This window comes from Hibiscus syriacus, unplaced genomic scaffold (assembly GCF_006381635.1).
Source record: "Hibiscus syriacus cultivar Baekdansim isolate YM2019G1 unplaced genomic scaffold, ASM638163v2 tig00111105_pilon, whole genome shotgun sequence".
In the NCBI taxonomy this organism is placed as follows: Eukaryota; Viridiplantae; Streptophyta; class Magnoliopsida; order Malvales; family Malvaceae; genus Hibiscus; species Hibiscus syriacus.
In genome coordinates, this window is record NW_024062987.1 from 3,787,665 (window position 1) to 3,896,083 (window position 108,419).

A 108,419-nucleotide genomic window follows, 5' to 3' on the forward strand; every position below is an offset into this window, starting at 1 on the left:
ACGTCAGCTTTATTAATTAAATTATTGGTACTAATAATAAAACATTCAAAGAGAGTCCCTTTAAAACTTATATTTTTATGAGATACTGAAATGACACATTAATTAAAATGTAAATTGCATACAAGTAAACATAGTATACCATATCATTATGTACCTCATTTACGAATAAAGAATTAAATTCTTAGTACTAATAATAAAATATTCAAAGATCCTAAATTCGAACACCACAAATATTAAGGGTATACTAGAATTAATTGTCAAATGGTTGAATTTTTAAACTTATACTATATTGTATGTACCTAAATTTATATATATATATATCATAATTGAGATTGGTAACTTAGCACGTGTTTTTAATTTTATTTAGAGAATATTATATTATTTATGTATTAATATCATGTTCATGTAACGTCTTTTAATCATATTATATTTATTTTTTTCACGTCATATTTATGATGTGTAATTGATTTGATCTTTTATAAAATCTTTCGAGATTAAACGTATAAATAAATTTATAGATATAGCACAAAGAGAACTTCATAACAACAAATGCGAGCTTCAGATGTTCAAATAATTACCAAACATTTGCCACAATAAGTCATTGCTTTCTAATTTCAATTCATCATCTTTTCCCTAACGCATACATGAGCAAAGACCAGTGTTCCAAAGTTATACATCTTAGTTCCAGAATCACACACAAGAGGGGCAATTTGAAAATTCATATGACGGTAAAAGAAGATTAAATCATTCCAGTGGGGGACTCTTCCGGTTCAGGATCGGTATTCATATCCCCCGAATAATGCAGGTGTAGAGTTCTTTAATCTTGAGGTTATGATGCAACTTTGCATATATCTTTGCTGGATCGGTTATATTTCATGTGACTCTTGACAAGCTGACCACCGGCGATTGCAGCCATCAAGGAAAGTTCCCCGGCCAGAACTGAGCCGGCCACGATTGTTGCCAAGAGCCTTGAGTTCGACCCCGGCACTTCTTTACTTGCACCCTTCACCCCTAGCAAATTCAGGCATGCAGACTGTGATGCAAGCTGAGTTCCACCCCCTACGGTTCCCACCTCAATGGAAGGCATAGTCACGGATATGTGAAGGTCTTTCCCATCATTGACAGCTTCCATCATGGTAATGCAATGGGAGCTTTCGACATTTTGAGCTGGATCTTGTCCGGTTGCTATGAAGATAGCGGAGACGATGTTGCTTGCATGTGCATTAAATCCACCAAGAGCACCGGCAACAGCAGAACCAGCAAGGTTTTTTAGCATGTTGAGCTCGACCAGCGTAGCAACAGTGGTCCGGAAAACCTTCTTCAGTACTTCTTCTTTAATAATTGCTTCACACACCACCGATTTGCCTCGCCCTTCAATCCAATTAACAGCAGATGGTTTCTTGTCCGAACAAAAATTTCCTAGCAAATAAACACAAAATGGAACAATCAAGGCATACAGAGTTTAGCACCATGATAATTGCTTAGAAGAAATGTTTAAAACTGCAAACAAGTAGTAAAAAAACAGACATGATCAGATTCACAAACGATTGATTGAACTTAGAGATGAGATGGGAACGTACAAGAAATGAACTTACCGGAGATGCCGATAACATCCATGTCCGGATAATCGCTTTGAAGGTATTTAAGGATGTTTTCGACCCCCTTGGAAACCATATTCATACCCATAGCATCCCCTGTGGAGCAGCTAAATCTCATGTAGAGATTTTTGCCAGCAACAGAACATTGGACACCCTGAAGTCTTGCAAAGTTACTAGACCTAGAAAACAACAGAACATATATCACTTCTTTGATAAATGTATACAAAACTAAAAAGAGTAAGGCTTTTCTACACATGCTTGATAAGAAATATAGAAGTAGAGTAGCTAAAAAGGAGGTAGGATTAACCTTTACCCTTCATATCTCTGTATAGAACATTTACACATCAAATGGCTGACTATCTAAACAAGTTACTTTCATAATGATCCGTAGCTAAAATCAAATGAACATATTGCAAACATACGAATCTAACAGCGAAAAAAGAAAATTAACTCAAAACTAAAAAAGATCGGCAACATTAAAGTCATAAATCCTAAGCAATATTGCAAGAACATAAAGTCATAAATTGTAATTCCTAAGCAACGAAAACAATGAAAGAAATCTACCAATCAAATAAAAGAAATTTGAAGTTTTGTTTATGTTACTTGTTGAATTCGTGTGCCAAAGTCTGAAAATTTGAAGGATCCTCGATGAAAAACTTGAGAAGACAAGCTCTAGCGGCAGAGGGGAGCCTAACAACTGGAGCTCTCGTCATAGCGTCCCTCAAGACGGCGCTGGTAGCTCCACCAGAGGCATAGATACCCTTAAATCCTCGATTGGTGCTTGCAACTAAGCAGCCCTCAGTGGTAGCCATTGGCACAGTGTACTCGAAACCATCGAGCAGCAATGGACCCGCAATCCCCACTGGAATCTGAACGTATCCCACTGGCATTTCGCAGCACTGCTTCAAAACAGCTTTATAATCGAAGCCATCTAAAGGTAAGCCTTGCAGCGACCTTCCAGTAATCCTCTGCAACGCTTCTCTTCGAATGCAAACAGCTCTTTTGCAATCTCCAAGTTTCTCCTCGAGCGCGTATGAAGGGATTGTTCCTTTGACAACTAAATCCACGATTTTTTCGTCTTCGTAGGAGGAAACCGCCTGAACTTGGCGGTCAGCGACAGAAGGAGTGCAAGTCAGCAGCCGGTGACGATAAACTTCAACGACGTTACCATCGTCGACGTCAAGGTCCCAAGCCTCATTGGAGGCGCGTACAATAAACGACTGGACAAAGTCGATACCAAAGAAGCCAAGGAGGTATATAAAGGAGGCGACGAGAGAGAGAATAGCAGCCAGCTCGGAGAAAGTGACGATGTGAAGGGGAACGGAGTTACGGATCTTTTCCTGCCACCGGAGAAGAAGGTAGTATGCCACCGAAAAGAAAAGAGTGAAGAAAATAGCGTTGGTGAGGTACAGAGGGAGCGGGAGTGCATCCGATGCCTTGGCGGCGGAGGCCTTTGATTCCGGTGCCGATGGAATCTCCTTCGGAGATGGTTGAAGTGCTTTTGAAGTTCCACGGCGAACGTCCATTTGAAAAACTCCGGCGAGAAAAAGAGCGTACGGAAGCCGTAGGAGTTGGTAGTATGTGCGGTAATGGAGGACAAAAAGAGTTGGAGCGAGCGATAATTGAGGGCTAACTGGACTATTCTATCATGCATAATACGCATTGAGGATTTTAAGTTTAGTAATAATAAACTATATGGTAAAGTATATAAATATTCTTTGAATTTTTTGAGTTTTTATATTTTGGTCATCTAATTTTTAAAATTTATAATATAATTATTAAACTTTTAATTCGTTTTAAATAAAATATTTATTGTTACCTCTCGTTAATTTTTAATGTCGTGGCAGTTAATTCCCATAAACTCCCTCATCTTTTTCTTCCAACTCAAACCAAGCAAAACCCAAAACCCTCCTCTCTTTTTTTCTTCTCCTTCCAACTCATATCTTGAAAAACCCAAAAATGAGAACAGTCTAAAAAAAGCTCATACACTCATCGCATATGACATGATAGATACAAATGGAAATGTCAGAGAAGAGACTGAACCATGTTCCATATTCCCATGTTCAACACTCATCGCAATTTTATTTTGTTTCCCAGATGGAAGTTCAACCGTGTTAGCGGCATTCGTCGGGATGAAACTAAGTGCTTGACCAGTTGAACCATCCCATACTTCAAGTTTATTTACTGGCTGCACAGAAACAGGCTCCGAAGATCCAAATGGAGAAATATGAGAATACAGAGCTCCTTTCCAATAAGGTGTCAACATGAGGGTTGAAATGATCTGAACTTCCTAAAAAATTCTCCACATCAGTGACTGGTTCAGTATCATTAAATGCCAAACTGAAATTATTTGGAGTAACTCGAGAAGAAGCATCTCCAGATTTTGCTATAAACAAAAGATCAGAAGCATCCTTAGAGGCCATATTTGAGGTTAAAAGCTCTTCAGACCTTGATGCTGATGATTCCCCAGACAAATAACTATTTTCATCAAGGTGAGAGCGGTGTTGGCTGGGGTCAGAGTCATTTTTGCTACCAAAATTTAACAAAGAATGATATTCATTCACACTGGATAGATTGTTTCCGGTCAAGATTGTATCATTTCTATTGATGCCAGTGTCAAAATTTTTGAATGGAACGGTATGGGACACTGAAGGACAGGCATCAACAGCTGTGTCTAATAACGATCCCAGGAGAAGATTTCAGGAAAGGTATATAACCAGGAGCATCACTGAGCTGTCTCACTGGTTTCTCATAGGGATTGCTTGGACTGAGAGTCTTTTTTGTACTGTTCTCGTTTTTGAATGAACTCACTAAGACAACGGCTTAACTGAGTTTTTTTTTTCTGTTTTCGTTTTCGGGTTTTGCTTTGTTTGAGTTAGAAGAAGAAAAAGGAGGAGGAGGGGAGGGTTTTGAGTTTTGCCTAGTTTGACTTGGAAGAAGAAGAAGATGGGGGAGTTAACTGTCACCTCAACAAAAATTAATCCAAATAACAATCATACTGAAAATAAATTAAAATTTAAACAACTATATTGTAAGTTTTAAAATTTAAGTAACCAAAACGTCATAGTCTTAAAAATTTAAAGACTATTTATATACTTTACTATAAACTATAATATTACTTATTAAATTATTATTATTATTATTATTTTTAGAACAACTTATTGCTTTTATTAAAAAAAAAGTAAATAAATTGTTCCTCAATTAATATTATACTATATCACTAGAGAGGAATGAGATTTGAATCCAGAATTCCGATGCTTAAATTCTACATAATACTCGTATGATTGGCTATAAATTGTGAATTGAAATATGCTTTGTTCTTTTTTTTAATCAAAAGATGCCAGCCTTTATTAAAAAAAATAAGGCTTAAATACAACTTTTCTCCATAAAAACTATATCATTTTTACAAAGTTACCTCTTAAAGTATTTTTCGGGATATTTTACTCTCAAAGTTTAAATTATTATCTCATTTGCCCCAATCCGTTAAAAACATTTGAATAAATTACATATTTAATCACTCAATTATTCGTGTAGTTCTATTTTGGTCAGTCAACTATTTTGGTTTCAAAATCATCACTAAACTTAATTTTTTTGTTTTGTTTTGGTCACCCAATTCGATTAGATTTATTTTTAAAATTTATAATATATAAGAATTCATTTATATCACATATTTTTTTACTCAATACATAAATTTAATGTATAATAATAAATAATATTATAACGTAAATAATATACAACATGTTTAGTAGTTTGTAATTAAATTTTTACTAAAAGAAATATTAAATATTAATTAAAATATTGCATTCCTATAGCTTCAACCTCTCCGCATGTTTATGGTAAATAAATCAAAGGATAAATTACATAGTTCCTCACTCTACTTTACTCTCTCTCCTATGTGGCTCACTGAACTTTTAATTTTTCTAATTTGCTCACTGAACTTTACAAATTGAATCATTTTGCTCACTATGCCGTTAACTTTTTAACGGCATTACGACGTGGCACAGGAATCAAAACGACACCTGTTTTGAAAAAACTCAAATATACTCTAAAACGACGTTGTTTTGGTGAGTGAAATATGAGAAAAAGTAAAGTGTAATAACTCATTATGTAATTTACCCTTTTTCCTAATGATTCATGGTGTAATTTACCCCTTTTTTTCCTTCTCTTCTCCATTTTCTCCCCGCCAACCACCAAACCATTTTCATTTCGACCATCATTGACCGCTATAAATGGTGGTTGTTCGGTCCCAAAATGGGATGAGTCTGTTCGTCTCAATCCCCTAAGTTCGGATCTGGTGTTTGTTTCACCGGATGTCCCAAAACCCATGAATTTGGACTAAAACGTTTCAGTTTCCTCACTTTCAATCTCAAATTCGTGGACTTCGGAGCAACTTTCGACAAAATAGATGTCAAATTCGAACTCACGACGTCGAGGCGAAGTGACCCATCCCATTTTAGGACCAAACGACAGTCAATAGTGGCCGGTAGTGACATCTGACCATCTTGTGTTTTTATTTTATTTTATAATTATTTTATATTAAATAAAAATAAAAAATGACATGTTAGAGAGAAAATGAGGGAGTGAGCAAAAAGATTCAATTTGTGAAGTTCAGTGAGCAAAATAGAAAAATTGAAAGTTCTGTGAGCAAAATAGGAGAGAGTAAAGTAGAGTGAAGAACAATTTAATTTACCCTAAATTAAAAGCGATATTCTTCGTATTAAAAGAAACCAATTGAAGCTTGAACATTGCTCAACATTTCTATTTTTGAAAAAGAGTAGTATAATATTGTAACATCCCAAATTCAGGGCTAATAACTAAAATGTAAGTTTTGAAACTTTGAAGTCTGATTTCGAAAAATTAAAAAGTTCAAGGACTTAAATAGGAATATTTCAGTATTTGATTAAATCGTAATTATGGAAAGTTTTAAGGGGTATTATGGTCTTTTTATGTAAAAGATATTTATCTCTTATTTAAAAAGATAAGCTTGTGGAGGAGAAAATCATTTGGAAGCTTATTTTCTTCTCTCATTCTCCTTCTTCTTCTTCCCGTAGGTCTCAATTAAAGGTGAGTTCAATTTCAGTTGTTTAATTCTTGAATTTATGATTTGGTTTTGATTAGTTGGGTGTTATATAAGCTTAAGGAAAGCTTATATGAGCTTAAATCACCAAGTAGAGAGAATTTGAAAGGAAATTTCAATAAGGGTTAAGAAATGAATTCTTGATATAAAGAGGTTTTTAAAGTTTTATTGATGAATTTGACTTGTCATTAGAAGGATCAAGAAGATTGAAGCATTGGAAATGAATTTGAAACATGTTGATTTATTGGCTTGATTATTGAATTCAAGTGTGTATGTATGATATTGAAGATTAGAATGAATTAAAGTAATATAAGTTGATTTGAATAAGTATAGTTAAGTCTCAAGGATGAAAAGAAGGTTATGGAAGCAAAATTAAGTGAGTTTAGTATGATTTTCGGGCTTAAAATTGATTTTTGGGCAAGGGTGTATCGGTACCCATTCAATAGGTACCGATACCTCAAGAGAAAAATCTGGGAAGACGTTTAAAGGGGTACCGATACCTTCAGGAGTGTATCGATACCCCCTTGAAACAAGAAAATTTTGAATGTAATTTGGGTATCGATACACAGGCAATATACTGATACATTTCAAAGGGAAAATGGAATTAGATATTTCTTTTAGTTTAAGGAATCAATGATCAAATCATAGTATTTAGAATGCTAATATGTATACATGATTGTGTAGATATCGATCGAGGGCAAAGTCTGGACAAGTTATAAGTAATAGTCAGCGAGAAGAGATAAGGGTTTGATATTGACTAGTGAGGCCAAGTGAGTGCATACTATTAGAGTATACATAATATTATATGGAAATTAGACTTATGACAAGTATGTTTCCAATACGAGGAATATATGATTGTATGAGTAGAAGCATAATTATGTTTGTATTATGTGAATATGCCTTGTTCATATTATATGTTATGTGGTGTGAATTTATATGATATGTGGTATATGGAAACGATATATGTAACTATATGAGCTATATGGTAAAGATCTATGAAACCATAGAAAAATGTTATAGGAGCTATGTGATGATAAGTTATGAGAATACATGCATAAGTGACATATGTTTATATGTTATGATATATGTTACATGATTTATGTGAACATAAGAGAATAAACAATAAGGCATATGATGTGACATAAATGATTATTTGCACATGTGATACATGTTAAGAGAAATGATCGATGAAATTACATAAGAGATGATATGAGCTACATAAGTAAATGTATATGTGATAAGCTATGTGATATGTGAACGTGAATCATATGAAAATGTTCTACGGGTAAGTGAACTACGTGCCTATGTGAAATGATAAATAATAATGCCCATGTTATATGTCATGAGGGCTAGAGGTATAGTTGGCATGCCAAGAGTCGAGGGTTCTGCGCGGTCCTTCGAGACATATGTGATATGTGTTATATGTGGTCCTTCGAGACATAGTGGTCACTCAGGACAAATTCTATGCGCCCTTAGTGGGAATTATACGAGCTGTGGTGACAGTATAGTGCACAACCTCTATGTACTCACATACATTAAGCTCTCAGAAATATATATGGGCTTTTAAAGAGAATAAATGAATCCATTTGATATGATGCTATGTGTAATCGTTGTGAGACGATATACTTGTTTATGATGTGTATATTGTTAGATACAAGAGCATGTGACTAAGTGATATACATGATAATAATAATAATAATCATGAAATGATATGAATATGTATGTATTTATGTTATGATGTATAATATGTGTTATAGTTTAATATGATTGCATGAAATGTGCATTGTAGAAGCTAGTAATGAGATGTTATATTTAAGTTTATTTATGCCTCACTAAGTCATCGAATTAGCATGTGAGTGTTTCACACGTAGGTTCTGGAAAGCTAAAAGAGAAGCTAAGAGGGCAAGACAGATCAGTATCTCCTTTGCGAATTAGCGATCGCATTGCGATTTTGTTGGTCATTTTGGCAAATCCGGAAAAAGTTGGTTAAAATCGTATATTATATGGGATTTTTGGTCACTGAGGTTATTTTCTCTTTCCAAAATATTGGAAACCCTAAACCCTGATTTGGTCATTTATGATTTTCTTCAACCTTGGGCACCTAAACTTGCTTCATCACTCAACATCCCTGCCATACAATTCTATTGTTCCTCTACAGCAATGTCTTCTTTCGTCTTTCATGCACTGAAGAACACTGATGTTGAGGGGTTCCCCTTTCCTGAAATTTATTTGAACAATTATTTTAAGTCAACGGGGACCTTCGTCAAGTTGCTTGAGAATAGTGCAGGTGAGTGCAAAGAGAAAGTTAGGATTCTTCAGTGCTTTCAACAATCTTCCAACATCATTTTGGTCAAGACTTTTAGGGAGCTTGAAGGGAAATACATGGACTACCTTTCAATCCTAGTAAACAAGAGGATAATCCTAACAGGTCCACTGTTTCAAGGCACCGTTGAAGAACACCATGAGAACGAAAAAGAGTTGATAGAATGGCTTACCATGAAGAGAAAAGGCTCCACTGTGTTCGTTTCATTCGGGAGCGAGTACTTTCTTTCTAAGAAAGAAAGGGAAGCCATAGCCGAAGGGCTTGATCTTAGCGAGGTAAACTTCTTTTGGGTTATCAGATTCCCTGTTGGATACGAAGAAAAACCCAAGCTCGAAAAGGCATTATCCGAAGGATATCTCGAAAAGATCAGCGGGAGAGGAGTGGTGGTGGAAGGTTGGGCACCGCAGGCGAGAATACTGCAACACCCGAGCATAGGGGGGTTTGTGAGTCACTGCGGAAGGAGTTCGATAATGGAAAGCTTGAAATTTGGAGTTCCAATCATAGCAATGCCTATGCAAATTGACCAGCCATTGAATGCTAGGGTTGTAGATGATCTTGGAGTTGGCGTGGAGGTGAAGAGAAACAAGGATGGGAACCTTGAAAGGGAAGAGATAGGTAAAGTGATTAAACAAGTAGTGGGAGGGAAGGAATGTGAGAATATAAGAAGGAAAGCTAAATACATGAGTAAGCATATTGAAATGATGGGCGATGAAGAGGTAGATGAAATTGTGGAAGAATTCAACCAAATTTTATACAAAGCAAGTCGAATCACGAAGTCCAAGCAACAAAATATAAACGTTGATAGTTAATCATTTATACATACTACGTTTATCTGTCGACCACTCCTCCCTTATTTGGCTTCAAGAGCATCTACGTTGATAGTTAATCGCACTACTTTCTGAAGTGACAGAGCAAGCAGATAAGAGCTCAAACAAGTGTATGTTGGAATCCTAGTGGAACTGTTTGTACTGAATCTAAAAAAATAGAGAGCCTTTATCAAAATATGTAATATATTTTTTTCCTTGAAAGATACGTAAAATGTTTTCTAAATTCAAATATGGCAGCATGTAAGGGAATCATGTTTGTGCCGACTTCTAAAAAACATAGCAGAAGAGTTATGTTGGAATCCTAGTGGACCTTTTAAATTTGACCCAAATCATAATAAAACCATTCGCAAACAATGAATTTGGATATAGAAATCCAAATCCCACCCCTTAAATACAGTTTCCACATGTAACATAACAAATTTTCAAGGTGACAAAATTTTTCTGCATGAGTGAGCATACCGAACAACACTTGATCTGAAACTGAATAACTTCATCAAGTCCAATGCAGCACCACTAGGTTTACTGTGAGAGCGAAAAGAGAGTAATGTCATCAACATGCAAAAAAAATTGAGGCTTGATATTGTAAGGAAACAACACAAACCTAATAGGGAAATGTTCAGCGGTCTAGCGACCCTTTTTGTTTATTCTGTTCTCTCTTGCTGAAGTTACATTTTGAATCGCAATCTAAAATACATACCATTACTATGATGTAATAACAGCCAGACCATACAATACTTACATCAATGACTAAGAAGATGTCAGAATCGGAGAAGAGGAAGAAATCGGAAGAGAATAGGAAGAACGAATGAATGAGGAGGAATTGGGAAGAGAGGAACGAGGGTTAGGGATTATGGAGAGTAATTTGGGAATTGAAATGAAAGAATGAATTGAAGCATGAGGAGAAAAGGGATTAAAGTTACCTGATGAGGGAAGAAGCGGGCCGAAGATATCCCAGGGTAATGTGGAGTGGCCCAAGCAAAATGGCCCAGTACCTGTAACAACCAAAGAATGATATAATCAGTTTGTTAGAAAGTTTGTTAGCATAGAATGCCAGCTGACATTAGTAGATTCTCTATACCAGCTTGTAACTAAATAAAAATTGTTGTGTAATCAACATTTCTCTTTTATGCAATGAATGATGAATTCCTTTCTACTATCTCTTCTCTAAATTCTTCTCTCTCGTGACTACTCTTTCTTTTAATCTATAACAATTGGTAATCAGAGCCTCGATTCTGGCAAAAGTTGAGTGGGTATGCCAAAGAAGAATCAAGTTATGGCAGAAACTTATTTGTTTGGGATTCAAAAACAAAATGAAGATCTAGATGCGTTGGTGAAGAAAAGCCAGGATGAAACTGATCCACCTAAATGGTGGGAAAATCAGGAGAATAGAATCACTTCTTTGGAGTCCAAAATGGCTAAATCAAGGTTATGTTGAGAAACTGCTTAGAATTTTGACAGGCAGGACAGAGGAGCAAGATCATTCTACTGATGAACAGGTACAATCTCTTGATACTTCTAAAAATAAGGAAAAGAATCTTGTTTTGGTGACTGTGGTGAATGACAAGTCTAGATTTACTTCTAAACCGGATGAACCTGGGATATTAAAGGTTAAACATGATGCTTGTTTAGCTCTTAAGAATAGTTTTAGGCCTGAAAATCAAGAGGGTGAAAACAGTGATTCTAGACCTAATCTGTTTGGACGGGAAGCTGAAAAAAGGGGGCCAGGGGGTTCATTTACCAGTTCAGGAACTATGTGGCACAGACCTAAGATAGAACTGCCAATTTTTTATGGGGTTAATCCTAGAGGATGGATTCAAAAATACTTGAAATATTTCTCTATTTGTAGTGTTCCTGTTGAGCAAAGAGTAGAGGTAGCTACTATGTATTTGACAAGCAAAGCAGAACTATGGTTTGATGGATATATAATGCAAAAGCACCATGTAACATGGCATGAATTTGAAGTTGATATCTGTCACAGATTCAATGACATATCTTTTTGTGATATTGTGGAAGAGTTCACTAAATTGACTCAAAAGGGGTCAGTTGAAGATTATCAAGAAAGATTTGAGGAATTACAACCTCATATGCTGTTACAAAACCCCACTTTAACTGAGGAATTTTTTGTCTCACTTTTTATTAGTGGGCTAAGAGACGATATCAAACATAGGGTCAAGGCTTTGGATCCTAAGAATTTGTCTGAAGCATGTAAACAGGCAAAACTTTATGAGTTATCTGTTGAGTTTGAAAATAAAAGGTTGAGGCCTATTTTTAAATCCCCACCCTACCCAAGCCCCATTATTAGTTCTAAACCTGCTTCACTGCCAGTTAATTCAAAACATACAGCAGTACGAAACCCAAGGCAGAATCTTATGGATTACAGGAGACAGAATAATCTTTGTTTTAAGTGTGGTGATAAATTTATTCCAGGTCATCAATGTAAGAACAGACAGCTGAATATGATTACTGAAGATTCTGAAAATCCATCATTGGAATTTTTTCCTACTGATTCATAACAGTCTCCACAAGTAGAAGGGGAAACTCTAGAAATTTCTATGAATGCGATTACAGGCTCTATTGGACATACTACATTGAGAATTCAAGGATCTATTCAGGGCAGATCATTGAATATCTTAATTGATAGTGGGAGTACATATGGTTTTTTGACTCCAAAATGGGCTGATGCTGGCGTACAAGTTACTATCCCTTATCCTTTGGCCATCACTGTGGCTAATGGCCAACAATTATTTAGTTCTGCTAGATGCAACAAGGTTAAATGGCAAATGCAGGGACACACTTTTGTACATGATTTCAGATTGCTTAAATTGGGTGGTAGTGATATAGCATTGGGAGTTGATTGGATGAAATTGTTTAGCCCTATATTGATGGATTTCAATAATATAACCTTGAGTTTTGACCATCAAGGAGAAAAGATATGTATTCAAGGATAACAACCTTCATCAGAATTACAACAGATTTCTGGGGCTACCTTACTTAAAATGACTGCTTGGGATTCAGATATTTTGGGCCACATTGTTTTATTGACCATGTCATGGAATTCTCCTCCTATTCCTACTGCAATACAACAATTATTGGACAAGTATAGCAGTGTTTTTGCTGAACCAGAAGGATTACCACCTCAGATGACTCATGACCATGCTATTCCTCTAAAGCCTAATGTTACACCTGTTAATCTAAGACCTTACAAGTTTCCTCATAATCAGATAGTTGAGGTGGAAAAACAGATTGCCAGTATGCTTTCTTCTTCTGTTATTCAGCCTAGCAAAAGTCCTTTTGCATCACCCTGCCTTCTTATTAAAAAGAATGATGGCACTTGGAGATTTTGTGTGGATTATAGACATTTAAATAGTATGACAATCAAGGATAAATTTCCTATTCCTATAGTGGAGGATTTATTGGATGAGCTGCATGGGGCAGTCTATTTTTATAAGATTGATTTGAGGTCTGAATATTGGCAGATTAGAATCAGACCAGAAGATATTTATAAGAGAGCTTTCAGAACACATCAAGGCCATTATGAATTTATGGTGATGCCTTTTGGCCTTACTAATGCTCCTGCTACATTTCAGGCTTTTATGAATGATTTATTTAATTTCTTCCTTAGGAAATTTGTTTTGGTTTTCTTTGATGACATTTTGGTTTACAGCAGAAGTATGGAGGATCATATGAGGCATTTGCAACTGGTTTTAGAATTTTTACAAGTTAATCAATTATTTGCAAAATTGTCCAAGTGTTTTTTTAGACAGCAGTAGGTGGAGTATTTAGGGCACATTATTTCTGCTGCAGGGGTGCCTACTGATCCTAGCAAGGTAGAAGCAATGCAGAATTGGCCAAGACCCAAAACCATTAAATCTTTGAGGGGATTTCTTAGATTAACAGGGTATTACAGGAGGTTTAGTAGACCTTTAACACAACTTTTAAAGAAGGATGGGTTTCAGTGGAATTATGATGCTTGTAATGCTTTTGAAGCCCTTAAAAGAGCTATGTGTTCTGCTCCAGTTTTAGCATTGCCTGATTTTTCTAAAACTTTTTATCTCGAAACAGATGCAAGTTCTGGAGGTATTGGGGTTGTCCTTTCACAGGAAGGTAGACCTATTTCTTATTTGAGTAAGACTCTAAGCCCTAGACATTCAACTCTTTCTATTTATGAAAGAGAATATCTTGCTATTCTCTTGGTTGTTTCTAAGTGGAGACATTAATTGGAGAGTAGACCCTTTGTTATTAAAACTGATCATGAGCCTTTGAAGTTTCTGCTAGAACAGAAATTGACTACCATTATTCAGAAGAAGGGATTAACAAAGCTTTTAGGTTTGGACTATACTATACAGTATATAAAGGGGAAACTGAATGTTGTTGCTGATGCTTTATCTAGAAGATGGGAAGACCAAGCTCAGTGTTTTGCTTTAGGAGTGACTGTTTTGATTCCTACTTGGGTGCAGGAAGTAGAGGAGAGTTATCAAGGTGATACTTTAGCTCAGAATTGGATTTCAATTTTGGCTATAAATCCTACTGAAGATAGTAAATGGAAATTTACTAAATCTGTTCTTAGATACAATGGAAGAATCTATATTGGGGCTCATGGAAGTCTTAGGTTGAAAATTATTCCAACCTTACATGACTCTCCACAAGGAGGTCATTCAGGAGTACAGGCTACTTATTACAGGGTTAGGTCTAATTTTTATTGGCCTAAACTTAAACCTATGGTTGTTGCTTATGTAAGGTGTTGCACAGTTTGTCAACAAACAAAGGTGGAGCATATTTCTAAGTCGGGTTTATTACAACCTTTGCCTGTCCCTAGTCAAGCTTGGGAGGTTATTACTATGGATTTCATAGAGGGTCTACCTACCTCATTTAAGAAGAATTGCATTCTGGTTATAGTGGATAAATTTACAAAGTATAGTCATTTTCTGGCCCTATCTCATCCCTATTCAACAGCAGAGGTTGCTAAATTGTATTTAGACAATGTTTACAAGTTACATGGCCAGCCTAAGATGGCCATTTCAGATAGAGATAAGACTTTTACCAGTTCTTTTTGGAATGAACTGATGAAACAGTTGGGTACTCAGACAATTTTTAGCACTGCTTACCATCCAGAGACAGATGGTCAAACAGAAAGAGTTAATCAATGTTTGGAGCAGTATTTAAGGGGTTTTTGTTTCTGTCAACCTAAGAAATGGGCTACATGGCTATCTCAGGCAGAGTGGTGGTACAAAACCACTTATCACACTGCTATTAAGCTTGCTCCTTTTCAAGCTTTATATGGATACAAACCACCTATTATGGTTTGGTCTACTGACACTATACTACAAGCAGTACAGAATATTACTACAAGCAGAGAGAAAATCAGACAATTAGTGAAACAGTACTTAGAAATGGCTAGTAATCGAATGAAGCAATAGGCAGATAAGAAAAGGTCTGAAAGGATTTTTACTGTTGGAGATAGGGTTTACCTGAAGCTGCAGCCTTATAGGTAAACCTCGCTTGCTCTGCCTAAAAACCTCAAGTTAGCAGCTAAGTATTATGGTCCATATACAATTTTGGAAAAAATAGGAGAGGTGGCTTATAAACTGGACTTACCAAATTCTTCGAAGCTCCACCCAGTGTTCCATGTGAGCCTTTTGAAGAAATTCATCGGGGATTCTGCTACTGCTACCACTGATCCTCCTGCAGTTGATGAAGAAGGACAGTTAAGCATTAAACCTTTGAAGATTATGGGAAGGCGTATAATAAATCGACACAATCGACCAGTCACTCAACTTTTGGTTCGATGGACGAATATGGATGACTTGAATGATACATGGGAGGACTATTCGGTTCTCAGGGGCCAGTTTCCTGATTTTGATCCTTGGGGACAAGGCTCATAACATGGGTGGGTATTGTCAGAATCGGAGGAGAAGAGGAAGAAAACGGAAGAGGAGGAAGAACGAAGGAATGAGGAGGAATTGGGAAGAGAGGAACGAGGGTTAGGGATTATGGAGAGTAATTTGGGAATTGAAATGAAAGAAGGAATTGAAGCACGAGGAGAAAAGGGATTAAAGTTACCTGATGAAGGAAGAAGCGGGTCGAAGATATCCCAGGGCAATGTGAAGTGGCCCAAGCAGAATGGCCCAGTACCTGTATCAGCCAAAGAATGATATAATCAGTTTGTTAGCATAGAATGTCAGCTGGCATTAGTAGATTCTCTATACCAGCTTGTAACTAAATAAAAACTGTTGTGTAATTAACATTTCTCTTTTATGCAATGAATGATGAATTCCTTTCTACTATCTCTTTTCTAAATTCTTCTCTCTCGTGACTACTCTTTCTTTTAATCTATAACAGAAGATAAGGTAGAAACACATGATAGCTACTAAGAAGATAAGGTAGAAACACATTATAGCTACCTCATAAAGTTGCTCCCTGATTGCTAAGGCAATTGCTGGCTTCACAGAATAAAGTAATCATATACATAAGATATGTTTTTAAGGAACAAAATTAGAATGAAACAGGGTAGAAGAATATTTTATGAGCGTGCTTATAAAATGAATAGCTTACCCCAACTTCAGGGTCTTCAATGCCTAAATCTTTGCAGAGAGTTCTAGCAAATTCTTCAGGGTCACTATCAAAGTTGTTCAAGTCCTACAAGTTAAGATAATAGAATGTAAACACCTCATTGAGAAAAAATTGCATAGCTTACAGAAGACAAAAGATGAACAAGCATTAGAACGCACAAGAACATGAATATAATGATGATATGATACAGTCATTTTTTTCAATTCTTACCCATAAAAACTGATCCCGAATAACCGTATGATTGACTCGAAGATCAAGCTGATGAAATCAATGTGACGGATAAAAAGGTGTTAGAAAAACATTCAATGGAAAATGTAATATTTATATAAATCTTGTAGGCAGTTTACTTATGAAAGAAACCTTAATTGGAACAATCTTGTCACCAACATACATGTCTTGGCCTTCATATGATCGAAAGGTGGCAAGCTGTGACTAAACAATAACACGCAAAGTGAAGAATAAGAAAACTGCAAGTACAACAACAAATCGGCTTTAAAGTACAACATTTTTTTTATTTTTTATTTAGTGGATTGAAACAAGAGGAAGAAAACCATTATAGTTACCTGAACGACTTGAGGAAGGAAACCAGGGGCAAGCTTCAAGTCTTTTACAGTCCTTTTTGCAAACATCACCACCTCTGAATCGGGAACTTTTAGAAATAGACATGCACACACGAGAATAGGTTCCACTTCCATTAGCAAACTAAATTCAGGTTGTGTTAAGAACTTGGATTTCGAATAATAAATTTGAATTAAAAAATTAGTTTAATCGTGTCATAAAAAGCATGAAAATGTAATCACTATTTATGAATTTGAAATTTATGTTTTCGTACTTGCAAATATTTTCATTAATTCACACCTAACGTATGCATTTTTCCCGCAATTCATATAACAAATTAAATCTAAATCCAAATTTCCAAATTAATATTTTCAAAGGCAGCATAAGAAGTTCTCCAAAATTTCTTCCATTCATGAGAAACGATACTTAAAAAGGGTTGATGGATACCATATGGATTCCAAGTAAAAGCGTCTTTATACCGCTGGCCATCGACTCCGATATCCAGCCTAATGGGTACTAAATTTTCAGCTGTCGGCCTTCAATTTTTGGATCAAAATTAGCAAACCAGGCTTTTAATCCTGATAAACAAAGACACAACACATAACCCTAGATACAAAGAAGAATTGTGAGCACAGAGCTTACATCCTGAAATTCAGAGGGGATTTCCATGATCCTGAAGCCGGCGATTTCATGTTGATTAACGTAAGATTAACTTTCCCTCCTTAAGCAAATTACGTCGAAGATTTCGAGTCTCTTAAGCCTAGGCTAGGTTAGGCTAGGCCTAACCAGAAGAGCCTAATGTTAGTCGTCTTCCACTTTTGGGCTTATCCAATTCAAATATGATTTGAACCATTTAGTCATTGATCTCATCGATCTATGGCCCAAACTACAGTCACAGTAAAAGACGCTTACTTTTGAAATTCTAAAATTACGAAACATTTCATGCCGAGATGATGATAAATATCAAATTCATTGAATCACTTTAGTGATAAAAAAAAGTGCCATTCACTCGTCTAAATTACATAATTTATAAAAAAAAATGCACAAATTATCTTGGGTGCCCTATAACCCAACCGGATTATTCTGGGTACTCAACATGCAGGTACTCCATCTACAAGTTGAAACATGAGCCGCCTTTTTAAGTACTCAGAAAAATCGAGTAGCCGAAAATACGGATACAATTATAAATACCCTTAAGAATGATCAAATGACAGTATAGAGGATACGCGTATTTCTATCATGTTATTTAAAAGTAATACAAAATAGAAAAAATTACAAGTACATTACACAATTAAAATATACAAACACTACATTAGTAAAAATAAGTAATTAATGACATTAACCCTAAAATAAATTAAAGGTAAATGTCATTAAATTGCAAATCTTAATTAATAATGGGTGAACTTACGAATCAAAAAATAATATTGGGTGAACTTACTTTATAAGTTAAGGCATCATTAAAATTATCTTGCAAATAAATTATTAATGTCTTAGAGTGTACATTATAAGAAAAGAGTAAGTGTTTAATTTCTATAAATTTCAGATTTATAATAAAAATTCCTCTTATTTATAAACAAAAACAATGTCGAAACTCGAAAGTAGAGAAGAAATACCAAATATCCACTATTGCTCGAAAAAGACTGGATTCGTTTCTCAAGTATAATGAACCCGAGTTACCGAACCAACCCAATAGATCGAACCAATAGAACGGGTCAACTTATAACTTAGTAATAGAAGTAGCAAGTACCAAACTCGAGTAAAAGCTTTAAAATATTCGAATGAAACTCCAATCCATGGACAAGTCTAATCTCTCTGCAACGAACAGTACAATCACAAAGAAAGCTTAGATAAAAATACTCTTTCAACTATTATCGAATAAAATCCAAAAACCAAACGATTCATAATCCCAACCAAAGTAAACAAAACATTAAAACATGACTGACAAACTACTAGATGATACCAACATCTCAATAGAAGAAGCCAAGTACTTTTCCACCAACATTCTTCCTTCTGGCTTCTTCGTGATCCATAATTCCAGCAGACGTGGTGAGCACAATGTAGCCAAACTGCAACAGCGAAACGTGTAAAAATCTAAAATATAATCAAGCTTTTTAAATATATCTATATTTGAAGTATATGTAATTCCAACACCGACTAATCAGTAAATGAGCTCAATCTAGCAAGCTCGAGCAATTTGATTTTTATATCTAATCAAGCTCAAGCTTTAAAAGTTAATGTTCAATTTCGAATCACACTCAACTTCTAACTAAGAAGACCAAATTGTTCATTTATTTTCCAAACAAAAACATTTAGAGCTTAAAAAATACTACTAACTAATAGTTCTTGTGCAAACATTACCATCGAAAACTAAATAAAAGAGATTAAATGACCAAGAAAATTCTTAGCTAACCTGTCTCGAAGGAAGTAAACGAGCAGTCCAACCCTCTATCTCCTTCACTCCAATATCGAAACGAGGACTGATAACACCACACTTGTTCAGCCTTCCATTCAGTTCAACCACAATTTTACCAGATCTATGATCATCTACATATTCAAACTCTCCAATGTAACCTGTAATATCAATCAAAACCAAATGTCACGCCGATACGAAGCATCCCCGACGAGAATATGAACATGTATTACACTAAATATGAGAAAAGGATTGCAAAATTGAACTTATCTGTGTATGATATGTACTTAAATCAAACAAACCTAAATCCAAGAATAAATTATTAAAACTAGAATGAAGGCTAATAGAAAAATTATAGGAGAAACAAACCATGCTTTTGCATGACCAAAAGGAACTTGATGATAACTTTAGAGGACGGCCTGATCATTACTTGCCGTTTTCCCCTCTTCTCCGCATTGTACATGCTCTTGAGTGCATCATTCAAAACGCTCACCCTCACCATTTTTTAAATACAAGCTTCTCCTGTTCAGATGAAATAAGTAGCAGTTATTGCATCCGTTCCTAAAACATATTCAATCAAAACATTTTACAATAAAACGAAAGTCAGACAATCTCCCCACATATTACATTACCGTAAGCAATCCAAATCCGAAACGTACGAACCGAAGAATCACTCGGTTCCAAACAAACCCAGATTTGATTTTTTTTCTAGACTAACATAGAGGGAAATGGAAGGGAAACCACTAGGGAACATCAGAAACAATGGATAATGGATCCTTCGGCACTCCTATAAGCCCTTAGAGTTTCGTTTTTTTTTTTTTTAAATCCAACCAGGATCAGTAACAACATTCCAAAAAAGAGAGAAGGAAAAGTTTCAAGAGTTACAACCTGATAAAAGGAAAAGATCATTCAACATACCTGAAAGCAAATAAAAAATGGCAGCTGCGTCAAAGTTACTTGAGGAGAGTGAGGAAAGAAAGAGTAAGCTAGGGTTTTTGATTTTTAAAGGGGGCGGTTGCAATGATAGTAAAGATGTTGGGCTTAGGATTTTATGTGGGCCTTCCGGAATCATAGACCAAATTATAGAAAACCTGCGCCCATTTAAGCTGTTTGGGCCTAAAAGTAAAGCATTTTTTTGACAGTGCAATTGCTTCGGCTTTTGTCATATTTATAATGTTTCAAAATATTTTAACAAAAACATTAAAAATATTATTATAAACTATATTAGCATATAATTCATTGATCGATCAATTTAGATCGAATAATACAAATTTTTACTTTGGGACGATCCTTCCAATTTAGTTTACTCTATTCACAATATTAAGATTTAAATTGATAAAATGATAACTTTTGTCCCTGATCAAATTTATTACTTTTTCCTATCATATTTTCGTATCAATTTAGCTGTCGAAATCACTCAATTACATCATTTAATACTCTATCCCTAACTTAAAATCCTAAATTATAAACCTTAAACCCAAAACCATAACCCTGTTACTTCTAAACCCTAAATATTAGCTTAAGATTTATAATTTAAAGTTTTAAGTTAAGAGAATGGTATAAAATAATGTAATTAAACAATTTTTATGGTTAAATTAATACGAAAATACAGTAGAGACAAAAATGATAATTTGAGCATACTACAAAATCAAAGATGATTCTTAAACCATTTAAATTTATGATCTTTTAGAAGGGGATAAGATCACCAGTCTACACTAGAACTTTCATCTTGTATCTCTGCCACCATAGTGTGGGGGCTGTAAGAACTCGCCCAAGCCTTTGGAAAGAGAGCAAATATGTTTAGTCAGGTATCTGTTATCACGTTATCATTTCTCGATATGTGCTCAGTTTCCTTACGAGTTGTAGAACATTCAGTTTCCTTACGCTCTTCTGGTTGCTTGGGATTAGTTTAATGACCTTTCCACTGTATATTTCAACTTGTATTTAACTTGATCTTGGCTTCCATACATCTCTCGTATATGTCCCAAAGTACATCTTCTAAAGCAGAACATATGACTATTCTTTTCGCAAAACCTATTATCCAGTCCCCAACAATTCTTGATGACACCATCGCGTATGACTTCACCGAATGGAGTTCTACGTGCACCATTAATGTTAATTTTATATCAAGGGTTGAACGAAGGCTATTACCATCCAGGATTCAATTCTTTGATCTTTTCAAAATAATAAAATACATCGTCCAATTAATTCAATTAATTATTGATTAAAAAATTAATGATTTTGTGTTATTTTAATTTAAATATTTTAAGCTAATAATTGATAGTATCAATATTTGTATTAAATTTAAATATATACTTTTAAAATTCTAACATGATTAAAATATAAAATATGTGTCAAATTTTAAATATAGACAAATTTATGTAAAGCTATAAATAACAATATTTGAACCGGATAGAATTTTCTCATTGATAAGTTAAAATTATTAATTTATTTAAAAAAAATTGACAATAATTACAAAACAATACACCATATAAGTATGAATGCTATTATAATAATTAAATTGAATGCTATTATAATAATTAAAATTGAATACCAATCTAATGTGAATGGATTTTTAATAAAAATGAACTAGAAAAATAAATAAATACATTAACAAAGAACTTTAAATTTAATTATAAATAACTAATTTAAAATACATATTTTCTCTCGTTAAAAAAACCTAATTTTCTCACATTGGTGTTCCGCTCATCTCTTTTTTTTTGTCCTTTTTGATGGGCGGCAGCACCAACTATTATGTTGATTACCGACCATCGGTATTCTTTATTGTTTTTTTCTTTTTTATATCTTATCTTTATTCTCTTTTATTTTTTTTATTTTCAACAAGTCTGTATGTGTTGCACGTTTTCATCTGTCTTTATGACACATTTTCTTATGTTTTTTTGCATGCTTTTGGTTCTTTGGCCATTTTCGTTTATTTTTTATAAGGGTTGATTGGACATCGCCACGATTGATCAATACAACACTTATATGATATCTTGTTGATCTTCCTTGTTTTGGAATCTCGTATTGGATTTGAATACCTGATTTTACATTCGTATATAATTTTTCACGTCGTTCGAGTCTGATTTAGAATTTGTCGGTGGTCTTTTAATAGATTGATCCTCTTTTGTGGTTCGTTTGCCGATGCGATTAGATTTGTTTGTATCTATCTTTATTCGAGTTTATTAGTTTGATTTAATCTTTCCTTATATGATCTTTATGTAATTTGAAGTTGCTAGTTTTGTTTCAATGATTATAGTAAAATTTCTTATTCAGAATAAAATTAGTTATTTCTATAAAAAAACAATTAATTTAAAATAAAATATGTGTATTGTATAAAATTATTATTATTTGGTGCACTTTTATAATCTATAATAATTGAAAAACGAATTGATTTTTCATTAAGGATATCAAGGCAAACATCAAAGGGGTGTTCGAATGGACGAACGGGCACTCTGCTTCGGTCAAGGTAATAATTGTTCCTTCCCCCATTTGAAACTGCTAGGGTTGCGGTGGAACCAGATTTTCAAATATCCTCAAATAATATGTTCGAGACTATTGTTAGTAATGCTCAATCCCACATAGTATTGGAAATACTATTGGGAATAGGTATTTATGGTTTTGATTCCCCACTTCCTTGTTGAGTGAAAGAGAACAAAGGGAACTCTCGCACACCGCCGCCGCCGTCGTCCGCCTCGGCTCGGCACGGCACGGCACGGCTCAGCTCGGCTTGTGGTCGTGGTAGTGGTCGTGGTCGTGGTAATACGTTAAGATGTATTTGGATTGATTTCATGCTTTGTACAAAGGGGACAAGCTGTTAATATCAGGAGTTACATGAGTTATTTGATTTAATTCCAGGGGTTACATGATATAATTTCGGGAGTTATAACAGCTGAATAATAATGCAATGAACCTAGACTATTTTTGAGTCAGGTTCATCTAGACGTTTCAGCTGTTATAAATAAGAGATTTAATCTTGAAATTTTATGGACGATTTTAACCCTATTTCTAGCCTATAAATAGAGAGCTATATTCAGCTTCTCAACTCACTCTCAACATTCAGAATTCACTCTCTAATTGTTTTCTAAATATTCTCTCTGTGTGCTTTCTGATAAGAAGAGCAATACCACCGGCAGTCCACTCCGATTTCGGGTGTACGAAATTCGGAGCGACCGTGTTAACCTCGGGGGACGGTCCGCCTACTGCAACGATTACACACATCGGGGCGAATTCGTTTCTAAGGCAGTGGTTATACCACGACACGGTTTACGAATCTGTTTATTTTAATTATTGTTTATATTTCCAGTCAGTGCTAACGGTGTAGTTTTACAGTCTATTTTACCAACAATTTAGAAATGAATTCAAATATACTGCAATCATGTCAACACCTTTGAGCAAACTGATACCCGATCTTTCCAAGCTCGATGCACATGATGAAAAGAATTATAGAAGGCGGTCCCAAAGAATCCTGATATTCTTCGAGAAACTTGATCTTGACTATGTATTGCTCAAGCCACCACCTATCATGCCGCCAACCCCAGTTACCGGTAATGATGTTGATGCAGTCCTCAATAATGATGTCCTAGCAACTGTTGCTGTTGCACTCGCTACCTACAAGAAGTACGAGAAAGATAACAAAACGGTGTGAGGACATCTACTTAATCACATGTCGAATAAATTATTTGATATGTTCCTTAGAGAAAGGAGTGCCAAGGCAATATGGGATACTCTCGATAAAAAGTATGGTGCGGACGATGCTGGCATCAAGAAGTGCGTTGTCGACGAATGGCTCAAATTCCAGATGACTGATGACAAGCCGATAATGGATCAAGTCCATGACTATGAGAACCTAGTTGCTGACATCATCGTCGAAGGGATGCAAATGTGCGATGTGCTACAAGCCAATGTTCTTATTGAGAAGCTGCCCAAGTCCTGGTCTGACTACCGCAACTCTCTTAAGCATAAGAAGAGAGAAATTTCGCTTGAAGAGCTCGTGGGTCATATGAAGATTGAAGAAGCCATTCGTTTAAAAGATAAGCTTACTAATTCTATGAGTAATTTATCTTTTAGAGCTAACTTGTCTGAGTCTATATTTAAGAAGATCATGAAACGTGGGAATCAAGACAAGAAGACGAAACCTCAAAAGGCTACCAACTTCAAGAAGTCAGGAAAGGCCAAACCTGAAGGAAATACGCTCAAGTGCTATGTCTGCGGTTTACCCAGCCATAAAGCTTACCAATGCCAACACCACTCAGACAGCCAGAATGAAAACAAGCCACAGATGCACGTTGTAGAAGAAGATAATGAGATCATTGATGTGGTGGTCTCAGAAGTCAATCTGGTGGAAAACAGTTCGAAATGAGTTGTTGACACTGGCGCTTCAAACCATTTCTGCGCAAGGAATGAGTTTTTCACCGAATTCGAGGATGGGAACATAGGTGAACGTGTGTACATGGGGAACTCTAGCAGCTCTGAAGTGCTAGGCAAAGGCAAGGTTTTACTCAAGCTGACCTCTGGTAAAACTCTGGCTTTAAATAATGTTCTGTATGTACCTGCCTTGCGTAGAAATTTGATAAGTGGTGGGCTTCTGAATAAGGCAGGCATTAAGTTAGTTTTTGAGGCAGATAAACTTGTACTTTCCCGAAATGGTGATTATGTTGGGAAAGGGTTTTTAAGCAATGGTTTATTTGCCATAGAAACTCAATTTAATGAAAATAAAGCTACCACTTCTGCTTATATTGTTGAATCCATTGATATGTGGCATGCTAGATTAGGACATGTGAATATTCATTCTTTAAAGAAATTAATAAATATGAATGTTCTGTCTAAACTAGACACAACTAGCTTTAACAAATGTGAGATTTGTGTAGAAGCTAAGCATACTAGACCTCACTTTAAGATTATTTCTAATAGAAAGATTGAGTTATTAGAATTTATTCATATTGATCTAGCAGATTTTAGAAACACTGAAAGTAAAGGAGAAAAACACTACTACATAACTTTTGTAGATGATTATTCAAGATATACAAAAGTTTATCTCCTAAGGACTAAAGATATACAAAATTAGTTAGATAGGAGAATCTAACGGGTTAGATCTGATAAAGGTGGTGAATATGGATCTAATTTCTTAAAAGATATTTGTGAAAAGAATGTCATAATTCATGAAACTTAAGCCCCCTATTTTCCTCAACAGAATGGTATAGCCGAAAGGAAAAATAGAACTTTAAAAGAGATGATGAATTATTTACTAATAAGTTCAGGGTTATCTGATAACATGTGGGGGGAAGTCATTCTATCGTCAACTCATATCTTGAACCGATTTCCTCATAAGAAATTAGATTCTACCCCATATAAATTTTGGAAAGGATACGCTCATAATTTACAATAACTGAAAGTATGGGGGTGTCTGGCTAAAGTGGGTTTGCCAGACTTTAAAAAGTCCACCATCGGACCTAAAACCTTTGATGCAGTGTTTATAGGGTATGCTATGAATAGTGCTGCTACGAATAGTGTTGCATACAGATTCATGCTTTTACAAGATTATTCTATTTGTGAGTCAAGGGATGTTGTTTTCTTTGAAAATACTTTTCCTTTAAAGGAACCGAGAATAAATATTGAAACACAAATAAAATATATTCCATCAACTTCTTCTAGTAATCATGCTAGGTCTTCTGAACAAATTGATTTTGAGCCTAGAAGAAGTAAAAGGCAAAGAGTTGAAACCTCTTTTGGACCAAACTTTATTACGTCCTTTATTTCTGAAATAAATGATTTAGACTCCATTTCAGATCCTATAGCTCAAATTTTTCTGTTAGATGAGGATCCTAAAACTTTTGAAAAAGCTATAAGATCTATCGATGCTAGTTTTTGGAAAAGCGATGTTAATGATGAACTAGAATCGATAATGTCTAATCATACTTGGGAATTAGTTAACTTGCCTAAGGGATTCAAACCAATCTCCAACAAATGGGTCTTCCGAAAGAAACTAAGGCCAGATGGTTCAATTCAGCGGTACAAGGCAAAGTTAGTTGTCAAAGGGTTCACTCAAAGGTTTGGTTTAGACTACTTTGATACATACTCTCCCGTTACAAAAATCTCAACGATTCGTGCATTATTTGCACTAGCCTCTATTCATAAGTTGCAGGTACATCAAATGGATGTTAAGACTGCTTTCTTGAATGTAGATCTAGATGAGGAGATTTACATGGAGCAACCACTAGGTTTTGAAGCACCTGGTATGGAAGGCAAAGTCTGTAGACTCAAAAAGTCACTCTATGGACTTAAACAGGCTCCTAAATAGTGGTATGAGAAATTTCATAAAACTATTCTTAGTTTTGGTTTTGTTATGAATGGTTCGGATGCTTGTATGTATTCGAAAATGTTTGACTCTAAATGTGTTATCATAAGTCTTTATGTTGATGACATGTTGATTTTCAGTTCTAACATTGAGTCCGTTAACAAAGTTAAAAATTTATTGTCCACTAAGTTTGAGATGACAGATTTGGGAGAAGTAGATCTAATCTTAGGAGTCAAAGTTACCAAAACTGAGAAGGGATTTTCTTTATGTCAAGCACATTATATAGAGAAAGTGCTAAAGAAATTTGAAAGTTTTGATGTCATCCCTGTTCGAACTCCTTATGACCCTAGCATACATCTAGTTAAGAATAAAGGAAGTAGCGTTTCCCAAATTGAATATGCTAAATTAATTGGGAGCTTAATGTTCTTAATGAACTATACTCTGCCTGATATTGCTTATGCTGTGAGTAGACTGAGTAGATATACTCATAATCTGAGTGGTGAGCACTGGATTGCTCTTAAACGCTTACTGAAGTATCTTTAGGGTACTTTGGATTGGAAACTTGAGTTTTTTGGCTTTCCTGCGGTACTAGAAGGATATTGTGATGCCAACTGGGTTTCTGATAATGATGAGGTAAGCTCCACGAGCGGGTATGTTTTTACTTTGGGTGGAGCAGCAATCTCGTGGAAATCATCAAAGCAGACTTGTATTGCTCGTTCTACCATGGAGTCAGAGTTTATAGCTCTTGACCTAGCTGGGCAATAAGCCGAGTGGCTCAGAAGCTTGTTAGCAGATATTTCATTATGGGGAAGACCGACTCCTCCATTTTCATTGTTGTGTGATTCACAAGCTGCGATATGTGTGGCTAAGAACCAAGCTTACAATGGTAAGAAAAGACACATTCGCATAAAACATGAATCAGTTAGACACTTAATAAAGAATGGAGTGCTCTCTTTAGAGTATGTGAAGTCAGAAAAGAACCTAGCAAATCCGCTTACCAAAGGGTTAAATCGGAAGCTGGTCCTAGATTCGTCGAGAGGGATGGGTCTCAAGCCCATTGGTTGAGAAATTCATGGTGGATACCAAACTTATTTATCTAAGTTCCATGTGGTCAAACGAAACCATGAAAATACTCATAGTGCACATTCCTACTTCATATCCCTATGACGAATAATGTGCATGCCCATGATGAGCTTAAGTGCTCTTAATAAATTCATATATCAGGCTTTGGGTGGTCTTAGTGAGAAAGACTTGATGAATTTACCGATTTTGGCTGAATATCTATTCTTAATAAGTTCATAACCCAATTTGAGTGGGTATTCCTAAGTGAGAAGGAAATAATGAACTTACCAACAAAAAGGTTGAGTTTGTTAAACTATTAATAAATTCAAATCCAAGTATTTGGATGGTTCTAGTGAGAAAGACTTATTGAATGAGGTTGAATATTTATTCTTAATGATTTCTTAGCCCAGAGTTTGGGTGGTTCATTTATAATGAACTTGAAGAAAGTCACCATACTCTTTGTGAGGTTGAGCTTTTATAAAAGCTCTTAATTATTTTATGTCTCTGTTAAGGGTGGTTTATATCGAGATAAACTTGATGAAATAACCTATGTAAGTGAGAAGTGTTAGCCGCCTTCTATGAAAAATGTTGGGCTATTTTTCTAGCACACTTACTAGAATCCTGAGGTAAGATGGCCAAATATATACTTTTGTATATATATATATATATCTTACACATCGAGGACTCAGGTGGATGAAGGGGTTAGTTGTGTGTTATGAGTTTACCCCATCTTAGAAAGTTTCAGACTAGTTTCACTTATCTAAGAGAAGGATTGCTCATTATCACTAGGTACTAGTTTCAGATACGTTCACTAGTGCTTAAGCAACTAATCTCGCTATTGCTCTTCTTGAAAGTTTGTTTTCGAGTTTCAGAAGAATTCTTTCGCATTAGTGGGGGAATGTTGGTAATGCTCAATCCCACATAGTATTAGAAATACTATTGGGAATGAGTATTTATGGTTTGGATTTCCCATTTCCTTGTTGAGTGAAAGAGAACAAAGGGGACTCTCGCGCACCACCGTCGCCGCCATCCGTCTCGTCTCGGCACGGCTCGTGGTCGTGATCGTGGTAATACGTGTCTTCGACATGTCCGCTCAGATACTATCTTTTTTGAGAAAATTCTTGAGGAATTTATCTTTGAAATAAACAAATGGAAAAATGTGAAAGATTCCAACTGATATTTATAGGTTGCTGAGGACTGTTTAAATTTAAATGATAACAACTGGTTTATGAGAGTTATCAGAAATTAAACAATATTTCCTAAATTAAATAAAAAACGTTAAGATGTATCTGGACTGATTTTCAGCTTTGTACAAAGGGGACAAGCTGTTAATATCAGGAGTTACATGAGTTATTTGATTTAATTCCAGGGGTTACATGATATAATTTCGGGAGTTATAACAGCTGAATAATGATGTAATGAACATGGACTATTTCTGAGTCAGGTTTATCTAGACATTTCAGCTGTTACAAATAAGAGATTTAATCCTGAAATTTTATGGATGATTTTAACCCTATTTCTAGTCTATAAATAAAGAGCTATATTCAGCTTCTCAACTCACTCTCAACATTCAGAATTCACTCTCTAAGTGTTTTCTAAATATTCTCTCTGTGTGCTTTCCGATAAGAAGAGCAATACCACCGGCAGTCCACTCCGATTTCGGGTGTACAGAATTCGGAGCGACCGTGTTAACCTCGGGAGACGGTCCGCCTACTGCAGCGATTACACACATCGAGGCGAATTCGTTTCTAAGGTAGTAGTTATACCACGACACGATTTACGAATCTATTCCTTTTAATTACTGTTTATATTTACAGTCAGTGCTAACAGTGTAGTTTTACAGTCTATTTAATCAACAACTATAAGCCTCGTATGGTAGCTCTGCTTGAACCAAGAGACAGTGGTAACAAAGCGGATAAAGTGATTTCGAAGCTGGGTTTCGATAACTCCTTCAGATTCGAAGCGGTCGGTTTCTCGGGTGGTATCTGGTTGTTGTGGAGTAAACCACTTAACATCAAAATTTCTGCTTCGCACCCCCTATTTATCACGACTAAGGGTTCGTGGCAGCAAAGTTCCAAGGCTATCGCTGTCACCATTGTTTATGGTAGCCCAAGCCGTACTAAGCGGAAAGCTCTCTGGCATGATCTGAATAGCGATTTCATTCCTAAAGGGACCCCGTGGATTATTGTTGGTGACTTCAATATTATTTTATCCTCGAGCGATAAACGTGGTGGACGCCAGAGGAATTGCAGATGTAAACTGTTCAACCAGTTCGTCCGTGATCAATGGCAAACAAAAGGTAATATTGTTCATATATTAAATAATATTTCTACTTCCCTTAGCAATTGGAACAACGAGGTCTTCGGACATATTATTCAGAAGAATATGAGACTCAAATCTCAACTTGCCTCCATCCAAAGTCGCATGGAACTCACTGACTCCGCCCTTCTTGTGGAGGAGGAGATCGAGATACGGACTAAGCTTGAAGAGGTGCTGGATCATGAAGAATCTTTGTAGCAGCAAAAATCTAGAAGCAGTTGGCTCTTGGAGGGAGACCGAAATACCAAATATTTCCACAGTCAAGCGATTAGCAGTAGACGCTTCAACAGTATTAAGGCTCTCCAAATCTAGTCTGGTGAGTGGTGTTTTGACGACGATACCCTTCGCTCGGAAGTAACTACTTTCTTTGCCAAACTTCACCGGGATGATGCAAGCCGAAAGGATTATTTTCCCTTACGTGGTATGCTTCCTAAACTTTCATCTGCGGAGATCACTTCTCTTGGAGCCATGATCACTGACTGTGAAATAAAAAAAGCCCTGTTTAAAATGAATCCTCTTAAAGCGCTAGGTAAAGATGGGCTACATGCTCTTTTCTTTCAAAGCTAGTGGTCTACGTTAGGTGCCTCAGTCATTTCCTGGGTTAAAGGTATTTTTCGTGGGAATCCTTTAGATCCCGAGCTTAACAAAACCCTTATTGTACTGATTCCCAAGATTGAGAATCCTGTCACTTTCGCGAATTTTTGCCCCATTAGCTTATGTTTTGTCCTTTACAAATTAGTCATGAATCCGTTTGACTTTTCCAAAGTTAATTGCTCCAATCCAAGCAAGTTTTATTGCAGATAGAAGTACCACTGACGTCATCCTGATTGCTCAATAAGTAATCCATTCCATGAAAAAGAAGACTGAAAAAACTAAATAGATGGCTGTGAAGGTCGACCTTGAGAAAGCTTACGATAGAATTGGATGGAATTTCCTTTCGGACTTATTAATTGATGTCCTAGCAACATCTATCGCATATCGTTGTTGGATGAATTATCCCCTTCTAGGGGTATTCGACTAGGATGTTCTCTATCTCCGTATCTATTTGTGCTTGGTATGGAGTGACTGGGTCATAGTATCAATTATGCGATGGACATTGGGCTTTGGGAACCAATGATCCTAACGCGAAATTGTCCTCCCTTATCCCATTTATTTTTTGCTGGCAATTTAAATTTATTTTACAGGGCATCGGGTGCGCAAACAAACTTTCTTGGAGCGATCCTTGATCAGTACAACAGATTCTCGAGCCATAGAGTCAATTCCAGCAAAACCAAAATTTTATTTTCGAAAAATGTGGATAAAAACTCTGCCCATCGTATATCCTCCGTCTTGGGTTTCTAACGAGCTACGGATCTCAGAAAGTATATCGGGATGCCTCTTTTTCACAATAGTCACCAATAACACCTTTGAGTTCATTCTTGACAAAGTCCGAGCGAAGTTAAGTGGGTGGACGACAACGAAGCTCTCCGGCTGGGTGAATTGCTTTAGCCCGATCGACAGTCCTGGCTATACCAAATTACTTTATGCAAACGGTAGCCATTCCCAAGGGCATATGCGACCAAATGAAGCTTCCCTCGTTAACTGGGAGACTTGTTGTAAGCCTGTTAAAAATGAGGTTATTGGCATTCGGCCCCTCCGTTATCAAAATGAGGTGTTTCTGATCAAGTTGGGTTTTAATATCCTCACCAAGATGGATACCATGTGGACTCACCTCTTCCGAGACAGGTGCATAATTCTTCACGTGATTCCCACGAGCCTGGACGCCAAGGGAGGCTCTTTCATTTACAAGTCCCTTGCGCGCATCTGGCCATACATTATGGATAACATCAACTGGGCCCTTGGCAACGGTTGTCGAACCAGTCTCAGATCCTTCCCCAAATCTGTGCGTTTGTGATTTCGTGACTAACGGAGACTGGGATAAGGAAAAGTTGGAACGCGTGCTAGATGCGGACCTCGTTAAGCTTGTAATCGGTGTTCCAGCTCCCTGAGATGATCTTGGAGAAGACTTTACAGCCTGGCGTTGGGGCCCGAATGGAACCTGTACAGCGAGTTCGGCGTACAACCGTATTCAACAAGATAAATGGGATCCCCATCGACCCGAGTGGAACCTCGCTTGGGGTTTCGATGGCCTGCAGCGGATTAAACAATTTATTTGGCTTGTTTTCCATAATCGACTCATGACTAATATTGAACGTCACAGGAGAGGTCCAATACCTGTTACTCGCTGCTCGATTTGCGGATTGGACGACGAATTCATTCTTCATGTACTTCGCGATTGTAGTCGGGCAGTGAGGCTCGCACCGTTTGGGAAGTGCTCATCTCGAACTGCCATACTTTTACTTTCTTTAACTCTAATCTTCTTGATTGGTTTAACATGAATCTTGCTAAAGCGTCGCTTTTCAATTGCACTGATTTTCACTGGCGTCATCTCTTTGTAATAATCGCATGAAGTCTTTGGAAGCAAAGGAATTGTTTAGTTTTCAATGGCCAAGTCTAGACAACGACAACAATCATACTCTCACGCATTCTTGGGCGGGAACTTTAAAGAACATCTATGATAGGAAGCGATCGTTGGAAACGGCTGTGCCAAGAATTCATCAAAGATCAATCCCAGCTGGAGCAAGTTTATTAAACACGGATGGTGCAGCGTGCCTCAACTCAGGCGAGGCCTCTGGCGGTGGTATCATCAGAAATGATAACGGGGATCGGATTACCAGTTATGCTAGAAACATCGGGCGATGTTCGGCTTACCATGCGGAGCTCTGGGCACTCATAGACGGACTAGACATAGCCTGAAAGCTAGGAATCCAACGATTGGTGGTGGAAATGGATAACCTTGAAGCTATCCGTCGTGCGACTTCGTCTACCCCGAACAATGGTACTGCCCTCTTCAGAAGAATCAGAGACTTCGTTCATATACAGTAGTCTCTCACATTCATCCACATCCCTCGCGACGCCAACCAAGCAGCTGACGCTCTGGCCAGTAGGGGCCGGAGAATGGCCCTTGGACTCACGACTTTCACCCATCCTCCTATTGAGATTCAGTCGATGCTCTTGAAGGACAAAGATATGTTGGTAACAAGCCCTGTGCTTGTTTAATTATTCCTAGTTTGAACGCAAAAAAAAAATTTGAAAAACAAATGGAGCCGAATTCAAATATAGACATAGAAGCGTAGGCCTGACCCAATTATCCTGGGCTTGATTAAAACGGTACACATGTTCACCACATAAGACGGTTGTATAAAGTTCTAGCAATTCATGCGTCATTACAGCAAAGATGGTTTTACATTTTTTTTTTTTGAAAAATTGTTACAGTAAAACAGGCAGTGGAGGGAGGAACAAATGGCGGCACATGAAAACCATCCGAAAAATATCGAAGAAAAGAAAAATCATAAAAAAAAATCTAAATCTAAAAAAGCCATGATAATAAATAATGGTAATTATTATTATTATCTGGAATCTGCACCTGTTCGTCTACTATTTTCTTCCCTCACTCTTATAACCATCAGTATCATACGACATCGATGAAGGTATTCTTTTATTCTTCTTAATTTTTAATTTAATCTTTTCTGGTATATGTTTCGAGGTTATTTTCGATCAAATATTGATTTCTTTGCCCTAAATAATTTGTCCATCCTTGTTCGTTTGATTAGATATTGGAGGAAATTTTAAAAAAAAATCCATGGTTCATTCTGTTTCCATGATCTTTTAAACTGTGTATCGTGATAAAATTGTTGTTTGATTTCTGAGAAAATGGAAGCAAAATGGAAGAAAGCGGTCTGAAGGTTATAAATTATAAGATTCCTTTCAAATACATTCCTTTTGCCTTAAGTTTAATCCGTGTTTTGAAAAGAAAGTAGATCCTCTGATTTTAATATCTAAGATTCCTTTTGCTTTTATAATGTTGTATGATACACTGTAATGAGTAGAATCCTGCTTTGTTTGTTGATCAAACAGAGGAAATTTGAAGATGAAGCAAAAGTAATTTTTATGTTGGTTTCCAGTGTTCTTTTTATATTTGCATACAAGCTTCCTCGAGTTTCTTTAGATCAATTTTTACCATGTCCAATTTGATTTTTGATCATCATTTCAAATTTTAATACAGATAAGCTGCTGGAAGACAATGTTGTTATGGCATTCGAGCTCAAGGCAGTAAGATCAAATTATTCTCAAGTGTTTTACATTCATGTTTCAACATAAAGGTTTTGTTATTTAAACTATTGTTATATTGGCATGAAAACAATGTGAAAAAAATCATATGAACATGTGTCAGAATTTATATAACACAAAGTCTAACATGTCAAATATTTTAAAAGTATGTAACACCTTAAATATGATTATGACATGAAAAATAACGACATGGATACACAAATTGCCAAGTCTATACAGTATTATGGATTTGACCAGGAGTAGGAAAAAATATTGCTGGTTATTTATTGAAGCATGGCTCTCTTTAGAGCATGAATTAATAACAATCACAGTTTTGATAATTTGACAGACTACATTGACCCCGCTTATCACGGGGCTCAAAATTCACCTAAAAAAGTTCTTTCTGCTGTCCTAACATGGGTGGATGCATCTCATGTTAGATAAAGAACAATTGTGTACACCAATTTGTTAGTAAAAAAAAATTCGTCTCTTCTACCTTGCAAATTTCTGTTTCCTTTATGGGCAGATACTAGTTGGCTATTGTAGTTCCTTTTATGGATTGACTCATTGACATTGGTTCACACCTCTCGGTAACAATCATCTCTGTATCATGACTGGTTCATTTCTTGTTTTCACTCTTCATCTTGACCAGCTTGCTTGCAGGAAAGTGCAACCTGGCCATAAGCGGCCGTGGTGCTCGCGTTTTTTGGTCAAATCCCCTTACACAAACAAATCCTGCAAATAATTTGAGTCAGTTAAAGGAGCATGGGTGAAAGCATGATAAATATACCTGCATAATCATCATTCATTGCTAGTTCTTAAAAGAGTGAAATGTGGTTCAACTGAATTTCTTTACATATTAATTGCAATTGTTTCTGGAAGGACTTTGAACTAGGGATGTTTTATAATAGCTGTATTCTTCAATGCATGCATGGACACTTTTTAAAACTTTTTTAGGTGTTCAAAATGGTAAAGAAGAAGGAGGGGGGGACAACAACCTGGTTTTCTTGTAGGAAATTTTGGTTAGTGTATGATCTTATTGTAATAAATAAACAGTTTTCGTCCCATCTCTTTGTGTGTCCAATGAGAAGTTGATGTTTGTTGCATGCATATATGATAAATAATGAAAAGTAAGATTCCATACCTTTCCAAAAGCAGTACTGAATTCCTTCAGTTGAAAGTCCTAGTAGACAAATATTAGTTCTGTAAGTATCCTTTTACTTTATTACTGAACTAGGACAAAAATTTTAATGTTCAAAAGCTTGATGGTTAGTTTCTTACCTTTGAATATTGATGACACAGATGTTCCAAAGTATACAGTTCGTCTCGGTAAATTCCAAATCCATTCCCTTGGAACATTGATTGGGTTGAGACTTGATTCATGATCCGCAAAGACCTGTGTGGTAATAACAGATTAATTTTATAAGCATCTAATTATCAAATAAATTATATTTGCTAGGGATGTAGGAATCAATAAAATGTTGGTTCTTGAATACTGTAAGATAATCTATATCTTGTCTAGGATATGGTTCCATGTTCTGGTTTCCTGGATCCTGTTTTACCCCTTTCTTTTGACTTTGGAGTCTTCTAAGAATTAGAACTGGAAATAGCTTGAACAAGATTACCTCATTAACTTGAAAATACGTCCCATTTAGGGGGAAACTTCCTCTCATTGCACTTCTACATGGTATCTGTACACATTGCAAGGCCAATATTAGTTAGGAATCTTGGAGGTAGTTGTGTATTTTGCTTCCAGAACATTTATGTGTAAACTTTGCTCACCAAGATGGTTCCTCGGACTGTCTCGGCATTAGCTTCTCTTACACTATTGCAAGAAAAACAGGTCTTCTCGCTGCACAATCTTCCTTGTTCCTGGTATCCGCAACTTTGTTCTGGTGGTTGAATTGAGTGAGCAGTTTCGCCTATTAAACGCATGTTTATAGAAGCACATCTAGTTAGTTTGTAGTTCAAACAATATATTTGCTACTGACCCTTGTCAGTGTGTAGTTTGAATTCTAACTATGGTGACATATCCTTTTCAACACAATTGCGATATATGGTGATATCTTAACATTTATGCTATTTACAAAAGTATTTCATAAATGGCATGAGCTGCGTTGTGACTATCTCTCAGCCTGCTTTATATAGGTTGACATTCTGAGTTTTGTTCTTACCCGGTGTCCATATAGCTAGAAGATAGGGACTAGGATCACCAGGTTCTCGCTTTTCCATCTATAAATATTGTAAATATGGAAATTAGAATAGTATGTTATGCATTGAAGTCTCAAAATTTCAACAAACTTAAGAATAACTTACCTGTTTCAAGAGGGGATGTGCATCTGGAAGCTCATATCTGCATCATTGCAGCTATGTATCAGATTGTGATGTATTATTTTGTACACTGTAGCTGCTATAAATTGCTAATTAATTAGCATCAAAATTCTGTGGTCTAAATGTTTTTCCCTGTACGAATCTTTTTTTCAAAGAAATGTTCAAGTATAACTGTAGTCCAATTTTTAGAGCAGAAGTAAGGTATCACGAGCACATTTTATCTGGAGTGTATTCTACTGGTATTGGTTGGGGTAATTTAGCCCTTCTGACCATTATATTAACTGGTTTATCCATGATCATAGGTTGGTATTTGGTACTTCGGTTACACAATGATGAGGGAAATATCCACTTACACATAATGCTCTGTTCGTAGCCTGCTCACATTCTTCAGTTTTGGAGTGGGGATGGAAGCAGCTTCAGGCTTCAAAGATACTAAAGCCTTTGACAAGTCACCTTCTAGGAGTTCCATATTCTCCTGCATGCAATGCTGTAGGTTCGCTGTGAACTCTTCCATGTTCAGTTTTATTGTGGGAATTTCATCAGGATCCTCATAGAATGCATCTTCAATATCACTCTGTGTTACTTCTATGTGCTCTGGTTCTGGTGTTTCCGGCTCTTCAATGATAGGTTCATTGTTGCCACCATTATGCCCTACTTTAAGCAAGTTATGCACTGGTGGAGGTAATGGAATTTGATTCACAGCTCCTGTAGGATTTCTCTCAGGCATCATTGAAGCAGTTGCACTTGTTATACTTTTCTCTTCAGGCCCCGGTAGTGCGAGCCTTGCACTGCATGGAAGAAAGTTGACACAAGAATGAAACATAGAGTTCAGGCTTTTGGAGGCCAAGGTAGGTGGCTTTAAGAGTATCTGACATTTCTGTTATTTTACTTTTGTCATTAAATTTTCCTAAGTTGTCTTCTTTTGGTCTTGAATGTGAATGTGTTGCGTTTTATGAAGACTTGTAACTACGTTCACTTATTTATTTTTTCTCACTATTCCTTGAAAGCTTGTTGGCACCTTACTTTGTGTTTGTTTTTTGAAGGCATGGGCTCCCTGCCTGGTTTGTTAAACCTAGGGGAAAGAAGCATCTACACTATCGGGAATCTCACAGGTTTAAGACAGGTCCTTTTTGCTTTCCCTTTCTGTTTAAGATAATCAATATTTTCCACTGCAACAGGGATGCCTATGACACAATTCATGGCCATGTTAAGTATCCGTGATTTTAGAGACTCTAAAATCTGGCCCTTCATTCCGGGAGTGGTTATATGGACCATTTGGAAGAGTAGAAACGACATTGTGTTCGATGGGGGAAGGGTAGATCAGACTGATCTGTTCTTTTTGGCAAGGTGCAGATTGGCGAATTGGTTTTTAGCAAAATTCAACGATGTTTCTATTATGAAGGACTCTCTTATTTCGGATCCTACTCTTGGGGATTATTGTTCCCTTTCAAGGTCCTCGATAATCAAAACTGTGTCTTGGTCCCCCCCTCCAAAGGGTTTTATAAAACTTAATGTGGATGCAGCAGTGAGTGGTGATTGGAGGAAAAGTGGTGTGGGTGGCATTCTTAGATTGGAGGATGGCTCGGTGAAGGGTTCTTTCCTAGAGGCGGCTGGTCTAGGTCCTCCGCTGTTGGTGGAGATTTTGGCAATTAAGAAGGGTTTATCTTTCTTTGAATCTTTTCTTCCGAGGGTTCAGGATCGTCTTATTATTGAATCTGATAGCAAACTAGCAGTGGAGTGGGTCAAGAACTATGATCGATGTCCTGTTGTTTATAGAGTTTTAGTGAGAGATATTGGTTTTTTGTTAAGAGATCTAAATGGTATTATTAGATGGATTCCTAGATCAGCTAATGTTGAGGCTGACAGCTTAGCTAAGGCAGGTATCGGTTAGTTCTTAGTGTGTATGGATTCTTTCAGCATTTGGGTTTATTATTGTAAGGGAGAGTTCTGTTGTTAAACATTATGTAACTCTTGTTTATTAATGGTTATTAAGGCACTCTTTTCCTCTTTCCGCTAACTAAGGAACATTTTTTTGTTCCATTAATCATGAAGGGGGTTTTTAACGAGGCCTATCTTCTTATAAAAAAAAATAGTAAATTTATGGTAGTTGTTTTACTTGGATGCTTTTAGACCTATATTGCCTTAAGTAACAAAGACAAAAGTTGGATGTCAATAGAAGTTGAAGCTAATTGCTTGGCATGTTTCCAGGTTGATGGGTTTTTCATATATATATATATTACATAGGCTCATTCAGACAACAAAAGTATAAATTCTGATATTGATGCTTGTGTATGAAAATTTAGATGCATGCTGAGCAGTGCTTGTTTCTAGCTGCCTGAGTTGTTATGACATTATAAAGACAAGCTGGAAATGGGTTGGACACTAACCTTGCAAAAGCACTTGCAAAATGCCTGCACTCCCCTCTCATTGGACATGCATTGCAATTTGGTTTACTCTTTGTACAAAAAACCTACAAAACATGTTAGTGCATGAGCATACTGATGCTCTTTAAAGGCTTCACTTCAAAATATGATTTAAATTTTGATGTAAAATTTAACCTAATGAAATACCTTTCCAAATGTAATCATTTGATAATGTAGTTCATACCTGTATCAGTAGTGCATAAATCAGTAAAATTTTTACGAATATAAGTTTATCTAAAGATGGGTTTTGAGGTTACAATGTTTTCTGGTCAAGCTTGCATAATCTTGGCCACAAATATTTTTGAATCGACTCCAGTATTGGATACCTAAGAGGAACTTGTTAGCGTCTGTGAGCAATGAGGCAATCAGAAAAAAATGAGGTTGGCTCGTTAAATGTCTAATGTCTGATACTCACAATTCTAGGAGATGCAGCTGTAGTGAATCAGGCAGCGGTTCTAGAGGAACCCATCCTAGCCGAACAGCTATTCGTCCAACATTTGTGTCAACCTTCAGAAATTGCAAATGTTGGAAATTGGATGAGTGGTTTTGTTGATCTTGTCAAACTAGAATTATAAGTAAATTTTGTTCGAGTCTTACTGGAAAAGCAAGATGGTGAAGGGTTAAAAGCCGAACACATTCCACACTTTTCAGCCCCAATCCTCGTATGCTTAAAAGATAATCCCTACAACATAAGCAATTTTCCGATGTCATGAACATAAACTTCAAAGATGCAGGAAATCTGTGGTTATTCACTCTGGATTAGATGATGCGATGAAGAGTTTTGTTATTTATGAAGATGATAACTGTAATGTTAAAGGATTAACAGTGAACTTTGAGATGGCTTACTTCGCTTTATCAGGGGGAACATCCCTTAACCATTCCAGATCAATGCTTTCATGGTCTCTAACCAGTCGGTCCAAGAAGTCCTGCAAATTTTTTCTAGTACTTTTAAATATGAAGTAAAGCTTTCACAATAATTGCTCCTAGCTAAGATCAGTGCCTTAGAAATTAAATTTGTTTCACATGCCTTGATTCGTTCTGCCAACTTGTTGTTCATCCCTCTTTCTTTGATGGTGTTAGAAATCTCATCAACACTAGCATTTCTCATTGCTTCGTAATCAAGGGAATCCATAGTATCGTTGCTTCTTTCTTTCTGTAAACCATTGGCCTGCACATGTTTCCTTAACTGGCCCCAGTCAGTAGCATTATTTTTCATTTCCTGAGCCTTTCTTCTTTTGGGCTTTAAGCTGCTGTTATCTCCATGCTGATTGTCAGAAGAATGCACTGGCTCCTTTGCTTTTGATTGAACCTCTCTTCTTTCTATAGCTTTACCCTTGGCCAAATCAGTCATTCTTTCAACATCAGGTCTTTCCATGAGTTTGAAGGCATCTGCGGCAGACAATGAGGTACTTTTCTGAATCTTAGTAATTATATCAGTGGTTGGAGGCATTGTAACTGATGCACATTCTGATTGGAAGGTCTTCCTGTTTTCTTGATTATTGTTGCAAAGCTGATTACCTTTAGTATGAACTTGTTGCTGCACTATGTGCTCACCTGATAAGGTATTCACGACTGTTGTGGCTATATTTTGATTTACTGGTTGTCGATTGTGTTGGACCGTGATTTTACCTCCACTATGGTGTGATTTTTTTGGCTTGTTGAAGCCAGAAGTTGAACCCCAGGAAGACATGCACACTTCACTGAAAGGTTCAAGGCCGTCTTCTTCCCATGGTTCAGACTCCAAAGTTATGTGTAGTGGATGGCTACTTGCTCCAAACGCATTTACATGTAGTTGGCTTCTAAAATAGCTATCTCGATTGAATGAGGAAGACCATCTGAGATTTCCTGTTCTTTCCAATCTTGATGTCTGCCCCTCTTTTGTAACTTCCGACTGTTTATATTTTAATCCTTCATGAAACAGTGAGCTCCCATTTGCAGAACGGTACAATTCATCAAATGAGGCACTGTTCTCTATCTGGTCAAGAGTTGAACCATGAATGTTGAGGAACTTGCATCTCATTGTAGGATCTTCTGTTTCTGGGTTGGAGCCTGAGTAGGTTGTGATTCCTCTGTTTGCTTGAATAACTGAGGAATCAAAAGAACTTTGCGATGATAGCACTTCTTCCTCCAAGCTCTGACTATATGTTCCAGTGAAGCTTGTTCTCTCTATCACTAAATACTCACTGTTCCTTGGGTAGTCTGTTGACCTGTTGGGAGTCCTGGAGCTTTGGCTGTCTAATTGATGACAAAATGGCTTTTCATGCCATTTGATGGTTTCATCTGGATTCAGTTCACAAACTTCTGGTTCTTCGATTAGTATTTTTGCCTCATCTGCATTGCAGTCTGTCTTGCTTGATGACTTCAAAGGAAACTTTGCTGCAAGAGACATGAAGGCAGAGCTGCACGATAGGAAAGAGAGAAAAATGTTTAATTATACTTTTAGTTTTCATGTTAATTTGTACTTTCAGTAAGACCAAACTAACTTACCTTGAAAGGTGATCTGAAACATTTTGGGTAAGGAAGACACCTATTACAGAATCCACCACAGATCCCTTCCATTTTGAGAAGTGCCTATCTCCTGCAAGATTTCATGACACTTTGGTCAGCATACATGCTGCAGTCTACAAGACTCAAGTAAAGTGTTTATGCTGAATATTCAGGTAATTTTGATTGATACAATTTGTTGCATATGGGCTAGGTTCTAAAATTCCAAATTCTGTCAGAACATTGGTTAACAGGGCAGAAAATGTTAGTCTGAAGCTGCAGTATAAATCTTTAATATTTTATTATGGCAGTTCAATTATTGGAAGTGCCCATCTTATTTGAGTGAACTGCAATTTTTAGATTGATAGATTTAGTTGTTGTTTTGTTGGAGGGGGGGCGCATATTTCTTCTCTCAAATCCTCTCTCCCCTAAAAGCATGTATTAACTTTTGATATGCATTCTTCTTAATTTCATACTTATCTTGAAGATCCTATACAAGTTCATGTCAACTATATGGACTTTCCATGAAGTAATTTTAGAAGAAAAAAAATCTAGTAGTTTTAGAGCAGTGAATGTTACGCTAGCTTGGCAATTTTGTACTAGATATGGCTATTTTTTATCATGTAATTTTTTACTAATGCTGTTATATCTTGTTTATGTGGGCATATCAGTGTTTCTTATCCTCCAATTATAAAAAAAACGTACTTACTGCTTTTTATTCTGTAACTATGATCAGAAGGTCCAGGGTGACATGTTAGTCTAGAAAGCAGATGCAGAAGTCTTTGTACTACAGAATATTGGGGCCAAACGTTAGCAGGTTGTACCTTGTACAAGATGCATTCGGGCTATAAATGAATCAACTCTTCCATGAAAAACTCTCCTTTCTTCTTCCCACCTATTTTCCTTCTCCTTATCTGTGTCCTCAATGTATTCTTCCTCCTTCCCCATCAACAAATTCCATACCCTTTTTGTCTCTGGATCAAGGTCCACTCTAGGTCGCACTTTGCTTTTCTTGATAAATTCGAACCCCTCATATGGGACAATTGTTCCAGGTCTGTTGTATACAACAAGTGCATTCTGCAGTTCTGCCTTAGGTGTGCTGTTCCTTTCTTTGAGAGTGAGGCCCTTGAATTTCTTTATTATCTCCACTGGATTGAGAGACGCCTGTTTTTCTGATGGTCCTGCATATTTTACCAAGAACAGTTAATTTATGATGGTGAGTAGAACATTTTACCCAGAACAGTTGATGAAAGGGTTAAGATTTGTTAGTACCTCTTGCTTTTATGGATTGCTGCAGGTTCTCATACACTTCTTCCTTTTCTTGCATCATCTGTCCAGTTCTGGATGGAACTCTTCTAGGTAGACCAGGCTCTCTTTTCTTCTTTTCTGAAATGTTGGTATGGGATCTTTTGCCAACCAAACCAAATTGAGGTTCAGGGGCCTTTTCAGAGGTAGTTGATAGAAGAAGATTGTGGTTCTTGATTGTGACCAAGTTTTGGACTAGAGCTAACTCTTTTGTGTTTCCTACTTTTTCCATGCCTGAAAGCAGTTGGGAAAAAATATTTTGCTTTGAAGAGGTTAGACCTCTAGCTGTAGAGTTAACATACCTGTCTCCTGTGAGTTCACTGAACGCACCACTTTTTCTGCTGTCTATGTTATCCCTTTGAAAATGGGGGTTAGATTTTCCACAATCTCTCAGTGATGTAAATTGTCCTGCGTTAACACCATTCATGCCTTTCGTTTGAAGTAGTCCTACAGCATGTGACACTGGACACTTGATTCCATGAATATATGCACGGGTTTCATCCTCAATCATCCTTCTTTTAGAAGCCTGTAGAAAAGCTGCCCCATTACTGCTGCAATTTGTATAACCTACATCCTCTTCAAAAATCCCTTGGGATAACAATGAATTCAGTGAACCTGCTCTGCTGAATTGTCCCTGCTCAATGGCATGATAGTGATCTCTCTTGGATCCCCTACCTTCATTAGAGTTGAACAAAACTGTCACTACTGATTGAGGGCGTCTCTCGAACATGAGTTCCTTGGTCCCATGAATATTTTCCCAATTTCTTCTCCTCTGCGAAACAAGTTGGATGGCTGGCTGTGTGGATGCATACACATTTCCATAGCTTTGTTGGCTCAAATCAGCATTGTACATGTTTATGTTCCTTTGTTGGCTCAAATCAGCATTGTGCATGTTTATGTTCCTTTGTTGGCTCAAATCAGCATTGTAATTGTTTACATTCCTTACCATGACAGTTACATTCTCCATTATCTCCTTTGCTTGAAGTTGGGTGGCTGTAGCAGCTGTGATACCTGGCATGGACATTTTGTTCGAGAAAGCGGGGTGACTATATTCAGTTTGTAGTTGCTGGTTTTCCACTGCCCATCCACTCTGTTGAGTCTGTGGAGTGAATTTTGTTCTAAACCCACTGTATCCTACATCGGAAAATCCCATGGCTGGAGATTCAAAGGACTTAATTCCCTCTAGCTTTGCTTGGTGACTAAGCATATCAGTCGAACTTCCATTTCCAGTGTTTTCCAAATCAAAATCCAAAACTCTTCTGCAGGATCTTTGAGCAGGCACTGAACTAGGATCAGGCTCCTTTATACAATCTACTTGCTGAGTTGCTTGAGCACTGGGATCAGAGCCCCTTGTACAATCTCCTTGCAAAGTTGTTGATTCTTTCTGGTTTCCCTTGTGCATGTGCTTCCCTGTTGCAGTTATCCCGGCTCCTCGAGCAGATATGTGTGCTGAATCTATCTGTTTATTGGCAGATCCTTTCATGCTTCTGTTCCATACATGCTTCGTTTTCTCCGGAGTTCCAGCTGTTGAGCCAGCTTCATTTGTTGAATTTGTATGTTCAGTTGCTGATTCCACCAGGCCTTTTTTGCGCACGTACTTCCTCTTCCCACTTGGGTTGTTCTTGGAGTTAACATCTGCTGCAGTGTCAGACTTCGGAGTACTTTTGGGTTTTCCTTCCACAATTACCTTGGGTCTGTGTTTTCTTCTTTTAGGTGGTTTTTGCTGAGGTGTCTTATTCAGATCTATGCCTCGGCTACTTCCCCTTTCAGAGTCCTTTTCGTCCATTGGAGTGGCAATGACAGCAGATGAGGAATCGACAACATTCTGTAAGAGCTTACAGTTCTTTCGAGAAACACCATTTTCATTGTGTGCAATTAAATTTTCCTGTCTTTCCTCACAATTCGAGCTTTCATGTGATGCAGAAGTTGGTTCTGTGGAGATCTGCTTGTTCTCCATCTTCTCAGATTGATTTAGTGCTGCTAACATAGATTGAAATGAGGTGGTGAAACGCGAGTCTGCACCGACTTCTGTCCTTGGTGAGTTTAAATTGCACTCTGGCATTGAAGGTATTGGAAATCCATCTGTAAGGAAGTTACCAAATTTCTAATTTCTCAACTAAGTTCTGAAAAGTTATCCAATGCATGATAACTGTTAACTATTAGTTACATACAAACTACTATAGTTATAGTAAAATCAATTAGCTTGACATTTTCATTTCTTTGTCAATATTAATATATATATATATATATATATATATATTGATTAAGCTAAGGTGATTACAAAGTGGTATCTGTTCTAACTTTGTCAATATATTTGTTTCTGGAAAATAAGGACATAAGTTTCCCTTCTAACAGATTAACAACTTACATTGTGGCTCTGGAGGAAGTTGTTGATATTGCTTATGAAGTCTGAACTTGAGGATTGATGTGAGCTAGAATGTCTCCAGCTATCTTCTCGAGAATGCAAATTCGGGATTGACACTGTGTTCCTGCTGCCTATGCTTGCAGTTTGGTTTGCAGAGGCAAAACCATTTGTGGCATTTCCGGTTGTCAGAAGACTTTCCCAGGTATGATTTCTCCATTCCGTGCTTCCATTCTGAAGAACCTGTCTATAAGAACCTGCAATGTTATTGATCATTCTGTTATTCTTTGGCAAATTTAGACTGCCAAAATGTCGGTCCTGGTTGAAATTTTGAGTAACTTCATTGTTATTTAGGATATCTTGAAAATATCCCTTAGGAAATCCAGCAAATTCCTGCCAATTTTCTTGTCCAAACTGGTTCCCATGCTCATTCATTTGGATCGGGTTCGATCCTGGAGGGATCGGCTTTTGGGGGGTTACTGGTGTCCAAGAACCTATAAACTGGAATTCTTTTCCTTGTGAAATTGAAAATTCTTCACCCAAATTCATCTCGGATTCTAATGTAAAACCCAGCAACCAGCTCTTTCTGTCTGTTCACGTTTTTACAAAAATGCCTTCAAACAAACACCAATTCCTGAAAAATTCCCACGAAAATCACCAAAATTCCAATTTTCTCAGGAAAAAAATCCTACCCCATGGCTTCAACTTATCCTCCCGAATCACCAAATCTACACCTAGCATCCTCAGCATAAAAACCCCCAGAAAAACCTGAAGAAAATTAAAAAAGAAAAACAAACAATTCTCAGGTAGAAAATCAGTATAGCAAATCAGCATGTGAGATACAAATATGATTTAGAAAGCCATTTCCCACAACTAATAAAAGGCAACTATACCATTTCTGTGCTGGAAAATAAGGAAAGCGTGAACAAAACATAGAAACCAGATAAAGCAAAAAAGACATGTAATTAAATTTCTGTAAACGAAACAGTTGTATTATTCGTAGAATTAAGTGAGGATTTGTTAGCAAAAAGATATTGTAAATATCTCCAAAGATTCGTGTTGATGGTATTAAAGGAATAACAGCTGAATTGAGTTTACACCAATGTACATGAACCGAGTTAATCAGTAAATCAATGTCGAAATATTGTACATGTAGCTTGTCTTACCGATTTGTTGTTCTAGGTCAGCTTTGTTTTCACAGCATAGTCAATGCCAGAAAAATCAGTAGTTTCTATTGCTAAAACAAGGGGAGAAGAGAAGAGAGAGAAAAAAATAAAAATAAATGAAAGCATAATTTATAATATCTGAAAATAAGCTACTGCTTTGGGCACTCTCTTTAGTGTTTTAGAAAGTGAGCACCCCCAATATATTTATTACTTAGAACTTTGTGTCAGGGAGTTAGGAAGTTCTTATTTTTCTCTCTCTAAAAACTGAAAAATATGACAATTTTATTGTCCTGAAGGAACTTTTTAAAACGAAAATGGTAAATGAAATAAATAAATTTCTCTTGGTTTTTGTTTTTTAAAAAAATAAAATTTGGATTAGATAGTGAAAAGGAATTGAATTTAGGCAGAATTCTTTAAAAGGCAAATCTAGTTATCTAAAAACGGCAGCCTTCATTGATTTTAACTCGTGTTTTTATGTCAGCGAGTTATATTTGTTAATAAATTGGAGCGTTGATAGTTATAAAAGACCATATAAAAAATTAGTAAAATAAAAAAAGGTGAAGGTTGTTTTAGTTATTTTATGTAGCACTTGCCAAAAGAGATTGCATAAATTATGTATTTAGTATTTAAATTATTAATTTTGGTCTATTTTGGTATCTAAACTTCATTTTTTTCAAATCATAATTTTGTTTCGTTTTAGTATGTTATTAAAAACTTAACGGACAGACTGAGGGGACATAATTTCAATGGACGGATGATCAATATGAATGGTGGATCAAGAGAATGATGTGTCAACGAATATAGTTCAGTTTTAGGATCATTGAATGATTGACGACAAAGATCGAAGATGAAGAAATTGAAGAGTCAATCGTTGATTTTGAGAAATTGAGACATTTACTGGTGAAATAGAGGTCGAAATCATATTTAGAAGCAAAAAAGTTACGAATTAAAAAGTTTGGGTTTTATTGATCGATGGATATGATGGTCGGCGACTATAAATGTAGCGGTTGGTTTGTTTGTCCGTCAAGTTTTTAATGGTAAGATGCTAAAATAAAAATTAAATGTTAGATATGATTTTGAAAATTTGAAAGTTTAGATATTAAAATAAATTAAAATTAATAGTTTAGGTACTAAACGTATAATTTACGCAAAACATTAAATATATTTTAAGAGAAACACGTGGTGGTTTTGGTCCACATGACCCGAATACGTAATAAAACCCCGAGCCAAACCGGCCGATCTATTTTCCTTTTCGTGTACGGGCTGCCACAAACAAAAAGGAAGGTGGGGCCGCCCACAATAAATAAACATTTTATGAAAAGCATTTTCAATGCTTGCATGATGTTACGTAGTACATTCTCTGTTATGTGAATATAAAATGTATTCTTGAAAAAGTTTAAAAATTATATAACAATTTAAGTGTCTAATGAATAAATTTTCAATATTATAGGAAGTTTCATGCAATTTTTGTAGAATATTAAAACAAAATTTTAATTATTTAACGCTGATAGATTTAAAAATTTAAGAATGTCGTCTAAAAATTTAAAACTCTGGGTATATAGATTTTATTAATTTTTCTCTCTTTCTTGAACATATTAAACTAATTTTTTTTAAATAATGGGGTACATTAACCTTAGTGCATCTATGCATGTATTTAATCAATGTTGTTTTAAGAGGTTGAAATATGAAATTAAACCATGACCAATTGAAACTTGCATATCTATAAATCTCATTAAATAAACTAAAATAACATGGAGAGAGCAATTTACTTACAGTTATTTTCAAACTATATACGGTTATTCAATTGTGTAAAGCTTCTCATTTATTTTAGTCAAAATTTTACTAAAGAAGGGTTGATGATTACTTACATTTTTTTATTCAGATATGAAAAGTATATTCGATTCACTTTTATAATATAAATGTATTTGTTATGTCACGTCTTTTTTCCTTTCTTGTTCGTTTGACTGTTATTTTATTTATGTTTTTTAGGATGAGATTTGATAACGTCATGATTAATCAAGATATCGTTTATTTGTGATTTTGTTAATCTTCTTGCTATGGACTATTGTATTGAATTTGGATACGCGATTTTATGTTTGTAGATAGTTTCTTACGACACTCGCCTCTCGGTGGCCTTTTAATAGATTAGTCCCCTTTTGTAATTTGTTCGTAGTTGTAGTCAGATTTATTCTTATCTACTTTTTGTTCAAGTCTTTTAGTTGGATTTTTAACATTTTCTATATATAGTCCTCATATGATCTAAAGGGACTAGTTTTAATTTTATAAGAAAATATCTAAATTATATAATTAGTTTATGATGATAGTTGTAAACTCTTATTATAATTTTGTATATTTCTTTATTTTTATAATAATACTAGCGGTTTTTAATAAGTATATAAATGTAATCGCTTTATAATCAGTCAATCATAAGGTATTACATAACTAATGAGTGAATGTAACATTGAATTTGTGCATATACATATATTAGAACACACATTTTTTTAACTTATTGTTGGTTTATGTTATTAGATTCCATTTTAATAGATATTTGTGTATTGATGTTGTATGCGTAGTTATTTAATATTCAACCCGAAATATTGGATTTGTTGACCTATGATCCGATTAAAAATTATCTGAGAACATATGATTTTATTCGTTAGATACCTAATATTTTGAGTAATAAAGAAATACAAATATTCGGATATGAACACCCCTAGTTGTTTGTATTTTTAGGGTTTGAGTGGCCATTTTGCCAATAGAGAAATAAGAAGGCAAAGTAAGTTAAAATTAGAAGGCTTGCTATTACACTAATAAGCCCTTAAACTGTGTCGTTTTATTCAAAATAAACACTTAATACCCTTTTACGTCCAAATAAGCCCTTAAACTGTGCCGTTTTATTCAAATAAACACTTAATACCCTTTTACGTCCAAATAATTAACTAGTACCCCAATAAACCTTTGAACTTTCATTTATACAAATCCTTGTACCTTTTTTACATCCAAATAAGCCCTTAAACTTCAATTGATACCCAGACAAGTCCTTAGTTTTGTTGCCTCGCCAGTAAATTAATTATTATGTTGTATTTTTCTAATCCAATTTGTTCGTTCACCAAATGAACTTTATATATATTACAAGTAAATTAAAATGATTTTTTTTTACTATAGGATTGCAATTCGGGCAGGAAGAGCCGAGTCAAATTTGCATAACTAATCTTTTCCCAAATCTCAACTGAGTTGGACAGATAATCCGACCTGATGGGTAGGTGCATTTGTTGGTATTGTTATTCTAATACTGATCAATCTTCATAAAGAGGATTGGTCGGCTTTAAATGAATACTTCTGGTCAATATGATTGAGTCAAGTCAGCTTATGTGATTAAGACATGTGGCTCAAAAATATGGAAATAGAGATGGAAAGAACATCGGTAAAAAAAATAACCCGGGTAATTAGTTAAAGCAATGATATCGACATGAACTGATGCTTAAGTTTATAAAAGAAAGAGACAGAGATGCATTCTTCTTATAGCGTAATTGACGCTTATATAGTTGGATGAAAGTGATGCATTTTTCTTATACCGTATTTCACGCTTATTTTAGTCTTTATTTGTACTACTTAGTGTCTCGAGTTTGGTGTAGATTTTAGGATTTAGGGTTTAGAAGTAAAGTATGAGATTGTGTTAATAACCCTGAATTTAAATATTGTATAGAATATAATGTATATTTTATTTTTTAAGGTTAGTAAAACAATGATCACTTAATTAAGCAACAATGATCTTTTCGGTTACTAAAAGTTTATAAATTACAAAATGATAATTAAACCTATGGATTTGTTAGAAAGTGATCGGTGCACACTATAAAATAGTTATAACTTTTAATAAGTCTAAGGACTATTTTGTAATAATTTGATAAGTTTTAATGATCATTCTGTAATAGTTCAATAAGTTTATCTTCTGCAAGTTTAGTGGCCAAAATGGTTATTTTACTTAGTTTAGTAACCATTTATATACTTTACCTTGTTTTTAAACTCAAAAAATTATTAAACGGTCCCGGTTCACCACGTCATATGTGGCCCGAGTAATAATATTTGTCCATATCATTTTTTTCAAAGATGAATCTTTACCTCTTTCCTACATGTAAATAAGAAATGGGTAGTTATTTAGAAGTTATTTAAAATTTTGTGACTCTCATTTATTGGGACCACAAATGACGTGATGAGCTGAGTCCATCAAATAATTTCTCTTTTCCCAAGTAGCATCGTATATACAATGCATGTTTCTTCTTTTAAATCTTGGTGAGTGTGTTATTGTTGAACTTTAGTTCAGTTGTTAAGATATGGTGTCTGGTTTTCTTGCCCAATACCCCACGCGGGTAAAAAATTTAGGGTATTGGGCCTACCCAAGTTTTATTTAGTAAATTACGACATTTGGGCCTACCCAAAATTTTAAAAGGTCTCATCGTAATGGGTCCCATGTGGGTCATGTGAGCCATTATTTAATTAGGGTTATAATGACTAGTCACGTCGAGGTGATGAATCCATTAATTTTTTAAAAAAATTAGAAAAATAAATTTTATAAAATAAAAAAATCGATGAAACTCGTCATGTCAAGGTGACAAGGTCCTTCAAATTAAAAAAAAAATAGTCGTTGGCTAGCTATTGTTCAAAGGGCAGAGGGGCAGCAACGGTCAATAGAACTCGTCATCTCGAGGTAGCAAGTTCGGTCGATCATTTAAAAAAAATAGTCGTTTATAGTCGTTAGGGGTAAGGCTGTAAATAGGGGTTTGGAGTTTTAATATTTCACCATACCCTTAATTAAAAAAAACATATGTTGTACAAAAATCTCGAAAAATGGCAACTCGAGAATATATGTTGCGCCTGGATAACGTCCATGTTTCGTCGATCAAACGTGGGTCGGACGACGAATGAAGTATTCGTAGTCGGAGGATGACAACCAGAGAGCCTCATCAGCGGATGATGGTATATATGCATCAATCTAGTCTATTTTCAGCCATATTTTTACGTGGCTTTAAGGTGTACACGTAATTGATCAAGGCTCTGATTGAATGTTGGTGCCTCGAGACGTACACGTTCCACTTCCCGAGTGGTGAAGCGACGATTACTCTGGAAAATATCGCATACTAACTAGGTGTTCAGGTGAATGGAGCCCCCGTTGTGAGTTGTAACTTTTATGACCCTGCGACGTTGATCCTCCTAGTCTTGGGAAAATGTCCACATACGATTTCATGAGGGGCTATCGGGTAATGATAACGTGGCTGGAGTTTGAATTCTAAGTCACAGACGAGTCTACCGAGGCGGAGGTTATTTTCACGTCCCCAACATTTCTTCTCCAAGTGATTAAAGGGATATTATTAACGGACAAATTCGATAATTTGGCGCACACCCAATATCTGCGATATTTGGAAGACTTTGATGTGTGTCGGAATACCAGTTGGGGCTCGACGATTTTGGTCTTTCTTCACTGGGAGCTTTGCAACTGTCCAGCGTTGTCGAAAAGCTAATGTAGCAGACTGTCTGTTACTGTTACAGTCATGGGCCTGTTATCACTTATCGTCTTTTACGCCGATTACAGACGCCCATGTCTAGTTTCCGTTGGTGGCAAGGTAATTGTTTGATTTCATTTATTTAACTTTTTTTAATCTAAAAAATTTAATTTTTTATTTGCTTATAATATTTTTATTTTTAAATATTTTAGATGATGTCATAAAATAACGGAGACGAAGTTGGCGGGTGTCGATGCACGAGACATATGTATAAGGATTGACATCGTCGGTTGATTCGCGGTATGACATACGCTATTTTTTTTTTAATTTTTTGAATCTTTTTAGCTTTATATATACTAACTTTGATATTTAATATTTACAGTTCTCTTAGCTTCCGTATGTTGACAAGGATATCAATCGCGTATTGGCAGCGTAATTTTTAGAGGGGTCCTACTTGTGGTGTGCCATGACGCCGTTATTGCACTAATCGATAGTTAAGAAGCACGCGACTCATAGAATGATACGCCAATTTGTGGTGCACCAGCCGATTCCTACGAAAATCGCGGTTGATATGGACGTGCTCCATGCAATCGATAGCATGGGAAACATGATGAAAACTGGTCAGCGCGACACACTTACTACATCGACCTATGAAATCGGCATGAACTATCGATCCCCCATCATCAGGACATTACACTGCTGGACTTATATTTCGACCATTCTCACTATCTCCAGATTTACAAACAAAATGGCAAACCATATCTCACGAAACCAAGAGAGAGGGCAAAATGGAAACATCATCAGGCCATTCGCGCCAAGTCCAACAAGAAGAAAACATCATCGTCACGGTATTCCGCTTCAACATTTGCAGCTGAAGAGTACTATTACGCATCTCAGGCTAGTTTCAGTTTCAGTTCTCCATTTCATACTTCAGTCGAGACTTGACCGAATTGGGTTGAAGGTTAATGGGATGCACCGCAGTACATTCAAACATCTTCGACAGAACATGCGGTTGCGAGTGAGTGGGACCATATCCTATATGGGCACCAAAGCCAAGTCGAAGCAATTACGACGATGATGGCGTCAAATGTCATAAACCTATCACCGTATTTGAACGTGGATCACAGAATGTGTTGGGTACACCTCCTCAGCAAGACGACGACACTGATCAATGCCTACGACCCTGGCTTATTCGACGAGTCCCGCGACATTATCATTCGACCACTCCTCGCCATCGTCAAGAACTTAGGAGACATAGATAAATTGATTTTTACTTTGTAATTTTCATATAAAATTTTATTTTTGGTCACCTTCGTTGTTCTATGTTGTACAATGGCTAGCCAATAATTACTTTTTTTTAATTCAAAGGAACTCGTCACCTCTACTTGACGAGTTCCATCGAATTTTTTTATTTTATAAATTTTATTTTATAAAAAATATATGTTTTAATGAATTCGTCACATCGGCATGATGAGTCATTATAACCTCAATTAAATAATGGCCCATGTGAGACCCATTACGTGGAGACCATTAAAAAATAATATCTGAGAAACTTATCACGTCGATGTGACGAGTTCCAGGCAGACTGTAGCAATACAGTAATTTACTAAATAAAATTTGAGTAGACCCAATACCCTAAATTTTTTACCCGCATGGGGTATTGGGCCAAAAAAAACTTGTTGTCTTCTTATTTCAAGGGATTTCGAGCTTAAGCACAAAACAATAAGCCCAAAATCACGCAATGCTTACACTGCAGATCGAGAGTACTGAGTCGCAGTTCCAATACTCCTTGAAGCAAAGGAAAAGGAAAATTATGAATGCTCAAAGTATATAGAGGTTTGTATTTTATTGTTTCTTTTCCTTTTATTTGACCTTGTGATTTTCGATTACAAGTATGTTAAGTTGTTAACTGTTGTATTTTGATTTGGAAGCTCGAAATAGGTTTTTAATTTTGTTGCTTTAGTTTTTTTAGGGTAAACTATTTGAATGACCATCCAATTATAGGGTTAGTATCAAAATGACCATCATTTTCAAATTCGTATCAATATGAATACTAAACTATTTAAGTGTTATCATTTAAGCCACTTGTCATTTAAAATCTAGGGGAGAGTTGATGTGGCAGATAACAAAAATTTATATAATTACACATGTGATCCTCAATATTTATATCTTCTATCAATTTAGTCATAATTTAAATTTAATTTTATGAATTAACCTTTTAATGAGGAGGTTGTATGTATCAAATCATGACACATGCCAGCACATGTCACACCTAATTGGAGAATTTTTTTATTAATTTTAAATTGTTTGATTAAATTTATTTTTTATCTAATCATAAAGTGACAATTAGTACTTTGATTGAAAAGAAACAAATAGATAATGACTTGCATTTTTTGGGGGTTGTGGTGTTTGAATTGGGTTCTCTCTAGGGTGAAAATGGGTGCCCAAAACATTGAGCCAACTACTCCGTTTGGTAATGTAATACACCAACATTTATTCATCTCATAATATTATTAGTGATATAAAAAAAATAAAAATATTCAAAAGATATTTAATTTTTAATATTTTTATATTTTAAAAAAATCAAAATAAGTTTAATGTTTTATTTTTTAAACCAAATTAAATATTTTATTTTATATATTTTTAAACAAAATTTATGGAAGAATTCATGTAATATAAAAATAAATATTTTTATAAATTTAAACAAAATAAGTTTTATAATTCTATATTTTTAAATAATTAAATTTAATATAAGATTTACAATGAAAAAGAAAAATTAATGTTTAATTATTGAAGATCAAATGTGTAATTATACAAGATACCGATCTTATAGTTTGATGGTCATTAAAGTAGTTTACCTTTGTTTTATTTGATCTGATTTAATTTTTGTTGCAGAATTAATGTGATATTTTCCAATAATCAAAATCAACAATGAAGGGAAAACGTCAATAGAGAACAATTATATAGTGAAATAAGATATTAGGTTCCTTAAACAACATCTAAAGTTCAAGACCATTAAAGAACAATGTTTACTTTTATTAACGAAATCACTATATTATTTTATCTATCAAATTTTAATTTAAATATTTTTTTTATCAAACCACAACAATTTTAACCCAGTGATTAGGTGTTGCATACCCTTCTTTAAGGTCGTAGGTTTTATCCGATATGAAATCTCATGTATTTTTGTTTATATTTTTCTAATCACATTTTAACCTAAATATTATATTTTTGTCAGATTAAACAACTTTATTGCTTAACCTAATGGTTGGACGCTAAATATTTTGATTTCAATGAGCAAAATAGATGGAAAATAAATTGAAAGTCAATTGTGTTGAGTTTTTTTGGCTATTTATTTAATTGATTCAATGAACGATAATTTTAAATATTAATTATGTGAGTGTAATTTAATACATCCAATTTTTTTCTTAAAAAAATTCATCCAAAACAATATATGGGTTGTTTTTATATATATAATTTTATTATATTCAAAAAGTAAATGCTATGTATTTAAATACGATTATAATCTATTTTTTAAAATGATTTAAATGTTATTATCACATCTAACCACATATATTAGAAAACTATGTATTTTTAATTTATGTAAATTGTTGTTTTTTGTTATTTACATTTTGTATGAGGATACTTTTACCTCTAATCAAATGATATTTTTTTTAATTTTAATTCTCTTGAAACAATGTATATAGATGTTGTTCATTGAATTTTAATTTGATTATTGTTATTATTATTATTATTATTATTTAATAACTTATAATTTTAAATACATTATAATCTTTTTGAATATTATAAGTAATTTAGATTCAAAAAGTATAATTGGCCTTTAAAATTTATCAAAATCATTATTTGACCTTTTTTTAGGAGTGTTTAAACCCTTAACTTTTTATTGTGAGGCAACAAATCTTCTCAGATAAAAATTATTAGTTAATAAATGATTAATATTTTTAAAAAACTATTCAGTCAAATGTTAGATTTTTTTATCTTAATATAAAAATATTAAGACCAAAATACTTCAAAAAAATAATATGCGTTAAAATGATATTTTAATAAGTATTAAAATTTAATTTTCGCGTTATTTTTTTATAAGTTTAAACATGTTTGTACTTTGGATTCGGGGTGTAAAAGTGAGAAAAAGTGTAAGTCGTGAGGGCTTTAAAAGAAATATGGAAAAGTAAAGGGAGTATTGCGAAAAGAAAATTATGAGCTTTATTCAATGCTCACTCGGTTTTGGTCTTTTATATACATTTTCCAACTAAAGTTTTTTGTTTGGTAGAAAAACCAATTGAAGTAAAGCGCACTTTGTCCCCAATTTTGCTTCTTTAGCCTTCACTGCACCTTCCTCGCAACAGCGTCTCATCTCTTCACAAAACTTCATTTCCCTTTTTTTTCTTCTTTGTTTTCCCCTTATCCCAGCTTCTAAAATTTAGTGTTCTTTTTTATTTCATGTGATCGGTAAGTGCTCTTTTTTGCAATATTTTTACTTGATTTTTTTGGTTGGATTTTCTTTCAGGGTTTTGGGTTTTATTCTGTTTGGAATTATTGGGTGGTTGAAATCTGTGGAATTGGTGGGTTTTTTAGCCTCTGGATTTGTGTAATTTTTTTAGCTTGGCTGATCTTGAATTTTATTTTACTGTTATTTGATTAGCCGTTATAAGCTCTTTGTTAAGCTTCTTACCTTCTATATTACAAATTGAATTTTCTGAGTAGATAGTAATACCATAGTTCAATTCAAGCTATACTTTATCCACATAAAAGGAAAATAGCTGTTTAGATTAAATTCAATTTCGGTTGAAATTTGTTACCTTTTAGGTCTTCTCTAGTAATTAAAACCATTAAATATAGTGTGTGTAATTTATTGATGATTTAGTTTGATTGTCTAATCTGATTGAGCTATATTTGGTTTGAAGATTTGAAGTAAAAAAAATTATGAAAATGTCGAATTTGTGAGCCTGATTTTGCTAATTATTTTTCTTCAATTGTTTTTATGTTAGATACTTTTGGGACTAAAAGATGGTGGCAGACTCTTGGTTTCGTAGTCTTTGGAAAATTCCGAGGAGGCATGAGGGAACCTCCGAGAAGATTGAAATCGGAGTATTAGCATTTGAAGCTGCGAGCTTGATGTCCAAGCTTGTGCACCTATGGAAGCGTTTGAGTGATAAAGAGGTTGTTAGGTTGAGAGAGGAAATAACGAATTCTGTTGGTATTAAAAAGCTAGTGTCCGAAGATGACGAATACATCGGACGCCTGATATGTGCAGAAATGGTCGAAAATATTACCCATGTTGCACAGTCTGTGTCTAGGCTTGCGAAGAAATGTAGTGATCCGGGGTTAAACAGTTTCAAACTTGTCTTCACTGAGTTGGTCCAGATTGGTACCGACCCTTATGGTTGGATATTTTCGTCTAAGAAGATGGACAAGAAGGTTAAGAAATTGGAACGATTCATTTCGGTTAATGCTACTTTGTATCAAGAGATGGAACTGCTTGCAGATCTTGAGCAAACGCTGAGGAGGATGAAAAGCAGTGATTTGGCACCAGAGAATTTGCTTGAATTTCAGAAGAAGGTCATTTGGAAGCAGCACGAAGTGAAGAGCCTACGGGGGAGCTCTATTTGGAATAAGACTTATGATTATACAATTCGCCTTTTATCAAGATCAATATTCACAATATTTGGGAGGATCAGACATGTTTTTGGAATTGAACACAGTGTAGACGTTGGGGATTCAAGGGTGATGAATTCAGATTTTATGCATCGCAGCCAATCAGTTTCTGCCGTAATGCATTCTTCGGTTCTTCCAACCGAAAGCACTGGCCTTCCCAGATTTTCTTCTGGCCCTTTAGGGATTTTTAACACTAAATCAGGCCCGATTCCAACACCAAATAAAACAAATCATTTTCATTCGGGGCCTCTTGGTGGTTCAACCACAAGATCAGGCTCTATTTCTAGAAAGAATGGAAATTTGAACTTCCATTCAGGTCCGCTTGGGAGACTTGCAGGAAGGTCTGGAGCACTTTTTGGAATGGATAAAATCAGCAAGATTTGGCAGACTAACAACCGCTCGGCTGCTATTAACGGAAGGAAATCGCATTTGAAAAGCAATAGATTGACTCAAGTGGGACCTTTTAAAGGATGCATGGTAGCAGTTGACGGCGGTACCATTAGAGATTGTTATGTAAGTTCAAATGGCGTTCATTCCGGAATTCCGAATGGAACCAAAGATGGAAACCTTAACCTTCCTGAAGGAAATGCTGCCCAGAGTAGTTCATTGGTGTTCAGATCTCAATGCCGGTTGTTGGATGCTCCGCCTGAAACACTTGGTGCTTCTGCTTTAGCATTGCACTATGCAAATGTTATCATTGTAATCGAGAAGTTAGCAGCATCTCCCTACTTGATTGGTCATGATGCCAGAGAGGATCTGTACAACATGTTACCCGCAAGTGTGAGAAACGCTCTGAGGGTTAGGCTAAAACCGTATGCAAAGAATTTAGCTTCATTGGTTTATGATACAGAGCTTGCTGAAGAATGGACAGAAGCAATGTCTTCCATATTAGAGTGGTTGGCGCCACTAGCTCATAACATGATTAGGTGGCAATCCGAGCGGAGTTATGAACAGAACTTTGTTTCCCGAAGTAATATTCTTCTGGTGCAGACTCTCTACTTTGCAAATCGAGAAAAGACGGAAGCAGCAATCACTGAGATTCTTGTTGGTCTTAATTATGTCTGGAGACATGAGAGAGAACTCAATGCAAAGGTACTGCAGGAATATGCAGGCAGTAGAATATTCGATGATTGTTTGGATCTCGAGAAACGAAGTTCTTAAGCCTCTGTTTCAGTATGATATCTCCACGTATCAATGGCATTGAGTTGAATTCGGTCTATTCAGTTTCCAGCCAGCGACAGTCTCGATTTGCCTGCATGATTGAAGATGAGAGAATTCTCCAGCCTTCTGTGAAATACAAGCCAAAAGCATTCTTGTGTGGGTCAGGTATAGTTTGGGCTTTGCTGGTGATCTAGTTTCGAAGATTCCTCGTAATGCCGTTTTTCTAGTTAAGCAATTATCTGTGAAATGTGTTTATTAATTAGCAATATTGATACCCTTCGGAATTTATTGTTTATGTACCATATAGGCTGTTTGCCCACCCGTTTATATGTAACGGGTGCGACACAGTTGAGTGATCTCTCATCGGCAGGCTGTGTATGATGTGATAATATACGAACTGAAGCAGATAGAAGCGAGCTGGTTGGCCTGAATTCGAAGTCAAATATCACCATTTTTAAAACGCAGGCTAACATGTTAGAGCTATGAAATTGCAATGAGGTTGCTTGGACTTATGTTTTTGGTTGAATGATCTCACCGTGGTATCATTTCTGTCATTAATGGAAAATAACATCCTTTCGATACATTAATAACGTGTAATTGACAACAAAATCGCTCCCCCTTTTTTTTATCCATTTTGCTTTCCACTTCTACTGTATTTCAAATTGTACATGCTTGAAACAGGTAAGAACAACCTCCTTACCCAATAATTCTACAAAACAAAGGAATGAAAGCATACAATGAACCAGGAGCAGCCTGCAACACGAGACAGCCGAATCCGAGAATGGATAGCTTCAGAATGTTAAATTGGTTTTAAGTTCCCAGGTTCCCCGGCGGCATCGAAAAGGCCAATGAATACGGTGCTTAATGCCAATAAAATCCCTTTAACTTCGATCACTTTTTTCCATTGCCGTGCTCTTTGTTTCGAATCATCAAATGACAGTACCTTTTTTGGCTGAAGCACCACAAATATAGATCAGAAGATGGCATAAAAAGCACCAGGGTGCACGAAAATTCCAGATACATTGTATCATTGCATTAATAAATTCGATGAATTCATCCCTATGCTCATATACTTACCGTGCAAATCTTGAAGTGCGACGGACTTGTGACCTGGACGCCGAGGTCATCAGAATTATCGGACCAAATAATGTCCCCTTTCACGACCAGTTTTGAAGGATCAACGTAGATCAATTTCGGCTTGTTGGTGAGGATAAGCTGCACTTCCTTGCTGGATAATTTCTGTAGTTTCTTCATCATTGAGATCATAAGAACTAATTCTCCCGGATCCAAAAATTGTTGCCTGCTTAAATTAGCAGAGGGAAAGAAACGACAAACGTTAAGGCTCCGTTGGGTAGGGGTGGAAAAGTCTAATTTAACGGTTGCACTGACTAAATAGCACATGTTGATATGTAGCTCAATCTATATGTTCAAACTTTTTCCTTAGAAATTGACAAATACCATTTTGAGTCGAAGGAATCGACCAAGGCAAGTCTAGTTATATGGCCAGATGATTCAGCCGATGATGAGGCACTGACAATTCCGTCTTTCTTTCCAGCTTAACCATCTCCGATGTAAGTAGGATTCCACGAAGAATCATTATAATCATCACCACCCTCACTTGATTGAGCCTGAAATAGGATAATGGAATTTTGAACTCTTAAAAGACAAGATGTAACACATGTTGCCATCATACCCCCGTCTCTAAAGCAAGCTTTGGAGGGGTTTTTGCTCTTAAACTACTCCAATCAACTCCCCTATAGAAAGGATGCATCTTGAGCTCAGCATAACCATCTGGTCCGGCACCTGATATTTTACCGGGATCTAGTCCTGCACCACACGGTTGCATTAGGTTACAGCCTTTAGGCCAGAAGTTACAACATCACACGCGACATAGGATAAACTGAAGAAAAAAAGCGGAAGAAGTGGATGTCGAAAAACGATGACCCCAAGCATATTGAAATCCATGCACAGGGAAAAAATATGATACACATCTAATAATAGAAGAAGCTAACGGCTTTGAAAAGTCAAACATACAAGTTCAAGTATGGACGTATAGTATTTATCGAATCCAAAATACATTTTTAAAGGGATGTATAGTATATAAAATTTCATAATAATAAAAGTAGTTACTTTAGCCTCACATTTTCAGAACTCAAAACAAAATAACAATAAAAGAAAGGCTTTGTTACTGGGTGACATACATTCTGGGATGTTGGAAAAACAAAATAGCAGAAGGGGGAAAAAGATGAACATCTTAAAAATGAACCGAATAAGTATCTGGCATTAACGTCGACATCGATAAGAAATAAAATTAAAAAGAGAGCATCAAATGAGAACTTGATCCAGCAGTAAAAGGAAAACCAGTAAGTTCAAACCCCCCACTGCAGGTTGAATCATTTTTGCTTTGCTAGTTATACAATAGAGCGGACAGAGAAAATAAGCAAACAATCAGAGAGTAGTTGTGATTCTCCAATCTCCACATTTTACCCCAAAGGATTTTCCATCCTTCTCGTTGCAACCAAAGCCTAAATACCACACATCTTCAAAGAGAAACGAGGATGGACCCCAGCCGCCCTTAAAAATTCTAAATGATCATATATTTTGTTTCTATTTTCTATTAATAATCTCTTTTTCGTTCCCTCGCGGGCATAAAATTCGGCATTCCTATTTGAAGAGAAATATATTCATCTTATAGGAAACATAAACAGAATAGTATTCATCTTCAAAGCCTAATCATCACATAACTTTACGTTTTTCGTTGCGTTAAATCTCTACAAATTCGACCCTTTAGTTCAGACTTCAGACAGCTTATATCACCAGTAAAAACCCACAAAATTCACAAACATAGCTAAATTTATCCCAAAACACACAATCATTAAAAACCATCATTTCCCGTAAAATTCATAAAGCTAAAGCTTGCAAATATAAAAAACATTTTTTTAAGAAAAAATAGCAAAGAAAAAAGTGTCAAAAATAGTATGTGATCTATTGATAGAGTGGTGTGACTGGAATCAAGCTCAAGTATCCAAAAAAATATTTATAAATTAAGAAGAAGAAAAAAGCTAACCTTTGAGTAAGAACCAACGCAATATATCTTACCCAATTCAAAATCCTGGATACTGAAATTCTCCTGAGGAGCTCTAAATGCAAAGCTTTTAGATCTCTGAACATTGTTAGAAGAATTATCTTTGCTGTTATCATCTGTTTCCTGAACTTGCATGTCCAACATTTCTCTCTCAAAAGCTCCCTGCTTTGCTATTTCCATCATACTAGTAATAATTCTTGGGAGAAGAAGCTTCTCTTTTTTGATTTCTGTTTCCAGTCAATGAGGGAAAAAATTCTTTTGAATTAATCACTAATATATTAATCGATTAATCCAAATCGACTATTAAAGAGATATTCTAGACTCTCCAACTCAGTTTATTCCATTCGAAAGTCCTATAGTTCAAACTTGTTACCTTTAAAGAATCTATTATCACATCTCACCATGTCAATTGATTGTTAGTAACTTTTTTTATTATAAAAAAACCACTACTTTTATTAAAAATATAAAATATTCATAATTATAATGAAAATTTATAAATATAATCGTAAACTAAATTATAATTATGACAATTTTCCTAAACGATTGACACAAAATTTAGTCATCTAGATCATACAAGGACAAAAAAAAAAGACAATTTAAAAACCTAACCAAAAACTCTAAGAAAAGAAGGGTAAATTACAAATTTGGTAACTGAACTTTCATACGATTCTTATTTTACTCACCGTACTTTCAAAACTTTCAATTTGCTCACTCAACTTTATGGATTGAATTCTTTTTGTCACTACACCTTTATATCACTAACAACTCATTGAAATGGAATATTTTAATATTAAACAGATTTCCACGTGATAATAATAATAAGGATAAATTACAAATTTGATAACTGAACTTTTATATGATTCCTATTTTATTTACCGTACTTTCAAAATTTTCAATTTGCTCTGTAACAACCCTGAAAAAAATGAAAAGAAAATAAAATTATAATTTTGTAAATTGGTGAAATTTTGGGACTAAATTGAAAGTTTTCAAAACTTGTGTCCTGTTTTAGAGTTGAAGAAAATTCAGGGACCAAGCCCTAAATTTACCCAAAAAGTGTCGACAACCTTTTCTATTAAATGAAACGAATTGGTTTCTGCGTGAAAACACAGAAACCAACTCATAAAATTATCCTCATGCACCTTTGCTTTGAAGCCCGATTCCGACACCGTCCGACCTCCGACCGTCAAATTGAAACCACCATCGTGTTCATCTTCGACTCGTGAACAAAGCCCAGTAAACCAATTATAGCGAAATGCTGTCAAACGCCGTGAATTTCGAGTCAAAGTCTCGACGTTTTTTAGCACCACTGCCGAGAAAATCATAAATTCATCTCTGATCGTTGATCCGTTTTCGACACCTCTCGCACCATAGTGTTCCTTGCATCGTTCCGAGTCCACCGGTGTTCACCGTTTCTCCGTCGTCGCCGGCGAGTGAAGGAGTGAATCGGTCAAAGTTTCAGATTTGTTGAAATCGAGCTCTCCACCGATCAAAATTTTGAACCGAGCTTTGTAAGTATCTCAAAATCGCTTAAAATAATTTTTGGAAATTTTTCGGGAATTTTTAGGACATCGGGGAGCTTCAAAACAGTGGTTGACCGGTTTGGGTGTTAGTTTAGTAAATATTTTAAGAAGATGGCTAGATTGGTAAATAATTATTGTTAGGTGATATTCTGGGAAATATTTCGATAAAGGTGATATTTTGGGAATTATTTTGAAAAAAAGTGACATTATGAGAAATATTTCGAAAAAGTAACATATTGGGAATTATTTCGTAAAAGGTGACACTCTGAGAATTATTTTAAAAAAAGTGACATTTTGGGAATTTTCAAATGTTTGACAGTTGTTGACCTCCTTTGACCAGAACTTTGACCGGCTATTAAACGATAGTTAATCTTTTCCGAAAATACATATCCTGACAGTTTTTGACGTCCCGAATCCGTTTTTGGGGTCCGTTTCACCAAATTCGAACTCGAAAGTCTCTAAATCGACGGTCAAAGTGGTTGACTTTGACTTTGACAAAGAATTTGAATTTTCGAAAAGTCATACTTTATGTTTATCGACGTCCTGATTCCGATTCCGCAATCCGTTTGGCCAAATTCAGACTCGAAATACCCCAAAATGATAGTCAAACCCGAAAAATGCTTATATACTTAAGAATTCTAGCTTTGAATAATTAAGTAAGATTTGGGGCTGATTAATTATTATTGTTTGAAGGTACAAGAGACTCTCCGGATCGTTCGACAGCTCGACTCAGCTCTTCTAGATAAGTTAAACCACGTATATCAGTATTCACCCGTTCGAAAAATGTAACAGAGCGTGGTGAAACCAGCAATCAGTAGATCTACTATCTGAACCCATTATCGAGGTGTGTTCCTGTTTACTACATAATAGTTTTATATGTTTTGAAATATGGTACATTGAAATCTATGGTTTATTATTGTTGGTACACCGATTTATTGTTGATGATTTATGGACTTTGATGACTGGTATATGGATATTGATTTTGGGATGGATTGAACTACAATTGTATAGCTCTGATCAAGCTAATAAACGGGCCTAATGTGACTCTTGAGAGCCCAAGATGTTTCATTAGGTCGGCTTTCCTTTGCTGTGTGCTTAGGGTAAGCTATATGGACTTATTGACTTGGGCTTAAGGATACAAGCTTCATAGCCTATCCTTAAGTCGGCTTTCTTTTTGCTATGTGCATAAAGTAAGCTATATGGAAAATAATTTTGGGAACTACTGATGGTGTACCAGAAAAGGGTTTAAACTATAATTTTCAAAAGTTAAACTCTTTTACGAATTTGTGAGATTTACTGGACTATGATTTGTTTAAGGTACCTATGGTGATTTTATGGTAATGTTGGGACACACTGAGCCTAGCTCACCTTTCGAAAATGTTTTTCCCCCTTTCAGATACTGTTGGTTAGATACATCGGTTCGAGCACTTGGAGGATCAACATATCTCTTGAAGTATATCTGATTGTAATGTTTTATCTTGCTAGTTGACATTATTTTGGTGACATTGACCTTATTTTAAAGTATCGTATTTTAGGATGATGACAATTTTACTATTATTGTTCGGTTTATTGTGATTTTGATTTTAAAGACCAGTTTTAAATTAATTTATTACTTATTGGTATTATATTTACAAGTTGTGTTTTGATAGTATAATATCATGTCATTTATAATGTGATTTTACAATGATTGAATAACGGTTTCAGAAAATGTCTTTAAGAATCATGTATGTGATCCACTAGACTTAGTCGAAACGCATAGGCCGGGTCTAGGGGGTTATATTTATTGGTATCAGAGCTTTTGGTTTTTAACCCTCGGACTGTGTATGAGTCCACATTGAAAATACGGTTTTGAAATATTTTACAAAACAGTTTACTAAGGCCATGTCACAAAATTATTAAGATTTTTAACTGTGTTCGAGACTCCAAGTGCTTATATAACCCTAAGTTTCATCTTCTAGAGTAAACTTGAGATCCATCAAAATTAGTTCTAGACGTGGTCGTCAAACTAGCCGTAGACGAGGTCGAGTGGCTAGATTTACAGACTCGATCGATGGGATACGAGTAGATCCCCCACCTCCGTTAGGTGATCCTGCTCCTACGACCCCAACGAATCTGCCTTCTGCCGCAGGTATTGGCATGACTACATCGATCATAGGAGCGACTAATATTGAGTCATCAGCACAGTCCGGGAAGAGGACTCATATTTTGGCCCCTTAGAGAAGCAATACACGTTTTAGGCCTGCAGTATCCTCACCGTTAGTTGGCAGTCGAGACGGTTCCTCGTCGTATTATCATGGACTCCTTTGTGAGTATTGTGGTAAACATCACACAGGAGAGTGTCGTAAGAAGATGGGTCTTTGCTATCAGTGTGGATCTAGTGGTCATTATCGGAGGGATTGTCCTCATCTAGCTTCGTTTGAGTAGACCGCTACTCAGACTCCTGTACGTTCTCAGATTACAGTACATACTACAATTAGAGATCGTAGTCAAGGAAAGACTCGAGGATCAGCGTTCAGGACAGACAATAGAGCCCGACCTCAGCAAAATAGAGTGCCAACTGCTTCTGAGGCTAGACAGCCAGCTTTGGTTTATGCCACTAGACGTCGGGATGACAGAGATGAACCTGAGGTTATTGAATGTACATTTACTATTTATTATATCCCATACTTTGCATTACTAGACAATGGCTCCACTAACTCCTATGTATCGAACTCGGTATCTCGAAACCTTCAGATTCCGATTGAGAACACTGAAAATACTATTACAGTTACGAGTCCAGTAGGACAAGCGGTATTAGTGAATAAAGTATTTCGACGTTGTCCTCTTGAGGTTCAGGGAGAAATTTTTCTCGCTGATCTTATGGAGCTTTCTTTAGAGGAGTTCGATTTAATTCTTGGGATGGATTGGTTGACTAAACACAAAGTAAATCTAGATTGCGAGTACAAGAGAGCTACTCTGAAAACTTCTGATGGCCGGACCGTTGTGTTAATTGGTGAACGTCGCGGCTATCTCTCCAATATAGTTTCAGCGATAGAAATTGTTCGTATGATCCTGAAGGGATATAAGACTTTCATTGCATGTATTTTGAACACCAAAGGTGCATTGTCCACGATCGAGGAGATTCGTACAGTTAGCGAGTTTCCGGATGTTTTTCCGGAGGAGTTGCCTGGGTTACCTCCTGATAGAGAGTTAGAGTTCGAGATTGAGACTTATCCAGGATCTTCACCTATTTCGATGACACCTTATCGTATGGCTCCAAAAGAACTTAAGGAGTTGAAGGTCCAATTGCAAGAATTATTCGATTGAGGATTTATCCGACATAGTACTTCACCATGGGGAGCTCCAGTTCTGTTCGTGAAAAAGAAGGATGGGTCACTAAGATTATGTATTGACTATCGGAAATTGAACAAGATGACGGTCAAGAATAAATACCCACTACCCAGGATTGATGACTTATTTGATCAACTGCGAGGAGCTACTGTATTCTCTAAGATTGATCTTCGTTCGGGGTATTATCAATTGAAAGTTAAAGGATCTGATGTTGCAAAAACGGCCATTCGCACTAGATATGGTCATTATGAATTCTTGGTGATGCCTTTTGGTTTGACGAATGCTCTTGCAACTTTCATGGATTTGATGAATTGGGTGTTCCGACCATATTTGGATCAATTTGTGGTGGTCTTCATTGATGATATTCTGATCTATTCTTGTACTGAGGCAGAGCATGACGAGCATTTGAAGATCGTTCTGTGGACTCTGAGAGAGCATCGTCTTTATGCCAAACTAAGCAAGTGTGAGTTTTGGCTTCAAGAAGTGTCGTTTCTAGGGCATATTATTTATGCGTGAGGTGTTCAGGTCGATCCCAACAAGATAGAGGCTATTATGAATTGGAAACGACCTAAGAACGTATCTGAGATCTGCAGTTTCTTGGGCTTGGCTGGTTATTATCGACGTTTTGTTGAGGACTTCTCGATCATTGCTTCTCCTTTGACAAAATTGTTAAGGAAGAATGTGCCGTTTGACTGGGGCGAGGCACAACAGGAGAGCTTTGAGAAATTAAAGGCGGTTTTGACTCAAGCACCGGTGTTGATTCAACCAGAGTCCGGGAAGGATTTTACAATGTATAGTGATGCGTCACATTCAGTACTTGGTTGTGTTCTAATGCAGGAAGGTAAGGTGGTGGCTTATGCATCCCGTCAGCTGCGACAGCATGAGTGTAATTATCCTACTCATGATTTGGAGTTAGCAGCAGTGATTTTTGCCTTGAAGATTTGGAGACACTATCTTTATGGAGTGAAGTGTTACATTTTCACGGATCATAAGATTTTAAAGTATCTTTTGACCCAGAAGGAGCTTAATTTGAGACAGCGACGCTGGCTAGAGCTTCTAAAGGATTATGATTGCGTGATTGATTATCACCCTGGTAAAGGTAACATTGTAACGGATGCTTTGAGTCGAAAGACGGTATCAGAGTTGAGGTCTTTAATGGCCAGGATGAATTTATATGACGATGGCACTCTGTTAGCAAAATTGCAAGTTAAGCCAACCTTGGTTGATGAGATCAAAGCTAAGCAGCCCCTTGATAGCTCCTTGTTTCCCATCATTGAGCAAGTAGAGCAGGGGACAAACTCAGATTACGCAATTGATCAGGATGAAGTTTTATGCTTTAAAAGTTGGTATTGTGTGCCTGGTGATGCTGAGTTGAGGAAGACTATCCTTACTGGGGCTCATAGTAGTCCATATGCTATGCACCCCGATGGAGATAAGATGTATCGGAATTTGAGAGAGAGGTATTATTGGGTCGGCATGAAGAAGGACATCTCGAATTTTGTGGCTAGGTGTTTGACTTGTCAGCAAGTTAAGGCAGAACATCAACATCCATCAGGTTTGTTACAACCTATCAAGATTCCTGAATAGAAATGGGAGCGTATTACTATGGATTTTGTTACTGGTTTACCTATGACTCCTTCGAAAAAGAATTCAGTTTGGGTGATTGTTGATAGACTTACAAAGTCAGCTCACTTCATTCCTGTGCGGGTAAAATATACTTTAGACAAGCTGGCGAGATTGTATATTTCAGAGATTGTCCGATTACATGGTGTTCCAGTGTCTATTATTTCTGATCGAGATCCGAGATTTACTTCGATAAACTGAGAGAGTGATTCAGATTCTGGAGGATATGTTACGGAGTTGTGTAATGGATTTTCATGGTAACTGGGAGAACTTTTTGCCTTTGGCTGAATTTGCTTACAATAACAGTTACTAGACCAGCATTCGTATGGCACCCTATGAAACACTCTATGGGCATAGATGTCGCACCCCGATTTGTTGGACTGAGTTGCATGATAGGAAGACTTTGGGACCTGAGTTAGTGCGAGAGACAGAGGATACAGTCAGATTGATCCGTGACCCTCTGAAAGAGGCATTTGATAGGCAGAAGTCTTATGCAGATCAGAGAAGGAAAGACATACAGTTTGAGGTTGGAGATCAGGTCTTTTTAAAAGTTTCACCTTGGAAGAAAGTATTGAGATTCAGGCGTAAGGGTAAATTGAGTCCAAGATTTATTGGACCATTTCGTATCTTGAAGAGGGTAGGACCTGTTGCATATCAGCTTGAGTTGCCTCCTGAGCTCAGTTGTATTCATGATGTCTTTCATGTATCAATGTTGAGGCGATACCGTCCAGATCCAGGTCACATCATTCAGGTTAAGGAAGTAGAGCTGAGACCTGATTTGTCATATGAGGAGGAGCCCATTCAAATCTTAGAAAGAGATGAGCGAGTTCTTCAGAATAGACGTATTCCAATGGTCAAAGTTCAATGGAGTAATCGAGGTCCCTCAGAAGCTACTTGGGAGATGTTGGAGTCAATGGAGGCTCAGTTTCCTCAACTATTCTCATAAGGTAAATTTCGAGGACGAAATTTCTTGTAGAGTGGGAGAATTGTAACAACCCTGAAAAAAAATAAAAAGAAAAAAATTTATAATTTTGTAAATTGGTGAAATTTTGGGACTAAATTGAAAGTTTTCAAAACTTGTATCTTGTTTTAGAGTTGAAGAAAATTTAGGGACCAAACCCTAAATTTACCCAAAAAGTGTAGGAAACCTTTTATATTAAATGAAACGAATTGGTTTCTGCGTGAAAACACAGAAACCAACTCATAAAATTCTCCTCTTGCACCTTTGCTTTGAAGCCCGATTCCGACACCGTCCGACCTCCGACCGTCAAATTGAAACCACCATCGTGTTCATCTTCGACTCGTGAACAAAGCCCAGTAAACCAATTATAGCGAAACGCTGCCAAACGCCGTGAATTTCGAGTCAAAGTCTCGACATTTTTTAGCACCACCGCCAAGAAAATCATAAATTCATCTCCGATCGTTGATCCGTTTTCGACACCTCCCGCACCATCGTGTTCCTTGCATCGTTCCGAGTCCACCGTTTCTCCGTCGTCGCCGGCGAATGAAGGGGTGAAGCGGTCAAAATTTCAGATTTGTTGAAATCGAGCTCTCCACCATTCAAAATTTTGAACCGAGCTTTGTAAGTATCTCAAAATCACTTAAAATAATTTTTGGAAATTTTTCGGGAGTTTTTAGGACACCGGGGAGCTTTAAAACAGTGGTTGACCGGTTTGGGTGTTAGTTTAGTAAATATTTTAAGAAGATGGCTAGATTGGTAAATAATTGTTGTTAGGTGATATTCTGGGAAATATTTCGATAAAGGTGAAATTTTGGGAATTATTTTGAAAAGTGACATTATGAGAAATATTTGAAAAAGGTAATATATTGGGAATTATTTCGTAAAAGGTGACACTCTGGGAATTATTTTTAAAAAAAGTGACATTTTGAGAATTTTCAAATGTTTGACCTCCTTTGACCAAAACTTTGACCGGCTTTGACCGGCTATTAAACTATCGTTAATCTTTTCCAAAAATATCTATCTTGATAGTTTTTGACGTCTCGAATCCGTTTTTGGGGTCCATTTCACCAAATTCGAACTCGAAGGTCTCTAAATCGACGGTCAAAATGGTTGACTTTGACTTTGACAAAGAATTTGAATTTTTGAAAAGTCATACTTTATGTTTATCGACGTCCTGATTCCGATTCCGCAATCCGTTTGGCCAAATTCAGACTCGAAATACCCCAAAATGATAGTCAAACCCGAAAAATGCTTATATACTTAAGAATTCTAGCTTTGAACAATTAAGTAAGATTTGGGGCTGATTAATTATTATTGTTTGAAGGTACAAGAGACTCTCCGGATCGTTCGTCAGCTCGACTCAGCTCTTCTAGATCAGTTAAACCACGTATATCAGTATTCACCCGTTCGAAAAATGTAACAGAGCGTGGTGAAACCAGCAATCAGTAGATCTACTATCTGAACCCATTATCGAGGTGTGTTCCTGTTTACTACATAATAGTTTTATATGTTTTGAAATATGGTACATTGAAATCTATGGTTTATTATTGTTGGTACACCGATTTATTGTTGATGATTTATGGACTTTGATGACTGGTATATGGATATTGATTTTGGGATGGATTGAACTACAATTGTATAGCTCTGATCAAGCTAATAAACGGGCCTAATGTGACTCTTGAGGGCCCCAAGATGTTTCATTAGGTCGGTTTTCCTTTGCTGTGTGCTTAGGGTAAGCTATATGGACTTATTGACTTGGGCTTAAGGATACAAGCTTCATAGTCTATCCTTAAGTCGGCTTTCTTTTTGCTATGTGCATAAAGTAAGCTATATGGAAAATAATTTTGGGAACTACTGATGGTGTACCAGAAAAGGGTTTAAACTATAATTTTCAAAAGTTAAACTCTTTTACGAATTTGTGAGATTTACTGGACTATGATTTGTTTAAGGTACCTATGGTGATTTTATGGTAATGTTGGGACACACTGAGCCTAGCTCACCTTTCGAAAATGTTTTCCCCCTTTCAGATACTGTTGGTTAGATACATCGGTTCGAGCACTTAGAGGATCAACATATCTCTTGAAGTATATCTGATTGTAATGTTTTATCTTGCTAGTTGACATTATTTTGGTGACATAGACCTTATTTTAAAGTATCGTATTTTAGGATGATGACACTTTTACTATTACTGTTCGGTTTATTGTGATTTTGATTTTAAAGACTTGTTTTAAATTAATTTATTACTTATTGGTATTATATTTACAAGTTGTGTTTTGATAGTATAATATCATGTCATTTATAATGTGATTTTACAATGATTGAATAACGGTTTCAGAAAATGTCTTTAAAAATCATGTATGTGATCCACTAGACTTAGTCGAAACGCATAGGCCGGGTCTAGGGGGTTACATGCTCACTCAACTTTATAGATTTAATTCATGGTCGTGGTGAGACGAACGGACGCGGTGTGGTCAGAAAACAAGTTCGAACTGCTTACCCAACTGCTGACAACGGAGGCAGCGACGATGAGAGGGCAAATCGACTGGTTTTTGGTTGGAAAGAGGAGAGGACTTCATCAGTGGCGGCGATGAGACGAAGGACAACCCGAGTGGTTGAAAATTGACGAAAATCAATGGAAAGCTTTGGTTTCATGATGAAACTTCCACGGTGTATATATGACGAACAATGGAGAGCCTTGACGATATTCCACTAGAGTTTTAGTCACGGTGGCCTGACGTTCACACTGATACTGGTGGTGACGGTAATCGTCCAACATCGACGGATATCAATGACGGGCAGCGGTGGACGATCGTTAACAATGAATAGTTTAACAATAGAGTGACCAAAAATTCAATCTATAAATTTACCTTTTTTTAACTTGTCATAGCATCTATGGCTTTTAACGATTAAAAAAATATTTCTCTAAGCCACATCATAACGGCGTGAGAAGTTTAACGACAGAATGACAGAAAAAAACTCAATCTATAAATTTGGGTGCGCAAGTTGAAAATTTTGAAAGTACAGTGAGTAAAATAGAAATTGTATGGAAGTTCAGTTACCAAATTTATAATTTACCCATAAAATAAAGATACGAACAAATCGGATTACATCGACAAACGAATCTCAAAAGAAAATGAACAAAAAAAATCTTTATTCGATAAATTATACATATAGTTTATTATGTTTTCAGTCCATTTAATTTTAGTTACCGGTTAAAAAAGTGATTTTTAATCTCTTATATTATTAATTTGTTTGATTTTAATAATTTAATTATTAATTTCTCTTAATTTATACACAAAACTCTGAATTAACAATTAAAAAATAAAATCACGTGTTCTTTTCTTCCTCATTCTCAAAATGTATATACATAAAAAGGGTCTGCAAAGAAAAGAAAAAAAGAAGCTTTTATTACCATTAATAACAGTTTAATGTCTAATGATTTTTTTTTTGCAATATAGATATATGAATAGATAATTATTCTACGCTTGACGAGTATTGATGAACACTACTAATGATGAGAATTATTAATTTAATTTATAAAAATTTAAATTCTAAATGACTCGATATATAATTATAAATTTAAAGATAAATTATTTAAAATAAAAGATAAATTATACAAATGACTATCTAACTATTGTCCCTTTTCATTTTGGTCACCGTTTTTGAAATTTTATCAATCAAATCACTCAATTATTTAAATGCATTCAATTAAGTCACTTGTCGTTAATATTTAACGGAGAAGCTGATGTGGTAGTTAAAATATTTAGTATAATTATAGATTTGGTCAGTGTTACTTATATATTCTATAAATTTAATCCTAATTTTAATAAATTAAAATAAGCTTAACTCTCAAATCAAATTATATCTTTCAAAGTTTAATCGATATCGTATCATAAATTAAAAATGACCACCACAATAATAACATCACTGACAAAAAAAACCTCAATCAACCAAAATTATTATACATATAATTAATGTTTTTCGATAACAAAAATTTACACTAGACTATTACATCATTTATATCATATTGATATTTCATTTATTCGTTTAATTGATTTACACGTTTTCAAACTTAATTTAATATTTTAAAATTTACTTTAATTTTCCACTCCCCAGTTCTCGAGGCATTCGCCAAGAACTGATGCATCTACTATTGTCATGTTTGTGCTTCTTAGACCATAAGGAGTAAGGGTGTGCAAAAATCGGGTACCCGAAATATTCGGGTCATTGATTTATTGGCTCGTGTCTCAATTCGGATGTTTCGGGTATTTGATTTTTGGATACTCAAAATTTACGGGTACTCGAATACCTGAGTTTTTTTCTTTAAATTATTAAATAAAAAAATAGAAAAATACATGCAAAGAATTTAACACAAACTGGATATATATATTTTTTATGGCTCAACGCACTTAATAAGATTATAAATAATGGTTAGAAAAAGAATGTGCTAGTTGGCTACAATTTTAATCAAGAATGTATTTTTTTCCAGTAGCTTTACATCTTCTTCCAGCTGAAGCAACTCCTAAAAATTTTAATCAATAACGTAACAGTATCAATAGCAATGGATAATGAACAATGCCAAAGTATGTGAAAACTCCATTAGTCGATGTCCTCACCCAGATTCAAGAACGCAATCCAACCGGCTACCGCTGATCCTCAGATTTCTCAGTTTGCTTCTATGTACGGTAACCTAAATCTCTTTCTACTTTTAATTATTATTGTTGGTTTATTTTAATCCAAATTCTGACAAACTACACAAAAACTAAATAATTAATATGATGGATTGTTATTTTTGGTAGATTGAAAAGAAAATCTATGAAAAAGATGGAAATATATACTTTTTTAATTTTATTTTACTGTATTTACCAAAGAGATTATGGGAATTCAGTTCAACTTCACATGCCAAGCACTGATCAAATTATAACAAATCAATTATTGAAACCCCATTTGCTTTAATGATCAACCCACTTAAAGGGTATAACTAAAACTGGATAACAAAAGGAAATGATGCCGGTCAAAGGAGACTTTGAGGAAGAAGACATAAATGTATTTCTCTCACAAAAAACTTCGAATTGTTGTAATAAACTAATAACACTGTTGAATGAATTGTTACCTGGCTGAGTGGCTGGATCTGGCCGGAGCGTGAAAGCCTTCCACAGAAGTTGAGGTTGGAGCTTGGCGATTAATCTGCAGCGTGGCCTTTTTGAGTTTGGAGCTTGCTGCCAGTTAGGGATTTAGATGGTTTGAGCGGAGGTTTGGAGCGTGCAACAAGTAAATCATTTAGTTAATATATTAAAAAAAACTTAACCGGGTACCCGGATAAATTAATTTTTGTGACCCGGATCCGACCCGGAAAATGTCGGGTCGGGTACCTGACCTGGCCGGGTATTTTTTTTATAAAATTACTCAGGTTTTTTTTATCCGGGTTGACAGATCAGGTCAATCGAGTCGGATAATTTTGAGTTCGTTTAATTCTTAGGGAGAAGAAAGATCCACTGGGAAGACTGGAGTAGTATCTCTTCATTAGCCGGAAGGAATTTGTCTCCACTAGCGTCATTCGAAAAACAACAAAATTCGAACAAACAAACAAGAAAAGGGTTACTATTTAGGTAGGATAGATGGATGTAGTCCAATGGTTAAAGCTCTGCCAGCTTCTTGTAGACTGAACTCTCTTCTCTTTAGGCTCCGACTTGTTTTTGGGTGGGATGGTAGAATTTTTCTTCGCCACTAGTGCCAACGAAGTTCTTGGTAATTAACAAGGGGGAAGGAAGATCTCCACTCATTTCATTCATTCAGTGCCTGCGGTGAGGCGCGGCCCACAACAAAGGGGGAAAGCTGGCTTGCTGTAGCCTTATTTTATTTTAGTAGACTAGGCTTGGTAAGCGTAAGCTATTTAATTAAGTAGGCTCAAGAAGGGTAGGCTCGCAGCTTCGCCAGAAGCGACTAGTCGCCTCCTTTCCCCCGCCGAAAGATGCTTAGCCAGAAGCGACGAAGGGAGGGTTGGGGAAGGCCGATGACTACATGAGGGGGAAGCTGTCGTAGAAGCTTTGCCCCTTGCTTTACAGAGATTTTTATGAACTGACTAACCTCTAATTAGGAGTGTTGGGTGAGCAGCATTTCCAATCAACACTACATTGTCCCGATAAATCTACCTTAGAGAAAGGTCTTTTGTCTCCTTCATGACTTTTACGAGCTCTGGAACCCAAGTTTTCTCATCTTTTTTGATAAAAAAAAATCAAAGCTATTAGTTCCTATTAATTGTTTTATAATATTTTGAATAAATTTATTGAAACAATTCTAGATTCTAAAATTAATATAAGTTACGTATTTCAATTAGGCACACAAATGGAATCAAAGAAGTTTACATGCTGATGGTAAGTTCCAGTGACACACGATATCATTTTATTTGAGGGTTAAGTTTATTTTAATTTATTAAAATTAGGACCAAATTGATAGGATATATAAGTAACAATGTCCAAATGTGTACTTATATCAAATATTTTAAATGTCACATCAGCCTCTCCGTTAAATATTAACGACAAGTGGCTTAATTAAATGTATATAAATAGTTGAGTGACATGATTGACAAAATTTCAAAAATAATGATCAAAATGAAAAGGAACAATAATTAGATACTTATGTGATCATTAATATAGTTTATCCTTTATTATAAATAATTTATCTTTAAATTTTTTATTAATTTATAATTATATATTGAGCCTTTTAGAATTTTAAATTTTTTATAAATTAAATTAATAATGTTTAGCGTGCTCTTTGAGTACCATAGAATTTTCCTATATAAATTGGTTATATAATACATTTTACATTTTATTTTGTAATTTTCCTTGAAAATTTAAAATGATAAAAATTCAAGGATGGATGAACTTATTTTTGAAAAAATCAAATCTCTTAAGAAATAATAATAATAATAATAATAATAATAATAATAATAATAATAATAATAATGATGATGATGATGATGATGATGATGATGATGATGATGATGTGAGATTAGTGGGTCCGAAGAATGGGGCGGCCGGGGGGACACAGGTAATGTACTAATGTGTTAGGATAAACGTGGGTTTCCCAAAAAGCATGGGACAAGCCCACGTTCCGCATGTGCTTCATTTTCGGCCTTTTGATTGGGATGTTAGACCTGGACCCAATCCCCCACATTTTAAGATATTAAATTATGTCGTTGGTCCCTAGTTTTTTTAATTGATATTTAATTTATCTAATCTAAAATTTATTTTTTAAATTTTTATAATTTATGTTAATGTATTGGTTCGGCTTTAAGCCGTTAATTAGAGTTGGTATTGATTTGCTTGCAAGCTTATTGTTGTTACCATAAATATAGATTGTTAAAATGGTCGTACGAAGTAAACAATCTGAGGAAACATAAAGCAGACAAAAAAATCAAATATTCTTTTCGATAATCCTTAAACTTTTGAGATATTAGTGGAGAGCTCCAACAAAAAAAGAATGATTTTCCATCTTTACACCTCGTGGCATCGTAAGACTTGGGACACAGTTGTTTGCTGCTTATAAATTTACACGTCTCCGAGGGTTTTAAAAAGCATTTTCCAAAGCCTTAATAGCATATACACCACTTTGAATCAAATTAGGTTTATTATTTTTCTAATTAAATTGCACCATTTTGAATTCGAGTTAAAATTTATCAATGACCAAAATGAAGGTGTCGCAACCGTCTTTCGGTTGGGTCCCGAAATTGGGCTTCGACTTAAAAAATGTGGATTGGAGTCGCCACCGATCATTTATTTAAGAATAAATAGGTTGATCGGATACCTTATTTCTTACATGATCTGCGTCTTTCCAAAGATGTGTCGGGTTCGGGAGTCGGTTACAGTCAAGGAAGGATTAGCACCCTTGAACTGCCCTTTCGGTACTACGTAATTTCCAGTTGTCTTTGATTAAGAAAATTATAAGTTTAAATTAAAAGATAAAATAATGATCCAAAATTACTTACCTTTGACGGATTTACAAATATACCCTTTAAAAGTCAAAATATGGGTTAGAATATATGAATAAATGATAAATAAAGTAAAACAAATAAAATAAGGAGATTAAGAAAGAAATAAAGTAAATATAAAATGAATAGAATATATAAAATAAAAAATACAATAACACTAATATATACATAGAAAACAACTAAATAAAAATAAAATGATAATGCAAATAAATAAATAAAACAAGTAAAAGAATATAAAAACATAAAATATAGGATAAAGATAAAAAGAAAATAAATAAATAAATGAGTAAAATATATAAAAAAAGTAAAAACATATATATATATATAAGTAAAATAATAATAATAATAAAATCAAAAGTAATATACGTATTTATACATGTAAAATAGGAAATATATAAATATGTATATATAATAACACTAAAAAAACATATATACATATATAATAAAATTAATAGAAAGTAACATGCATATATAACAAGAATAATAAAGTAGGAAAAATGATTTAGGGGGGTGAATTAAATATTTAAAAAAATGAACACGCCTCGGGGGTAGATCTAGGTTCGAAACTTCGAAACCCCACCCCTTTTTGGTTATATGTGCAACCCATGTTTTGGGTTATTCGAACCAAATCTCAAGAAAAATAACGTGCACATGCGAGAAATGAACGAACCAATGTAAAAAGATGTTACCTTTTATTTCCTTTTCGAATCATTTACAATAGCTTTGCCTTTGTATTTTCCGTGCTTTCCTCTGTGTTTTGTGTGTAAATCGTGTGTTACAATAGTGAGTTACAATGGCTATTTATAGTGCTTGTGGATCCTATCTTTAGGAGTTTAAATCATAGTAGAACTCTATCCTATTTTTAGGAGTTTGAATCCTAGTAGGACGAAAATGTGTGTTGACAGCTGCCCCTCTTTGCCCATAGTCGTGTAACGGGGATAGGGCAAAGATTAAAAGACACACTTTTCGTTCGGTGGTGTTGAAAATTGACTCTGATATTTCAATAACTCCCTGTCGAATTGAGTTACGGATGACTCCTCCGTCGTGAAGCCGAGTTCATCTTGAAATGATATGAAATTGAAGCCGTAGTTCGGAATTTAAATCAGTACGTGGCTTCTCGTTGCCCTTCGGTCTTCTTCTCGGTTTAAAGACCTTGGATTGGAATCGAACTCAGAAATCTTCATTGACATATAGCTTTTGCTTGAAAATGGTTGCTTGTCACTAAAGCACGGTTAACCCGGGTCCTCTTCTAGACTTGAAAACCTTGACTGCAACCGGAAAGTAGTGCGATTGATGTGTCATCGAGCTGAATGAAATCGAACTCGACAATTTTGATGGAAGATAACCCTTCTAGACTTGAGTTATGCTATAAATGATGTGCCTTGGAGCTGAGCGTAGTCGAACTCGAAGGTCTTTGTTGACAGATACTCCTTCTTTGAGTTGGATATCCTTCGTCGTGAAGTTGAAATCCAATCTAAAGATGGATGATGCTTGTGTGCACGATTCCCTTCGTCGTGAAGTTGAAACCGCGGGTGGCCCCTTCGTCGTGAAGTTGAGCCTGAAATTGGATATCTTTCGTCGTGAAGTTGAAATCCAAGTAAGTAGCATTGTTCTGAGTCCAATATCCTCCGTCTTGAAGTTGAAATTGGCTTTGGAACCGGGAAATTGTTTGTTGACAACCAGCCGTCCCTTCGTTGTGAAGTTGAACTTGTGTTGTCTCGAGTCCAATATCCTTCGCTGTGAAGTTGAAATTGACTCTGAATGAAATTTTGTTGACAATCAGCCGCCCCTTCGTCGTGAAGTTGAGCTTGTGTTGCCTTGGGTTCAAGATCCTTCGCTGAGAAGTTGAAATTGGCTCTGAAATTGGGAAGTTGTTTATTGACAACCAGTGGTCCCTTCGTCGTGAAGTTGAACTTGCGTTGTCTTGAGTCCAATATCCTACGATGTGAAGTTGAAATTGGCTCTGAAATTGAGAAATTGTTTATTGACAACCAGCGGTCCCTTCGTCGTGAAGTTGAACTTACGTTGTCTGGAGTCCAATATCCTTCGTTGTGAAGTTGAAATTGGCTCTAAAATTGAGAAGTTGTTTGTTGACAATCAGCGGTCCCTTCGTCGTGAAGTTGAACTTGCGTTGTCTGGAGTCCAATATCCTTCGCTGTGAAGTTGAAATTGGCTCCGAAATTGGGAAATTTTTTGTTAACAACCAGCGGTCCCTTTGTCGTGAAGTTGAACTTGCGTTGTCTGGAGTCCAATATCTTTCGTTGTGAAGTTGAAATTGGCTCTGAAATTGGGAAGTTGTTTGTTGACAACCAGCGGTCCCTTCGTCGTGAAGTTGAACTTGCGTTGTCTCGAGACCAATATCCTTCGCTGTGAAGTTGAAATTGGCTCTGAAATTGAGAAGTTATTTGTTGACAATCAGCCGCCCCTTCGCTGTGAAGTTGAGCTTGTGCTGTCATGAGTCCAATATCCTTCGCTGTGAAGTTGAAATTGGGAAATTGTTTATTGACAACCAGCGGTCCCTTCGTCGTGAAGTTGAACTTGTGTTGTCTGGAGAGAAACTGTCTCAAGGGAGACAAAATTTGTTTCAAGGAAGACTGTCTCAAGGGAGACGAAATTTGTTTCAAAGAAAAACTATCTCAAGCGAGATAAAATCTTGTTTTAAATGAGATTGTCTCAAGCGTGACAAAATTTATATTGGAAATGTCGAATCTGAAGATGAATGTCGATCTTTCAATCTATCGAGTTGGTTGAAGTGTAGCTTCTTCCTGCTGAGTTAAGTAACCAACATCAATCTTTAAAGGTGCTTTTGAATCGAGTATCTTTCGTCTTGAAGTCGAAACTTGACTCTAAAAGCTGTAAAAAATTATGTATGTGGAAAATGATAAATATGATGCTCTAAAATGTATGCATAAGATGCATGTAACATGAATTGGTTATATTTTATCTCCTGAAAAAGGTCTGATAATTTGCATTAGGATGTTGAATCCAAAAATGCCCCAATATTTGATGTTGAATCTTCAAAGATGCCCTAAATGTTCCTCATTTCTTGCTTCAGTATTGATTCTGAGTATGAGTTTTGTGTCTAAGAGTCACATGTCATTTACCAAGATCCATTCTAGAGAGACTGTCTTGTTTGAAAAAAATGTTTTTCTTTCTCTTTTATTTTCAAAGTTCTGAAAATATCAATAAAGAGTTTCGAAAAATGTTTAATCCAAAGTTTTGAAAATATTGTCACTTTCATGGTTTTACAATTGAGATGAATCATAAAACTAGAGTTCATCGGATATCAAAGAATTAATTACAATGTTAATTCTTCAATAAATTATATCTATTTGACAAGTGCCAAGATCAAAGCTATCTTTGGGAAATGGTTAAGTAAGGAAAGGATAAAAAAGTCTCAGGTTATTGTGTTTGGTCAAAGGTTTGGCATTTGATGCTCAAATGTTTGGTATTTGATGTTCAAAGGTTTGTCATTTGATGCTCAAAGGTTTGATGGGGTAGCTTGCATGCTCCTCTACTGGAAGTGTTCTCCGACTGCCAGCTTTCATGGTCACAATCGGATTGTGCGATATCGTATCAAGGAATTTGTGTGATCGCCTCAGTTACACAATTTTTATATTCGAGCCGCCTTTTCAGGTTTTCAACTCGAACCCTCTTTTGGTTTCAAGACGTTATTCAGGATTTACGTCCCTTTTGTTATTTTTCTCTACCATGCATTAATTACATTGTTTTTTGCAAATAAAGATTAATCCTGATGGGCGGGATGAAATCTGAAGATAGTCTCTTCTGTTTAGAAATCCATGTATGATTAGAAGGGACTTTTAAGGCACGTAATATAGGGCAGGGTTCATGGTTATGAAAAAAATGATAAATAGGCTCAAACAAGTGTTTCAGGGTGTTGAACCAATGACCAATTCATTTTGATGCCTTCAATCTTGCTCAAAATGTTTCTCTCTCTTGATGCTCTATGATCTTCGAGTGAAGTGATTCAGTGATTTGAGAATGATTGTGCTTGATCAATCTCATAGTTTGAAGCTTGATGTGCCATTTTTCTTTAGGGAATCTTTGCATGTGCTTTTTGTCCCTTTTTCTTTTTGATTTTGTTCTTTCTTTTTTCTTTTGTTTCTCTTTTTTCTTTGTTTTTGATTGGATCTTCGCACTTACCATTTGGTCCACCTTTTGGTATCTGCTTTGGATTGATGTCTTCACTCATGTGAGCAAATTTCTTCCACATTGCCCCCAGTGTGAAGGGTGACCCTTGGTTAGGGTTGAATCAGAAGAAAAATACTATAGGCTCAAAAGGGGACACAAGGGATATATATTTTCTCCTGTTGTAAAGGGATAAAGAAAGAAAGTCGTTCATCATTTCATACATGTATGTATTCACAGAAGAGGTATCCCCAGGGGGATAGATTTTCAGGATTAACTTCATTCACATGAAAATAGTGTAGTTAATGCGTGATAGAACTATTTCGAATGAATTCTTCTTCTTTTTGCTCCCAACATGTCTCAATGTTCAGGCTCCCGGCGAGATACCCCAAATTGTGTCTTATAAGACTCATGTTCAAATGAACAACTCAATGCCTTGGGTTTTAATAGTAAAAAGGTTAATTTTGAGCCTAAAAAGATAGTGGTGTGATCTTATTAACTCAAAGAAAGGTGTGGGTGTATCAAAAAGATAAAGGTAATGTTCAAAAATTTCAAAGGGAGGTATGTCAAAATTTGGTCTTTTGGTAATGACCATGAGTTATTTTGGGTAAAGAATCAATGTATTTTATTTTGGGGTTTGAAACAGGATAAGAAAGGCCTAATCTTGTCACATGTCAAAAATCTATAATTCTTGAAGAATTAAAATAATCTTTTATTCATTTAATATTCGAAAAACTAAAGATTAGAATTTTTTTTCAATTGCTCTACCTTAGAAAGTAGCATAAATTCAAAAGATTAAGAAAACATGAAAGATCAAAGACGTGTTCAAACAAAACAATTCTCTAAGTGCAAATGGTATATGCCATGCCCCCTTCTTCGGCAAGCGCCTTACAGTTTTCAGAGGAATGTTTGGGGCTTCTTATGTGGTAACAGCTAACAGCTTCAACATCGTAGCCCTTAAGATATGGGGATTCTTTTCTTAGATCATCCTAGTAGACTTAGTCATACAACCAACTGATCGGGCTCTCATTGTATTGTTTCAGTTTTTTTCTTTTGATGTTACAATCTTGCTTCTTTGTGGTGTTATCGAATCCTCCGTGAAGAAATTTCATGTTTATGAAAATGCTTAAAATGAATGTAGATGCAAAATGCAAAATGCAAAAATGCATGAGATGTTCGAGGCATTGATCCAAGAAATGTGCCTGTTATTATGAATAATCCTTATTGGGGACAAAAATGTTTTATCTTTTAAGAGACAAAAATATCCTAACAGTTTCTGACATGTTGACTAGTCTTCCGCTTTCGTCTTTCACCGGTTGAATAACCCGTCGAACCGCTCCGGCCTCTCTGGATGAACCATGAAAATGTTGAGTTGTTTTTTGTACTGGTCCAAGAAGTCTCGAATGACCACATCTCGAGCATTTACTTTTGTTGAGCCTGTTCCTAACGAATTCGTCATTGGAGCCCTTAACTGATAGGAACTATGTGAAGTTCATTACTCTGTTTCTTGAATTCGCCAGCAATGGTCTCCAATTTCAGCTATCATTTTGCCATTTTCGTGTTTAAAGGGACTTCCAAGATACATAACCTTCATCTTGTCCCTGCAACCTCTGCCAGTCAGTTCTTCAAAGATAAGCTTTCATTGTGCTTGATGTAGGCTCGGTTCATTCTGAGTCCTTTATAATGCAGCAGAGTGATACACTCTTCAATTGTGGGCACCACGTCTTCTGGATTGAATGTGACACATAGTCGCCTTGTAGACTATCCTTTGTATTTTCATCTCTTGTATTACAACCCCTTTGTCTATTAATGCAAATTATTCATGTTTAACAAACACATTTTTGGTGGATCAACACCTCTTTTAAATGATGAAAATGATGAAAATAAAATAAAATAAAATAAAATAAAGATGAAAAGAGTTAGTGAGGTGAAAAATAATCAAAAACGATCATAAAAATAAAAATCCTACCCCACATGATATCTACCCCACATGTTTATTATTCATACCCGGACATGATCTCTATCTCGCATGCTAATTTCAAACAAATTCTAACCGCATATTTGTCTAGTTCGCATGCTTTGAACAAAAGGTAAAGCATGAAATAATTTCGGTATCCTAGGATTTGAAATGAGGTTTTGGGGTAGGCTCTAATTCTTCAAAGTCTCTCGGGTTAGGTTCTAAAAAAACGGTACCCGAGTTCTCCTTGCTGGTGCCCCCTTGGACCTGCCAGACCCTTAGTCCTAAACCCATCACAGGCTTGTGTGGACTAAGTTAAACTCGAGAGGACACATTCCCTTATGTCTATGCGGAGAATAAATTCACACGAAGACATAAGGTATATGAATCCCGAAGGCTACTTGCTAGGCATATGCGGTGAATAAATTCACACGAATGCTTCGCTTTCACCCCCACTTAAAACGGGTTCGGAGCTCGGGTTTAGAGCCTTAGATGAAAAAAAGACTTTAAGGGCTGAAATCTTTGAGAAAACGGTTAGTACAACTATTTACTCGAAAAAATATAATCAAAAGTAAGCAATAAGGATCGAAATGTTACCTTAAAATTTAAACTTACCCTTTTCGTTAAAAAGACAACTGAAAATTACCTTAGCCTGACTCACTTGAGGGTCCCCAGCGGAGTCGCCAAGCTGTCGCAACCGTCTTTCGGTTGGGCCCCGGAATTGGGCTTCGACTTAAAAAATGTGGATTGGAGTCGCTACCGATCATTTATTTAAGAATAAATAGGTTGATCGGATACCTTATTTCTTACCTGATCTGAGTCTTTCCAAAGATGTGTCAGGTTCGGGAGTCGGTTACAGTCAAGGAATGATTAGCACCCTTGAACTGCCCTTTCGGTACTACGTAATTTCCAGTTGTCTTTGATTAAGAAAATTATAAGTTTAAATTAAAAGATAAAATAATGATCCAAAATTACTTACCTTTGACGGATTTATAAATATACCCTTTAAAAGTCAAAATATGGGTTAGAAGAGATGAATAAATGATAAATAAAGTAAAACAAATAAAATAAGGAGATTAAGAAAGAAATAAAGTAAATATAAAATGAATAGAATATATAAAATAAAAAATACAATAACACTAATATATACATAGCAAACAACTAAATAAAAATAAAATGATAATGCAAATAAATAAATAAAACAAGTAAAAGAATATAAAAACATAAAATATAGGATAAAGATAAAAAGAAAATAAATAAATAAATGAGTAAAATATATAAAAAAAGTAAAAGCATATATATATAAGTAAAATAATAATAATAATAAAAAAATCAAAAGTAATATACATATTTATACATGTAAAATAGGAAATATATATATATATATATATATATATATATATAATAACACTAAAAAAACATATATACATATATAATAAAATTAATAGAAAGTAACATGCATATATAACAAGAATAATAAAGTAGGAAAAAATGATTTAGGGGGTGAATTAAATATTTAAAAAAATGAACACGCCTCGGGGGTAGATCTAGGTTCGAAACTTCGAAACCCCACCCCTTTTTGGTTATATGCGCAACCCATATTTTGGGTTATTCGAACCAAATCTCAAGAAAAATAACGTGCATATGCGAGAAATGAACGAACCAATGTAAAAAATATGTTACCTTTTATTTCCTTTTCGAATCGTTTACAATAGCTTTGCCTTTGTATTTTCCGTGCTTTCCTCTGTGTTTTGTGTGTAAATCGTGTGTGTTACAATAGTGAGTTACAATGGCTATTTATAGTGCTTGTGGATCCTATCTTTAGGAGTTTAAATCATAGTAGAACTCTATCCTATTTTTAGGAGTTTGAATCCTAGCAAAATTCTATCATATTTTTAGGAGTTTGAATCCTAATAGGACGAAAATGTGTGTCGACAGAAGGCAATCATATACACCATGTTTGTTGTAAAATAAAATGATATTTGATAATAATTTAACATGGGTAAGATGCTCTGACATGCATTCTTCGACATTTTTTGGTGTTTTGTGGGAGCAAATTGTAAATCATTTCTAGGTGATATTAAGTTCACTTGAGTTCTTATATAGTTTATTTGCCTTTCTGCTGTTGTGACCCCTAATAAACAAATATTACGTGGCTTATTGGAGAAAGCTAATGACTTTGACTTAGGTTAAACTAATGTGTTCATTTTCAGAATTTTCTTTCTTTGGAGTTCGCTGTCTTTAAACTACATGTTTTTTTTCAAAATGGGATAACCTATTGCATTAGCCGTAGCTGGGCAATCATGATCGAAGTGTATAAAGGAATATTACAAGAAACAGCCCATTTTGCATGTGTGTGAGCAGCTACATTCACGGATCGTCTAGCAAAACATATTCGAATATCCGAGTGAAGGAATAATAATCGGTGCAAGGCTGCTCCATCGTGATGAAGGCTTGTCTGTGCTGAAGTCAACATTGGAGGGGAATGTTGTGGTTGAAGCCTGAAGGTAAACTTAACGATCGGCACGTAAATCAGTGACGGGTCCAAAAATTTAGAAATTAGAATCTAAAAAGACTTAAATATAAAAAAGGGATTCAACGTATGCCTTTGGTTATAGTTTAGTGCCTAACGGTTTTTTCGTTTTAATTTGGTGCCTAACGTTTCATTCCTTAACTCAGTTTGGGTCAGGCTGTAACGGGCCGTTAATTTCAACCGTTAAATGTCACCTAGATTTATTTAATATAAAAAATGAATTTTGTCATTAAAATAATAACAAATTTGTTGGTAATATTGACTGCAAAATCACACCGTTAACACTGATTGAAAAATTAAATAAAAATAAATAATTCGATCAACTGAAACCATGTCGTGGTATAACCACTGCCTTAGAAACAAATTCGTCATGATGTGTGTAATCGCTCCAATAGGCAGATCGTCCCCTGAGGTTAACACAGTCGCTCCAAATTCTGTACACCCGAAACCAGAGTAGATTGCAGGTGGTATTGCTCCTTTGATCTCCGAAAATTTCTTAGTAGATGTGAGAGCTTTTAGAGAATTCTTTGCTGAATGAGTGATTGTGGGGATGAGTTGAGAAGCAAATGAGCTCTCTATTTATAAGATGCATGCAGGGGTAAAATCATCCAACGTAAATCAGATATAAAATCTGATTTTATTTTTGCATTAATTCTTTATCTGAAGTTGTTATCCAAACGAATGAATCTAGCCTCAATTTTGTCCAGGTTCTTGAATTTAAATCCAACAGTTTGTAACTCATGCAATAAAGCTTTGTAACTATTGTATTAAAGCTTTGTAACTCTTGCATTCATTCTGTAAATTCATCCAATATTTACAGATTTGAATTCAGGCAATGACTATTTGAATTTTAAATTTCAGAAATTAAAAGACAGCTAACTAATCTCAACTGTTACTCTCTGCAAATATAAAATTCGAACAAACTTGGTATCCTATAAATACCAGACAAATTCTTTCACATATTTTTATTTGTTCTTTCAGAGAAAAAATCCTTACGAATTTTCTCTAAAAAATAGTTTATGCGCGCACATGTCGAAGACACGTATTGCCACGACCACGACCACGAGCCAAGTCGAGATGAGATAGATGGACGGCGGCAACGGCGATGCGCGTGAAGCCCCCTTGTTCTCTATCACTCAACAAGGAAGTGGAGAATATAAACCTTAAATACCCAATCCCAATGTATTTCCCACTTTATGTGAGATTGAACATTACTAACATTCCCACACTAATGCGAAATAATTCTTCTAAAACTTAAAAAAACAATCTTTTCATAAGAGCAATAGCAAGATTAGTTGGTTAAGCAATGGTGAACGTATCTTGAACTAGTATATAGTCATGATGAGCAATCATTCTCTTAGACAAGTGAAACTAGTCTTGAACTTTCTAAGATAGGGGAAACTTATAACACACAACTAACTCCTTCATCCACCTGAGTCTTCGATGTGTAAGATATATATATATATATATATATATATATATATAAGTATATATTTGACCATCTTACCTCAAGATTCTAGTAAGTGTACTATAAAAAACCTATATTTTTTTTTATAGAAGGTGGCTAACCCTTCTCACTTACGTGGGTTATTTCATCAGATTTATCTCGACATAAACCATCCAAAATCGAGCTATGAAATAATTAAGAGCTTATGCAGCAGCTCAACCTTACAAAGGGTATGGTGACTTTCTTCAAGTTCACTATAAGTGAACCACCCAAACTCTGGGATAAGAAGTCATTAAGAATAATTATTCAACCTCATTATTCAGTAAATTCAATAAGTCATTCTCACTAGAACCATCCAAACTTCTAGATTTGAATCATTAAGAGTTTATATAAAACTCAACCTTTATGGCAGTAAGTTCATTCTATCCATCTCAATAGGACTACCCACTCAACTCTAGGTTATGAACTTATTAAGAATATATATTCAGCCAAAGTCGGTAAATTCATCAAGTCTTTCTCCCTAAGACCACCCAAAGCCTGGGTTATGAATTTATTAAGAGCAATTAAGCTCAACCTGGGCATGTACATTATTCGTCGTAGGTACTTGAGTAAGCGTCTGAGAGCAAACGAGTGCTCACCACTCGGATTATGGGTATATCTACTAGGTCTGCTCACAATGTAGGCAATATCAGGCCAAGTATAGTTATTAAGAACATTAGGCTCCCGATCACTTTAGCATATTCAGTTTGGGAAACGCTACTTCCTTTATTCTCAAAGAGATGTATGCTAGGGTCATAAGGAGTTCGAACATGGACAACGTCAAAAATGTCAAATTTCTTTAACACTTTTTCAATATAGTGTGCTTGATTTAAAAAAAATCCCTTTTAAGTTCTGGTGACTTTGACTCCTAAGATTACATCAACTTCTCCCAAATCAGTCATCTCAAATTTAGTAGACAAGAAATCTTTTGTTTTGTTAACGGACTCAATGCTAGTACTGAAAATCAACATGTCATCAACATACAAACTTATGATGACACATTTTTTTTAAAGAGAATTGAGTGATTATAAGATAATATTTGTTTAGAATTTTTTTAACTATTAGCAATGTGCACTACACATTTAATACCTAAATTATCAGTTTTGGTCTGTTTTAGTACCTAAACTTTTTTTTAAATCACACGTCATTTTTGTTTCATTATAGTACCCCACCGTTAAAAGTTTAACATGTTTGGTACCTAAATTATCAGTTTTGGTCCATTTAAGTACTTAAATTTTTAATTTTTTCAAAACTCAACGTTAAATTTTGAATGAGGTACTAAAATGAAAAAAAAAACTCTAGGTGTGAATTTTAAACAAAGCGAAAGTTTAAATATTAAAACGAACCAAAACTGATAACTTAGGTACTAAACATGTAATTTACCCGAGATTCAATTGTTGTCGAGGTATACGTAATATTTGGTGGGAGGTACGCTGTAATATTTGTTGGAATATTGGTAATGGGTTTGGTTTGATATGTGGTTTGATGGTGATAGGGTCCTGGTTGATAAGTTTTTGAATTTGGGGAATATATTCTTGATGTCAGTAGCTTCTATGTATATGGTAACAGAGCTAGGATAATGGGATTGAGATTCTTTATCTTTGGTCCTACCTGATGAAAAGCTGCGTAAGATTGCTTCAGTACAAGGTTGGAGAATAAAATATATGAATCTAATAATATTATTTTGTGAGTATGAAGTACATGTGTTTTTCTTCAATTTAATTAACATTTTAAACGAAAATTAATCTCGTTAATATTATAATAATATTTTCTTATATCGAAAGAAGTTGCGAGAGGATCTGGATTTATACTCATACCAAACCTCGTCTATATCCTTAAATATTGGTTCATGACAGTTGAATTTATATTCATAACCAAAGCAATTTAAAGACTTTTATAACTAATTAATATCCTTCCAATGAGCCATCTCCATAGCCTTCTATATGTGTTAATTTTCAGCTACATTTCTTCTTATATTTAACTAAAAAAAATTACATCGATTTTGACCGTACGTTATGATGCATATATAAATATTTCATGATAGAAAAACAATAAATTATATTTTTAAGAGAAGAATAATATTGATAAATTTTAGAATTTTATTTCTGTAATGGAACACAACAAATAAATATAGGGACCATACTATTTCTTTTGTTCCCCCCCCCCCCGTATAATTGGAGTAATATTCGACATTTGTCTCATATGATTTCTGTTCCTGTTGAATAGACACATCATCAAACTCGGTCATGCTTCATGTTACATTGATATATTTATTTATTAAATAATGTTCATATTAGAAATAATTCAAACATGACGTGTAATTCATTTAATTTTCATATATATTTTTAAAATAAGATCAAGTACATTCATATCTATCACATATCCATGTATCACATTCATCATGCACGTTTTGGGATCAAGGTAGCGTATGCCATGCTTAATCAAGAAAGAAAATGAAAGGAACGGAAAAGAAAAAGGCACATGCAAATCCAGACGAAAATACAGCTAGCAAGAGAGTAGTCCATCTTCAATGAGCCAACTTGTTTTTTGTGGGTCTCTCCCCATTTTCGACCAAGTCTTAATCTTCAAATTAAAGGTTTTAATCTTACTCATACACCATTTTTTTTATTAATTAGCTAAGTTGATTATAAAATAGTATTTGTTATAAATACTCTCAATCATTTGATAATGAATGTTCAATCATTTGATAATGAATGTTCAATTATCTCGTTGAAGTTGCTGGTGCTCGAGCCCATGATTTTGAGAAACTCATACGTTATTTAAATATCAATTTTTTGAATATATATAAGATTATTATTTCGTACATCAGTAATAAAGTTTGGGAATCAACAAAGGAAGGAACCTTAAAACAAGACAAGGCTTGTTGTGAATTCTCCTTGGAAAAAGGAAGAGGAAAAGAATATAAAAAAGAAAGAAAAAGCTTGGGGAAAAAAAAGAGAGGAATTCTTCAACAAGATTTGACACAAGGAATAAAGTTGAATGTTTGTTACGTTGTTGTCTGGTTTTATCAGTTCACAAAGAACCTCATAAAAGAGTTTTCATCCATTGACTTTCACATCATTAACAGGGTTTTGTATAAAAAAATATATATATTCCCCAGAATTCTAGGTAAAAATGGTGGTTTTAGAAAAAGAAAACCATTAAAAGCGACATGCATTATCAAAAAATGAGTCGTTTAGCAGCTTTAAAAGTGGGTTAAGATTGGATTAAAGAAGGGGTTTGTTTGTTTATTGTAGGGGAATATAATCCAACATATATATATATGCAATTAACCCTTTTTCAATAAAGAGAGATGGGAAAGCGAAGGGATTTGAGCGGTGAAAAACATGCAGGTGGTGATAGAGTTGGACTAAGCAGAAACAGACAGATTCCACGTGGAAAGAGTCATTATCTTTGGTGAATATGAGTTGGTATTTGGCGAAACCAAATCCAATAAATAAATCCCATTAAAATAGCGAAGCAAGAGATCTGGTTAGATAAGAGCATTCCAGGCTCTACCATGGCATCCTATGCTAAACAGATAGAGCAGCCACAAACACTCACCATAATTTACACATAACTTACTCCTTTATTTCCGGTACTGTTATAATTATATTTAAAATTGTTCAATTATTCTAATCTATTTAAAAAATATTATTATTTTTAGAAATTCCGATTTCATCATTAACTTAAATGATTAAGAAATTATAAACTATTTTTCATATTGGTTAGTGTTTTTTTTTTTTTACTTTTTACAAACAAAGGAGTGGGGAAATGGTGGAAATAAATGGGAAAATGATGCATACTACTCCTTTCTTTCTTTTTAAACAAGCTGTTTGCTTTGTTTTATATCTATCCGTCCCCTGTTATTGATTTAAACGATGAGTAAGTGTTTTAAAGAAGTAGGGTGGATTTATGAATAATGATATAATTTCATTGCAGGGTTTGGATGTCAACCTTACAAGTTTGTACAGAGGCGATCAGGAGAATTAAATCGGTAGATCAATCAAGTATAATTCTACCAGATTTACAATTTTGTCCAGCAATGCAACATAACGTTCATTTTCTCCCCTTTCATATTAAGTAAATATCATTTTAATCATCAATCTTTTTTTAAAATATTAGTAAAATTTAATAACATTTTCTGTTACATTATTTTTTGTCAATTTCGTATATAGATAGTACAGGGTTAAGTGTTAACCATCATTATCTCTTAAATATGGATGTGATGATTTGAAATTATGATTTTATTATATAGAGTAGTATTTAAACTGTCTACAATTTTTTTAAACCCATAAATTAAATACAACAAATGGAGTAACAAATAACTACATATGATATTAAATAGAAAAAATGAAATAAAATAGCTTCAAATGGAGTAACAAATAACTTATTTCAATTCTTAATTTTGATCATTAAATAATTTATGAACCATTGGGTGGCCTCATTAGTTAGAAAGAGTGTTATTCTTTTTTGAGATCGTGAGTTTAAATAGTTACGTCTACATGATGTATTGTTATTAGTTAAAAAGATTATGAATAAATATTATCTTAAAATCATCTCAAATTAACTAAAAAAAATTATAGCTTCCAGTATCGAAGACGAAACAAAAATATGGTTTTCATAAATTGAGAAAGAAAAGGAAAGAACAAATTTTAGGAATAAAAAAAATAAGAAAGTTGGAGAACACGCTCCATGAAAGAGCGTGGGTAAGTACAGAGGATGGAATAGTTACCACCTTTTGTCTTCGACGTAAGTTTTATGTTCTTCATGCTAGAATTGGAATCCTCTAAAGGAAACAAAATAATAGTAAAAAAGGGAAAGTGGGGTTTTACTGTCTGTGTCTAGTCTCATACGTTAGCCATTATGAGAGGCTGACACGTATCAGTTTAAGGATATTCTTGTAAGGTTGCTGGAAAATAAAAACACAACCTCGAAGAGCATATTTCAGCTAAAATATCATCAATTTTAAATTTGAATTTCACTTCTAATTTGAAATTTATTTCAAACTCTTTCTTGATTGAAAACGAAATTTAAAATTGTTTATTTTATAAATTAAACTCAAAATGAAATAAAAAATTTAAACGCCATCTATCATTTCAAAACTCAATATTTTATTTATTTTCTTAGAAAAATATTAAATAATCAGAATTATATTTTAATTGAAATATAATTAATCAAATTTACAATATAAAAGTTATTTTTCTTCATTCTATTCAAATTCACCGCCAGTGTATCTTCGAAATTTTAACATATAGTTCAGTATCCTTATCATAGCTTATTATATAACCGTTGTCCTTTTTATATGAATTCATCACCTCACATTGAATGTGCATGTTATACAATATTTACATATGATATAAGGATAAAGTAGTTTAAAATAAACTTGAGCCACGTATTCAAATTTAATATTATGACACTTGCATTATATTTGAAATAGATAACTTTAATTACTTGAGCTTGAAAACCTAATCTACTAATGTATCTATTATGTGTTTCACAATTTGTTATTTATGTGGTTAAAAATCAGAACAATAATAATAAGAAAAGACATGTAAGGATTAGACATGAACTCATGAGAAAAACCTCATAAAGAATATAGTACTCGTCGTGAAATATGGGCGGATTAAAAGAAATTTTGTTGATTGCTTAACCAAAGAATTAAGCAGGAAAATATTTATTGAATCTACGAGGAGGATGGACCTTAAGCATTCAATTCATGATGAATGTCCGACCTAATCTTTTGGGTTGGATACAATCAATGAAACTATAGAAAGATTTATTATGTACATTTTTTTACTTATTCATAGGCGTACGATGTATACATATAAGGTTAAGCCTTTTTCTTTCAATGAATTTATAGCCGAGAGTTTTGATGGTCATATTGAAAAGAATTTGATGAATTTCTTGAAACTTTTTAAGAGAATAAACTTTATATTGCTCTTAATGATTTTATAACTTTGATTCAGATGATCTGTATTAAGGTAGACTTGTAAAATCGTCTGCATAAGTGTAAAAGATTAATCACATTCTATGAAAGACGTTATGCCGTTTGTTTAGAGCATTCGTGAATATCTCGAGATATGATAGTTATTTTTTATTGAATTGTCACTAATTAAGACAAAATCTAATTTTTACAACGACACGATAAATCCATTTCATTTTAAGTAATTTTTTATAATAATTAAGGAGCTAGATTTTTGTCCCGGCCGCTACTATCCGATATGAAGTGTATAGCAACGATTAAATTTTAATTTTACAATTCAAGTGATTGTCTATTCATTGAATTTTTCCATTGTTCCCAAATAAGTTCCTCCAATAAATTATTTACACCGTCCGAAAAGTTAATAATTTAAAAATATTACCAGATCAAGTAATCTGTGTATTCGCATAGGTGTTTTATTACTAAATTTTAATATATTTATTATTTTTATTGAAATATGCATGTTATGAGATGTGTGCTATTCGAATGGAGACTGTGTTTTATAATTTATTTGCGCCAATTCCGACTTATAAATATAGCTAAAAATGTGTCTAAAATGAATTTTTTCGATCCTATCTCAACCTGCTCCAGAAGTTCACATGGTTATAAAACTAAACCAAATATATATTATAAAATAAAAAATTTATAATGATTTTTAAAAAATAATGTACGTCTTATTAAAGTTTTATATTTTTTCTTTTTTTTTTTTAAGAAAAACTATATTTTATAAGATCGGAACATTCTAAAACTTGAGGGTCCAAAATCTTTTCGCCATCCTTACATGTTAGTGTATTTAATTGTGATGCGTTATTTAATTATTATTTTGGTATTCATAAACCATAAATCTTCCCGGAAAAGCAAAATATTAATCCAAAATTTGTTTTTACAGATTGGGATTTAAATTTTGTTATTTACCCCAAACACCAAAAAGAAAAGAAACAAAATCTTCCTCTTCATAGCTATACAAGCAAAAAAGCTAAAAGAAAATGAAGTAGAAAAGGCAAGTGTTGTGAAAATGGATTAATTAACTCTGGAAATCAACAAGCAATAAAGCAAAAAAAGAACACAAGATTTAGTGAGATTCCGTAATGTGCCTACATCATCATGAATGATGCATGAATGATGAGCGGTTGTTATATTTGTTATTAAAAATAATCCAAAATTATGTTACAATTACAATATATAAGAGTAACTCCAGTAAAATTACAAAAATACCCGTACTGTACTAATATAATTATGTTCGCTTCACTCACTCCGCTCCAATATCTGTCCAAAAGTAGATGAGCCATACCTAACGCTAAGAAAGCAACCCACTCAAGGCAGCTTAAACTCAAAGTTTTCCACACCCAAAAGAGAATTCAACATCATGATCATCGTTGTTAATAAAAAAATAAAAAAGAGTTGAAAAAATAGGAAGGGTAAATCCTCAGGAGAAGAATATAAAAGGATCCCACACTCTCTAATCCCTCAACCTTTCTCTTACCTTCCTTTACACGTCTTATTCTTCTTCTTCCTCTCTCTTTCTGTTTTTTTTCCTGTTTATTTTCAACAATTATGTCTACAGATCTTGGATTACTCCAAGATTTGGCTAAAGCAAATTTACCCAAACTCAACATTCAATCTTCCGATCAAAGTGGACTCGAAATTCAGCAAGAAAACAATAGCAACAGCACCACCGGCGAGTGTTCAACGCCGACATCGGAAGAAAACAAGATTCCGGCGGTTTTGTCATGTCCGGAAGCACCAAGGAAACATAGGAAAACACATGTTTCGTGTAAACGGAAGCTGTCTGAATTCCAGTTCTTCGAGATCCTTAACAGAGACGAAGTCGATGCGTTTTTGGAAGCTGGTTTCCATGATCTCGTCTCTAAAAGAAGGTGCCCACGTACATGAATTTATTTTATATATTTTTGGGTTTTTTTACATGTATTTTTTAATTTCTTTTTTGTATGTATTAAATTGAAATTACACGCGAATCTACCGCTTGATTAAAAAAAAGTCCATATAAGTCTGTAATATTCAGACAACTTTTTGTTCGGTTTGGTTTTAGCTCCGATCTAAACATGTTAAATATTTTCATTTATATTGCTTTAGTTTCCAATTTGAATTTAGGGTTATATATTGTATTGCTTCTTCTTCTTTCAAATTTGAACCCGGATATTTTTTTTAAGAAAAAAAACTAAGGGATATGTGTTTTTTCTCTAACATATATATTGTAAGATTATATGTTATCTTTTAATCTAGTTTTTTGAATTATGGTTAGTGATGAATAAAATAAAAATTATTATTATTTTGTTTAGTTGTTTGGTTAGATATGGTTGATCTTCCTCGATTTGTATGGATTGTTTTTTGGGGCGTTTGGCATGTGAGAAACTTTTGAAGTAATTAAGGCGGCTTTGGGATCTGCCACAACTTATTAGATTTGAAATTTTCGGAGATGATTTTTTTCTCGAGAAAGTGAGGAGCGGGAATGGTGCAATGTGCATATCCCATTGTTTTCTCTCTTTCGATAATAAATCATTGGTTTCATGTATTTGAAAATAAAATTGATTGATTTGTATTAAATTCGTCTTTTTATGGAGTTTTTGATTTCATGTTGGGACAAAAGTTTATGTTTTACCTACGAATTTTACTGACCATTCAAACGACTTTCGGTCACCACTGGGGTTTTAGTGGAGTCGAGTTTGAGTATTGTTGAGTTCGATTCGATTTGAAAATTTTGAAATGGAGCTCATCTCGATTCGAAAATTTGTGAGTTTAAAATTTTTAAGCTCGACTCGAACTCAAAATAGTGAACTAAAGCTCGTAAAAGCTCGAAATAAAAAAATCCTAAATTTAACTTGAATGAAGCCTCAAACTCAAATTCGAATCTGAACCTTAAATATATGAAAACCTTATATTATATTTTTTTTAAAAAATAAACACATATTTTTTAAAAAATAAACACATAAATGTTAATATTTAAAAAAATCTTAATATATTGTATTTTTGAGTTATTCATGAGCTTTTCGAGTCGAGTATCAAGCAGTAGCTGATGCACTAAGCCCCCATAGGGGCTAAGTGCATCCCCATTATTTTGGAAATGTGGTACAATTTTTGCATACCCATTATTTTTAAAAAAAAGAAATTAAAATTTTGGACTCACATTCTTAAATTTCTGGATTCGCCACTGGTATCAAGTAGTTCGTTTCGGCTTATTAAGAACTCGAGTCGAGCTAGAGCTCGAAGGGAGTATTTATCGAACTTTGACTAAATCGATTTTGAGTAACCTATCTGTCTTGCCTCATTTATAGCCCTAGTCACCACAAGTCAACCATCAATTGTTAGGTTTCATGCCAAATTAATTTAGATAAAAATGAATGAGAAATCTAAAAATATTTTTGTTCTAGTAAATATTTATCAATAATATAAAATTTTAAGGTAAGTACAATTAATAAAATAAATTATTATTAAAAAAATTAAAGTTTAGTGTTCATCCTCGCACCGTAAAGGATCCGCCACTACCAAGGACTATTAATCAATACTTAGAAAACTTTCTATGAGCACCGTTTAATTAGTGATAGATATTTAAAAAATAAAAATATAATTAAATGAAAAACCTATTATATTTTAAAAAATTTTCTGGAATATTTTATAAATACATATTTGAATACTTGAAGTATAATACCTTCCAAAAAAATTAACTATGTATTAATTTACAATCAAAAATCATTTTGTCAAAGAGTGATGGCACAAGTGGTGGGCAATGTGTAAATCTCAATTGGGTCTTAGGTATGTACTGATCCTAGAATGGGTGAACCACTCCTGACCTAAACTTTTTTATATAAAAAATAATAAAAAAATCATTTTTTAATTTAAATAAAAAAAGCAAAAAAAAAACTTTCAATTAAAGGGGATAAATTAGTAATTAAAAAAACCATGTCCAAGATTTTATTTTCTTGTGTTAATTGTAAACTGATTGCCTAACATTTTAATTGTATTCTAAGCTTCATAATTGTAAGTTTTGTCATTATATATGTCAATAATTCAATACATAATATGATGATAAATAAATATTATATATATTGTCCTATTTTCATATTTCGCACTCTACATGTATACTTTGAAAAAATTGTGTTAACTGTTTCAATTCAATTAATGTTTTAAAAAAATTGATAATATTTTGGAAATTGATGATCATATTTTATAAAATTGCCCATTTACTATATTTTAGTTTGCTCATTTTAAATTTTCCACTTTTTAACGTGTATTTTCAACCATGAGACAATATGTTTTTTGTTCGCCATGTAATTTGGTGTGCCTTAATGTTATCAAATATGTGGGATGTCATGTGTACATATTAACATTTTTTTTATCGTAGTTGAACAAATATATTATATATTTTTATTTTTTGTTTGCCTTTGACTAGAGAGTAAAAAACCTCTTATCGTAGTTGAACAAATATATTACAAAATTTTAATGTAAAAAATCAATTAAATTCATATGTTAAAAATATATTCTTATTTTTTGAGCAAGGTGATAAATTTGAATTATGGCGATTATGAATATAATAAATTAGATTAGGATGACCGCCACTATAATAGGTCTTTGCAAAATTTTATATGAATTAGTCAATCAATAGATTGAATATCAATAGCAGTGGCAAAACATAAGTAGAACTAGTGGGGGGCATGGCCCCCAAAATAAATAAATAAAAACTTAATTTAGACCCATTAAATTATCAAAAAAAATTAATTTGGCCCCCAAAATTTTTAAAAATACATATTAAACTTTAATTTTTTAACATTCTTAATTAAATCCCCTCCTATAATTTAAAAAAAAAATCTTATTAAGTCTCTCAAAATTTTAAAAATTTTAGTTAGACCCTAATATTTTTGGAAAAGAATATTCTTGAGCATGAACTAAACGACCTCAATAGTTAAGAAATTGTTATTATCTCTTGACGTCTCATGTTTGAACACGGCATCTGCAATGGTGTATAAACGTCCATTCAAATGATCGAGAGTTTTTTGAACTTATAAAAATATTAGTATAAATCAAAATTTCAATATTCGAGTATGACTCGAATTATAAAATAATAAAGTGTGTTCACACTTAAGGAGATTTGAACCTGGACTATTTAATTTTGTTTTGTGGATTTGAATTCAGATAATTGTTATAAAATAATTTTTGAAAAAAATAAAAAAATTTAAATAAAATTATGAATTTAAGTTAGATAATTCAAAAGTTATAGAGATATAATCTGTTGCGATTCTTAAATAAAATTGATGCTAATGCGTAACTATATACCACGTCAGCAAATATAAAAATTGAGAAAAAGAAACTCAACAAGTAAAGGGGACATAAACCAAATTAAATTTTAAAATATATAAATATTAAAACATTTTTCAAAATCTCCATAAAATGAGCGTTAACTTCATCGAAGTGAAATTAATTAATGATTGCCGTATATATTATTCCTAATTAAATATTTTTAAACAATTATAATCGAATATAATTAAATGCGGTCCTCAAAAAAATTTATTTCCAATCACTTTCAACTTCTCAAATTCATCTCAGTTCCATTTTGATTCAATTAAAGCTATTCATAGTCATTTTCACTTTTCATATAGAAATTGGGAGCTGAAAAGAAGATTAATATTAATTTCATCAGATTTATGGTATTTTTATTAAAAGATCTTGAGATTTCTTCATCCATTATTTTTTATATACAACAATAATTTGTTTCAATTTTTCCATTGTATTTTGGAATAAAAAAATATATATTTATATTGGTCGAACTGTAGGCAAGCTCTAGCATTGAATGGATTTGATGAAACTTTGGGTCCATTATGCATGCTTGAGTAAGAGAAACTTAATCTATGTAATAATGGCTGCTAAAATAATTATTATAAAAAAGTATACAGTAAATATATATGAATATATATATATTGGGGTTACGATTTTAATTAAATTAAATATTAATATTAATATAAATAAAATATAAATGTATAATATTATTAGTTTTATTAAATATAAATTATTTATTTATTGGAGTTACGATTCCACTCATTTTGGACAATCATGAAATAATTTCTCATTTTTAAATCACTACTGATTTATTTCCTGTAGTAAGCTACGTAATCTTAAATGAAAAAGCCCAATGTGAACCGAGCCCATCAGTGAACAATATATAGCCCAGTAAGTTTAATCGTCATTAACAAGTAGTTTTTTTCACGATTCATGGATGAATATCTAGTATATTAGAAGTTGATAGATAATATTATTTTTAAAGAAAATTTGATAGATAAAATTATTTTTTTTAAATTATAGATTAAAAAGGTAATGCATCAAATTTCAACTCAAATAAAATTTAATCGATTTAAATGTCTCATTTGTTATATAATTGTCATTACAAAAAATATATTTAAGCAATAAGTAATATATATTAATTGAGTTTTAATTTAACTAAGACCGTTATTATAAAATTAAAAAAAAATATGAATTTGAATGTGTTTAGACATAAAAATAATAACTTCTTAATAAAGGAAGATCTGAGTCATTGTATTAGATTTAATAATAAACAAATCTTTTTATTGAAATTTAACACTACCTAACCCATATGCACTTATCTAATGTTGGGTTACCTGCCAAACTTTCACCCAATATTCGGACGGTGTTAGGCCAAGATAATTAATATTGTATTGGAATATCAATACACCGTTTTAATTTTATAGATTTTTTGCACATTTTTACTTGCACTACTTTTACTAATAAAATTTTAATTTTTTTAAGTTAAATTTTGATCACTTGCGTTATCGTTTTATTAAGTTTTGATTATTGAGGCGTTGAATGTCATTACCGTGGCATATTAATAAAAGAGTTTTTAATTTTAATTTATAAACTTTAGGTAAAATATTAATCATATATATTTTTTTTAAATCCAAAGCAATTTAAAGACTATTTTTCAATTTATCCTTTCTTTTAATACGCTTTTGCACCTCTGCCGAACTCAAGTTTTCCCACCATCTGTGTCGCACATCTCCTTTGGTTGTTCATCTTCTCTATTGTGGTCACCTCCGTTCGACTTTCAAACATCCTTCAAGGACATATATATATATATATATATATATATATATATATATATATATATATATATATATACTCGTACACTGAGCCTGCCCTGCAATAGATGAACCTACCATTACAGCCGTGATAATGATCAAATAAAAATGCAGCTCTTGCTTCTTAAAATGGTTTAACTTGCGATAATCCTAATTCTTATCTCTCGGCGTGTGCTCGGCTATAATTATTGATAGTTTACAAGCTCGAGAAGAACGATAGGATATTGACTTTATTTTTGTTTCAATTGTTATGTGATTCCATCTTTCTAACAAGAACCCACTTTTTTTATTTCATCTGTAAGACCATTTCTTTCTTCCACGTGTTCTTCACCCTAAGTTTTAGTACCACAGAGAACTTGAACTTTTATGCAGCTCGAGTAATGCTCCGAAAGAGACGAAAACGATAACTTTAAGCAAGTTAAAGAAACTAAAAATTTAATTTTCTCAAAAACCCCTAAAATTCTTATATTGTAAAAATCCCTAAAACCTTATCTTCATCGTCGATTCAACCATCATCACTCTTTCTATCGTCAGATCTCACAATCGAGTATCCCATTATTTTATTGCTGTAGATCAACAAACGATGTGCCACGACCAACGAATGAGAGTATGTGCTACATGAATGACGACACAAGACATATGAGAGTTGTCAAGATGTGGACTTGCTGACTCTTGCGATACGAGAAGATTTTATTATTACGACGGTGAGGTAATATTCAGGGATGACATATAAAGTTTTAAAAGTTTTAGAAATTTAAAATTTTAAAAATTTTGAGAAATTAAAAACTTTTTACTTTGAAAAAAAAATAATTACTCATCAAGTATTCGTTGGATTATATTTTTTCACATAAATTGACAAATTGGTCCTTAAAACAATAATATAATAAAAAAATTAAACAATTACTTTGATAAAAAAAATTAAACACCCAAATAAAATATATAATGAAAATAATTATGTTTTAAATAAACCCTAGTATTAATATCATAAAGAACTCCAAATACCAATATTTTTGACAAAATTTCAAAAATAAAAAGTAAATTATACCAGTGACCACCTAATTATTATCCCTTTCATTTTGACTAATATTTTTGAAATTTTGTCAATTAAGTCACTCAACTATTTAAATGTATTCAATTAAGCAGTTGTCGTTAATATTTAACGAAGAAGTTGTGGTAGTTAAAATATTTGGTGTAATTACATATTTAGTCATTGTTACTTATATATTCTATCAATTTGATTCTAATCTTAGTAAAGTATATTAATATGGATAATTCAGAATAAAAATGATTAAATACATCGACATTATATATTCTAAGCAATTATCAACAAAGCCAGTCGATGATAGACGGAGAAATAACTTAATAGAAAGTCACAAGCAGTACAATATCTAATTGTTTTGAAATAGCATAACTAAAAAACTATTTACCTGCCCAAAAAATCTATTAATATGAGTAAAACATTTATATTAAACATGTAATTTTAAAATTTATTTAATAGCGATAATAGATAGAGGAGTAAACAAATTATATAGAATCCTATTGAATATGTGTTTGATTTTTTTAAGAAATAAATAATTCTACATATCAACTATGAACGGCCTCATTTAATACATTATATCAATTGTATTTTAATTTATTAAAAGTAGGACTAAATTGATAGAATATATAAGTAATAGTGACCAAATGTGTAATTATAACAAATATTTTAACTATCACATTAGCTTCTCCGTTAAATATTAACGGCGAGTGGCTTAAGTTTACCCTTTATTTTAAATAATTTATCTTTAAATTTTTAATTAATCTATAATTATACGATGAATCTTTTAGAATTAAAATTTCTATAAATTAAATTAATAGTGCTCGTCGTTAATGATATTCATCGCTGCTAGTTAATCAATGTAGAATTTTCCTGTGGTATCCCTAATTTTCTTATCATCCAAACAAATGTATTATCTTTAATTTTAATTCTATAAAAGAATTATCTTAAGATTTTTCAACTCGAAATAAGCTGTCCAGCAGCTATAAAAATCGTCTCCTTCAAGTGTGGAACAATAATCTAAAAAAATAGGATAGTTTAGTATAGTAGATTAATTTGTCTTTAGTTACCAAAAAAATTAATCTAAAAAAATAGAAAATAACTTTTATTTTATTTTATTTTAAATTTTAAAATTACACACAACTAGTTTTCTTACTCATTACTCCTTTTTAATAAAAGAATAGTAGATGATTCTTCTACGCTTGACGAATAGCGTTGGTCATAACTAACGACGAGTACTATTAATTTAATATATAAAAATTTAAATTTTAAATGACTCAACGTATAATTAAAATTTAGTTAAAATTTTAAGGATAAATTATTTAAAATAAAGAGTAAAATATACAAGTGACCACCCAATTATTGTCATTTTTCATTTTGACCAATATTTTTGAAATTTTATCAATCACGTCACTCAACTATTTAAATACATTCAATTAGGCCACTTGTCATTAATATTTAATGGAGAAGTTGATGTGGTAGTTAAAATATTTGGTATAATTACACATTTTATCACTGTTAGTTATATATTCTATTAATTTGGTCCTAACTTTAATAAATCCAAATAAACTTAACCATCAAATCAAATGGTGCCATGTATAATGACCCAAAATTTAAATTTTTATTTTAATTTATTCTAATTTTAAAAGTTACGACATATTCTATATTTATAACAAAACAAAATTTATACAAAACCTTTTCTAAAAAATTGGATAACTTAATCAATAATTTATGATATTAAATTTTAAACAAACTAAATTTATCGCCCTTTTGATATAGGTCAATCTCTTAGTGCAAATTTTCCCGTGTTAAGTCCACCAAGAATCTTATCAATATAAACTTTTATTAAAGATGGATATAAAATTTTATGGCAGGAGATGAATTTTTAAAATTTTAAAGGAAGACTGTGCAAACGTGAAAGAAATATATGTTACATTTTTCTATTTGAAATTTACTGGATAAAATTTTTTTAGAAAAATTTTAAAGGAAGGTTGTGCAAACGTGAAAGAAATATATCTTACATTTTTCTAGTAGAATGTCGTTTACAAATAGTAGTAGAATAAAAAAAAATTCATACAAACTTTATATGCATGGGTTAATCATGGGTTAATCAACTATATTTTCCTTAAAACCAAAAGAGTTTATGGTATCATTGACGGGATGATTATGAGAAACATAAATAGAATTTCTAGTAAAAATTTTATTTTGTTATAGATATATAATATTTCGTAACTCTAAAAATCTTTTAAAATTAAAGATTTGAGAGTTTTATTTTAATTTATTAAAATTAGTATCAAATTGACAGAATATATAAGTAGTAGTGACCAAATATGTAATTATACCATATATTTTAACTGTCACAATAGTTTATCCATTAAATATTAACGGCAAGTGGCTTAATTGAATGCATTTAAATAGTTGAGTGACTTGATTGGTAAAAATTTAAAAATATTGGTCAAAATGAAAAAAAGGCAATAAGTGATCAATGGTATAGTTTATCATTTATTTTAAATAATTTATATTTAAAACTTTAATTAATTTATAATTATACGTTGAATCCTTTAAAATTTAAATTTTTATAATTAAATTAATAATGTTTGTCGTTAGTGGTGCTCATCGTTGCAGTGTGATAAAATTTTCCATTTAGATTAATGTTGTTTATACAATAAGGGATATGGGACATATGCTATGTGATTTTATTTGAATAAAAAATACTTATTGGCTTACGTACATATCTATTTGTTGATTCTTTTTTTATAATTAAGTGAAATATTATTTTTAGTTGCACTCTAATTACATGGTTTTGTCATGATTAATATAGACTGATTCGTGTCGTACATCTAATTTTGATGAACGAATCTATCGATAGATATTTTCTGCATATACAAAGATTCAAACTTAACATTACTTACTCTGTATAAAACTTATTACCACTTTAACCTGATGATATTAAGTCAAATATTAATATCATACAAAAATCTAAATCCCATGTGATAAATACGTGTAGATCTGTAAGATAAACTTTGGCACCCAAGCTTTAATGCGTATAAATATTGAAGGAATCCTTTGAAAAAGGCAGGTCAAAGGAGATGTGGAATTGTCGATGATAACCTCAACGCACGTCTCGAAAATTTTCCCAAAACGACAAAAAAGGAACGCTGACTTTATGTACGTATACGTGGGTTTTGAGGACACCACAAATAGTACTTAATTCCTAAAAATCTGCACAACTCTGACCCTATAATTGATTTGTTTCATTATGACCAAAATAATTCACTTCATCTTCACATGTCTCATTTTCACGAGATCGATAATATACATATTTTATTTAAACTTGAACGACCCTTTTATATGGAGCTGCTTCGTGGGCTTATGTTAGAGAAAGAATCAAAGAAAGGCAAAACAAAACAAAAAAGGGTTTGTTCTGAGAGTTGAGAGATCAGAAGATGGGTTTGAGGAGGAAGAAAGAAGGCATGGTGAAGGAGTTATCATGGTGGGACTGTGAGCCTTTCATGCACCATCTTCTCCTCCTCATTTCTCTCAAGCTTTTCAAGATGGTACGTTTTATTTTTATACCTTTTTTTTTGTTAAAAAAAACAGAACACAAAAAATATAGAAAATCAGTTTTGTTTCTCTCTCCAGCAAAGCCTTTTTCTATCAAACATTGCATGGTTAAAGTTTTCTTTTCATAATATTTATAAAGGCTAAATTATACGCGTGTGTGTGTTTGAGATACTAAATGAGCAATCTTTTGAACTAACAAAATTGTAAGTTTTTCACTAGATTTGTGTACTATATATTTGTTGTATTAATAATTTTATGGTTTAATTTAAAAATAAATGTTTAAAATATACTCAAAGTTAATTTTAGGTGTTTATTTATTTGTTAAAAATAAGCCTATAACGTTTCTATCCTTATACTTTAAGGTGCTTCCACCATAACAATCTCACAAATATATTAGAGAGTTGTTCTTCTTAGAGTTTTCGAGTTTGAATGATTGCATTTTCAGGGTTTGTTGTTAATAACTAAGAATTTTTCTAAACATATACTATTTTGTAATCACGATTGAATATTCAAAAACTCAAATATGACGGATAGAATTAGTTAAATATTAAAGCATTTATTAATGTTTATATAATTATATCTATAGTTTGCAATTTGAAATGATATCAAAGCATATTGACATTATAAATGTGATGAAGTTGGTGTTCTTAATAGGACTTCAAATAAAAATCTGGAAAACGATGTGGGACGTCCTTGTGCCTGCCAAACTCACAACATTCGGATGGAGATTATGCCAAGCCATTCTATGTGAGATTTTCGCAAATGGAGCCCACTGGTTCGAGTTGGCGATTCAGCACATAACCAACGAAGATTTCAAATGGCTACTTACCCTCCTATGGGCACTATGGAATTTTAGAAACGGCAACTTGGTGCACGAAAAAGGTCCAAGCAAGAAGAAAAACTCGGATTTCGACTTCGAAAGACCGAAACGAATCGTTTTCGCGAGAAGGATTCGATGGAATCCGCCACCACTGGGTGTATATAAAGTTAATTTCGACGGACTCTTTGATGACCACGGAAAGAAAGGAGGCATAGGCATTATAGTCAGGGACAATGAAGGCTTCGTGTGGGGAGGTGCGGCCATCAAAATAGATGTGGTAACAGAGGCCAGCACTTGCAAAGCTACGGCGGCGCTCAAGGCATTGGAGGTGGCGCGTGAAATGGGGTACCGGCGGGTTATATTAGAGAGTGATTGTGTTGGGATTTTAAGCAATTTCTTGACTAAGGACGTTGACCATGGATCTCAGTTAAGTTGTATAGTCTATGAAGGGAAAAGTGTGATGGGGACAATTGAAGAATGCTATTTTCACCACATCGAAAGGGAAGGGAATCAAGTGGCTAATTTAATTGCTAAATATAGTTTAGTAAACGAGGATGATTTGTTTTGGAAGCTTGATTATCCTAATTTTATCCATCAAGCTATTATGTCTGATGCTATTAATGTATAATTATGTAATTTAGGATATTAGTTTTTTTTAAATGTAATATTAATTCAGTAAGTATCATTGTTATTATAATAGTATTTGAAAAGTAGAATCCAACATAATATAATTTAATGATACAACTTAATTTTTTTTTTTGAAAGAGGGTACTTTGATTAAGAATATCAAAGTACACTACCCCAAGGACCTCATTAAAAAACCTCTCTAAACCTATATAGAAGAAAAAGAGTAAACCTTGGGGTAGAAAGAAGAGCAACCAAAATCACCCGAGACTCTGAAACGAAAAACCGATAACACAAACCACATTACAAACTACACAAAACAACATGAACAACGCTCATCTAAACCTAGTAAGGAACCATGTAACAGTCCTCTAGCATAAAACCGAGAAGCAAATGCTTGAGAAAGATAGTAGACAAAAGCCAGAATACCACTTCAATAGTAAGAGAAACTGCATCCACAACCCAGCTCCACTATGCGAGTCCCCAGTCAATGGCAAGACAGCACAATCAACCATGAAAGGACTACAAGACCGGCCAAGGATCCAATAATAAACCAGAACCAAAGCGCAGAAACAGAATATAATAAACAGAATAGCATACTGAAATGGCTATAGCTAGCGCCCGAAATAAAGCTGCACCCGTATTCTCCATTAGCGCACACCCTGAATGATAGCTTCCGGAATACGAATAAAATCCGACACCACTGGTAAAATATTCGGCCACAAGTAATTCACCCATATTCCTATCTGTAACAAAGCTTTGAAGAAAATCTGGTCCACCGAGAAAGCCGCATTGTTAAATCTGCAGTTATTTCTACAAATCCAAATAACCCAAAGCAGACCAAAAAAACCGATACACCAAATTGGCCTAACTCTCCTCCTAACACTTTGCGAAAACCAGACCACTAACAATTGATTAACAGACTTCGGAAACACAAAACTAACATTCCACACCGAGCACCATCTTTGCCAAACTTCCCAAACAACAGTGCAATGACATAAAACATGATTAATTACTTCTAGTTCCAAATTACAAAATAAACATCGAACTTGATCTATGCAGTTAACGCCCCTTTTTAGTAGCTCGACCATAACCGGCAACCTATGGTGAACTGCTTTCCACACAAAAACAGAGACTTTAGGAGGGACAAATTTAAACCAAACTAGCCTCCACACAAGGTCTGCTGATAGACTTTTGGGGATTTGATTTTTGGGTTTTGGTTCCAAAATAGGGGAAATGTGGTATAGCTGAAATAATAAGAGATAAATTTTTATTATTTTAATAGCCAATAGTTACCTAATCTAGTTGACTAAGGTATGGATATGGATGGGCATGGGTCGGATTGGATCGGATTTTTGGTTCACCCGACCCGACCCGAGAACAATGACTCATCCACCTGAAATCCGACCTGATCCGCATAATATATATCCTCCACCTGACCCGAACCCAACCCAACTTTTTTAGATAAATACCGAATCCGACCCGACCCAAAATAATAAAAAAAATATTATTTTTATTCAATAAAAATAGTTATTTAATTGAAAAATAATATTTTTTCCGGGTCGAGTCGGGTATTCTCACCCTAAACTCGAATCCGACCCGAACCCAAATAAAAAAAACCCCGACCTGATCATGTCGGGTCCATCAAATTCGGGTCACATGCCCATCCCTAGTATGACCACCTAGCTTTAGGGGACCGGTTCAAATCCACCAAATTTCATTTTTCCTTCTTCTTTTCCCCTTTGCAGAGGATCGATGGTTAAATTCAGGGACTAATCCTTGAATTACATGACTAGGATATTTACTCATAAAGTTTAGAAATTCACAATTTGGTCCTTAAATTAACTTATTTTAATCTAATAATTAACCTCAATATTTTTGGGGTGTGACACAAAAACTGGTCAAATTTAACTCACTTTGTAATTGTTCGAACTTAAGATTTCAAAAAAGAATAATAATTCCATTTACCACTAAAATTGCTTGAGAAGTTCAAAAAAAATCTTTACGTAAATATGGAAGAATGATCAGAAAACAATTATATTATATCTTTTATTTTATT

The 108,419-nt window shown here is 34.3% G+C and overlaps 7 protein-coding genes, 2 long non-coding RNA genes and 1 pseudogene across 12 annotated transcripts; 4 read left to right on the forward strand and 6 right to left on the reverse strand.

The window, feature by feature from the left end:
• Nucleotides 1-738: 738 nt before the first annotated feature.
• LOC120153680 (3-hydroxy-3-methylglutaryl-coenzyme A reductase 1-like) lies at nt 739-3,188 on the reverse strand. The gene is made up of 3 exons (XM_039165596.1): nt 2,202-3,188; nt 1,596-1,777; nt 739-1,419 (listed from the first exon to the last, which is right to left on the reverse strand). Exons 1-3 carry the CDS (start codon nt 3,122-3,124, stop codon nt 830-832), a joined length of 1,695 nt encoding a protein of 564 aa, XP_039021527.1. The 5' UTR covers nt 3,125-3,188; the 3' UTR covers nt 739-829.
• Nucleotides 3,189-9,446: 6,258 nt separating this feature from the next.
• Nucleotides 9,447-17,664, reverse strand: LOC120153683 (annotated as a pseudogene).
• On the reverse strand, nt 14,102-20,350 carry LOC120153682 (40S ribosomal protein S15a-1). 2 transcript variants are annotated; one of them, XM_039165598.1, is made up of 5 exons: nt 20,282-20,350; nt 19,733-19,885; nt 19,364-19,524; nt 18,918-19,019; nt 14,102-14,112 (listed from the first exon to the last, which is right to left on the reverse strand). In XM_039165598.1, the coding sequence occupies exons 2-4, from the start codon at nt 19,863-19,865 to the stop codon at nt 18,921-18,923; spliced, it is 393 nt and encodes a 130-aa protein (XP_039021529.1). In that variant the 5' UTR covers nt 19,866-19,885; nt 20,282-20,350; the 3' UTR covers nt 14,102-14,112; nt 18,918-18,920. The 2 variants fall into 2 exon arrangements, with proteins under 2 accessions (XP_039021529.1, XP_039021528.1); XM_039165597.1 differs by lacking the exon at nt 14,102-14,112 and having other exon boundaries at nt 18,803-19,019.
• LOC120153684 lies at nt 19,781-30,125 on the forward strand. The gene is made up of 3 exons (XR_005518812.1): nt 19,781-19,920; nt 20,396-20,397; nt 30,113-30,125. It is a non-coding gene; the product is annotated as an uncharacterized LOC120153684 (long non-coding RNA).
• Nucleotides 30,126-34,452: 4,327 nt separating this feature from the next.
• On the reverse strand, nt 34,453-44,819 carry LOC120153972 (transcriptional activator DEMETER-like). The gene is made up of 19 exons (XM_039165830.1): nt 43,679-44,819; nt 42,701-43,600; nt 42,253-42,609; nt 41,432-41,522; nt 39,972-41,343; nt 39,791-39,870; nt 39,542-39,626; nt 39,360-39,451; nt 39,202-39,270; nt 39,092-39,128; nt 38,909-38,991; nt 36,875-37,309; nt 36,507-36,543; nt 36,365-36,422; nt 35,973-36,112; nt 35,816-35,881; nt 35,472-35,586; nt 35,335-35,373; nt 34,453-34,925 (listed from the first exon to the last, which is right to left on the reverse strand). Exons 1-19 carry the CDS (start codon nt 44,793-44,795, stop codon nt 34,810-34,812), a joined length of 5,289 nt encoding a protein of 1,762 aa, XP_039021761.1. The 5' UTR covers nt 44,796-44,819; the 3' UTR covers nt 34,453-34,809.
• Nucleotides 44,820-45,089: 270 nt separating this feature from the next.
• Nucleotides 45,090-46,366, reverse strand: LOC120153735. Its single transcript, XM_039165637.1, has 2 exons — nt 46,262-46,366; nt 45,090-45,863 (listed from the first exon to the last, which is right to left on the reverse strand). Exon 2 carries the CDS (start codon nt 45,642-45,644, stop codon nt 45,090-45,092), a length of 555 nt encoding a protein of 184 aa, XP_039021568.1. The 5' UTR covers nt 45,645-45,863; nt 46,262-46,366.
• Nucleotides 46,367-56,043: 9,677 nt separating this feature from the next.
• LOC120153992 lies at nt 56,044-59,122 on the forward strand. 2 transcript variants are annotated; one of them, XM_039165850.1, is made up of 2 exons: nt 56,044-56,229; nt 56,769-59,122. In XM_039165850.1, the coding sequence occupies exon 2, from the start codon at nt 56,788-56,790 to the stop codon at nt 58,594-58,596; it is 1,809 nt and encodes a 602-aa protein (XP_039021781.1). In that variant the 5' UTR covers nt 56,044-56,229; nt 56,769-56,787; the 3' UTR covers nt 58,597-59,122. The 2 variants fall into 2 exon arrangements, with proteins under 2 accessions (XP_039021781.1, XP_039021782.1); XM_039165851.1 differs by having other exon boundaries at nt 56,788-59,122.
• A 318-nt stretch (nt 59,123-59,440) lies between these two features.
• Nucleotides 59,441-60,438, reverse strand: LOC120153993. Its single transcript, XR_005518837.1, has 4 exons — nt 60,290-60,438; nt 60,055-60,224; nt 59,674-59,896; nt 59,441-59,548 (listed from the first exon to the last, which is right to left on the reverse strand). It is a non-coding gene; the product is annotated as an uncharacterized LOC120153993 (long non-coding RNA).
• A 34,231-nt stretch (nt 60,439-94,669) lies between these two features.
• On the forward strand, nt 94,670-95,209 carry LOC120153802 (cyclin-dependent protein kinase inhibitor SMR1-like). The gene has a single exon (XM_039165675.1). It carries the CDS (start codon nt 94,768-94,770, stop codon nt 95,104-95,106), a length of 339 nt encoding a protein of 112 aa, XP_039021606.1. The 5' UTR covers nt 94,670-94,767; the 3' UTR covers nt 95,107-95,209.
• A 9,512-nt stretch (nt 95,210-104,721) lies between these two features.
• Nucleotides 104,722-106,371, forward strand: LOC120153958. 2 transcript variants are annotated; one of them, XM_039165816.1, is made up of 2 exons: nt 104,722-104,909; nt 105,555-106,371. In XM_039165816.1, the coding sequence occupies exons 1-2, from the start codon at nt 104,799-104,801 to the stop codon at nt 106,362-106,364; spliced, it is 921 nt and encodes a 306-aa protein (XP_039021747.1). In that variant the 5' UTR covers nt 104,722-104,798; the 3' UTR covers nt 106,365-106,371. The 2 variants fall into 2 exon arrangements, with proteins under 2 accessions (XP_039021747.1, XP_039021748.1); XM_039165817.1 differs by having other exon boundaries at nt 105,571-106,371.
• Nucleotides 106,372-108,419: the final 2,048 nt, after the last annotated feature.

Excerpts from the sequence above, each read along its gene's own strand:
- LOC120153680 (XM_039165596.1), bottom strand. The coding sequence starts at position 3,124 with ATGGACGTTCGCCGTGGAACTTCAAAAGCACTTCAACCATCTCCGAAG. Across the intron at positions 1,778-2,201 it reads TTGGCACACGAATTCAACAA|GTCTAGTAACTTTGCAAGAC; the intron begins GTAACATAAACA and ends GTTGTTTTCTAG. Across the intron at positions 1,420-1,595 it reads GGATGTTATCGGCATCTCCG|GAAATTTTTGTTCGGACAAG; the intron begins GTAAGTTCATTT and ends TTTATTTGCTAG.
- LOC120153682 (XM_039165598.1), bottom strand. The coding sequence starts at position 19,865 with ATGGTGAGGGTGAGCGTTTTGAATGATGCACTCAAGAGCATGTACAAT. Across the intron at positions 19,525-19,732 it reads TTTGGTCATGCAAAAGCATG|GTTACATTGGAGAGTTTGAA; the intron begins GTTTGTTTCTCC and ends TTGATATTACAG. Across the intron at positions 19,020-19,363 it reads GTTTACTTCCTTCGAGACAG|TTTGGCTACATTGTGCTCAC; the intron begins GTTAGCTAAGAA and ends TCGCTGTTGCAG.
- LOC120153972 (XM_039165830.1), bottom strand. The coding sequence starts at position 44,795 with ATGCCAGAGTGCAATTTAAACTCACCAAGGACAGAAGTCGGTGCAGAC. Across the intron at positions 42,610-42,700 it reads GCAATCCATAAAAGCAAGAG|GACCATCAGAAAAACAGGCG; the intron begins GTACTAACAAAT and ends TAAAATATGCAG. Across the intron at positions 35,587-35,815 it reads CGTATTTTCAAGTTAATGAG|GTCTTTGCGGATCATGAATC; the intron begins GTAATCTTGTTC and ends ATTACCACACAG.
- LOC120153735 (XM_039165637.1), bottom strand. The coding sequence starts at position 45,644 with ATGAATTTGGGTGAAGAATTTTCAATTTCACAAGGAAAAGAATTCCAG.
- LOC120153992 (XM_039165850.1), top strand. The coding sequence starts at position 56,788 with ATGGTGGCAGACTCTTGGTTTCGTAGTCTTTGGAAAATTCCGAGGAGG.
- LOC120153802 (XM_039165675.1), top strand. The coding sequence starts at position 94,768 with ATGTCTACAGATCTTGGATTACTCCAAGATTTGGCTAAAGCAAATTTA.
- LOC120153958 (XM_039165816.1), top strand. The coding sequence starts at position 104,799 with ATGGGTTTGAGGAGGAAGAAAGAAGGCATGGTGAAGGAGTTATCATGG. Across the intron at positions 104,910-105,554 it reads CTCTCAAGCTTTTCAAGATG|TTGGTGTTCTTAATAGGACT; the intron begins GTACGTTTTATT and ends AATGTGATGAAG.